At 49.1% G+C, this 132,332-nt stretch overlaps 2 protein-coding genes and 1 pseudogene across 4 annotated transcripts; 2 read left to right on the top strand and 1 right to left on the bottom strand.

Moving 5' to 3' along the window:
* Positions 1–22,659: 22,659 nt before the first annotated feature.
* On the top strand, positions 22,660–38,436 carry TACR2 (tachykinin receptor 2). The gene is made up of 5 exons (XM_037029345.1): positions 22,660–23,042; positions 30,858–31,052; positions 32,557–32,710; positions 34,310–34,506; positions 37,878–38,436. The coding sequence occupies exons 1-5, from the start codon at positions 22,660–22,662 to the stop codon at positions 38,092–38,094; spliced, it is 1,146 nt and encodes a 381-aa protein (XP_036885240.1). The 3' UTR covers positions 38,095–38,436.
* Positions 31,276–31,421, top strand: LOC118975465 (uncharacterized; annotated as a pseudogene).
* Positions 38,437–39,983: 1,547 nt separating the features above from the next.
* HK1 (hexokinase 1) lies at positions 39,984–102,146 on the bottom strand. 3 transcript variants are annotated; one of them, XM_037029341.1, is made up of 18 exons: positions 101,950–102,146; positions 80,598–80,760; positions 69,051–69,199; positions 64,432–64,551; positions 61,342–61,437; positions 60,349–60,448; positions 60,054–60,237; positions 58,257–58,412; positions 55,690–55,923; positions 53,509–53,813; positions 52,513–52,661; positions 52,067–52,186; positions 50,687–50,782; positions 48,904–49,003; positions 46,539–46,722; positions 44,547–44,702; positions 42,420–42,653; positions 39,984–40,872 (listed from the first exon to the last, which is right to left on the bottom strand). In XM_037029341.1, the coding sequence occupies exons 1-18, from the start codon at positions 102,007–102,009 to the stop codon at positions 40,728–40,730; spliced, it is 2,751 nt and encodes a 916-aa protein (XP_036885236.1). In that variant the 5' UTR covers positions 102,010–102,146; the 3' UTR covers positions 39,984–40,727. The 3 variants fall into 3 exon arrangements, with proteins under 3 accessions (XP_036885236.1, XP_036885238.1, XP_036885237.1); XM_037029343.1 differs by lacking the exon at positions 101,950–102,146 and adding an exon at positions 98,482–98,732; XM_037029342.1 differs by lacking the exon at positions 101,950–102,146 and adding an exon at positions 88,020–88,296 and having other exon boundaries at positions 80,598–80,762.
* Between the last annotated feature and the right edge of the window lie 30,186 nt (positions 102,147–132,332).

Below are 132,332 nucleotides of genomic sequence, written 5' to 3' on the forward strand. Positions count from 1 at the left end.
CAGGAAACCAATAGCGATGGAAAGGAAACTGAGACTCAAATCAATGGAATGGACCAGAAGGAAGAACAAAACATCCAACCAGAAAGGAATGAAGAAATGAGAATTCAAAAAAATGAGGAGAGGCTTAGGAACCTCCAGGACATCTTTAAACGTTCCAACATCCGGATTATAGGGGTACCAGAAGGGGGAGAGAAACAGCTATGAGTGGAAAACTTATTTGAACAAATAATAAAGGAGAACTTCCCCAGTCTGGCAAAGGAAACAGACTTCCAGGAAATCCAGGAAGCTCAGGGAGTCCCAAAGAAGTTGGACCCAAGAAGGAACACACCAAGGCACATCATAATTACACTAGCCAAGATTAAAATGAAGGAGAGAATCCTAGAAGCAGCAAGGGATAAGGGGACAGTCACCTACAAAGGAGTTCCCATCAGACTGTCAGCTGATTTCTCAAAAGAGACCTTCCAGGCAAGAAGGGGCTGAAAAGAAGTATTCCAAGTCATGAAATCCAAAGACCTACAGCCAAGATTGCTTTATCCAGCAAAACTTTCATTTAGAATGGAAGCACATAAAGTGCTTCTCAGATAAGGGCAAGTTCAAGGAGTTCATCATCACCAAGCCCTTATTATATGAAATGCTAAAGGGACTTATAAAAGAAAAAGAAGACGAATAATATGAACAGTGAAAGGACAGCAAACTCACAGTTATTAACAACCACACCTAAAACAAAAGCAAACCAGGAGGACAACTAGATCAGGAATGGAACCATAGAAATGAAGAACACATGGAGGGTTAGCAACAGGGGAGTGGGAGGAGGAGAAGGGGGGAGAAGGCACAGAAAATAGCATAGAGGGTAAGTAGAAAATAGATGGGGGGAAGGCAAAAATAGTGGGGGAAATATAGAATCTAAAGAACTTGAGACACGTGGTTATAAACTAAGGGGGGGAGAATGGTGAGGGAGGGAGTTTGCGGGTGGAGGGGAATTAAGGGATGGAATAGAACAACTGTAATGGTATAATCAATAAAATATATTTTTTAAAAAAACCCATGAACTCAGAGACTTATTCCCCTCTTTGCTCATCTTCCTCCAGTTCTTCCCATGAAGTACTGCCCTGTTAGTCTATGCTTTCATTCTTAAGAAGAGTTCTCAGTTGTCCTTCAGGTTTTCCTGGACTCTGTCCAGTACCACTCCTAGCTGATCTGAGGCCACCTCTCCTTCCCGCCTCATTTTAACTCCCAGTGATCTCCATTATTCCCTGCCAGTTATCCATTTAACGTCAGGCACTGAGCCGTGGGCTTTCACATAATTAATTCTTAATACCTCACAACCCATGGAATTTGATGGGTGAATCCCACTGAACACATGAGAAAACCGAAGTTCAGAGAAGTAACGGACTTCCCTCCATCAGGAAGTTGAAGTGCTTTGCGACCCAGCAAACAGTGTGCCTTCTACTCTCAAGCAGCTGTGGCTGCAGCTACACTAGAAAGAAACAACTTAACTATGGACTCTGGAAAGCAACCCCGGGCAATACACGCAGCTCAGGTACTGAGTTTAATACTGGTTAGAGTTGAAACTTTACATGGAGGAGATCGCTGCAAGATTGTACTTCCAGGAGATTTTAAGCATTTAAAAAAGAAGAAGAAGAAGAAGAAGGATCTATCAAGTCTGGCAATGCTGCGGGATTCTTCACGGCCTTTAACGTGAGAATGGATATTGTGTGTCTCTAGGAGGAAAGGATGCTCAGCCTTTCTCAGCTATATTTAACCATATGGCTCGATTTTCCCTGACACCAGCTACTGACATCTCAAAGAACTAGTATCCTTCGGAAGGTCCTTTGGGAAATGCTGCCTCCTGGGACCCGTTCCTAATTTCTTTGGAGTTGAAAGTGACCTCCTCAGAGTTATACGCTGTGTAGTTAAGAGGAAAATGAAAAGCAACAGAGATTATTTCTCTGTTTGACTTTGCAAAATTACAGAACTGTCTCTGCTCTGATTGTCAGATAACCAGATCTATCCGTGACCATACCTTGTAGGGCTCTGCACGGGGTGAGGAACCACACTGGTGACTCTGGGGCCCAAGAGGGTTCTGGACAAGAGCCCAGGGAAAGCCAAACGCTCATTTCCCAGAGTAGCCTGGGTCACTCCAGTGGTTTTTATCCCTAAAGAGCTGCCTCTAAAAGGCTTGCTCCTTCTGGCCCCTCTCCCCACTCCCCTTCACCACCCTGGGGAAGGCTAACTGCCCCAAGCCCCTCTCTTTGCACCCCATAGTTGTTCTCTTACCCCTGGCTGCTGGACACCCCTCCTTCTAGCCCCCAACTCCAGGACTGTTTCTGGGGCTTTCAAAACCTCGGGGGACTTTCTGCCTCGTTCCAGGCAAACAGGACTGAATCACCTGCGGGCCCACTCTGGTCCTAGGAGGCCCACTGTGCTCTGCCTTCCCCACCCTCTTCTTGAGACATGATCCCGGACCAGGTGTGTAAATGTGTCCTCCCACGGAGGTCAGCCCAGGCCCCCCTTCCCACTGTCCCATGCTGCAAGGCTGCGCCTGACCAGCTGTCTAGAGCAGATGCCCTCAGCAGCTGTGGGTGTGCGTGGCAGGGGCTGGGGAAGAGATATGTCAATAACCTAATAGACCAGTCACAAGAACTAGCGCCAAATAATGGCACCGCCAGGCCATAGAGCCCTGCGCAGTCACTGAAAGTGATGTGGAAAGGCACTGAGTAGCGTGGGAACTGATCCTCACACACAGAGGCTGTGTCTGTTGGGGGGTGGGCCTAAGTCAGGTTCCTCTAGTTCTGAGACTCCAGCAAGGCTTTCTGGGCCTCCATTCCCACTGATGGGGTGGAGGTCAGAGGAGTGGTGTCACGTGAGAGTAAAACCTATGGAGAAACTGTTCTTGTCTTTCAGAAGGAGACATCTGCCGAGTCCTGGGGAAAGTGCTGGGGACAGGTCAGAGCTAGTCCGAGCTGGGGTCCCAGGGCTGGGAGTGAGGTCAGGGACTAACAGAGCCCAGTTTACTGTGCCCCGTGAGCCCTTTTGGAAGGGGACAGGCCCTGAAAGCACACTGCCTTCGGGTGATAGATGAACGCATGCATTAGGGGCAGCCCGGGGGTCTTCAGTACTGGGGTGCTGGGAACCAAGCGAGGAGGAAACAGAAACTCTATTTCATGATGTGACTGGGCAGGGGAGGAGGAATGGAGAGGGATACCCAATGGTAAGTTCAATGTAATCACAGATTTTTTCCAAAATGCACTGCCTTCCCATGGGCAGGGTGTGAGGTCTCACCTACATGAAAGGAGGGCTCTGTTTTGAGAAGAAGGTGGGATGAAATGAGAAACCAGCAGGTGTCCAATCCCTTCCTGCACCACTTGGTTTCCCAGCCTGGGTGTCCCCACGGTCTTTGGGACCTTTTCATTAGTCATCAAGTGACCGGATCCTGCAGCTCCCGTCCCTGAAGGCTGCATGAGGTGCGGCCCGTCCAGCACAGCACCTGCGGCTCTCCCAGGACCCCTGACCGGCTGCAAATGTGAGTCTCAGCTCCAGACACGCGGACACCTGCCGTGTCCTGGCCTCACACTTGGCCCCCAGGTAACTGGAGCGAATGCTCCTCACCGTGGTCCTGCCCTGGGACCCTGGCAACAGAGGCGCACAGGGCCCCTTCCTTCCCGACCTCGCACCCTCAGCATCCCTCAGGAGGAGAAACAGATGCCCTGGCAAGATGCGTCCTCCCTCTTATCCCTTCTTTCTAGGGTGACCAGTCACCTGGTGTGCCCACAGCTGAGGGTGGGTTGTGACACATGGTATGTCCAAGTTCTTTTTAATCCTCACCTAAGGATATGTTTACTGATGTTTAGAGAGAGGAAGGGGAAGTGAGAGAGAAAAAAACATCAATTGGTTGCCTTGCTTCCTGTATGCACCTGGCCAGGGATTGAACCTGCAACCTAGGAATGTGTCCTCAACCCGCCCGGCACATAGGAATCAACCAACTGAACCACACCAGCCAGGGAGGTATGTCCCATTTTAAAACTGGAACAGTTCCTAGAAACCATAACAGTTTGCCTGGAACTGAGGGGTTTCCTGGGATGCAGAACATTTGGTGCCGAAACCAGAAAGTCCTGTACGAAACCAAGACAGGCTAGTCATCCTGCTTCTTTCCAGCCTTCCGACCCTCTCACGGATGTCCAGAGGGGAGCAGCCAGTGGTGAGAGAGCCTCAGGCCAGTGCGCTCGGAGGAAAAGCGAGAGGGGTAGGAGGGGAAACTCAGGGGGTAGGACCAGTGTCCTCAGCCCCCTGAAGGCTGCTATGGGGGAGAAGGGGAAACACTCCACAGGGATCCTTGGGACAGAAGTAGGACCAACGGGACACGCTGAAGGAGGGCTGAGCTCCCTGAAGCAGCACTAGGTTGTGAAAAACATTTCATTCAGTCAGGACGGGGGCGGGGGTCCCATGCCAGCTCTCCCACATGGAAGCCAACTCTGAATGAGGACACTGGGGACACTAGTTACCCTCTCAGGACACCCATGCCACCTGTGAAATGAGGCCCTTCAAGGAAGCAAATGAAGTTATGGAGCGCTGTACCGAGAACACAGCAGGCACTAAATAACCGTGAGGCAGATCTGCCAACGGCTGACACGCTCCTGTCCAGTCCAGCAGGGAATGAACCACAACCACCGGCCAGGGAGGGGGTGACACCTGGGAGACCCCAGAGCCACCCCTCCCTCATAGCCCAGGCTCTGCCCCTGTGCCTGCCATCCACCCCGCCAAGACACGTGTCCTCCGGCTAGCTTTCTCCGTGAAACTTTTTACAGCCCCCTACCTGTCCACGCTGGTTCAGGAGGTGTTTGCACACCCCACTAGGAATGAGAAAAGAGAGAGGTGGGAAGTTTTCCCCAGGCCACTGCGGGCACTAGCAGTAAACCAGGACCGGCAGAGGCGGTTCAAGGAGTGCCGGGCTGGGCGTATCGTTAGCGGTCATGAGTCTGAGCCCCACACGTGGATGCATTGCTCACAGTGTGTGTTTGCATTTCATGCCCGTTTCTACATGTGTAGTGTATAGCACCCGAACTTTTTATCAAAATAAAAGTCTTCTCTTATTTTAATTTGCATTTCCCTGATGATTAGTGAGGTCAAGTGTATTTTTACATATGGATTAGCCATTTGTAGTTCTACAGATTTTCTGTTCGCATCCTTTGCACATTTTCCAGTAAGTCAGAGATTAAGTGAGCGATGCCAAGGCTGATGGGCCGAGAAAATGGCATTCCCGCCTCTTCTCACCACAGGGGCAGGCCCTCCCGGCCGAGGAGATTGCAGGCTGGTCTCTCAGAGGGCTGACAGAGCCGCTCACAGGGGTTGGCTTTGCTGGGGCTCAGCCAGGCATTCTGGGAAAGCAGCCGGGAAGACTGGCTGATGGGGCGTTGGGCCAGGCCTGTGGGACTGATTGGCAGTGGCAGGGCAGCCAGGCATCACCTGCAGCTGTAGCTTCACCTGTCACTCAGGAGGAAAGGGCAGCTGCTTCCAGAAGGTGGGGTGCTGCTGGCCGAGGAGGGAAGCCTCAGGCTCCCAGCAATCCAAGGGTGCCAAGAACGGGGGCTGGGGAACATGGAAGTCGGGCCTGGGCTTGATCCTATCGCTACTGGAGAAAGGACTGGAAGCACTCAGAAACACTCAGAAACCTTCAACACTCAGAAACTCCCAGGACCTGAGAAACTCCCGACTGGCATGTGCCAGGAAAAGCTTGCCAGCCACAGAGCCCTGCCACATGCCAGTCGCTGTGGGGCCCCAGCAGCCCTTAAGGGTGGACTTCATGTTTTACCGTTTACAAAGCACTTTTGCCCACCTATTAAAGCACTCAGCACTCCTGGATTTACCTGGATGGACCCCCCTTCTCCACGAGATCTTCAGCACCATGAGGCAAAGACCACCTTACCACCATGGTGTCTGGCTGCCTGGTGGGGTGCTGGGCACCTGCAGCTGCTCCTTAAACATGGAAGCCCTTGGCCATGAGGGCTGACTCTGCCTGCAGCCCGTTTCAGGCCGCAGACTCTGGTTCTTGTCTAGGCTTCTACCAGAAGTCCAGCAACCCCGACATGTGAAGACAAACTTGTCGGGTCACCAGGGGGATCCGTTCTGTTCCCACTGACTTTCTGGCGCCTTTCTACTTCCTGTATCTTCCCTCAGGCATCTCAGCTTCCTCTTTCCTGTTGGCTGAACAGCCCAGCTCAGCTTCAGCACCTACTTTCTGGCTTGCAGACCCACACCCCTCTCTGCCCTGCTCAGAAAACACAAAAGGCCTTCCATCAGCAAAATACCGGTAAAATACTGGTTTCTGTTACTAACGTATTGGCTGACCTAGTTTTTCTCTCCCATGGGTCATGCAAACAGCTCTGTGTGGGAATCAAGACAGAAAGACTTGTCCCTCACACACGAGGTGACTTGGTCTCACAGAGCACATCCAGAGTCACAGAGCCCTTCAGGACCTGTGCAGGGACCAGAACCTGGCTCTGGCTTCCACCTCCTATTCTGCCTCCTCAAGCTTCCCTCTCACACTCTAGAGCAACGTTTTCTCATCGTCCCAGGAGGCAGCCCTTAGTATTTCATACTGGCTGCACAGTAACCAGCCTAGCCTGGACTTCCGGGAGCCAAGGAGCGGGTTGGCCAAAGGCCACTGTGAGTTGAGGCTACTTTTTGGTTTCTGGCAATTTAAAGTCAGCTGGAGGTGAAGGGAGTCATGGTGAGTATATTTTTAGTAAAAAGAAGAAAAAAGAAAAATAAAAAAATCTAATCCTCCTCTAATTTTACCATCTTCCAAAGCCAAATCAGCTGCCCCAGAACATCCTCTAATTCAGCATTGCTCATACATTTTATAATATTAGCCAGAAATGTATTTCACATTATAGCCCAACATACACACAAAGCACACAGCTGAGCACAGATTGCATGAAATACCACATGATGCATGCTTATATTTTCCACACTATCCCTTTGTTTTAACATGAGTCACAACCCACGGTTTGACATCACTCACATTGTTCAGGTTACTGACAGAACGCCTCCAGAGAAGCCTCACTACACCTGTTTTAGCGAACAAGAAAGTCACACCCAGATTTGCGACATTTGCTTGTACAATACCCAAGATACTAAACTAAAGCAGAACCTTCGCGAACTTGATTCAAGTGAATCTGTAACAGGGAATAAAAGCTTTGTACTACTCTGACTTACCCTGCAATGGAATTAGAATAAAAGGTACTGACACCCTCATAGAAGATTCACGTATTTGAAGTGTCCTTAGAAGTATTGTGTAGACATCAGCAGTTGCAGCTCCTGCTTAACCAAGGAATGGCCCTGACCATGACGAACTGGGCTCCAGCGACTCACGTCAGAACCAGCAGAAATGCTGTCTGCACGCCCTGTCCCAGGTGTTGGAGGTGAAACTGCAGACGGAGTCGGTGGAACCACATGGTGACGAGTACAGGAGATAACACTGAAACAGCCAACAGCAGAGCCGAGAAACTGCACATCGCCAGAAACTCCTTAGTCCCACTCCTCCCTCGGTTCCCCTATGTAAACTGGCTAGGACGCCTGAGATGCTGAGATGGGCTTTGAGGTGAGAGTCCCCCGTCTCCTGGGTTACCGGCACCTGAATAAAACCACTTTCCTTACATCAACACCTGCCTCTCTAGTACTGGCTTTTGAAGTGGTGGGCAGCCATCCTGCATGCAGTTGCAATTCCGAAAATTTCCTTGACTGAGCATTGCACGTCTCCTACCCCCTCCCCCTGTCTGCTCACTCCCTCGCTGTGTAACATAACCAGGAGGCCTAGAGAGAGCAACAGAGGCCACAGAAAGCCCCTGTGTCTGCAGAGCAAGGATGGGTTTGGGGTCTACTCCGGGGCTAGAGTGGAAGGACCAGTGATAGGAGAGAAGGCTCACCTTTCTTTTGGGACCAGGTGGAAGGAAATTGCTTGCCCCCAGAAGTGACCCTGCCAATGGAACCCTAACTCTTCTTAAGGATGGGTTGCCTGCAGACTCTGTGGTCCTTGAAAAGCCTGCCCCACCTAGCTGACCACCATGATCCGTCCAGCCAACGGATCCCAGCTGGCCAGTGAGCATCCGGGGACACCTAGGATAGAGAGAGGTTAAGGAGTGTTTGTTTACCAGACCCTTCCTTTGCCAAAGGGTCAGGAGAGAAGAAACTGCTATGCCTTCCACCACTTACTGGTTTGGTCTTGCAGAAACATCAACGGCCTGAGGACAAAGGGGAAAAAAACATGAGCAAGTAAAGAATAATCACACCTGTTTAAAAGCACTCCACATCGTAAGAGTGGAAGCCCCAGCTGAACACTCAAGGTAGAATCAGCAGGAAAGACAGAAGGAGGTTTTAAATAAAGAGAAAAATGTTATGGAAACTGTAAAGAAGATGTAATTGGAGAAGTGCAAAGATTCTTGCAAACTAAAGAAGTATGTCTTTTAAATGTATCAATTCAATACAAGTCAGTGCTGAGAATTGAATCTGCGGTCTAGAAGAAAAAGTGAGAGAAATATCTCTCAATGCAGAGCAAAAACACAAAGAGGTGGAAAGCAGAATAAAAAGATAAGAGATGTACAGGCCAGATCCAAGAGGAAGAAGCATGGCAAAAGCCATTGGCTGACTAACTCAACCCCACTCCCAACCTCCTCCTTCCTTCCCAGACTCCTCCGTGGAGGCTGGACATGCGAAATACACTTATTCCTGGTTTCCTTTGCTGTATGACACCGTGCTGGCCCATGACCTTGGCGTCCAGGAAGATTATTTTTTTCTAACATGGGGTGCATGGGCAATAGTCCAATGCTTTTCCTGCGCCCTCCCTACCTGGAACGCAAATGCGGTTCCTGGGGTGGCAGCAGCTGCCCTGTGACCACAGGCAGAGGCCCAAGAAAACTGGAGCTGTCGGCACAGACCCCGCGCTGCCGGGCAGCTGGCGCGGAGCCAGCAGCTCTGCCCACCCATGGCCTTTGTGTAAAATAGGAAAAATAAGCAGCTTCTTATTCAAGCCACTTTATCAGTGGTTTTTTTTAAAGATTTTATTTATTTATCTTTAGAGGGGAAGGGAAGGAGAGAAATATCAATGTATGGTTGCCTCCCGTGAGTCCCCTGCTGGGAACTGGCCTGCAACCCAGGGATGCGCCCGGACTGGGAATCGAACCATGATCCTTTGGTTCACAGGCCCTTACTCAATCCACTGAGCCACACCAGGGCCACTTTATCAATGTTTTTGCTACTTACACCTGAAAACATTCCTAAGTGATATAAGAAATAATTGATGAAATCATGAAAAAAAAGTTTCCCATGAAGGAAAAACTTGCTTCCAAACTGAAAGGACTCACCAACTACCATGCGTATACCATATACAGATGGTATAAATTAGTGAATTACTGAATTTCACTGAGAAAAGTGAAAAGACTACAATTGTCTGGTACAAAGAGCAGGTTCCCTAAAAGAGAATCAGACAAACGTTAGATTTTTCATTTTCAGCTCCTGAATGTGGAAGACAGGGAAACAATAGATTATTGAGAGGAAACAAACATAATGTAAGAATTTATATCCTGCTAAGACTATCGTTCACTTGAAAGACAAAAGAAAAATATTTTTGGACATGCAAATTCTTAGAGAAAATACATGCAACTAGCCATGTACCCATCCTTCACAAGTAGAATCCCCCAGGAAGTGCACTAACCAAGTGGAAATTTAAATCGGAACAGAAATCTCATGATGGAGGGAAGACAGAACACAGCGGTGAGCAACAGGCACAGCTAAATCTAAACGGATCACAACAGCATGGCTGGGTACATTTTTTTAAAACGAAACTTTAAGTGAGAACTTTTGGAATAGAAGGTCTATGCTTAAAAATAGCTCAAGACTAAAAAAAGCTAAATGATCTCAACAAAACCCAGGGATTTGGGTGGAGAGAATAGAATGGGAAGACAAAGCTTTCTAGTTTTATTTATCCTGTAAAAGAGAGGGTAGATGAAATGTCTTATTAGAGACATGTAGTTATTTAATCTCTATGTATTAATAGAGTACTAAAAATTTAATTATGGCTAATAGAAATGCCATAGCAGGTATTATAGAATTTGACCAATAAGCAAAAAGAAAAAAAATAGAGTGAAAGGAGCCACACAGCGCTAAATAAAGATAAGTGTAAAATACAACAGAAGAAATAAAGTAGTTCACTTACAACGTCAAATGTGACGGGTTCACACTCCTATCAAAAAACAGACCATCTGGTACATTACAAAAAGCTAGCTCTATGTTGTTAACACGAAACATACCAACAGAAGTAAAAAGAAAAAGTTTTAAACAAAGGAATGAGCTAGGAGATAGCAGGCACCAGCGAACACACAGAAATCTAGAGTCACGGCATCGGTACCCACACGATGTACAAGATGTACAAGACCGGAGCAGATGGCGGGTGAGGTCATGCAGGCTGGGACTTCAACACCTGTGGGAAAGCTGCGGACCGCGTGCACCAAACAGCACAACAACGAAAGCACGTACGGTAAAAATCCCTAGGTCTACAGACAAACTTCATAAAAAAGATACAGTTGGACATCTCAGTACACTGCTTTCAAAGCTGGGTAGGTCAAGCAAGCAAATAATCATATAGAAAAGGATTGAGTAATACAATCAAGTTTAATTTAATAGACATGTTTAGTATTTTAAATATTAGAAATAAAGAATATACATCCTTTTCACATGTCCCTGAAAAGTTTACCAAAATTAGTTGTGTACATGGCCACAGTGGAAACTTTAATAAAAAGCAGTGATTTCACATGCAACATGTGCCGATGCAGGCAAATAAAGCTAGAAATCAACAAGAAAAAAACCCGATCCCCCCATTTTTTGCACTTCTTAAAAATTATAAAACACTCTTCTAAGATAACTCTTAGATCAATGAGAAAATTGCAATTAAAATAAAAGTTTTTAGAAAATGATGAAATAAATATACATCTAAACTTAGGAGTCGTGATAAAGCTGTACTCAATGAAAACACGGCTTTAAATTCTTCTAATTTAAAACAGGAGAAGGAAAATGTTTGACTTCCTTCAGTTTAAGAAATTAGAAACAAAACCAGCCAAATATGTCACCTCATTCAAAAAAAACAAAAGGCAATAACAAATTTACAAGTCAAGAAGTAGCAATGTTATTGTGGTAGTAAGACATATGGACATAAATCTCAGAAAAACAGCTGAAAGAATTGAAATCAGTTGCATCCAGGGGACTAGAATTGGGTTCAGGACCTTTACAGGGGACCACTTTTTACAGTTTTATATCTCATGGTGTTAGCTAGCATCTTATACTATATAAGTGTATTACTTTAATAAAATTAAATTCAAAAAATTGTAAAGAGTGAAAGGAAAGTGAGTCTGGGCCCTCGGACCCATCCTGGCACAGCGAAAAGGACTGAATTTGAATTCTGCCTCTCCTGCTTATTCGTAAGACCTCTGGTGGTGAATTCGGCTCTTAGGTCTGAGATTCTTCCTTTGTGAAACCGGGCGCTGACTTGCACAACCATGGTAGGAGGAGCAAGGCCGGACTCTGGCTCCCTACACAGCCCAGGTGTTTCTTCCCACCGCCGTTCCAGGCAAAGGCAGGACCCCAGCACAGACACCCAAACCTGAACTCAGCCCATCTGTTCCTTGGTTTCCCTTCCCGCATAAAATGGTTTGGGCTTCGTTTTTCCATAAACCATGAGAATTTTGTGTATTTGTCCATAGTCTCAAAGCCCCTGGGCAGATATTAGCCACAGTTTGGGAATTTTAAGCAGAAAAAAGGTTTAAAAAATGGTTTTGAAAGTATTAAGAACAGACATCTCTACATGTACATCCACATTTAAAGAGGAAAGGTATTTCTTTATGCTTTGATCATAATAAACAGAAAAACTGTAAAAATAGAAACCTGAGACAAAATTCAAAATCACAAGAATGAGTCGCTCAGTTGGTTAGAGCATCATCCCCATACACCAAGGTTGCAGGTTCGATCCCCGGTCAGGGCACATACAAGAATCAACCAATGAATTGCACATCCATGCCAATGTATCTCTCTCTCTCTCCCCCCGCTTTCCTCTTTCTCTCTAAAACCAATAACAATATAATAATAAAAATAATTTTTTAAAAAGAACAATAAAATGTAGCTCTTGTGTTGTAAAAATTAGTTGTATTCTACAGTCCTTTCTCTCAGTGGGAAAGCGGGGGGCGGTGTAAGCAGGGAAGGTGGACATTTGAAAAAGCAAGTACAATACGGTGTGGTGAGTGTGGAGATGGGGAGGAGCACTTGCTTGGATCTGGGTATGTTATAGGTAGGCTTCCAGGAGTCAGAGAAGTTAAAGAGAGACCTGTCAGACAAACTGGAACTTGCAGGGGTGAGCGGGTGTGGAAGGGGGTCTCAGAACAAGGAAAGAGTAGCTCCCACGCTTGGCAGGAAGCTGGAACAGCCTGGGGTCTTTAGAAAGCACTAAGGCCTGCCTCCCACACCCATACATCCCGACTTAATCGGTCTGGGGTGTGCCGTGGCATCAGGCATTTTCAAAGCTCCCCAGGTGATTCTTAAAGGCAGCAAAGTTCGGGAACTGCTGGCCTACACCAGGGTTTCAGGCAAGAACAGGAGAGAGTGGAGAGAAATGGAAAGGTTAAGATTCAAGCTACAGAATGGACAGGAGTAGGTGATAGTTGGGAGGGAGTGAGCAAGAAAGAAGATGGTGGTGATTTGATGCCCAGGTTCCAGGCTTGGGTAATTGAGCAGAAGTGGTCCATTTCCTGGGATGCAGAACACAGCAGGAGATAGGGGTGGGCGTGGGAAGACCTGCTGATTAGAGATGATGCATGCTTATTACAGGATGTTTTGTTCAATAAATACCATAGTAGTCCTGGCTGTGTTCATGGTCATCGTGGTCACTGTGGTCATTGTGGTTGACGTCATCACCATCACCAGACTGAGTGGCTGTTTAAAGCCCTTGCGGTCAAAAGGATTAAAGTGGTGAGGTCGCCCTCTAGTGTTGCCAACTGTATAGTACAGGCGCTCAAGCCCTAGGAAGCACACGCTGTGCAGGCTGCACACATGCAGCAGGTGAACTGAGCCCAGGTAGGAGCAGGGGGCTGATGGTGGGAGATTAGAGATGAGTAAGAAGACATGGTCTCCCTCTTTTTTTTGAGGGGCAAGGAGATTTGAGAGGTGGAGGCGAAAGGTGGGTGAAGGGCGCCGTGAAAGGGGAAGGGAGAGGTTGAGGGGTGTGAGGGGTGTATGGTCAGTCTCCTTGTTAATGCTCAGGCCAGGATCTTCCAGGTGGGCCCCCCGATGAACCCAACTGTAAGTGTCTCCTCTGGACGAGCTGCTGTCTCTACCAAGTGCTCGCACAAGGGAGGAGACCTGAGCAAGAAAAGGGCGCTGCGTGGGGCGCTGCTGAAGGCCTGAGCACCAGGAACATCTCTGCTGGTACTGGCTGGGTGGCCTCTGGTGAGTGCCTTGTCTGGGTATCAGTGTCCTTACCAGAACTGGACATGTGTCACCCAGGGCTAAGACTGTGTCTGTGTTAATGACCACAAGGGGGGGCAAGGCTGGCACTCTCTGCCCTCCAGAGAAGAGACAAGGGGCAGCGCTTGTGTTTTCTAGAAAGGCCTGCCAAGTGCCAGTGAAGAACAGATAGCAGTGCCCTGGGAGGCTTCCAGGAGGAGGTGGCATTCCACCTGGGCCCTACAAGGACAAATAAATTGTGTGTGTGGCAAAACGACTCACCTGTGGGACATTCTGGAAAAGCTTGTCATCAGAGCAGCCACACTCCGTGGAGTCAGACCAGATTTAGACTGTTGGCTCCTCCAACTGTGTGACCTCAGACAAGTGACCTAACCTTTATGAGCTTATATTCCCATCTGAGAAATTGGGATGTAATAAATTAACAACAGCAGCCCTGGCTGGTGTGGCTTAGTGGATTGGGTGCGGGCCTGTCAACCAAAGGGTTGCTGGTTCAATTCCCAGTCAGAGCACAGGCCTGGGTTGTGGGCCAGGCCCCCATCTGGGAGTGTGCAAGAGGCAACTACATATTACATTTCTCTCCCTCTTTCTCCTTCCCTTCCCATCTCTCTAAGAATAAATACATAAAATATTCAAATATATATATACATATATTTTTTAATTAACAGCAAACATGTATTTAGCCCTACGTGCCAGGTACTATTCTTTTTTTTAAATTTATCTTTAGAGAGGAAGGAAAGGACAGAAGGAGAGGAACATCAATGTATGGTTGCCTCCCGTGAGTCCCCTGCTGGGAACTGGCCTGCAACCCAGGCATGTGCCCTGACTGGGAATCGAACTGCGATCCTTTGGTTCACAGGCCCGCGCTCAATCCACTGAACTACACCAGCCAGGACTATGTGCCAGGTACTATTCTAAGCAGTTTGCCTGTATGACTACTATAGTTCTCACAACAAGCCTATGAGGTAGTATAACCAGCCCCATATTACAGACAAGGAAAATGAGACACAAAGAGGTTGCGTAACTTGTTCAATCATCAGGCACATGGTTGGCACTCAGTAGCCACTACTGTGGCCACAGTACTGGCAGGCACCCAAATGCACGGAAACAGCCGAGCCCACTGGCAGTGCGCAGTCTCCTGGGTGGACCACAGTTAAGGAGAGATTTTCAAGGGATAGAAAGTGATGTTCTCCAGCATCGAGCACAATGTGTGATCATTTGTGACCACATCACAATACCCTGTGGTCCCTGGGACTTCCCATAAAAGGACTCTGTGGGCAAGGAGGGGCGAAGGCTCTCAGAACTGGCTTCTTGCCACCAGTACCACAAGGCCAGAACACAGCTGGGTTTTCAAGAAAAAAAGATGTTCCCTCTCCCACCTTCCCATGCAGCTAGGAACAGTCACATGACCTCGTCTGCCCAAGCAGATGTAAGGGACATATGCCGGGAGGGTCCCGGGAGAGACTGTCCTCCCGGACAAAAGAGACAGGCCTGGACGGAGTGGTTCCTTTCCCCCCGCCTGCCCCCTTCCTGGGATGGGATGCTGCCAGGGAAGAACATCATATTTGGAACTGTTACAGCCATGAGGTGAAAGGCCATGAGAAAACTCAAAATTCTCATAGAAATTTCGATATTGCTGGACTGTTCAGCATGGAATCACCTATCTCCAGACTTCCTGTTATGTGAGAAAAATAAGCACCTATTTGTTTAAGTCACTCTTTCTTACAGCAAGGAAGCATCCCTAATATGACATCCAAATTGCTTCAGTGTGTTCATTCACTTATCCAATCGCTCACTTATATCGTCAAAAAATACCACTGAGCATACACTGCGAGCCAGTGATGGTGGAGGGGACGGAGGCCGTGGCCATAATCGAGACAGGCATGGTTCCCTGCCTCGGGATTTCTGAGCTTGGGAGGGAAAGTGCACTGAACAGGTATGACAGATCAGTGTGTTAACAAGGAGGAAAGTGCAGGACTGCTACTGAGTAAAGAACAAAGGTAGTTAACTTGGGCAAGCGTCAAAAAAGTTCTTAAAGGCTAGTGTATTATTATTTAGCACTAAGTGCTGTAATAGAGAGACCTCAAAATACAGTGTCTCAAATAAGAGAGAAGGTTTGCTCTGTTTTGTTTTGTTTTTCCTTCTCATGTAACAGCCTGGGCTCTGCCGTCCTTAACGTATGGCTTCCCTCTCTGGATGAAAGACAGCAGCTGCCTACAGTGGGAAGGGGGCAGTGAACATGACGGGCAATCAGGCCCTCGTTAAGGATGAGAACTTGAAAATATACAAATTTCTGCCCACATCCCATTGGCCATATCTTAATTGTGTGACCACGTCTAACTTGGAAAGTGCGGGGAGGGCCTTGGAAATGCAGTCTTGAGCTAGGCAGCCAGGAGGTGGCCAGGAGGCAGCTAACACTCAGGGAGGCTCTGCTGCTAAAAGAAGGAAGGGGAAAGTGCTCCTGAGGGACAGGTAGCAGTCAGGCCTGGTAAAGGACTGGGCTGCTTCCCTCTCAACCCTGAGACCAATGGGGAGTCATTGAAGGGTTTTAAGCAGGAAGTGCATGGTCACATGTGTGTTTTTAAAAGACCCCTGTGTAAGCCCTGGACTGGTAGCTCAGTTGGTTAAAGCATTGTCCCAATACACCAAGGTTGCGGGTTCAATCTCCAGCCAGGGTACATACAAGAATCAACCAATGAATGAATAAATAAGTGGGACAACAAATTGATGTTCTCTCTCTATCTCTCTATCTCTCTATCTCTCTCTTCCCACTCCCTCCCTCTCTTCCTATCTCTCTCCCAAATCAATACATTTAAAAAAATCTCTGGGGCAGAGCTGGAGGACGGGCATGGGGCACAGAGACTGTTGCAGGAAATCTGGCGGTAACAGTGACCTGAACTCGGTGGAAATGGACAAAAGAGATTACAGATCCAGGCACAGTTTTTGGCTGAGTGAAAAAAAAATTTTATAACAAGGTATAATAAGGACTAGATGGGGCTCCAATGTGAGTTGAAAGCACATAACACCTTTATTCAACCCCATTTCCCATTGGTCAGGGGGTCTTCAGAATCCCCCAGCTTCTGTGTCATCTTAGTGGAACTAAACTTGAGTGACCCAAGATGACATTGTGAGGGCCAGCGAGCTCTAGAGCCAGGCCTGTGACGAGGTCAGGCCCTGCTTCCCTACTACGAAGTGGGTAGGCAGAGACATATTTTGCAAATGATTTTGGGTGCCCCCCACAGGGTCATGACCAATGGTCAAAAGGCCCAGTGGCCCAAAGAGCTGGTGTCTCTTCAAGGAGGTGGCACCGAAGGGTCCTTGAAGGACAACCTTTGTCAACCTTTGGTGACAAAGTCCCCCCCAAAACACTCAAGGCTCTCCCATTACCCCACACTCTCCCTTTTCAGCCTCATCTCTGGAGCAAAAGATGGATGTTCTGATCATTTTAATACGGAAACTTAGCTTCAGTTTTTTTTCTACCTTTCTTGGCCACCCTTGAAGGATAGAGTGCCAATATTTTCTTTTTACTTCCTAGGAAGGTCTGACAGTTAAAGATGTCTGAGACCGTGAGGAAAGCAGAGAGTTTTTTTATAGCTGATATTCTGGCCTTATCAAAGACACCATGGAAAAGCATGAAGGACAGTAGGGTTTGGAGGAACAGGCTGTGCTTTCTAGAAGCAGGACTTCCTTGAGGAGTTGGGGCTGGGGGAGGACTGACTGTGTGGCTGGAGAAGTGAGTATTCAGTCTCTCTCCCAGGCAGGGCCTGGGAGGAATGACCATGATGAGGGGCACTCTGTAAAGATGGACCTCTGGGACCCAATCCCCAGCTAAGCTCCCAGTTCCGAGGTCCCACACGCGTCTCAGAAACAACAGTCGCCTGATCTCAAGGACCCTGCAAAAGCAAGGAGAGGCACCAGCACAGTGACCTGTGTGGATTAATGACCAGTACAGGCCCCACCCCAGATGCCTTGCTGCTGGACAGCCCCAGTTGGATTTCCCTGCAGCTCAATAAGCTGGAGACCAGAAGTCAAGACTAAGTCAACTTTTGGAGAATAAGGAAATAAGACCTTTCTTGCAACCCTGGGTTTGTGAACTGAAATTTATACTTGCTACCCCTCCTGTCCCATTCCTGCAGAGACCCTGGGCACCCGCCAGCCTAGTCCAACCCTTCTGTCGTGATCATTCCCATGTCCCCCCCTCCATTACTTCCAGGACTCATTCAAGGGGCAGTGGCACTCACTCTTCAAAACCCCAAAGGCCTCTTCCTCCCTCGTCTGAAACTTGAAGCTTATGGTGAATTCTCTCTGCTGCACTGGGACTTGGCCCCCAACTTGGCCAGGAGCTTCAGGAAGGCAGAGATGTGACCTTTACTCCTAACTCTGTGCTGGCCATCGGGGCACCTACCCAGTCAGCAGACCTGCTGCAGGGCCCAGGGCTGGACTGACCCTTTGCCAGCCCCCTTTTCTCCCTCATCCACGCCACAGAGCTTGCTGCCATACCCGCCAATGCCCTGGGCAGACACCAAGTTCCCTCTGTCTGCACCCAGGCTGCCTCTGGGATGACCCCCAGTTATCCAATCAGCAAGGAGGTGTTGGGGTGCCTCCTCCTAGGGCAAGCCTCACCTACTTCCCCCTCTGCCTGCCATAAATGGGCAGATTTTGCTGGAGCCTGACATTGAGAAATGAACTTGTTTCATGTTAAGAGCTCTAAGCTCTGTGTACACCAGGACCACAGCAGATGTAAACACTGGCAGCCTCTCCTTTCCAGCCAGATAAACTTCAGGCTTTCAGGGTGAGACACCACCCCGGCACGCTCGCAGTGTTTAAAAACGGTGTCAGCTGCAGCCCTTGCTCTGGGCGGGGGCCAGTGCTCCCCCTCCACTGAAGCCCCAGATTCTGGGCCACAGGTGCTCAGGCCAGGGGGGAATCAGTCCTCTAGCTCACAGTCAAAGGGGGCCTGTCCATGGAGAATAAATCCTGGAATGCTACGGAGACCTGAATGTCTTCCCAAAGCCCCCCATCCTACGCAGACATGTGCCTTCCGTTTAAGCTTTAGGTCCTGTGAAAACAAGAATGCTACTCCCTTCACCCCTGGCAGGATGATATTTTAAACTTTACTCATTATTTGTTATTCATTTACACACCTGATATTTGTTGAGTATCTACTATGTGCCAATATGCCAGGTGTTATACTGCTCTGCCCACTCAGAGTTGCCTAAAATCCCACCATCAGGGGTAGTCCCTTCAGTTCAGGGTTTTCATATCTATATGTGTCAGATGTAAGTAGGTACATAGATACCTGATATATTTATAAGTTTTCCTATCCCTCATCCCTGAGTCATCATTTAAGTTTTATTCATTGTCAATCAGCCCACACGTATAGGGCACTTGTGATGCATTGGCCACTCTCCTAGACACAGGACCCAAACAGGACCCAGCCCAGGCCCCGAGGAGCAGCTGCCCACCCAGGCCGCAGGGAGGGGCCTTTGCTGGGTCTGGGACAGAGGAGGCGAGCAGCCCAGGAAAGGCGGTGGAGGGCAGAGGGAGTGAGCAGAAGCGTGGCCCCACCTCACTGACGATGGGACCTGGGCGAGCCCTCTGATCTTGGGGGCTCCCTCTCCCCTCCTCTAAATGAGAAACTAAATTGGGGGCCCTGGATCCTTTAATTTCGTGGACCAATAAAATATCAAAAACCTAACAGAGGGAACCATATGGGTCACCAACTTTTTATTCCATTGAGTTAGTAATTTTAGAGAGAAAAGAAAGCCAGTCTAACTACCTCCTGCCACCACCATTATTTCATGAAAGAAAGGGCATTTTAGCCCCCAAAGCAGAAAGGGCTCAGAAGGAAGACTGAGCCTTCCGAACGGATTCACTTAGCTGAATAAAAAGCTCTCTGCGTTGTCCTCGTCCTCACTTTGCCCAGTCCAAGCGAACTATGTGGCAACTAGACAACCCACAGAACTTTCCAGCACTAAGGCCCGTGAGACTACGTGGGGCTCACTGCGGCCGTGAGCAAGTGGCCCAAGCCCAGCAGCGTCCTCTCTCAGACACTGTTGGAGAAGCACCCGGTCCTCAACGCTTCCGGGAGTCCTCTGTTCTCTCCATTTACCCCTCTCATCCCTGCAGCTACCCCCACCTTCTCCTCCCTGAAAAAACAGTTCATCTCTCAACTCCAGTCTTCAGGCCTCCAGCCCAGGAGCCAGGACAGCACAAACCAATGAGGAGAACCGGTGAGCTCACACCCCGCACACCGGGAGGCTGCTGTTCAGCCGTGGCTGACACTGACATGGGCTCCCAGACTCTACGGCATGCTGGGCGTGCTCTAAGCGGACCGTGTTCGGCTCTTGCGTCCTTCTGCCATCGTCTCAGCTGCAAAGAGCTGCCTTGTACAAGACCATGCACCTCCTTGGGGCAGCTTACACCCAGTGGTCGTTGTGGAAGTGTAAAGACTGGCCACCTTTGCCTGACACAGGGCAACTCTAAAGGGCCATTCTAGTCCAAGCGACCCATGGGGTTGTCCAAGGCTGCCGTCTCCCGCATGGCGGCTCAACTTCCTCCTCCACCCACCGCACCTTCCCCAGGTGCCGACCCCTAATAAACGCCCTGCACTCTACGCTCTGAACCAAAGTCACTTCCTAGACTTCCCCAACCTGTGTGTCATCAGCTCAGCCAATCCCAGGGAGAACCAATGGCCAGCCTTTCCCCCTCCACTTGCTAGTGGAGGGGATGTCCCATACACAAACCTCAATGAGCAAACCAGAGTCTTCATGTGCCCATAGGAGCTAAAAGAATTCAAATATTTTTTCTCTTTTCCCAAAGACTAGCCTTCAAGGCCATTGTAAAGCAACATACTCAGCAGGTCAACCCTGAGCAGGGAGGCTGATCAGTAGCCCCTTAGTCTGCGGCGACCCCCACCCTCTCCTTCCTTAAAGCTACAGGCACATATTTGGAAAGTTGCAAGAGCATATGGCTTAAGCAGGGAATCAAAACTCAGGTTTAATAGCTCCAAAAGAGACCCCCCCGTGACATAGGCAATGGCCATGGCAGGACGAAGGGGGGCTGGGGGCTTGCCCTATTATGGACTTCTACGACGTGATACTCTCTCCACTGTCCCAGCCCTGCGCTGTGCTTGCACCTGAAGCTCAGCAAATTCTGGCTGCCTGGGAGCAAGAAGCAGAACAGCAAAGAGAGAAAGCTGTCTTGTGCTTATATCCTGTTCTACACATTCTGCCTCTGAACCCCGGCCAGCAGAGCAGGAGACTGAAACAAGCCCCAGAGTTGAGCGATTGCTGCTGCTGCCACCAAAGATCAAAGGCAGAGGCCCTTCAGCGAAGTACAGACATCCAAACAGAGGCTGGTGGCTCGCTCCATAGAGGCAGCAGGCCCCCACCCCGTGGCCTGGCCAGGCCCAGAGCCCGCTGTGTCCAGAGCAGACTCTGGGAAGGCAGGAGTCCCAAGAGCCCCACAGTACACACAGCCACTGGAGGAGTAAGGGCCGAGGAAGCAGACCCTCCCCAAGGTGCAGGGCTGGATTCCCAGACCAACCACATGCTGAGCACAGCAAGGCCACCAGTGCCAGGGAATGAGAGCCCCCCTCTGCTTTAATGAGGGACCCACTCTGCCGCCTTCAGGTTTCACACACACACAGGTGTGCACAGCCACACGTGTTCAGTCTCTCAGGAACAGTACTGCAGCTTCACTCAGTGGCCGACACATGCACACAGTCAAAGGCCAAGAGCAGGTTCCTGTGTGTTTGCCCCTGGGGAGCAGCTCCATCTAGCCTTCCCAGGGCTCACAGAAGAGGCAGTGAGCCCTGTCCTTGTCCTGTGAGAGTGGTTCTCAGAGTGAGGTCCCAGGACCAGCGCCATCAGCATCATTTAAGAGCTAGTTAGAGGGGCTTGGAGTTCCGTCTTCTCTGCAGAGCCCCCAACTCTATGGGGGGCTCCTTTGGGCCAGCCCCTGTGCTAATTAGTACCCTTTACATGCATCATCTTATTTAAAACTCACAAATATGACAAGTCTTCATTTATCATCATCAATAACTTCTGCAACTTTAAGCAAAACAACGTTAATAATAAAACCAACTTTACACTAAGCTAATCGATGTAAACAAAAGTTAAGCTCCTATGACATCCCATCAATGTTATAATGAAACAACATTGAGTGAAACATTATTCAAGAACCTGCTGCATACCAAGGGATGTACACATTTTTTTCCTTTTTTTTTTCAGCTAGGAAAGCAGAAGTTCAATGTCTGGTGTCAGGGAAACCCACTCACACTCAGTCTGGCTCCCAAGTACAGGCCCCTAATCACTTTCTAGATGCAACTCCTGGCCCAGGGCGAATATAAACACCCCACCAAGGACTGCGCCCTCCATGCCAGCCCCCACCCCTGCTGCCCCTTTTTCCCCTCGGTCTCCCTGCCTGGCAGCCAGTCCTAAATCTTTCCTCCAGAAACAAGGCTGGGCCATCCAAGCAGGGGTGGAATGAGGGGCGGGAGCCAGAGCCCCAACTCATGAGCAGGCACCACCTCTGCCAAGGCCCTCACTGGCCCGCACAGGAGAGCAGTGGGAAAGGCAGCCGCTCTGAGAGCTGGCAGCCCGGCCACAGCCCGTCGGCACCCCAAAGCCCGGAGAGAAAGCCGGCTGTGCAGCCGACCAGTGGGATCCGAAGGCTACTGCCTGTGTGCCCGTCTGGTCCAGAGCAGTTTCTGAGTGGTGCTAGGAGGGACCTGGGTTTAGTCCTGACTTGTCACCAATTTGCTGAGTGGCCTGGGCTGGTCACATCCCCCCTTGGAATACGTCTTTCCATTTCTGCAGTGAAGGGGTTGACTCCTAATTAATAAGGATATCTCCTGCTTTGAAACCGGGTCTTGGATTCTAGATTTCCATGTGACATTGGAGAAGTCAGGCCGGGACATGAGAATCTGAAATGCCAACGGCTCTGGAACCCGCTCTCTGCTCAGCCTGACTCATGTCTGTTTGAGACTTGGGAGTGACCACCGGTTTCCCTGACGTGTCTGGCTTTCTACCTCCTCCTCTCTGCCCTGTACACTCCCGTCGCGGAGGAGTCCTCTCCTGTAGCATATCCAGGCAGAGCACCTGGGTCCAGAAGGAACTGAGGAGCCAGACACTCGTCCCAGGCCCAGAGGCAGCCATGGGAACCTGTGCTGATACCAACAGCTCATCTGACCTTGAGAGCAACACCACAGGCATCACGACTTTCTCCATGCCCGGCTGGCAGCTGGCACTGTGGGCTGCAGCCTACCTGATCCTCGTGCTGGTGGCCGTGATGGGCAATGCAACAGTCATCTGGATCATCCTGGCCCATCAGAGGATGCGCACAGTCACCAACTACTTCATTGTCAACCTGGCCGTGGCCGACCTCTGCATGGCCGCCTTCAACGCCGTCTTCAACTTCGTCTACGCCAGCCACAACATCTGGTACTTTGGCCGCACCTTCTGCTATTTCCAGAACCTCTTCCCTGTCACAGCCATGTTCGTCAGCATCTACTCCATGACCGCCATTGCTGCAGACAGGTAGGAGGCAGTGGGGGCTGGGAGAAGCTGGTGGGAGCTGGCTCACTTTGCTGGGGCTCAGACAGGGCTGGTGACTTGCCCAAAGTTGCACTGCGAGTTAGGTGTGGAACCCGGGGAATTGCCTCCCAGTCTGATCACGGTGCAAAGCTATGCATCTGGAAGGCAGAGGCTGATGGGACTGAAGCAGGTAAGCTTAAGGTTAGACACAGAAAGAACTTCAAGTTCAAGGCGGTGGGGCAAGAGTGGCAGTATTTTAGGAACTTTTTGGAGTGGTTCTTTCCTGTGGTTGATCTTTACTATGAGGGCTTTCTTTTACTACAAGGAAATTGCTTACATGGTTTTTCTATTCCCAGACAGATTACATGAGGGGAAAATTTAATACTACATGCAGCCACCATGTAACTACATGGGGCCAGTCATTTTCCCAAAGCTGCTCTCAGGGCTGCAGATACGACTTGCAGAGAGTGGGTCGGGGAGGGGTGGAGCAGTGACTGGTAAGCAAGTGGGGAATTCTTTTTTAAAACTTTTTTTAATCCTCACGTGGGAACATTTTTTCACTGCTTTTAGGGAGAGGGAAAGGGAGAGAGGGGAGAAGGGAAACCTCGATGTGAGAGAGAGAAACATCGGTTGGTTGCCCCCTCCCATGCACCCCAACCAGGGTGTGTGCCCTGGCCAGGGACCAAATCGGAGACCTCTCGGTCTGTGTGGGACAGGATGGCGCTCCGACCAACTGAGCCACCACAGCCAGGGCATGACTCTTAAAAGCTGGTTGGGGCAGGCAGGTCCCAATGTGAATGTGGAAGGGGGGCTGTGTGGCCCCGAGGGAGCGTGGTTGAGACAGACAGCAAACAAAAAGAAACAGAGCTGAAGACACCAGGCATGTGTGGGAGGCGGGGCGGGAGCCGGGACCTGGAGAGACCCAGACTCCTCCTCCTGATGGTTTGATGAGGCTCGCGTCCACTGTCCCAACCCATCCACCCCAGCAACCCCTTGCCTCCAGCAACTCACTGCTCTGCTCTTGGCTATTTTATTAATAGAATTTCCCTGAAGATTTCACTTGAGAAATTTATTTCTACTAATTAAAAATGAAAAAAACCCATGCCGGGCAGCTCCGTTGGTTGAGCGTTGTCCCACGCACCAAAAGGTGTGGGCTTGACCACAGTCGGGGCAAGCACCTGGGCTGCGGATTTGACCCGGGTCGGGGCACGTAGGAGGAGCAACAGATTGATGCTTCTCTCTCACATCAGTGTTTCTCTCTCTCTTTCTCTCTCCCTCTGTTTCTCACACAAATGAATGAACATATCCACAGGTGAGGGCTAAAAATAATAATAGTAATTTTTAAGTAATAAAAAACAAAAAGAAAGTTTAAAAGCAATTCATCTGGGCCAACTTTCTAATTCTGCACCCAGGGAAACCGAGGTTGGGGAGATGGTCAGGATCCCCAGAAGTCAGCCAGTGCGAGACAAGGGTGGGGCCAGATGCCCAGAACCCAGACCCACCACCCGCTCCATCACCACAAAGAACACCTAACACCCACGATGGGTCTGAAAGATGGATTTTCTTTCCCTTCTCTTAACAAGTGCTTGAGTGTGCCCTCTGTGTCAAGCGCTGCGGAAGGCACACCAATGGGAAAAATTGTCCCAGAATCACAACCTCATGAAAACTCCCTTCTTAAAGGGGGTGGAGTGTGGGAAAGGACGGTAGTGGGTGGGAGGGAGCCAGGAGACCAGGCGGGAGGCTGCTGAGCAGTGATCCAGGTGAGAGGATGCTGGCCCCGGTCAGGTGGAATAGTGCAGACTTGTCCATTTATTTCTTCGTTCATTCATATGTTCAATGCCTGCTATGTACAGGTACTGTTCTGGGAATCAAGGTGGAAAAACAGTGGAAGATGCCTTCCCTGGTGAGAATTTAAATAATAACCACATGCACAAACATGTATTGTAGTTTGAGATCACAAGAGCTATGGGAAAGTACTGGGAAGGGTAGCGGGGGCCCGAGGCGCTCGAGGGTGTGTGTTGGGAGCAGGGGGCAGATTGTAATGTTAGACCAGGTGTCAGAATTGGCCTTATTTTGCACGTGGGATTTGTTGTTAAGTGGGTTGATAAAGAAGTGGATATAAACTTCCGGCCAAGATGGAGCCGTAGGTGGAAACACTGTGCCTCCTCGCACAACTAAGTTTAAAGACAACAAAGTTTTAGTAACAAAAATGCAACCAAAACACAGAAAATTGAACTATACGGAAGTCTGACAACAATGAACCCTTCAGCCAGACCGGTAAGAGGGGCGGAGCCAGCAGCTGAGGGAGTGGGGTCAAGCAGGAAAAAGCACCCTGACCAACCCAGGCCCACCGGGGTGGTTGGCAGATCCCAGGTGTGGGGTTGCAATGGTCAGACCCAGTGAGGGCACAAGGCGGCTGCCTGACTGCAGTCACACATTCGAGTGCAGATAAACCAGGTGAAGGAGCAAGCAGAGAGAGAGACCACACAGGCTCCAGCTGCGGGAAGCAGCAGAGGGGACCACCATTGCCCCTCCCTGACCCCGACCCCACATACAGCATCACAACCCAGAGACTTGGGTTGCCCCCGCCCTGGTAAACACCTAAGGCTCTGCCCCTCATACATAACAGGCGTGAACAGACCAAAATATTATGGCTCAAGAAGAACAGCTGAAAGCCCCAGAGCCAATAACTCTAAGAGACCAAGAAATAGCCAACCTATCAGATGCACAGTTCAAAACACTGGTGATCAGGATGCTCACAGAACTGATTGATTTTAGTCACAAACTAGATGAACAAATGAAGGCTAAACTAAGTGAAACGAAGGGAAATGCACAGAAAACCAATAGTGATGGAAAAGAAACTGTGTCTCAAATCAAGGGAGTGGACCAGAAGGAAGAAAGAAACAACCAACAGAAAAGGATGAAGAAACAAGAATTCAAAAAAATGAGGAGAGGCTTAGGAACCTCCAGGACATCTTCAAATATTCCAACATCTAAATTATAGGGGTACCAGAAAGGGAAGAGGAAGAGCAACAAGTGGAAAACTTAGTTGAACAAATAATAAAGGAGAACTTCCTCAATCTGGCAAAGGAAATAGACTTCCAGGAAGTCCAGGAAGCTCAGAGAGTCCCAAAAAAGTTGGACCCAAGGAGGAACACATCAAGGCACATCATAATTACATTAGCCAAGATTAAAATGAAGGAGAGAATCCTAGAAGCAGCAAGAGATAAGGGGACAGTCACCTACAAAGCAGTTCCCATCAGACTGTCAGCGGATTTCTCAAAAGAGACCTTCCAGGCAAGAAGAGACTGAAAAGAAGTATTCCAAGTCATGAAAGGCAAGGACCTACATCCAAGATTGCTCTATCTTGCAAAGCTTTCACTTAGAATGGAAGGGCAGATAAAGTGCTTCTCAGATAAGGTCAGGTTGAAGGAGTTCATCATCACCAAGCCCTTATTATATGAAATGTTAAAGGGACTTATCTAAGAAAAAGAAGATGGAAAATATGAACAGTGAAACAACAGTAAACTCAGTTATTAACAACCACACCTAAAACAAAAGCAAACTAAGAGGACAGCTAGATCAGGAGCAGAACCACAGAAATGGAGATCGCAAGGAGGGTTAGCAACAGGGGAGTGGGAGGAGGAGAAGGGGGAAGAAGGTACAGAGAATAAGCAGCATAGATGGTAGGTAGAAAATAGGGGGGAGGGCAAGATTAGTATGGGAAATATAGAATCTAAAGAACTTGAGACACATGGACATAAACTAAAGGGAGGGGAATAGTGGGGGAGGGGTGTGCAGGGTGGAGGGGAATGCAGGGGGTAATAGGACAACTGTAATGGCATAATCAATAAAATATACTTTAAAAAAAGAAGTGGATATATTACTATGTTCCAAGTTTGTTTTATATTTTCATGATGGTATTGCAGTATAATTGGTTGTCTTTGTAATCCTGTGTACTGTACCAGCAGCCGGGGGACAACAGGGCTGTTCCATGGCCAGAGTGCGCCAGGTGTGGGAAGCAGTGACACAAGAGGCTGGCGAGCGCACTGGCCATCTGCAGAGGTCATTGAATGCCACGTTTAAAAGTCAGGCCCTGCACTGTCTGTTAAGGTAGCCATAGCCATATGAAGTCTGTCTGGGAAAAGTCCAGCCATTCTTTTTTTTTTAAGAGTTCATTTTATTTTTTCAGAGGGGAAGGGAGGGAGAAAAAGAGGGAGAGAAACACGAATGTGTGGTTGCCTCTTGTGCACCCCCTACTGGGAACCTGGCCTGCAAACCAGGCATGTGCTCTGACTGGGAATCAAACCAGCGATACCTTGCTTTGCAGGCTGGCACTCAATCCACTAAGCCACACCAGCCAGGGCAAGTCCAGCCATTCTTAATATAAGTAGAACAGTTTGTGTGACATCAGTGTAGTCTGCCAGCCAAGGAGGGTGGACTGGAATGCACATGTGTGAACAAGGACAACTTCACTGTACTAGTCAGTGGGGCCGGTAGACACTGTTAAGTGAGCGTGTGTACTGTGTGGCCATAGCATTCAAAATGACTGAGCGAGTAAAGCAACAAATTTGCACCAAACATTGCATTAAACTTGGACAGTCCTCTGCAGAAACTATTCAGATGATTCAGAAGGCTGCAGCTGTGGGCAACTGGGGATTGGCAGCTTCATCACAACAACATGCCTGCTCATGTATCACGTCTTGTGCAGAGTTTTTTTGTGAAACATCCAATCACCCAGGTGACTCGGCCCCCTACAGCTCAGATTTGGTGCCCTGAGACTTCTGGCTTTTCCCAAAACTAAAATCACCTTTGAAAGGGAAGAGAATTCAGACCATCAATGAGATTCAGGCAAATACAACATGGCAGCTGAGGGAGACTGGGAGAACTGTGTGAGGTCCCAAGGTGCCTCTTTGAAGGGGACTGAGGCATCATTGTTCTAAGTACAATGTTTCTTGTATCTTGTCTCTTCTTCAATAAATGTCCCGATTTTTCATAGTGCGTGGATGGGTACTTTCTGAACAGACCTCGTATATGCCTAAGTTCTTTTTTTAAAAAAGATTTTATTTATTTATCTTCAGAGGGGAAGGGAAGGAAAGAAGGAGACAAATATCAATGTACGGTTGCCTCTTGTGAGTCCCCTACTGGGAACTGGCCTGCAACCCAGGCATGTGCCCTGACTGGGAATCGAACCGCAATATTGTGTTTCACAGGCCCGCGCTCAATCCACTGAGCTACACCAGCCAGGGCCCTAAGTTCTAATTTATTAAAATTATTTTTAAAAATATATTTCATTATTTATGTTATTACTGTTGTCCCATTTCCCCCCTTCATTTCCTCCATCCTGCACACCCCCTCCCTCCCACATTCCCCTCCTTTAGTTCATGTCCATGTGTCTTAAGTTCTTCAGCTTTTACATTTTCCATACTGTTCTTGTCCTCCCCCTGTGTATTTTCTGCCTGCCATCTATGCTACTTATTCTCTGTACCTTTCCCCCCTTCTCCTCCTCCCACTACCCTGTTGCTAACCCTCCTTGTGTTCTTCATTTCTATAGTTCCACTCCTGATCTAGCTGTCCTCCTGGTTTGCTTTTGTTTTAGGTGTGGTTGTTAATAATTGTGAGTTTGCTGTCACTTTAGTATACATGTTTTTTATCTTCTTTTTCTTAGATAAGTCCCTTTAACATTTCATATAATAAGAGCTTGGTGATGATGAACTCCTTCAACCTGACCTTATCTGAGAAGCACTTTATCTGCCCTTCCATTCTAAGTGAAAGCTTTTCTGGATAGAGCAATCTTGGATGTAGGTCCTTGTCTTTCTTCACTTGGAATACTTCCAGCCCCTTCTTGCCTGGAAGGTCTCTTTTGAGAAATCCGCTGACAGTCTGATGGGAACTGCTTTGTAGGTGACTGTCCCCTTATCTCTTGCTGCTTCTAGGATTCTCTCCTTCATTTTAATCTTGGCTAATGTAATTATGATGTGCCTTGATGTGTTCCTCCTTGGGTCCAACTTTTTTGGGACTCTCTGAGCTTCCTGGACTTCCTGGAAGTCTATTTCCTTTGCCAGATTGAGGAAGTTCTCCTTTATTATTTGTTCAACTAAGTTTTCCACTTGTTGCTCTTCCTCTTCCCCTTCTAGTACTCCTATAATTCGAACGTTGGAACATTTAAAGATGTCCTGGAGGTTCCTAAGCCTCTCCTCATTTTTTTGAATTCTTGTTTCTTCATCCTTTTCTGTTGGTTGTTTCTTTCTTTTTTCTGGTCCACTCCCTTGATTTGAGACTCAGTTTCCTTCCCATCACTATTGGTTTTCTGTGCATTTCCCTTCATTTCACTTAGTTTAGCCTTCATTTATTCATCTAGTTTGTGACTAAAATCAACCAGTTCTGTGAGCATCCTGATCACCAGTGTTTTGAACTGTGCATCTGATAGGTTGGCTATCTCTTGGTCACTTAGAAGTATTGGCTCTGGGGCTTTGAGCTGTTCTTCTTGAGCCATAATGTTTTAGTCTGTTCACACCTATCACCTATGAAGGACGGAGCCTTAGGTGTTCACCAGGGCGGGGCAACCCAAGTCTCTGGGTTATGACGCTGTATGTGGGGGCGGGGTCTGAGAGGGAAAAAAATAGCACTTTGCTCCACTCTCTGTTGCACTTCAGTCCCTTCCTCCTCTTCCCCCAAGCAAACTGGGCCTTTCTGGTGCTGATTCCCATGTGGGTGGGCTTGTGTGCGTTCTAGAACCCTGGGAGTTTCTCCAACAAACTCTCCTGTGAAGCTGGGAGTCTCTCCGGGCTCCTCAACCCCCACAAGTGTTTTCATTCAGTGTTTTGAGGCTTTATTTCCCAGCACTAGGGCCCTGGGTTGCACGATCTGTCTCGCTCCCCAGTTATCTGCGTGTGAATGTGGGACTGCTGCACGGTCAGCCAGTCACCTTGCACACGGTGCCCCACTTCTCAGTCACCGCCTTGCTGGGTCTGCTCGTTGCCCCCCCCACACCCAGGGTCTGCCAGCCGCCACCTGGGTGCCCAGGGTCTGCCTGGCGCCACTTTGCACTTCCTGGGTGCCTTGCGTGCCCGGTGTCACCGCTTCCTGTTCCGCAACCCCTCTCCGCTCTTCTGCCCGACTCCGCCCCACCTACTGGTCTGGATGAATGTGTCTATTTTAACTCATTGGTGGTCCAACTTCCATATAGTTCAATTTTTTCAGTTTTGGTTGTTACTTTTTTCTGAATTGTTGTTGTCCTTATTTTGATTGTTTGAGGAGGCAGAGTATGTCTACCTATGCCTCCATCTTGGCCAGAAGTTAATTAATTAAGATTAAAATTTTGGTTCTTCAGTCATATTGGTCACATGTGGTTAGTGGCTGTTGAACAAGACAGTACAAATATAGAATATTTTGACCACTGCAGAAAGCTGGTGGGCAGCACTGCTTTGGGCTTTGTCCAGGAAACTGCTGGGCTCTGCTGAAGTTTCTGAACCAAAGAGGGACTGGCCTAGGGCTGATAGGCTTGTCAGGGCAGAGCTCCAGACAAATGTCCAGAGGTGGACTTCCGGTGCTGCCACACCACTCTCTTGTGCCCATCTGAGAGCAAGTCCATACTCAGAGGACGATGGTGTAGTGGGGGCCTTGTGAGGTTCAGGCCACTTCACTAGGGTGCCATGTGGCTGTGGGACGTCACCAGCCCAGCTGGCTCTCTGCAGGTCACCAGCAGCAGTGTGGGGCATGGGGCTAGGGGGTGTGGCCCTGTAGTAGAGGAGAGAGTGGGGGAGAGGGAGGTCAGACAGGAAGGCCCCCACTGCTCATACTGCCCTCTCCTCACAGGTACATGGCCATCGTCCACCCCTTCCAGCCACGGCTGTCAGCCCCTGGCACCAGAGCGGTCATTGCTGGCATCTGGCTGGTGGCCCTGGCCCTCGCCTTCCCACAGTGCTTCTACTCCACCATCATCATGGACCAGGGAGCCACTAAGTGCGTAGTGGCCTGGCCCGAAGACAATGGTGGCAAGATACTCCTTCTGTAAGGCTGGGAAGGGGGTGGGGGAAGCATGGTGTGTGTGTGCATGTACACACATGTGCATGTGTGTGCAGGGCATGCACATGTGTCTGTGAGTGTACTTGGGATTATGTAAGTACACATGCATGCTAAAAGTGACATCACTAAGTATCAGGTTTGCTTTAAGCATATTACATGTATGAACTCATTTAATTCCCCTAACATTAAGAGGTATGTATTATTATTCTTCCCATTTTTCAGATAAGGAAACTGAGGCACTGAAAAACTAAGTGAGCCTTAGGAGGCTAACATAGAAGGGTGAAGTAAGTCTCCATAAAACTCAGAGACGAGATGGTTAAAACTCCTTTTTGGATCCCGTCTGGAGTTACAGCTAAAAAACAAAACAAAACTAAGTGAGGTGTCCAAGACCACACACAGATAGTAAAGGCTGAAACAAGGAGTTAAATATAGGCAGTGCCGCTTCACAGCCCAATTTGCTCCCCACTCCGAACTGAAATCAGGATGTGTCCGTTCTTAAATGAGTGCACGGATGCTTGCACATGAGCGTTCGATGCCACCTGTGTAGGCATTCCACACCCACTGCCCTTAGCATGAGGATGTGCATGTTCTGAGATGGGGGGGGGGGCGCCGCCAGATCATCATAGCAACACAGTCCCCACTTCCACCTCCTTTAACATCCCTCCCCCAACGCCACCACTGCCTGGTCTCCATCTGTCCTGAGCATCAGCCGGAAAAGCGGCTCTGTGCCTTCAGTATTGGGGAAGGCGCCATTCCTTTGAGAAGCCTGTTCCTGGCAACTGTTGAGTTTCGAGGGCAGGCCCTGCCCGGGTCTCGCCCTTACCCTGTACCCCACCTTCTCAGAAGGACTCACTGCTCCGGAGCCGTGTTGTGTAGGGAAGCGATCGGGTTTCTGGCTCGGGGCGGGAGGGAGAGCCGAATGTTTCATGACTGGCCACTGGGAGGCAGCGTTTCTCCACCTTAACAGGCCTCTTTTTCCTGAGAAGGGGACCAGTAAGAACTTAGGGTACAGAGCATCAGCTCTCGGGGGGGATGGGTGGGCAATACATATACACGCACATGATCTGAAAGAAAATATTCCAAATTGTTAATAGTGCTGGGGGTGGATAAGGAATTTTACTTCCTCCTTTGTGCTTCATGGCATTTTAAATTTTAAACCAATGTATTATTACTTGTTAACTTTTTTTCCTTTCTATTTCTTTGTTTTGGTGCTTTATCACTTAGACGGATGCAGGGATAACACTGGTGTCTCTTTCGAAGCAGGAAAAGCCCTATTTAAGCACGCGCGCTAGCTAATGTCGCTTTTGTTTATTTATTTTCTTTAAATCAAGCTAAGGTCTCGGGAGGCTGCCCACGGTGGGTCGCCGGGGGGGGGGGGGCGGCGCGGGGGGCGACTCCAGGGTGGCTCAGGGGCACTCACAAGGTCCAGGGGACTGAGGAAGTAGGCACCCCGGACAGCAGGTGCCAAGGCCCTTGGCTCTCCCTCCAGGTACCATCTCACAGTGATCGCCCTCATCTACTTCCTGCCTCTCGTGGTGATGTTCGTCGCCTACAGCGTCATAGGCCTCACACTCTGGAGACGCACGGTCCCTGGGTACCATGCGCACGGGGCCAACAGGAATTACCTCCAGGCCAAGAAGAAGGTGGGCTCCGGCGGGGGGCGGGGGGGCGGGCCCAGGAAGGGCGGGGCCGGAGGCCTGACCTCGCCTCCGGTGACGTTTTTCTGGGCTCAAGGCCTGCCCTCAAGGGGGCGCTGCAGGGCACAGAAGCCGCTAGTAACTTGCCCAGGTCCCAAGTCCCTGGCCAGAGCCTGAATCTGTTCCTCTCTGGCAGGTCTACTTGCCCCAGGTCTTTGGTCAAATACAAAGTTAATGAAACTTCCCAGAATGTTATGAAAATCGTGGAATCCTAAAGCCCCACAGAATTTCAAATACCTCCAAAAACCTCAGAATGACAATTTCAAAGTCTTAGACTTTTTGAGTAATGCAGCGTTTGAGTGAATTTAAGAAGTCCCACAGAACTACAGGAGGCTCCTTGAAAGAATCACAGGAGAACTCTCAAAGGCCAGAGCCGCAGAACTCGGAGATTATGGAGACTCTATGTCTGTCTTGAATTTCCAAAAGAAGTGCCAGTGTTTCCCCACCCCACCCCCTCCTCCCTTCCATCCAGGGTCCCCAAGGATCCTGATACAGTGTTTGAGGCTTGCCTTTGCCTTGCCCACTTCCTGTTAGGCGAGCAGGAGAGGTAATGGGTTAATCATATGTATCAGATCAAAGTCTCAACTTCTCATCTACTATTCGGAATTTTTCAGGGCAGTTCAAGGAGANAGGCTCCTTGAAAGAATCACAGGAGAATTCTCAAAGGCTAGAGCCGCAGAACTCGGAGATTATGGAGACTCTATGTCTGTCTTGAATTTCCAAAAGAAGTGCCAGTGTTTCCCCACCCCACCCCCTCCTCCCTGCCATCCAGGGTCCCCAAGGATCCTGATACAGTGTTTGAGGCTTGCCTTTGCCTTGCCTACTTCCTGTTAGGCGAGCAGGAGAGGTAATGGGTTAATCATATGTATCAGATTAAAGTCTCAACTTCTCATCTACTATTCGGAATTTTTCAGGGCACTTCAAGGAGATAGTTGGACATAGGACACCATTTCATTGTCCCTCATGGAGAGCTGGTCTCTGTTCGCCAGCCCTGGCTTGTCTCCTCTGCCTTGTGGGGTACTGTGCTGAGCTCAAGCGCACCTGCTAAAACCAGCCAGGATGAGGGAAATGTCAGCTGGGCTCTGGAGAGAGGCTGGGGTCCCAGGGTGGAGCCTCACTCCCCATGGATGGAAAGGCTGTGCAGATGCAGATCCCAAGGAGGGGGTGGGGATAGGGGGACTGGCCCCCCACAGCTGGCATAGGGACTCCCCAAAGGAGGGGTTAGGAGAGAATGCTCTTCCATGAGGGATCCAGGATTTGTTTTAGAGGAAGTGGCCACTGAGTTAGGCTTTGAGAACTGAGGACTTCAAAGGAAGGATGGCAGTGGGGGCAGAGGGACCAGGCTGAGCAAAACCCCCCACAGGGAGGGCTCAGAAGTGTCCAGGAGACTGAGGCCATAATGGTAGACAGGACCTGCTGGTTGAGGCCTTCCTAGACTGCCCCTGCCCCTGCCCCTGCCCCTGCCCCTGCCCCTGCCCCTGCCCCAGGAGGACTGGGGCTTGGAGCTTCCGGGCCAAAAAGTGACCTGAACCTCTTCCGGACCAGTTTGTGAAGACCATGGTGCTGGTGGTGGTGACGTTTGCCATCTGCTGGTTGCCCTACCACCTCTACTTCATACTGGGCAACTTCCAGGAGGACATCTACTGCCACAAGTTCATCCAGCAAGTCTACCTGGCACTCTTCTGGCTGGCCATGAGCTCCACCATGTATAATCCCATCATCTATTGCTGCCTCAACCGCAGGTGAGCCCTCCTCCTGGGCCCTCCTCAGCCCTCAGGGCGCCAATCTGGAACCTGGCCCCATCTGGACCTCCCTGTGCATCTTGAGTCCGTACCCTTGTGCCTCCCACCCTCACAGGGGCCACCCTAACTGTGAGCCCACAGCATGATCCTCCCACTGGTGTGAGGCCTCCCCCACCACCCCCCTCCCTCGGTGCTCTCACCCTTTGTCTGCTCCTGCTGTCTTCTGGGGGCTACATCTGGAACAAGGGGAAGAGAGAAGGTAGGGACAGAGAGATGGAAGAAGGGGGAAAGTCAGAGAGAGGCAGAAGGACTGACAGAAAGGGAGGGAGGAAAGAGCCAGGTAAAGGATGTGTCCTGGCATTTTTTTAAAGGTTTTATTCATTTATTTTTAGAGAAAGGGGGAGAGAGAGAGAAACATGGATGCATGAGAGAGACATTGATCAATTGCCTTTTGCACGCACCCCACTGGGGACCAAACCCACTACTCAGGCAGGTACCCTGATCAGAATGGAACTGGCGACCTTCCGCTTTGTGGGACAACGCTCAGCCAACTGTGCCACACTGGTCAGGGCAGTCGTGACATTTATAAGAGCTTCCTGCAATGAGGAAGAACCAAGGGCTTTCCTTGGGCGAGAACAGTCCCAACCCCAACAGTATGCAACTCTCAGTCAGACCCAGAGCCAGCCAATCTGTCCCCGGGAAGATCGCAGTACCTCTCCTGCCCTCAAGAGGCTTTCGGGGCGGCTGGGAAGCAAGTTTGAGACAGCCAGGGAGGATGCAGCCAGGATCAGATCTCACAGCTCCCTGGGATGCCACCTGGTGCTCCCTGCTTTTGTACTTCTGGGGAAGCAGGGGCCCAGGGAGGGGCTGGCCTTCGTCCTGGGACACTCAGAGAGGTGGGAGGTGCTGGGCCAGGCAGAAACCCCAGGGCCCAGGAGCCCTTCTTGCAGAGCAGGCCATGCAGCCTCAGCAAACAGTGAAGCGGGGGCCAGGTCAAAGGAGATGAGGGGGGCATACTGAGTCCTGGCCTTACGGAGAGAGTGATATGGGCGAGACTGGCCTCGGGACGCTTTGTGCTTGCCTTTTACCGCCTCCCTGACCACAAGTCCAGGCCACTCCTGCCATTGGGGTCTTTGTGTTCAAACTTCCTACCCACTTGAGCAAGGCCAGAAGGAAGTGAGAAAACTGTAATTTTTTTTTTAGCGTTTAATGGGTGCCAGAACCCTCCATTGTCTCCTGCAATGTAAGTAGATAATAGAGGGGGGAGGTGTTGCTCCCATTTTACAGATGAGGAAACTGAGCCTCAGAAAGGAAGACTTTCCTGAACTCATACAGCACGCAATGGAGCCGCAGTGGAGCCGGCGTTCCCTGTCTCTGCAAGGCCTGTAACCTTATCCTCACGTCGCACATCTCTCCTGCATGCAGCTCGTAGGTGTGAGAACTCGGAGGCACAGACTGTCACATGAGGGAGGGGCCCCCAGCCCTCAGTGTCTGTGTGTGGGCCCCTCTCCTGCTACCCACGGACATAGTTCCTGGGAGATGAACAGCACTCCAGGGCTCCATTTCTCCAAGGGACTCTCCACGTTCCTGAAATAAGTTCTGAATCATTCAGTATTTGATGACACTAGCTCTGAAGGGGGACAAGGGGCCATGCGTGCCCCGTACTGTCCCAGCACTTGGGAGACAGCAGTGAACAGAAACAACGCTCCTCTCCTCAGCGAGCTGGCTGCTAGTGAGGCAGACAGACAATAAGCAAACATAGCGAGTACATGAACCACATAGTGTCTTAGGTGGTAAGTCCTACAGAAAAACAGAAAGAAAACGAGAGCTGGGTGAGGGAGCACTGGAAGGGCCGGGTGGGGGTGGGGGGGCGGGGGTTGGCGGGCATGGGGCACAGCTTTACAGGATGGTCAGGGCAGGTCTCATTGAGGGGTCTTTTGAGCAAATACTTGAGGACTGAGTGGGCTCTGTCTGGGGAAGAGTGCCGGGCAGAGGGAACAGCCAAGGCAAAGGCCTTGGGGTCAAGGGAAGGACTTGGGCTGGTGCTCTGACCCGAGGAGGCACAGACTCCAACTTTCCTTTAAAAAGAATCATCCCTGGCTGGTGTGGCTCAGTGGATTGAGCACCAGCTGCAAACCAAAGGGTTACCAGTTGGATTCCCAGTCAGGGCACATGCCTGGGTTGTGGGCCAGGTCCCCAGTAGGGGGTGTGTGAGAGGCAACCACACATTGATGTTACTCTCCCTCTTTCTCCTTCCCTTCCCTTCTCTCTAAAAATAAGATCTTTTAAAAAAGAGAAGAATCAGTGCAGCGGCTGTTGGAACTGGACTACGGCGAGGCAATGGTTAGGTTACTGCAATAATCCAGGCGAGAAATGGTGGGTTTAGATGAGGGTGAGAAGGGGTCAGAATTTGCTTATTGCTGAAGTAAAGCCAACAGAATTTGATGGAGGGGAGGTGGCACGCGAGAGGAAATCAAGGGTGACCCCCAAGTTCTTGGCCTGAAAACTGGAAGGACAAGGCCATCAGCTGTCAGGAACTGGGGCAAGGAGGATGGTGAGGGAGGGGCACAGGGAAAATGGGGGTCCGCTCAGGTTGGGACATGCTGACCGCGGGTGTGAGGGCCAGAGGCCACTCAGCTCCCATAATAAAGGCATCTGTTGGGCCACACCGTGGAATCTCGTAGAGCTGTGAGGCAAGGAACCAAAGGCAGGCCTGTCTTCTGGAACGTGGAACCCTGCCGCCCGGAACAGACAAGACAGTTCTGTCCCTCGCTCAGCTTCACACAGGCTCTCATTTACTTCTCTTCCTTTCTGACAGGCCAGTATTCCTCACTTATTTCTGTTCTACTGATTTCTTCCGCTTCCTATCTGCTTCCTCTTGTCTTGGTGATGCCATGGGGAGAGTTGTTTATTTTTTAAGCAAATGTACCAAAACTTCACAGCCCCAAGTGTGTATCTTCCTTCCAAGCAGCCCCTTTAGGAGAGCATCCTTATTCCTCCCTCTGCCAACGCCCTATTTTTTTAAGACTTCTATGAATATTCCTGTAGAAGCCAATTAACAAGTCAAACAAGAAAATTCATTGTTTCTGTATAATTTGTACTTGGTTTCTTTTTGTCTGTTGTTAATAACAAACGGTGTAATTCAGCTCAATCACCCACTTCAACCACTAGGCTTAGCTCCAGATGACTTCTGGCTGTTTCCAAATATTAAATTCACTAAAGACTGTGTCTTGACAGGGACCCCAAACAGTAGTAGGTGCTTGGGAGTGAGACAGTGACTTTCCTGGAGGGGAGAGGGGCTTCTGCAGCCCCCCAACAGCCCCTGTAACTGTCTCCCCGACCCGCTGCTGAAGCTGACCTCCCACCCCCAGGTTTCGCTCTGGATTCCGGATTGCTTTCCGCTGCTGCCCCTGGGTCACGCCAACCGAGGAGGACAAGATGGAGCTGACTCACACTCCATCCCTGACCAGGAGGGTCAACAGGTGTCACACTAAAGAGACTTTATTCGTGAACGGGGATGTGGCCTCATCTGAGGCCACCAGTGGGCAGGCTGGGGATCCCCCACACAGGGTGCCCACTGAATCCTGAAGCCTTGTGCCTGGCTGCAGGGTGAGGCTTAGCACCCTGAGAAGTCCCAGAGCAGATCTGAAGAGACCAGATCCGAAAATGGCCCACGCCTCACCCTTCAACACATCGATGGAAGAACAAGAGGGGACCGGGCACTCTACGGGGGATGCTGACTTGGAGGATCCGGCCTGCCCTCTCAGACAGTGCCTCAGGGGACCCAATGAGACGAGGGAGACAGAGTGAGCTAACACCTGTCGAAGCCCGAGCTGCGAGCCCAGGTGCCTTCCTGGGGCACACAAAGCAACAATTAAGTTGGATCCAGTATAAAAGAAAAACTGGCACTATAATGGTAAAAGGCGACTGGCTTCCAATGTTGGGCTGATAGGGAACAGTGGGGACTGTGGCAAACCCGAGGACACAGGGATCCAAAGGGACAGCAGCGGATCAGCTTGAGACAAATGCTGCCGCGTGGTGAGGGGAATTCACTGTCGCCCCATCTTCTAAGTCTTTTCCAAAGAAGCTAGAAACCCCAATCTGTGAGACTTCCGGGCTTGTGACAGTTGGCTCGTTTTTATAAACGTTGGGGGAACAGAACAAAACACACCTGTGGGCAGCAGCCAACAAGACACTGATTCACTATCGGGTTCAAGACATGAGGCTTCTCTGCCTCGGCATCTGAACACTCAGACTCAGCCCAGTATTGATGATGAGAAGTCAAAGGGGGCCTCAGCTGTGCTGCCTCAGATGAGTCCCTCGGACCCTCAGCTCTTCCTCTCCCCATGGCAAGGTTTGCTGTGGGGATGACGAAGAGATGGCTACGTGCTCTCAGGCCAAACAGAGGTTAAGTGTTTAACAAACAGCAGCCGCTGCTGGTTTTGTTACGCCCGTGCCGGCTGCGTTACATGAGTGGCTCCTGCAAGGCAGCGACACATCTCATCCTCACTTTCACAGCAAGGTGACCGCCCCTGTCCCAACCCAGAGAAGTTCTGGGTCTGGCCCAAGGATGCACCTCTCCCTGCTTGCCACCTGCCCCTCCAAGCCCCAGAAGAACCGTGTAACACTAAGTGTACACCAAGAGGGTTCAATGTTATCAGGTGTGCTCCACGAAAATCACTGTACCACGGGCACCCGCGGTGCCAAATAAAGGGGTTCTGGTCTCACCAAACGAAGCAGCCAGTCCTGGGGAAGGCTGCCCAGAGCTGGGGCCATGTTCAGGAGACTCACGTGGCACCTCCGTCACAGACAGGGCACCATAATGTGGACTGCGGTGGGATCCGCTGGTGGGCAGTGGGGGGAATCCAAAATGGTGGGGCAGGGACGCAAGGGTCAGGTGAGGGCCACTTTCCTTCAGAGGGGGGAGGAGAGAGTGCAGCAATCCTCCACCCCAGGAGGCTACAAGACTTCATCTGTGTTAGGGCGGGTGGGGGGGTCTACGTCATCCGTTGTCCTGGAGTTGGTGGAGAAGGCGGCGAAGGGCAGGCTCTGCTTGTGGATGGCAGGGGAGGCCAGAGCTGCACTCACCTCTCGTCAAACTCGAACAGTCCCCGGAAGCCAGGCTGACGTTGTCTTTGTTCCAACTGCAAGTGCAGAGGCCAGGCTATTGGAGAACGGAGGATGTCTCTTCACCTTAAAGGTGCTGGGGTGGGGGCTGCAGGAGCCTCTCCCCAGGACGGGACCCTGGGGCTGGAGAAGGGCAGGTGCTGGGAGACAGGGGGAGGGGGCTGGTCTGTGACACTCGCGGGGACAGGACAGAAGTCCCCAGGAAGTCTGAAGGAAGGCTGGGGCGGGAGAACAATCTTCATCTCAGTTCTCCCCCTGACCCAGGAGGCCACAAAAACCCCCAGGGTTTGGTTTATACCATATCCCCAGATGCCCCCCTGCCTCCCCAGCCATTAAGCATCACTCCGGTCTTTGAATTGGTACAAAGTTTACTAGGTCATACGACATGGCTCACAGAAGCGATGGGACATTCCAATGAGGGCACTATTTTGTTGATTGGTTCCTTTTAGGCAAATAGAGACAAGACACTCTGCCACAGGAGTGGCCACCTCCCCCCACCCGAGATAGAATGCAAGACAGTCACAATGTGGCTATGCCCAGGTCCACCGACACGCGATCCAGTGGCATGGACATGCCCAGACGGGAAGCTCTGGACGCCAGACAGCAGTGGGTGCTGGGACAGGAGGGCGCGGCGAGCACCCCTGGGAGGAGCCCGGGCAGTGTCTGCTGGTGATAATAAGTTTTACACAGGGGATCCGTCGTCCCCCAGGATGGGCTACAGATGCCCGTGAGGCCTGTGAGACGGTGTGACTTTTCATCTCAGGCCAATAAATAACTGTTGGACAAATGCATAAATTAGAAATGGGCGCCACAAAACTTCACACTTGGGGGCCGCATGGCCGGGTTGGAATCAAATCATGCAGAGTGGCGGGACAGGTGAGGAGGGACCCCGAGGTGAGAGATTATCAGCAGCACACACTCTATCCTGTGGCCTATGCTATGAGCCATGAGCTGGCTTCCGTTTCCCTCCCCGCTGTGGCAGTGGCGGGCTCTGGTGCTGGCGTCTCCCAGCACCGCTGGCTGGGAGAACGGGGGTCGCCGCTTGGAGAGATAGGTAAGTGCTGGAAGGGCAGCAGGCTGGGGGGCCAGGCCTCTTAGCTGCTCGTGTCCTCCCGGAGCCGCACGCCCACTGCTGTGATGAGGGCGGCCCCCTTGCCACTACCGTCTTCGGACAGGAGGAAGGACACATTACACTTTGGTGACAGTTCCTTCACGGTCTGGTGCATGATTCTGGAGAAGCTGGAAAAGACAAGAGCAAAACAGGTAGGTAGGAGAAGAGGTGCTAGACCCACCGGAGGATGCTAAAGGGACCTGATAAGAAGGAGGCAAACAAGATGGGAGGGGCCGCCTAGGAGCAGCTGTGGCTTATTGAGGGCAGGGGAAGTGAACTTACAGTCAGACCTACTGTCAGTTTTCAGTTTGAGCATCCCCAAAACAAACTGCTCTGTGCAGTTTATAAGGGCTAGAGCGTGAATAATATACACGCAGACACACCTATCCTCAAAGACATACCTGGAAGCTCCTAGGGAACCAAACCCGAAAAGGGTGCAAAGGCCTGGGCGTGGGCCACTGAGGCGTGCCAGTTCAGCAGACTACATGGGCACAAACACCATCCCCACAGCGGCAGCCCGCTGAGGCCCCCGGCCCTTCACCATCTCTGCCTCCCTGCACCTGAAGCCAACAGCAGGCAGCCCCCGGTGAAAGGTAATCTCTGAATGAGAGGTGACTCGAGGTTCTTGCATTTTGTGCTGAAAAGGAGACAGGACCAGGCTGAGAATGGTCAGGACAATAGGGCACTTAGATGTAACATGGACGGCCCTTTGTTGAACACCTAGCAGGTACCCTACACTTCACAGGCATAATTTCTGGTCCTACCACTGGCTACTATCCCAGGAGGAAGAGACTTGGCAGAGGTCGAGCAATGGAACCCAGCTTCCAAAGGGGGGTGCCAGTGTTAAGTCCGAGTGCGTATGGCTCCGAAGCCTAGCTCTAACCCACGCCTGTGTGCTGCCCCAGGTGAGGAAGGTCACAGCTATCGCGTGGGGAGATAAAAGTGAGAATGGACCAAGATGCATGGTCCAGCCCACGGCCCTGAGGTAAGGTAATGCCTGTGATGAGTTGGGTGACGTTGCATTAAAGTAGGGTGACGTCATGGCCTGGTTTATCTGGGATGGTGCCAGCGTAATTATAAATAGCACAGTCTTCACTGGCAAAAGTATCCCAGAGTTTAGACAATAAGTAATATGGCCATTGTATTCATAAGAACCAAGATTTGGGACAATTCGGTGGATCAAAGAGCAGATGGGGCCACACACCCTTCCCCAGCATGGAGGAGGGTAGGGCACTGGAACGAAAGACGTTACCCCCACCCCCTCCCTGCTACAAGCCCAGGGCCAGGACTGCTCCTGCCTCCCAAGCACCAACAGCAGGTGCACAAGCCCCCGAGCCATCAACTGCCTCGCCTCACTCCCTCCCCCCACTCACTGGACACAAGCTCCTGGCCAGGCTGCACCGACCAGGCCCACACGGGTGAGCCCACACCCATCCCCACCTCCTTTCCTACTCCCCACTAGGGAGCAGGGCAAGGACATGTCTCGATGCTGGCCAAGTACAGCCCCTTCTCCGCCTCTCAGGGAGACTTCAGAGCAGCCCATTGCCTCATCCCAGATCAGCCCCGCCCCTTGAGGAATTGTCCTGGTGGGAATCGCATCCTCGTGTCCCATCACCATCAAAGGAACTCTCCAGCCCAGGCAGCTCTGCCCACGCCAACCGGAAGCCCCACTCACTGTGGATGAAGTTTGTAGAGTGTTCCATCCACCCCCACGGTCACGTTGAGACGGTCCAGCCCTCTGTTTTCCCGGATCTTATCCACCACGGCGGCCATGCCTGCGCCACACAGCTGCGCGGCCCTCTTGGACACCACGCCGCACACAGTCTTGACCAGGATACTGTCATCGCAGGTGCTATTCAGGCCCAGCTGCTGGAGGATGGCCCGGACCTGGAGCAGCGCTAACCGGTCACTGCGGCGGACAAAAGCCAGGAGGCAGAATGAAGTGTGACCCACGAGAGCAGCCTGGGAGCCAACTCACTGTACTTATCCATGAATGGGCTCATGGGGCTTTTTCCCTTCAAAGTAACATTGATTTGTTATTTTTTTAAATGGTCCCCAAAGCATTACATGTTAAATTGTAGGAAATCTGGCAAGTCTAAAAAAATAAATATTGGAAAGTTAAAACTATCCCACAATCCCAACACTGGGGGAAATGCCACTAACATTTTAATATACTTCCTTCCAATCTGTTTTTTTCTGAACATCACTAAACTGTCTTTGTTCTTACGATACGCAAAATGGTCTTGTCCCTGACGTGTGCTTTTCCTTATTGCTTTTTCCTACTTCCCACATCGGAGCAACTTCCCACCTGCTTACCTAACAGCAGGACTAAAAACAGAGACCTAGGCATTCCACTCTGGGGATGCACCGCAACTTACTCAGCCAGTGTAGAGAAATTTAAGTTGTTTGTAACTTTCTGCTGTTACAAAGTAACATTCTGATAAAGTTGCCTACTTATAAATCTTTGTGTGCAACTTGAGTTTTTCCCTTAGGACACACTTTTGGGTCAAAATATATGGACACAGGTTGCCAAGGACCTTTCAGAAAGTTGCATTATCTGTCCCTCTCCAGCAGAGTATCTGACTGTACCAGTCCCTGGCGGAAAGCATCGCTTTTTAAAACATTTGATGATTTGGTAAGAATGGCATCACACTCTAGTTTAATCTGCATTCTTCTCTTTAGTGAGTAGGACCTTTTTTTTTCTATTCATTTATTGGCCATATGAACAAACTATTAAATAAGGACTTTTAGCCTCCTGGGATATTTTGTCTCGTTCCTATTCAATTAAAAGAGTTGTAGGTGACTGATGACAATGACAAAATGGTGATAAGAGCAGCCAGCCTTGCTTGAGGACATACCATGTGACAGGCGCTTTACATACATTACCATATTTCCCCTTCATACCAACCAACCATGTATAATTATTCCCACTTTAAAGATGAAGAAACTGAGCCCGGGAGGGACTGAGGAACTCGCTCAAAGCCCAGAGCCAGCAAGGTGGAGCGGCCTTAGGACCAGATGCAACCATGCTCCTGCCAGCTGGGCCGCAGTCTGCATCTTGTTCCACGCAGTGCAAATGTTTTCCTCAGTTTGTCATTTGCCGTACAAGTTTGATTAATGATTCTCTTAACTTACAGATGCTATTAGCAAAACTGGTCAATTTTTTCTTTCTTTTTAAAAAGATTTTACTTATTTTTAGAGAGAGGGGAAAGGAGGGAGAGAAACATCAATGTGTGAGAGAAACAGCAATTGATTGCTTCTCACACGCACCCGGTCAGGGACCAGGCCCACAACCCAGGCATGCGACCTGGCGGGAATCGAACCGGCAACCTTTTGGTTTATAGGATGCCCAACCAACTGAGCTACGCCAGTCAGGACTCAATCTTTTTCTCTATGATTTCCTATATGCCTCATTTTAATTTTCTGTCTCTGACCCTCTCATGTACGTGGGGTCCCTGTTCGTACCATTCACATGTAATTAAATCTGATTACGTCTTATTTATCTGTCTCACGTAGATTTAATTATTAGACAAGCTGAAAGAACCTAGGAGGACAGAGGAAAGGTTCTCCACTATATTCATTATCCTGAAATGGAGTCAATGACCTATTTACATACACAATTTCAAAGAAATCAATATAATGACAAACATAAAGGACAAGTAAAAAGAAAGTAACTTATAATAAAATTATAGGAGAAAAAAATCTCTTCACAAATGGCCACATTGTCCCCTCGGGTGCCTGGTGACCCCCTGGCCCTGCCAACCTCTAATAGGCCCCTACAGAGAAGCCCCTCCCCACTCACCTCTCAATCTGAGAGAGATACTTGGTCTGGAAGATGCCCCGAGTCTTCAGTGGCTCGGAGATCTGCCCCCGGAAGAGGAATCCCTTCTTGGTGAAGTCGATCAAGATGTTGCGAACTATTTCACCCAGGTACATGCCACTGATCATCTTCTCAAACCTGAAACAGGAGCAGGGGCCTGGGCGTTTATGTGAAGCCTTCAGTCCCACGGTTACCGTGGGCGTCTTCCTGCCCCTCAGGGGCATCCCCAGTCCGCACCCCCAGCCCTGTGCTCCCAGAGGAGGCAGAGAGTGAGGCCAGAAGGGACTGAGGCATCCTCAACCCTAGCCATGTCTAAGTGCTGGACCATTTCCCTCCTCCCCTAACTTTGGGCCTTTGCCTGAAAAACCCCACTCCAGCTCTCAGCTCCAACATCACTTCTCCAGAGGCCCATCTGCCCCTCCAAGGCCAGCTTTGATCTACACATCTTAGGCCCTGCAATGCCCCTTCTCCCTCACAGCTTGCACAGGTCCCTGCCTCTCATCACCCCTGCAGCAAGAGCCTCAAGAAGACGGACGGTGATGGTCTGGTTCAGCATGGAGTCCCAGAGCCCAGCACCACAAGGCGCTGGGCTCTCCATCAAGTGCTCAATAAATATCTACAGAATAAGCAAACGACCGGCTGAGACTGGGAGCGACAAGAAGACAATAAGGGGAAATGTCCTACTAGATTTCTGGAAGGTTTTGCAAAACCCCAGAGTACTTGGTCAGGCACGTGGCAGGCTTGATAAAGCAATGCAGACTGGAGGATTCACGCAGCCACGGCACTCCCGAGGGCCTAGTCTTGGGGGGTTTTATTTCCTGCCTTCTCCAAACTCAAGGACCCCAAGAAATGACCAAGGATTTAAATGCTTCCATGACCCCTGCCCAGTCCCAGCGACCCCAAGCAGGGAAGAGTCCGCTCCAGATTGCAGCTGGTGCACAGAAAAAACAAGAAACGGCACTATGACCACTGCTCCCGCCCGGCTCTTCTCAGCCCATCCAGGCGGCCTCCTCAGTGTGGTGCTGATGCGACTTTCAGCCCTTTTCAACAAGGCCTTCGTTTAGAGCCGCTGGTAGGCAACAGTAGCTAGACTTGGATAACGTTTTTTGCTGTATTGATTTTATGACTGCCATCTATTTATGGTAATATTGGGTTTCCTGGGGTTTTTTTCTCCCTCATTAAATTTAAGAATATAAGGTAATTTATGGGAAAAACTTCAATAACAGCACCAGTGGTATTTGAAAAAGTCAAACATCTTCAGGGTGGCTGGGGAACAACTTATATTTGAGAGGTACAACCCAGCACTTCTTTCTGCTCCTGGGGACACCACTTAGACCTACTCATCCTGGTGCCCGCAGAGGATGGCCTGAATCCTGGGAGCTGGAGATGGGAGGGTCCCTGAGACCCAAGCTGTAAAGCTCCAAACAGCCACTAGGTGGCCCAGGTACTCCGCTATGGGAAGGATGAATGGAGCTGAGCCTCCTGCCTCAACCCTGACCACAGGTCCCCATGCCCCTCCCCAAACCCACTGGCCAGATAGAATTTTCCTTGCCCTTTGACATCTACAGGTCAAGTGTGTTTTACATCCACTAAACAAGACAAAAACTACTGACCAAGAGGTTTCTATTACTTTGATGGGAGAAGAAACAACAGGGGAAAGGCTAGAATGCTCCAGGTTGAACACGGTCCCTGATGGACGTGCTGTGGCCACCCCCACTCTGTCCCCAGAAGAGGCACCTGAAGAGGACATCAACGTGCAGCCTGGGCCCTCTTGTACCATGTCAGGGGCCCATCCCTCATTCCTGTTCCCCTGGGGCCAAACGCCAAGGTCAGAAGGAAACCCGAGGGAGGGACCAGTGTCAGAACCTCTGTGTAAACCCCACTCCTACTACTAGAAACTTCTTCGACTACCAGCAGGCAGAACACCCTCCCCATCCTGACCCACTATGTGTCTCCTCCGATCGGCAGAATTACCTCTGTTTCCCAGCATTTAGAGAATATTCATCCACCAGCTTGTCATACTGTGTTCTGATATCATCCAAACACCCGTTGTCCCCAAAAGCACCCCACTCCATGTTGATACACATCCGGCCCTCATTCCCTTGCAGCATCTCCACGTTCTTCATTTCTTCCATGTAGCAGGCGTTGCTGCCAGTCCCTGGAACACACGAGGGGGGACGACTGGACATGCAACTGGGCCCATGGCCCGCGATTCCAGACAGAGGACGTTTCTGAGATGAACAAAGTAATAGCTTCGCTTTCCTAACGTTTTCCAGAAAAATCTCAGAATATACAAAGAGAGTCAGAGTCAAACCATCCAGGGAGAATTTTTACCTTATAGTAAGACGTCAATACCAAGCGTCTCATCTGTTTACCTGCCCAGGCAGGGCTATCTTTATTTTAATAGATGTTCTTACAATAAAGAAATGTATCTTCAATAGTGAACAGTTAGACACATTCACACTGGAAGGATATTTCTCTCTTGCTCTTGCTCCATCTTCCTCTCTCTCTCTTTACACACACAGGACACACACACACATTACTCTGAGGGGCTGTCTACTATCAGACCATGGGTGTCCCTGGTCTTTTCTTACCAAAGATGGTCATGGACTCTGCCTGCTCAGCAAACTCTCCCGAGTGTCCCAGAACGAAGCCCACAGTTAAGACCCTGGAGGACATTGTCCTTCGCTTTCCAAGGGTGCCTTTCTAAAGTGATGATTCCACATGTTCTGGTATCACAGACCTCTTTGAAAATCTGACAATTCTCCAAGGCCCACCTCCCTGGATGCACCACACACTGTGACCACTGGGTCCCAGGACTCGGGAGCCTCTGATTCCCAACCCTGAACTCCCCCAGAGCAGGGCTGCTCCGCCTGTGGGCCCCCCAAGGACTGGGTGGGACCACAAACCGTCTGTTGTTCTCACCCATGGGGAGTTAAGTATAGAAATCGAGAAGGAGAGGCCTAAAGCTTTCGCAGCAGTTTTAATTGCCACAGTATCCAAGCTGGTGGTCACTGGCCTCATCTCGGTGAATGGACTGGAAATTTAAAAACCTACCAATTAATCAAGGAGTTCTATAAAAAAGAGTGTAAAACTGAGCAATGGAAGTCAAAACATGAAAACCACACTTTTTGCCCATGGAAGTACTGAGCAGCAGACCAACTGACAGGAAGGAAAACGAGGCTTTGAATACAGCGGGAGAGGCTTTGAATACAGCGGGAGCGGTGGAGAGCCCCGCCCTTCCGCTTCCTCTGTTTCCATTCCCCCGCCCCACACTCCTCTGGTGCCAGAAACAGCTAATTGGGCTTCCCTGACCCTCCAGGCCGGAAGGTGAGGCCTGGCCTGGAACCTGGAGGGGGGGGGTTGGGGAATGTGCTGTGTCACTCTGGCTTTGTATTTCACACCCAGGCCCATTCATAAGGGAAGACTGGGAGGGGCTGGGTGGAGAAACAAAGCTTTGCAAAAGAAAGAAGAGACAGCAAATGAGCTCCAAAGCCAGGCCCCTCAAAACCTTGCACCCAGAGCTGCTCCCTAGTTTTTTCTATTTCCCTAGGAGCCAAAAATGGCTTCACAAGTGAAAAGGTCTTCCTGGCACTGGCAGGCAGCCTGCTGGGGCTTTATCCCAGACACTCCGAGAAGGGACCAGGCGGCAGCAGAGGGCACCCTTCCCTGTCCAGGCCGGGTCTGCAGATGTCCGCTAAGAAACGGGGGCCTTTCCCCAGCATCCCTGACACCCGGAGCAGGTTCAATTAGACCAAGGGTTTCCTCAACAGCCCAAATCAATATGCTCCGGGGATTGCGTGCTCACAAGGCGCTTGGGCTATGAGGGAACAGCGGCAGAGCCAACGGATAACCCTTCCCAACCCACTTCGGCAACTGGGACTGCTCACAGACAGTGGCTGCTGAAGGCAAAAGAGCACCCCAAACCATTCTCCAGATTTCCCACAGTCAGGACAGAAGAGCTCCACCTCCTTCCCAACGGCAGGCCTGGCAACACCCACTGGGGCTTCTCCACACAAGCTCAAGGGTTGCCATGGAGGCCAGGCCAGCTCCAGGAGCTCCCACACCTTCCACCGCACCCGTGAGCCGTCTGAGTCCTCATTCCTGGAGATCTACCTTCCTGACAGTCTGAGGGTCACATTCAGCACTTGGGGGCTGGGGCGGGGAGAACCTCCCGGAGGGACAGAGCCTTAGTCCAGGATACAACTCTGAAGGTGGTAAGGGGACCGCACAGATATGCTGTCTCACACAGAGGGCTGAGCTGCAGGTTCGAGGCCCCACAAAACAGGAAAACCCAGCCTTCCTTGCCCCGAAGAGAGACACCTTCTAGGACACCCACCTACGATGAGTCCGACCTCACAGGTGGGCTCCTCATAAGCACAGGTCATCATGGTGCCCACCGTGTCGTTGACTATGGCCACCACATCCAGATCGAATTCCTTTGGAAAAAAAGAGACAAGCTTTAGCTTTTGTAGAGGGAAGAGCACAGCCTGGCTTGAATCCCACAGTTTCACGGGGCTGCACCACAGTCAGAGAGAGCTGCCGGGGCGCCATCTGAAAGAGTTTTCTTACCAGCCTCTAAAAGGCAATTAAATGCTCCTTCACTGAGGAAACACCTACTATTAATGATGTGTCTCAAGTCTGAGACCTAAAGAATGGAAGTATTCTGCCCATTTCACAGATGGTTTTGAGTTCTAAAGAGGCCACCTAGAGGGAACTGTTGAATGGACAAAAGACTTAGCCAGAAAGCTCTTTCGCTTGGGAGTTTAAAGCATTATAGCCTTTCAGAGGTCAAAATGAGAATACCAAGTCTATTTCTACGAATCTGTCTTTCAGAAACAGCCACACAGGAACACAAAGGTACCCGTACAAGGGTATGTACTATATGACTTGCAGGAGTCAGAAAGAGAAACAACCCAAAAATAGATGAAAAGGAGTTACAGAAACCACGGTTCAGACAAACACAGGGATCCTGTGTAGCCAAGAAAAAGAACAAGGTTGGTCTGCATGTTGTGACGTGAGACGATGCCCGTTTCATATTAAATGAGGAAAACACCAGCCTGGCTGGTGTGGACTGAGCCTCGGCCTGAGAACCAAACAGTTTCTGGTTCAATTGCCAGTCAGGGCACGTGCCTGAATTGTGGCCCAGGTCCCCAACTGGGGACATATGAGAGGCAACTGATCAATGTGTCTCTCATGGATTAACGATTCTCTCCTTCTCTTTCTCCCTCCCTTCCCCTCTCTCTAAAAGTAAATAAATAAAATCGTGTTTAAAAAAGGAGTTGTGAGGTGGGCAAATTAGATCATGGGGTTTCTTCTCAACGGCACATTACCGGCTGTCCAGCACCCCTTCCAGGTGCAGCCAACCCCTCTCTCAAACCCACTCCTTTCAGTCTGCCTGCCTATGTATCAGTCTGCTCTTGTAAACTGGAAACGTTTGAACTAATGTATTTAAACTTCTCACTGATTTCTCTAATGAATTAATGAGTTAAACAGAATCTTGGGAATCTTTCGTTTTCTATTTTGCCAGTGTTGTCCAGCCGAAGGCCACCAGAAATAGCTGCGGGGGAATAAGGCCAGACCACTGACAGACTGCAGCCCTGGGGCACACACCCCTGCTGGCGGCTCTGAGGGTGTCAGGGCGCTGACCATGGGGCCTGAGCCTGGGCCAGTCGTTCCAGGGAAGGCTCAGAGGAGCAGGGCCCTGGTCTGGGGCGGACGCCCTCAGCACACAGGGCCACCCTCCGAGTGCACGCTGAGCTCTGCCATGACGTGGGAGCACCCTCATCCTTGTCCAGCTCCAGCGCGGTCAGGGAGTGGCCGTGAGGACATCTGTGTCCCATAGGAGGACACGGTGGTCTGACTGGGTGCCAGGCTGTGCCCAGCTGTCAGGGACTGCTTTTCCCTTTTCCAATCCATAGGAGAGTTATGATTTTACCTTTTTAGGCAAATTATCCTTTAACAACTTGAAACCGTTCGCCTGTTTTATTGCTGACCGTTGGGGAAACTTTCTACCCAGGTCACATGCTCCTGCATTGTGCAAAGTCTTATGATCAGCAAGTATGATTGTTACAACCCAAAAGCACAGTAAAGATTGTTAACAACATCTCTGTAATAGTTACCTCTCTCCTCTTGACCGCCTCCCTTAGTAAGGTGACCACGTCGTGCCCCACACAGTCGGTTGCCTTAAACCCCTTCGTCCAGGTGATCAAGATTCCCTGCAACAGGAAAGGTATCAGCAGAGCCCTGGGCAATTAACCCTCAACACAAAATTCCATTCCCTGCTACCAATTTACAGTGAGATGATGCTGGAACAGCTGAGGCACAAACTAATAAAGTACTAATACTAACCCCCCCCCCACTAACAGGCCCAACCCCTCTGCACTAGCCTCACGGCAGTCTGGTTTATAACCCCCATTTACAGGTGGAGAAACTGAGGCATAGAAGGTTAAAGGTGCTGCCCCAGATGTATCCAACTAGGTCCCCTGAAGAACAGGCTGCCAACAACCTAAGTGGAGAAATGCAATGTTTAGTTAACACAGTTGCTCCCTAAAGTAAAACTGAGGGTTGCCTGGGCTGCAGTTGTACAGGACGGAGGTGCGTAGATGAACTGCAAGAAACAAGTTCATGTGGCTCTGACTGCTGACACCTACAAGGCCTTCAGAGGAAAACAGTCCCAAGTGCCTGCGTTAACTGGCTTCCAGAGGCAGGAGGCCCTACCAGTTTCCCTGGTTCTGGCCAATCATATAATCAAACCCTGACTAAGGCCAAGTGTGAGGCAACACCACCTCCATGGCCTCCTCCCTGGCCGCACATCCACTCGTGACACACAGAGGCACTGTGGCTCTTCCAGCAGGACAGGCTTGGTCTTGCCCCTGTGACTGCAAAACCGGTTCCCTCTGCACAGGATATGCCCCCACCCACTGACAGCCCTTAGCGCAGCGCAGGACTGCTGGTGTAGGGCTGGGACCCTCCAGACTGAGGGCCCTGAGGACAGACACCACAGCCTTCAGCTCTACCCAGCTCTTAGTACTCAGCAGGTGCTCAAGCCCTGATCTTGGACCCTGTTGCAGCCCATTTATTAAACAAACATTTATTTATTAAGTATTTCTTCTGACAGAATTCTGTGCTAGGGCATGTGGGGGTCAACGGTCCTCACTTAAGAAATACACAACAGAGCAGAAAAGACACAATCACTAACAACTGTAAAAAGTACTATGATGAGCAACATTAGAAGAACAGGGAACCCAGAGGAAGCTGAGATTATTTCTGTCTGGAGGACAAAGGCTTCCCAGAAAAGATAAAAGCTTTAAATGACCAAAGAAAGGTCTTAAGATGTATTGGGGGTGTGTGTGGCATAAGTGTGTGGCATAAAGCTTGGGTCTACCCATGGTGACCTCTAAGCCACACCCACTAAGGAGGGGAGACAATGAGGCTGGAGGAGGCCTCCAGGGCCAGCCCACACCGGCTGGGACAGTCAGGCTGCCCAGCGTCTTTCTCACCTCATCCAGGCTCGTCTGCTTGCAGGGAAACGAGAATGTGAAGCCCAGAGGCATCCGGGGGCCCTTGATCCCCATGTAGTCCAGGAAGTCGGAGATGCAGGTGACGATGTGGTCAAACAACTTTAGGAGAGAAGAAGAGATTCCTTGTGCACTCTCTGGTTTTGTGCTTTCGGTGCACCAGTCCAAAGGCACACGTGTGCACGCACACACATGCACACAGAGACACAAACCCTGACACAGGCAGAGTGAGTCCCCCTCTCCGGGACCTTTGCAGCCCTTGAGCATCATAAGCCCAGCTCGGCTGAAAGGACCTGATGCTTTCCGGCCACGAGGACACAACTGCACAGCTGTGGGCATCACGTGGCAGGCTTCAGGGACCATCGCTGCCACGGGCCGTGTGTGTGACACTTGCACACCACAGTGGTGTAAAAGCAAAACCATCTCACCTCTTCCCCAGTACCCTGCATGATCTCAGTGGGGATGGCATAGATCTTGTTGTGCATTTCCACCGTCCTCTTCTTCCCACTGCGGATTTTCACCAGCAGGACACGGAAATTCGTGCCTCCAAGATCCAGGGCCAAGAAGTCACCGTGTTCTGTCATAGTCAAGAACATAAAGAATGTCAAAAACAGCTGTGACCAGCGTAGTTGTTGGTTGGGCATCATCCTGCAAAGCAAAAGGTCACTGGTTCGATTCCTCACACACGCCCTGTGTCAGTGTACAGGCCCTGGGTTGCAGGTTTGGTCTCGGCTGGGGCGTGTGCAAGAGGCCACCAATCAATGCTTCTGTCTCACATTGATGTTTCTCTCCCTCTCTTCCTCCCTACCTCCCCTTCTCTCTAAAATAAATAAATAAATAACTTCCAAAAAAAAAAAAAAAAAAGAATGTCAAAAACAGCTAACTGCCTCACAGCAGCCAGTGACCCTAAGACTACAGACTTTCAAGGGGGAAACCTTCATATTAAATAAAGGAGAGAAGCTGTAGGTCAGGCTTAGAGAGGGGTGGCCACTAAGTCACTGACCACCACAATCTCTGAGCCGCACTGGGACAAAAGACCCCGTCTGCCTCATGCACACCCCATCAGGACTTAGAAGGGGCGCTCGGTGTTTATGCTTCTGCCGGTTTACCACGTTTGTAAGTGAACACCTCAGTGCTGCGGGGTTTCCAGCTTTTGTTCTTTTAAAAACATTTGGTAACTGCTAGTGGGCTGTGGTTTCAGAGATGGCGCTGCCCAGGAGGCCTGACCAGAGGAAGTCAACTGCCCTAAGGCACACACGGGCAACAAGGGAAAAGCGAGTTGGAGTGAGTGTCCAGCTCTTCCCCAAATCACACAGCCCCAGAGTAACCACATCACTGGAGCAGCCAGCCTCCCTGTGGCCCCGCTGACTTGGTCATTGGTATGAGAGGCAGGAAGGCATGCCGCCCCCAGGAGGGGCCCTCACCGGTCCCGTCTGGAGTGCTCCGGACGAAGGAGGGCAGCATCTTGACTACGGCCTTATCGTTCGTCTGCTTCTTCAGCCCCATGTCCATCTCAGTCCGCATCCTCTTCTTCACCTCCAGGAGCATTTCCTTGGTGAGGTGGAAGTGGGCCAGGGTCTCCTCTATCTGCCGGTGCTGCTCAGCCAGGCGGTAGGCCACCGCGGTCACCATGGCTGCCCCCTTGCCACTGCCACTCTCTGACAGGAGGAAACGCACGTCGCAGTCGGGCACCAAGCGCCTCACAGTCTTGTGGAAACGCCGGGAATACCTGTGGGTAGCAGCCACAACAGCTGGACTGAGCCAACCGCCAGGAACCTCCGGCGCTCCTTTCTTTCCTTTCCACACTTTCATTCCATTTTCTACACTCGTTTTCCTCATTGCATAAGCCATACACATCTACTCTAAGAAAGTCAACAACTGCAGACAAGTAAAAGCATCCAGTCACACGTAAAAAAGAGGATTCTCATTATTACATGGGTATTGAATACAGAAATTCAGGGTCCAAAAAGAATTCTGCCCCCAGCATGACAAGGAGGTAATAACACAGCACAGTGCTCAGGAGCCCAGTGCCCAAAAGTTGGACCTGGAGACACAGGGAGTGAGCCCCACCAGCTCCACACCAGGTGACCCTGGGCCCACGACCCAGCTTGGAGTCAACGAGGTGATGGTGTCTGCCCAACAGTAACCTGCTGGGAACTACATGGGTTCATTAAATGCTTAGATTGGTAACTGACACTGAAGAGAAAGGGCTTAATAAAGAACCACTCTTGTGTTTTATTTTCACCCAGCCCTTTCCTCCTGCCCCCAAGTCTGGGCATTGTTTAGTGGCCAGAAAAGGACATGAGGACGGTACCCACCGAGACTGTTCCACAGGCTGTGGGCTGCTGTCAGTGTGGACAGCTGCCTGCCTAAGGAAACGGGGAGCCCAAACCCCAAAACGGTAACACTCCAGGGGGTGGGACTAAACATGACTTCTATTGTCCGTGTAATTTTTTGAATTATCTCAAGTCTCTATACCAAACATGTGTTGCTTCTGAAATAAACATTTAACTGAAGTTATTTCCTTTACATGTGATGTTGAGACAGCGTTCTGAAGATGGCTGGTGTTAGCTGTTGCTCAGCAGCACGCATGCACTTAATACTGCTGAACTACACACTCAAGAATGGTTAGGACAGTACCTTTCACATTATGCATTTTTATCACAATTTAGAAAACATTTTAAATGCAAGCTCACACATGTCTTCTTTCTAAAACTTTGCCAAGAAATACCCCCTCCAATATAGCTAGCTTCATTGTCAAGAATTTACAAATACTTAAAAAAATGCAAATAAATAAAATTACTTCCCTGACATGCAATAATATCTAACTTGCTCAAAGCCTACCCCCTCAGTGACACAGAGCTATTTCAGTGTAAGCCAGCCTTCACTGAACTGTCCCCAGACCTGGGTGTGAAGGTACAGTCTCTACCTGCAAGGCCACTTCACACGCACATTATAGATCTAGCGGGAAAAATAGCCGAGATCCTGTACAAAATCATGTCATAGGCAGTTATCGTTAAAACTTAGTGTACAAAGACTTAGGATTCAGCTTCAGCCTTTTAAAAGGGTAAAGCCACGTCCTTAAGTGGCCAAACTAGGCTTGTGAAGCTGAGGCGCCCAAGAAGGCAACAGGGTGAGGAGGCCCCTATCCTCAGTGGGGACTGCTTACAGCTTACAGCTCTCTGGCTCTCAGATGCAAAGTCACCAAGTTGCCCATGGGAGAAGGTAATGCCCACGATTCACAGGAGCTCCTAAACATGGGTGTTGCATCTGTGGCCCAAGCTACAATAAGGACAAAAGTCCCTGATGAAACGAGGACAAGAAAGAGAATTGAAGATACAGACCTGGGGCCCTTGGCAGCTACAGACACATCTCTAACGAGACTAGGGGAATGAGGAGGGATGACAGTGCAGCGCAGACACCAGTGAGAGATGGCTGAGGGCAGGATACTTCCCAAGTGGGCAACTCTGACCCTGCTGCCCTGAACTGGGTATTGTCTTGTCTGCCAACAAAAACCTTCACTAGGTACAAAAGCCTGACCCCCCAGAGAAGGTCCTTAGCCCAGATGGGTACTGAGTGTCAATTATAGCGAAGGGCAGACTCACTGTGGGTGCGTCTTGTAAAGAGACCCGTCGACACCAACCGTGGTCCGCAGCCTGGGGACGCCCTTGTTATCCCGAAGGCGATTCAAGATGGCACCCAGCGTTGCAGCCACCAGGTTGGCAGAGCGGAATGAGACAATGGTGCACACGTGCTGGACTGAAACACAGTCGTCGTGAGATGGTTCCACTCCCAGGCGGGTCAGAATTTCTTTGGCATTGTGGAGGCCTTCCTTATTCCTGTGAAGTCAGAGGCCAATACCTGTGAGTTAGTGACCTCATCAGGCAGTGAAAAGCACTGAGGTCCGAAGGTCCTGGAAAGGTGAACGCCATTCACCACGTGTGGATGGCGTGGTCTGAAGGCAGTAGAACACCTGAAAAGAGTGTGAGAAGGGTTTTCCCCCGTAAAGAAGAAACAGGTAGGGGAAGGAAAAACTGTGCAACGTTGGGTTACGCCGTGCACATAGAAAGAAGTGGCGAGGCAAGACCGTGTGGCCTCTGAACAGGTGGACAAACAGCTGCTTGTGCCCTAGGGCTTGGGGGGCGCCTGGGGGGTCGCCTGCTCTTCCAGCCTGAGTTCCCCTGGACGCCTACACATCCTCCCTTGGTGTGTTACAGTCAAGTTTTCATTTTCTGCACACGTGCTTTTCTATCGATTGTTGAATTCATTCCAAGGTACTTTATAGTTTTGTTACTATTACAGATGGTGTCTTTTAAAAATACATATAGTCTCTCTTTTTTTCTTTAACGTACCAAAGTAAAATAAGATGTTCACAATGGGGAAAACTGTGTGAGGGGTTGTGGGACCACTCTGTACTATCTGCACAACTTTTCTGTAAATGTAAACATATTTTAAAATAAAGGTTGATTTTAAACATATTTCCATTACTGCCAATATACAGGAATTGAACTGACTTTTGTATCTTCTCTCCAGACACCTCCCTAACCTGCCCTGTTATCCTACTCACTTGCCGAGACTGTTCTGGTGTTTCATACAGACCATTACCATCTCCAAGTGGTGGCAGTTTCACCTCCTCTTTTTTCAATTCTCATGCCTGTAATTTCTTTTCCTTCACTTCTTTATTATTTTTTAAACACTAGTTAAGACTCCAGGGCCATGTCAAACAAAAACAGTGACACTCTCATCACTGATTTTAAAGAGAAAGCTTCTAACCTCTGCCCTGGCAGAACGTTTTCGGTAGGCATTTCGAAGACAGTCTTTGTCGCCGTACACATGCTTTCTTGAGCTAGAGCTCAAACGGGTTTTTGTTTCTTGGTCACCAAAGAGCCAACGCCCGACACAGGCCAAGAGGAAGGCAGGCATTTCCTGGCTTTGTCAATGACTTTGAAGACAAGCCATGCGCCTCCCCTCCCAGCAGCTGACCAGGAGACTTGAGAAGACGGTTGGAAACTCAGTTGCCTGCTCCCTGCTCCCTGTCTCTGCCCCAATCCCTCCCGAAGGAGAGCGATCCTAGGACGAACACCAGCACATCACGTGACAGAAAGCAGGTCCAGATAAACTTTCCACTTCCATCTGCCTCCTCACCACAAAGGGAGCTGATGAGCATCTTCTCCCAGGAGCTTAGGCTCTGAAGCCACTGGCTCCTCTGAACTTCCAGGACCACGTCAGGGGCCATGGGAATAACCCCTTAGTGCAGAAATGAAAAGGCATTTCTAGCATGAAGGTGGGCCTACCTTTGAAGCAGGTGGCCCCCATGGCTACCTGGAGTCTCCCGAACCAGGAATCAAATCCGGGAGCACTCGAATGCCAGCCATAAGACAGGCAGTCCTTTAGACTCGGAGGCGCCCAACTACGTCAAGGTGCCACAAGATCAAGTTCACCTTCCTCCCTCTCAGGGTGAAGGCCAGTCTCAGCAGAGAAGTCTGGGTTTCTTATGTTGAAGGCAAGAGGTAGCAGTCAGGTTGCTGGCTGGACACTGTTGTTTTGTGTTTATCTGTCCTGTCTCCTCTGTCAACAAATATTTCTCAAACCTATGCCAGGGAACGGCTTCTTCTGGCCATTCACCAAAGTGAACGGGGTTTTCTTTCATATCCTAATGACACTGTAAATCTCTAAGGGAGGACAAATATGCAGTACTTCCCAATGCTATGGGCCACAGAACCCTTTCTTCAGGGAACACCTAATTATCTTGAGTCACTAGGGTTCCCTGGAGCCTAGTCCAATGAAGGTCCCGATGTCCCAAGGAGGAATTCCAAATCCAGACGCCAGGCTCCATCAGCTCCTGTTCCCTACTAGAATGCTCTTTAATCTCACCCTGTTGTGGGGGCAAGAGGAAAAGAGGACGGGCAGAGTGAAGGACACGAGGCTGCTTCTGTAACTAAGGCATCCGTGAAGTATACGCTGCTAACTAGAACATTCTTTAATGAGTTCACTGAGGCGCTTGCAGGGAGACCAGCCCAGGAGGGCACAGCGAAGAGAGGAGAGATGGACCCAGAAAGCCCTGGTGCTCTTAAGGGAGAACCCCACCACACCAGGACTCAAGCGGTAACAAGGGTCCCATCGCTCTTCTGCCCCCGGGACCCACCCAAGAGCCTCAAGAGGGGGCACCTACTTTTCAATGGCTGTCACATCGCTGGTGTTGAACTTCCCTCTGGTGAGCAGCTCTGGGGTGATCCGCCCTTCAAACAAAAGGCCTTCCTTGGCCATCTTGACGAGAATCAGTCGAACCAGCTCCCCCAGGTACATGCCACTGACCATCTTCTCAAACCTGCAAGAGAAAAGCACCGGGCTTGTCAGGTCCTTCCTATGTACCCACTGCTGGGCCAGCTCGTGGGCAGTGGGTCACACACAGAAGGAGACGAGGCCTCACCCCTCGCCAGCTCACAGCCCCGCTAGCAGGCAAAACCAGGCACTTGTGTGACTAACAAGGGGGTGGCGGGGGTCACCCAAAGTGCATACCTGTCCCCAGGAGAGCACCCCAGGGCAGGCAGGGAAGGCAGCCTGCAGTTGGGGGCAATGTTAGGATTTGGAAATGAGCAGAATACAATAATCTCTTACAAAACTTCACATTGCACTTTCTAAATGGCTTTCATCCCCATCACTCTCTCAGGAAGACAGCCAAGGGCTGCGGGAAGGAGGTGGCCAGGAAGCATTCCCTCAGTTTCCCAGGTCAGAGGGTAAATGTCTTCTCAGAGGGAGTGCCAAGTAGATGATGGGGCTGAAATGCAGCCATTCCCATGGGACCCTGTCACAGGTCACCTCCCTGGCATTCATGGTCTCCCTCTCAAGCCAAAAGGACTAAGAAGATTTGCTTTGAGGAACCCAATTCTTCCCCACTGACCTCACCCTCAACTCCGGGGGAGGGGCTCTGAACAGCTTAAAGCCAATCAGCACATCTCAATTCCCTGGCCACATTCAGCCACACGCCAGTCACAGAGTGAATCCGCCCTCTCGCCTCCCTGGGAGGTGTGGTGTGAGGAGGGGTGCACTCTGTAACAGCAGCAGTCACATTGAGCCCAGTGCTGCAGGGGACAGGCTGCCACAAACTGGGGCTCAATGCCATCCAGAGCCAGACTCAGGCTTGATTCCTGGCTGTCCAGAGGCCAAGAGAAAGCCCCGAGCAGGACAGATCAAAGAGGCAGGTCCACATCCGGGCGGCTGGCCTGGCCTCCGAGGGAGCCCAGTTGGCACACCCAGAGCTGGCTGTGACACAGCAAAACAATCTGTTCCATTCAGAGCCAGACCCAGGAGCCAGGGATGCTACTGGGACCTGAGCACCCGGCCCTCCCTCATCCATCAACACGAGCACAGAGAAACACAGCTCTCATTGTTCCTGCTCCTGACAAGACCAGACAGGTCCATCCCAGCCATGGCTGTGCTAAGGATCCCTGGCAGGAGAGAGCCCTTCGGAGTCTGACCTGCCCAGACACCACCCCAAGTACCTGTTGGAACGGCCTGTGTGCAACCCTCCACCGGAATCTCAGAGCTTGCAGGGGCCAGACTGCAGGCTCCCCAACTGTGTCTCTCTCCAAAGGATTGACAGCTAATGTGAAGCTGATGGGTTTTTTCCCCCTTGTGATCACCTGGTTTCCTGCCCCTCTGAACTCCCACCCCAAATCTTTTTTTTTTTAATTTTTTTTTAATTTTATTTATTTATTTATCTTTAGAGGGGAAGGAGAGGGAGAGAAACATCAATGCATGGTTGCCTTGCATCCCCTGCTGGGAGTTGGCCTGCAGGGAACCAGCCTGCAACCCAGGCATGTGCCCTGACTGGGAATCGAACCGTGATCCTCTGGTTCGCAGGCCCGTGCTCAATCCACTGAGCTACACCAGCCAGGGCCCCAAATCTTATGTTAAGTGTCCCCTAAGCCATACGTATGACTAGTAAGGAAAGGTGGGTGGGACTCACAGCTGTTTTCCAGGATTCAGAGACCCCCGGTCTATCTCTCGGTCAAACTCAGTGCGGATGTCTTCCAGGGACCCATCGTCCCCGAAGGCCCCCCACTCGGTGTTGATGCACATCCTCCCCTCGTCGCCCTCCACCAGGTCAATGTGCCTCAGCTCCTCCATGTAGCAAGCATTGGTGCCAGTGCCTTGGAGAGAGAGACGAGATCAAGTTGTAACCACATGAAGTCACAGACAGGAGGCGGTGCCTTTTGGAGACACCACCTGCAGGAAGGGAAAGAGAACAGGGTGGAAATTACCAATGATGATGCCCACTTCGCACTGCTGATCGTCATAGCCACAGGTCATCATGGTCCCTACCGTGTCATTCACCACAGCCACAATGTTAGCATCGTAATCCTGGGGACAGATAAGAGGACGTCACCTCCACTCACACATGGGAGCAGAGATCACAACTTTTACAGACAGTAGTTCTCACGGCCACCGTGGCTCCTGCAGCTGGTGCTACTTTCATCATGGCTGGCCCTCAAATTAACTGGATCAAGTGGATTGAATGATGGAAACTGCAGAGTCCCCTTCATTATCTGGCATAAGATTCTTCTCAGAGCGGCCCTAGCCAGTGTGGCTCAGTTGGTTGGAGCATCGTCCCATAGACCAAAAGGTCACAGGTTCGATTCCTGGTCAGGGCACACACCCAGGCTGTGGGTTTGGTCCATGGTCAGGGCGCACACAAGAGGGCAATCAATCAATGTTTCTCTCACATCAAAGTTCCTCTCTCTCCCTCCCTTCCTCTCTCTCTAAAAATGCAATAAAAAATGTCTCCAGGTGATGATTGAAAAAAATAATAAAAAAGATTGTATTAGAGTGGGTTTTACACACAGAGCCACAGCTCTCTGCAAATCAATGTGCGGATCACCCTGGTTCCCGGGTCCCAGTTTCAGCTGTGGCAGGTGGCACCTGACCACCTGGTTCCCTTCGAGTACGTCCAGCCTTTCTCTGTCCAGCCCTCCTCTGTCAGAAGGGGGCCACCCTTGCACAAGGGCTTGGCTCACTTGGGCAGCACCTCAAAGAGCTGTTTCAACCACCCCAGCCTCCTGGACTGACGACTCTTACTGCTCGCTCAACTGCCTGGGCCTTCAAGACCTCCCCCCACGTGACGCCCTCCCACGTGACCCCCTCCCGCGTGACACCTCAGGTCATGCACTACTGCCCACTCCCACCTCCAAAAGGGCCTCGGTGTGTTTTAGAGCACAGCTCTCCCCCGACACAGCCAAAACCTAGAGAGAAGTTACCCCACGCTTTTTGATGGCCTTTTCAAGCAGCTTCACCACATCCGCTCCCTCTACTCCACTTGCTTTAAATCGCTTTGTCCAGGTGATCAGAATGCCCTATAAAGGAGAGCAGATGGGTGGGGTTAGAAGAGAAGGACGGGAGGCCCCTAGAAGCCCCAGGCCCTTGCGGACGACAGTCACAAAGCAGAGGCCCAGAGGGACCGAGTGGCTGGCTCCAGATCGCACTGCGTGACAGGACCAGGCTATCCCGTTTCCTGTTCATCCACCTACACAATGGATTTCTCTGGTGGCTGCCATGGGAAGAGCCCTGACGTGTACACCAGAGCACGGCAAGTGCCTGGCCTCTACAGGGGAGTTGCCCGGTGTGCAAATCCAAGTGGACGTCACCTACTCAGCCAGATTTCATGGAAAAAGTGACCAGGGGAAATCCAGTCATTACCTGACCACAGCTCCCCACTTTGAAAACAAATCTCTTTTCCACAGCCCCAAGAAAAGCAAGAGCCAAACTACGAGAACATGCTAAGATAACTCTTGGCTAAGGAGCTTCAAAGAGGCAGGTCCTCGAGATTTAAGGAAAATAACAGCCCATGTGCCGGTGATTTATGTCTCTTCCCAAACTGTGGAACTTAACCCCTGTCTGAAAGCAGCGACTCCACTACTTCTACAATATGACCCATTTCTGTTGGTACATCAATGGAGAAACCTCAGAGATCGCCAATGGTTATTCACTTGGGAATGTAAAAGGATAGAAATTTTACTTTTTGCATTATCTTTATATTATTTCAATAGTGTTACAGATTGCTTTTGTATTTTAAAAATATTAAAGATACTAGAGAAGAAAAGTAGCTGTTATACTTGAATGTGTTTCTCTGAATGGAGAAAGTCGCTGTGAGTAACGCGGCAGATTGGGAAGAGCTGCTGTCAGGCCATCGGCTGGGGGTTGTGTGTGACCCGGGCACAGGGCACTCACTGTGGAAGCCACGCAGCCTACACGGTGTGTGGGAAGGGCAAGTACTTGGGAGAACTCGTGGTTCTTTGCTCAGCAGGAGCCTGCAGCTAAACTGGGCATTCCAAAAGCCCCTGACACTGTTCTCTTCCCCTCAACTCCCACTCCCCCCCAAAATCTGATTCTGAGAACATGGTGCTGTAGAAAGAACATGGGGTTGGAAATCAGGAGGCTGGGTCCTATTCCCACAGTCCTGCTCATTTCCCTGTGGGCAGTTCCCCTAACTCCTCTGAGGGTCTCTATGCTCATCTGTGGGGTAGGGAAGCTAGTCTAGACTTGGACAATCGTGAAGGTCCCAGGAAGCCTGGAGGAGTGGGCACAGGCCCCCTGGGTGGGTAATTAGAGTCTGTGACCCAATGATTTCCTGGCAAGTAGTGCAGCCCAGTCTAGGAAACCCCCCAAGTGGGGGGTCAAGGCCTGCCAGTGGGGCCCCCACCTCAGGCTCCTTCTCTGCCCACAGTAGCCCTCTGCCAGGCACATCTGCTGCACCCTGTGAGGATACTGTGACCCCATGGACGTTCCCTCCCCACTCCCACAATGCCTTGTTCCCTACAAGACTGTCTGCTCAGGGTCTCTCCTAGGGCCTAGCCCAGCCCACATAGGGATGGCGCTCGGTCAGTAGCTGCGAATGAATGAGCAACTGAGTACAGCAGCTCCATTTCCACCTCTCCCAGTGGAAGTGGGTGTCTCACACTATCTCTGCCCAGGGAGTGTGACTGTCACATCTCAGTTCTCAAAGGCCAAGTGACATGTAGTACCCACAACAGACTTTGTGAAAGGTTTGGGGAGACACCTTGAAGGCCAACGTGATCTGAATACCTTGGAGGTATCATAATACCAGATAGAAAGAGAGAGAAAAGAGGAGACGGCAACATCTCAGAGGCCTTTAGACATGGGCGGGGAGGCGGGGTCTACTGGGTGGGAGGCGGGGCCTGGGATTCTGGTCCTAGATGTGCCTTTAATAAGCCCCGAGACCTTGTGGATGAGGGGCTGGGCTGGCTGCACTCCCAGGCCCCTTTTGCTGACACTGCGATTGCACAAATTATGTAGACGGAAGGGCCCCAGAGGCATGAGGCAGAGCCCAGGAGATGGCACTTACCCCACTGAACAAAGAGGTACAGGGCTACTGCTCAGAAGCATGGAGGGGGCACCTGTACCCAAATGTGACAGTTCTGCAGAACCATGAACTGGTTACACGCACAGGCTCTGCTGCTTCTGGCTTGGATGGCCTCGGGCAGGTTCCTAACTTCCCTGAGCCTCAACTTCCTCATCTGTAAAGTGGGGATCATACCTTTGCTCAGGGGGTACTTGAAGGTTATGTGTGTAGACTGTGAAGGGCACACTAGAACACCGGGTGGACCCTCAACAGTGCCCACTCTCAGAGCTCCTATTATGAAGAGTCTGTCCCCAGGCTGCTCTATGCGTGTGTGGCAGGAGCAGTTGCTCTGTCTCTCTACGTAGAAAACGAATGAGGTGGCAAATACTGGTTTTGCATTCCCACAGTGCTCTGTAATACTGGCACATGGGACGCCTGAGTCCTGCCTTGCTGAGCCAGCGAAGGAGAAGGTGAAGGAAACAGCGGCAACCGAGGTGGGTGGGTGCACCAGCCACCTGCAGGCCCAGAACCGAGGCCCACTCTGGGGCCGGAACTCTGACCAGCAGAGGTTCTGGAGACTACGGAGACGTGGCCCTGGCCCCTGAGGCTGTGCCCTAACCGGCACTCTAGTGAGGAAGGCTTCCCAGCACACAAACGCCACAACTCACAGCCCTGACACCAAGGGCCTCCCGACCTCTCCCCACCACTATGCCCACTTTTTTCCATCACAGGCTTACGTTTAATACACGCTCTCTCCGCCTGATGGCCACAAAGAACACAATTCATTTCCAAAAATACAAAATTACTAAAGTAATTGAAAAAATAAATAATATCGTCACCTCACATTAATGTCAACAAAGTTTCTTAAACAAAACAAGACACACAAGCCAACCCATAAATAAAAGGGAAAAGCAGTCCAGAAAAGGGATTCATTAGCTTTTCCACTCTGGGTCGTCTATGGAGCCCGGAAATCCCAGAGTGTCCTTACCTCGTCAATTCTGGATTGTCGACAAGGGAAAGAAAATGTGAGTCCCACAGGTAATTTCTTGTCCTTGATTTTCCTTTTCTCCATGAAGTCTCCCAGGCACTCAGCGACATGATCAAAAAGCTGGAGGAAGCATGAGAGAACAGTCAGGAGGGGACAAGCACCTCAGGAAAAATGTAAATGACACGGCACCCCTGGCCCTGCTGGCAAAGCTGTACCAAGTGTGAGCGGCAGAGAAAAGCCCCTGATCGCAGCCCGCCCGGTGGGCGGCCACAGCGCAGGGACCCTTCCAACAGAGCCGGCCTCTCAGCGGTCACTAGTACGTATTATCAGGGTATTGAGGACATTTAAAAATATGAAAAGTAGTTAATAATTTAAAAAATTTTAAATAACAGAAATCAACTCATCACTCCACATCACGCCGTCCCCATCAGCTGCCCAGGTGGAGTGCCCTCTGGCCCCTTCTCAGAAGGCACCGCCCCATCTCCCTTGTCCCCCAGGTGTCCCTCTCTGTCTACCTCTATGTGCAGATTCCAGAGGCTCCGCGAGCCGAGCCATGGGCACTAGCCCCCTTGAGTGAGCTAGTGATCTTCAGGCTATTTGTATTTTTACTTTTTCCTGAAGTGTAAGCGGGATACCAAAAAAAAGTGCCCACACCCTAAGTACAGAGTCTACTGGATCCTTCTCACAAGCCGCCCCCACCTAGGTCACCGGCCCCCAGATCAGGAAACACAACACTGTCGGCCCAGACACCCCGCTCGAGTCCACTCCAGTCAAAACCACTGCACCCGACCCCACACGGGCAGTCGCCAGCCTGCCTGAACGCATTCAACCGGTTCTGCCCGTCTACTGTATGTCCGTGGAATAACCTCGTGGGCTCTTTGATGAATGTCCTCTCTCCCTCTACATCATGTGCATGGAGTCATCCACCCTGTTTTGTGTCTTTGCAGACTGTTCGTTCTCACCACTGCATAGTGTTCTGTGGGGTGGAAACACCATAATTTATTTGGTGGACCGCGATTTCAGCTTGCCTACCCCACAACACACTGCCCGGGATACACACGCACCTCTTAGGTCCTACAAGGAGCCCCAAACTGTTCCCCCAGCCTCTGAATGAACACTGTTTGTGATGGGAGGCTCACCTCCTATAAGGCAATCTTTTTGGATCCGACACCTCTCCTCACCTCTAAAACATACCCAGAACTGAATATACTATTTCCCATGTGTTCTGACCAGAGGAGAGCTAAGCTGGACTAGGAACTTCCCTTCTCCTTAGCTCTATGCCTCTACAGTCTAGGTACTACGCCCCGGCTTATCATTTTCACACGGCTGTCAGAGCACTGGACCTCCCGTATGTGTGGAATTAACACAACTATGGAGCTTCTTGAAGCCTAAAGAAGGTGGTATTGGCAAGCAAGGTCAAGCCACACAGTCACAGGAAGCAGACCCAGCCCTGCCCCCAGACAAGGCCATCTGCCTCAAGTCTTTCCCTGCAGGGGTGTCCTTGACAGGGGACCAGACGTGTGTGGCCCAGCTCCATCCCTGACCCAGCTCTGAAGTCTGACTTTACTGCCAGGGTAAAGGAAAACCTGTCCATTTTGATGTAGGAGCCTCTGCTGCTGAGTCACTATTAGTCAGGCTCCGCCTGCAGCAGGCAGTACTGACCAAGGAGAGACACGTGACCACCTTCCCTGGAGGAGCCAGCTAAGCTCCCTGCGACCTATATTTCTGAGAGCTATAAACCCACTACTAAGTCCATCAGCACACGCCACGTCATACACACTCAGAAGCTCCAGGCCCCCCCTTGGCCCTCAAGAGAGAGGCCAGGAGCGAGGCAGGCTGCTGGCAGGAAGCAAGAGGGAGCACACAGCCGGGGAGCACGGACCAGCCCTGAGCCCAGCTAAACACAGTCTGAAGTGCTCTGTGAAGAAGGAAGCGCAGTGCTGTGGAATGTCCACAATCCGGTGGCTCAAGGAGACAGGAAGCTCCCCTCAGGCCACCTATGTCTGTGACCATAGGGAAAGGACGTGACCCAGGCTCTCCGGACTCAAAATTTTAGAGTCCAAAAAACATTAATTTTTCTTTTCTAACAACATGCCAGTTATTTTAAAGGTTCCCACACTCAGACTCAGTTCTTCTGACGAGGATGGCAAACAATGACTACAATAAAAATCGAATCAATTCTTATTCCAAATTCCCAAAATTAAAAGAGAAGTGATGTTTTAAGGTGGCATTTATGCTTCCAAAATTATTAAAGCTGAGAACGGCACTGAGATGTGAGACGCTGTAAAGGTGTATGTGGGGGCGGGGCGGGGGGCAGAGAGGGAAGCAAACGGGCAGTCTGGACTGAGGGCGATGTGGGAGTTCTCTGTGCTTATCTTAAAACTTTGCTGCTAGTTCAATATTCTTCCAAACACATTGTTTAAAAATCAATTAAGAATTCCCACACATTTCAGAAGATGAGATCACAACCCCAAGATTATTCAGCCCTGTTCACAGTCTACGCTACTTCCTGGACGACACAGGGCCCTTGGTTTTCCAGAAGCCGTGTAGACGGATGAGAGGTCCCACAAGAACGGACCGGCCGGTCCTCATCTCCAACCTCACGTCAGACTTCTGGAACAGAGGTTCCTGCTTCATCCCTGTTTTTCAACCGTCAACCCTCCTTCAGACCCTGGACCTTCCTCCTTGCCCACAGCCCTCACATTTCCTCACCACCAAAAAAAAAATTTTAATAAATAAAAACAATCAAGACAAACACAAAACCCAGACTACGAGAGTTCCATGTTGGTAAAACTATAACATCCGGACCCAGACTGCCTGCGTTCAAATCCCAGCTGTCACTTACAAACTATGAGACCCAACGGGCTGATCACTTGACATCTGGGCCTAAATTTGCTCATCTGTGAAATGGGAATAATAATATCTACTGAAAAGCATTGTTGGGATGATTAAATGAGTTCATCGATATAAAGTACTTCCATCAGTACCTCACATATGACAAACGCAATGTATGTGCTATAATAAATACATCATTATCGTCATCGTCATCCTCATTTTTTCTTTGCAACCTGGTTGGCAGGGGCAGAGAAACAACCGAGCAGGAGACAAAGTGCTCCTGGGGCTGAGAAAATGGGGACAGAGGCTGGGACAGCCGAGGCCCCGGAGGCGGCTGGAAGACAAAAGGTGCTGTGGAAGTGAACGTAGGACGTATGTACCTGCGGGAGACATTCCCCTGACTTACGAACCCTGCCAAAGCACAGGGGAATGTCTGCAGCACGAAGGTGAAGGCCGCAGGTGGAGGTGGCTCAACCCAAAGACCATGGGAAGAACGTGCGACAGGTCAGTGCTTGTTGCCAAATGGAGGGAGCAGGATGCCAGCCCACAGCTGCCGGCCACCCGCAAGGAGGAGCGATGCAGCCACCCCTGGGCAGAATTAGGAGCCCTAGCCACTGGCAGCCTTTGCACACACAGTAGATGACTGGGCCGGTTCCTACGGCCCTGGAATGGAGGGACAGGCGGGAAAACAAACCTCCAGGCAGAGACATTGCTCAGTGATACACGCATTTCACTGGCTGACTGAACAGTGATTCATCGTCCTAATGACAGTGTCACAGTTTGAAAAGTTCTTAACCACCCCACCCCCACCCCACAAGAAGCAGGTTAAAGGCCAGAACCAGCCCTTTCCTTGAAAAGGCAGAGTATTTGCTCCAGGTTCCAGTCCACGTAGTGGAGGTAACAGGGGTAACTGCTGGGCCCCATCTCAAAGTCTAACCGGGAGCAAATGGGTTTTCTGGAGAACTTAGTCATGGACCTTGCCGTGAACACACCCTCCTAACGCAAATATTTGGCGATCTCTGGCTACCCATCCTGGATGGCAGCCACAACCAAGGAGGCGAGGCACAAACTGGAGGAGCTAGAACATCTAAAGGAGTACAGGCTTCCAAGACGCAGATGGATGGCTTAGGACAGAAAACCTGAGCCAGGGCTATCACAGGGCCCTCAGCGAGCTGGGGACACAGCACTCACTGCAACCAGATAGGCAGGAGGGGGTGGACAGCTCCCACCCCTCACCCCTCTGCCAGCAAAGGCAGCGGGTGGGGCTCAGGTACCAAGCGAGAGGAGGGGGTGGTGCTTTCCCAATCAAGTGCTGCCCTATTTGCTTTCAATGCTGACAACCAACTACTCACAGGAGGCTATTAAATGGGATGGCCAGGATTCCTCGATTAGCCCTGGGGCTGCAAAACTAAAATTCCCACTGCCCCACAGGTGACAGCCACTCCCTAGGAGGCCTGGGCTTTGGGTGAGGTGGGTGAGGAGGCCAATGACTCAGGAGTTTGGAGCCAAGAGCTCTCCTGAACCTGTGCTGAGGAGCAAACCCCAGGGTCCTTATGGGACGAAGGCCTTTATCCAACAGCTGCTGGGCCGCCCCCTTGCCCCCCCTTCCCTAGTGAGCGTCCCTGCAGCCCTCCCACCCACCAGTTTACCAAGCAGTAGGGTCTCTTCAGGAGTCCACACCCTTCCACCCAGGAGTCCCTCTCCACATACACCTGTGACGACACCTTCCTGGGCTCAGGACACCAGTGCTTCGGGACTCGGTTTCTGGAGGGGGCAGGACCCACCTGGCTTCCACTGCCATGCATGATGTTCTCCGGGGTGCCGTACACCTCAGACTCCATGTGAACATTCTGTTTTTTCTCGTGATTCACTTGCACCCGCAGAATCCGAAAGGAAGACCCACCAAGATCCAGGGCAATGAAATCTCCCTTTTCTGTTCAAGGAGACAACGGGTGTTGCATCAGATTCAAGTTTTACAAGAAGGCCCCACACTCTGCAGCTTCTCCCAGCGTCTGGCCACCCGCCTCCCCCTTCGTACAGCACTGCCAGCAGGAAGCAGGATTCACGCAGACCTCACTGGTGCCCCCAGCCCACGACACCTTCCAGCAGTCACTCTCAGTCCTGGCAACAGGGGACTGAAAGTACTGACTCAAGTACCAAGTCCCACCTCATCTTTCTCGAATTCCTTACCCTTGTCAAAAACAGCACTGCTCTCTATACATTAAAAATAAACACAGCACTGCACCCCACAGAAACCCTACCTCTGAGGGTGTCCTGCAACTTGGGTTCCCTCCATGGCAGCTCAGATACCGATTACAGTGAGGCCAGAACTCCATCTATTCCCCAGGGGACTTTTCTTTTCATTGTGGTAAAACATACATAAAACTTACCACTATAACCATTTTTAAGCGTCCAGTTCAGTGGCATTACATACACTCCCAGTGCTCTGCAATCATCAACACTACCTATCTCCAAAACTTTTTACCACCCCAAACAGAAACTCTATAACCATTCGGGATGACTCCCATCCCCCTCCCTCTAGGCCCTGCCTGGTCACCTCTATTCTACTTTCTGACTCCATGAATTTGCCTATTCTCGATATTCCATACAAGTGAAACCATACAATATTTGTCCTCTGGTGTCTAGCTTATTTAATTTTGTATAGAATCTCAAAAGTTCAGGTGGAAAAGGTGAAGGGATTAAGCAAAAATAAAAATAAAATCTCCAAGGTTCACGCACGCCAGCATGGAGCACACGTTGGTCTTGCACTCCCTTTGGGGCTGAGCGATACTGGACTGTGTGCACATCACACTTTGTGCATCTATTCCCCTGTCGGTGGGCACTCGGGTTGTTTCCACCAGGGGATGTTTTAAACAGAAGTCCCTCTGGATCACACGAGAGCAAACTGGCCCGATACCGTCTCATGCGTCGGGCCCAAGTGTGCCGTGGTAGCTGGGCCACGCCCCCGCAGGGCAGAGGAAGACGACGGGACTACATGCGAAGACCACCACACAGCACTCGGGCGGATGGCCATAGGCAGGGCTCCAAACCATTAAGCTGCCATCAAACATCACCCTATTTCTCATTAGTTATCCCATACATGCTCCCCCAAACATCACTTAAAATCCGTTCATTTCACTTCTGATGCTATCGTGACACTCCCACTGTCCCAACAAGCCAGAGGTGACAGGCATTCCCACTGTCCCAACAAGCCAGAGGTGACAGGCATTCCTCCCAGGCTGAGCCCCAGTGGTCCTCTAAGCCCTCAATCCTAAAGCAGTAAACACAGGCCTGCTTGAGACATCTTGTTTTCCCAGGAAAACGTCTTTTTGTAACATTATTGAGGTATAATTCACACACCATACAATTCAGCCACTTAAAGTGTACAATTCAATGGTGTTTAGTATATTCACTTATGCCACCACTACCACACACCAGTTTTAGAACATTTTCATCACCTCAAAAAGCAATTCTGCACCCTCTATCACTTGTCCCTTATCCCCCATGGTCCTAGGTAACCACGAAACTGTCGCCACTGATTTGCCTATTCTGGACATTTCGTATAAATGGGATCACACAATACGTGGCCTTTTGTGACAAAGTTCTCACACTTGGCAAAATATAAAATACATCTTTTTTAGGAAATATTTTTATGGTTCGTCATATAGCATGTATCAGTACTTCATTCTTTTTATGGCCAAATAATATTCCACTGTATGAATACACTTCATTTCATTTACCCATTCATCTGCGGATGGACATCTAGGCTGTTTACACCTCCTGACTATTATGATTGATGCCGCTACGAATATTTGTGCAAAGTTCTCGTGTGGACGTTTATTTTTATTTCCCTCAGGCACATAACTCGGAGCAGAACTGCTGTGTGGACTGTTTTCTGTTTCACCATTTTACACCCACCAGTAACACGCGGAGGTTGCACTTTCTTCACACCCTCCACACTTGATATTATCCATATTATTTTTATTTCATATTTCCCTGACGACTAATGACAGTGAGCACCTTTTTGTGTGCTTACCGCCCACTCATGTACGTTCTTTAAAGAAATGTTTATTCAGATCCCTGGTTTATTTTAGAAATTGGGTTGTCTTTTCGGTGTTACATTGTAGGAGTTCTGCATGTTCCAGATACACGCCCCTATCAGACACACGACTCGCAAATATTTTCTCTCATTCTCAGTTGTCTTTTCACTTTCTTGATGGTGACTTTTAAGGCACGAAAGTTTTTCATTTTGGTGAAGTACAATTTATATTTTCTTTTGTTATTTGTACTTTTGCTGTCATTATCTAGGAATCTATTGCCAAATCCAAGGTCACAAAGATTCATACCTATGCTTCCTTCTAGAATTTTATAGCTTTAGGTCTTACATTTAGGTATATAATTTGTTTATATATAAGTTAATTTTTGTACACAATATGAGGCAGAGGCCCAACCTCATTCTTTGCCCATCGACAGCTATCCCCACATCATTTGCTGAAAAGACTATCCTTCCCCTCACTGTAGTCTGTCACCCTTGTCCAAAATCAAGTGACCATATGTGGTTCAGTTGGTTGGGCGTCATCCTGCAAACTGAAAAGTCACTGGTTCAATTCCTGGTCAGGGCACGTGCCTAGGTTGCGAGTTCAGTCCTCCGTTGGGGTGCTTGTAAGAGGGAACTGATCAATGTTTCTCTCTCTCAGTGATGTTTCTCCCCCTTTCTTTCTCCCTCCCTTACCCTTACCCTCTCTCTAAAAATAAATAAATAAACTCTTTTAAAAAAACCAAGTGACCATAAATGTGTGGATTTACTTCTGAACTCTCCACTCCCCCACCCCAACTTTCACTGAGCTAAACCGACAGCCTGCGCGACCAGCTCTGACCCACTGATCTCGGCCTCTCCTCGTGCCAGCACCACTGTCAGGACTACCGTGGCTCTACAGGAAATTCTGAAACCAGGAAGTAAGGGTCCTCCAACTGTTTTCTTCTTTTTGAAGATTATTTTGGCTCTTCTGGATCCCTTAAGCTCTTTCATTATTATTATGTTTAAGTAACAACAGATTTTTTAAAAAAAACAAAGCATTCTCTCTTAGAAGGCCAGCACATCTACGTATTCGAGCCCACCAAGCTGTAAGCTCTGACACACTGCTCCGTGTCTGAACTTTAAGTGGTGTTTGGCACACAGTAAGAGCTCCACAAATACTTGAACTAACAAGAGTGTAAAGGAATAAATAAACAAGACAAAGAACTCTTACACTGATTATCACTGTTCTGGTCCTCTCTCTCAAGTTCCTTGAGGGAAAAAGCAACTTAGGATTCTTTACACCTGCCTCTGACACCCAGGACAGCTCAATAAATGCTTGGAGGCTGCTTAATGACAGAGGGTGGGGGTTCATTCATTCATTCATTCATTCAATTCTGGTATCCCTGCTTGTTGTTCATTAAGCAGAAAGCAGTTATGCCCCAGATAGGTTGGGTTTTTTTAAATAAGCACTTTATTGATAAATAATTCACATATCACAAAATTCACCCCTTTGAAAGTGTACAGTTTAATGGGTTTTGGTACGTATTTAGAACTGTGCAGCTATCACCACTAATTTCAGAAAACTTTCACCCACCCAACCAAGAAACCCCACACCCGTTCGCAGTCACTCTCATTTCCTCCCAACCCCGTTATCCAGCAATAGCCACCAATCTGCTGTCTGTCTCTGCAGACTTCCCTGCTCTGGGCGCTCGGATCAACAGACTCACACCACATGTGGTCCACCGTGGCTGGCTCCTTCTGCCTACGGTATTTTCAAGGTTCGTCTATGTCACAGCACGGATCAGTGCCTCATTCTTTGTTATGGCTGAGCTGCATTCCATTGTATGATGCTGCTGGTTTCAGCTGCTTCTATCGTCCAGATGAAAGGGGCCGAGGGAGCAGGTGCCCCAGATTTGTGGGAAATACTACTACCAGGTACAACAACTGAATTCGGTATGAGGAGGCCCCTCTCATGAGGATGTACTATTACAATATCATCTTTACATTACCATCTGCTGGCATTCAGTGAGCAGATGGTAATATTTCTATATTCCAGTCATGAAATGCCTCAGACGCACCAAATGATGTGTCTGGCTCTCTCAACCCTATGAAGTAGGTACTATTATGATCCCCATTCTACAGATGTGCAAATACAGGCTGGGAGGAGTTGGGTGACTCAGCACACAACCAGCAAGCAGCTGAGTCGGAATTCAAATCCAAAGCCCAAATCCACAACCAATGGATAGACCTGCCTCCCGGACAGACCATGGGGACAAGGATCCCAAGGATGGCACATCAGGAATGGCCACATTCCTTTTTGGGGGTCTTCAACACCCACGACTCCTTGCAATTTTTGGTTTTGTTTTGCTTTGTCCTTTAAGTGAAGATAATTAAAACTCAGTCTGATAAACAGCTATAAACCACTTGTGCACAGGGAAATACCGACCGGAACACCTTCTCCAAGGTGTCAGTGTTGACACAGCAGGTAGGAGTTTCCGGCCCCTTGTGCAGGAAGGGGTCAGGTTTCAGGAAGCATCTTTACAGGGCCCAGGCCAAAAGTTTTTCAAGCAGGGTAAGTGAAAATGACCGTGGCTGCCCGTGATCAGCAGGAACCTGGCCTTAGGGTGCCTGGGGCCAGCCCACACTTCTGCAGCTCTGCAAAGACCCCTGCCTCGTCCCCGCCTCCTGCCATGGACTGTCTGCCCCAGCTCTCTGCTGCTCCTTTTTTAAACAAGCACAGGTCAATGGGGCCCTAAGGAGTTAAGAGTCAGAAAAGGAAACCAGAACAGGTGGCCTTGAGATGTCAGGAGAATGCTAAACGCTGGGCACTCCACACACCAGGACGTGGGAGTGCAGATGCGGGGCCTCGCCCTGAAGGCAGTTTACAGAGGGTCCGTGCCCAGCCCAGCACAGCTCCTGACCCTTCCCTGACAGGTGACCCTCATTCCAAGGTGTTTGTGCTAAAAGAAATAGCAGTTAGCACCTCTTCTATATGTGATTACATTTGAGTTCAGGAAATGGGACAAACATTAACTTGCTTTCTCAGTTTATGGATTAGGAGGCTCCAACCAAATCAGCTGAATGACCTGCTCATGGTCACACCTGCAGCAAGGCCAGAGCCCCTCCCTTTTCTTAGTCACTCGTGTCCTCACAAACCCCATAATGCTTGTTATTTTCTATGGGTTATGTCCTGTTTTCCTCCACTGGATGATATGCAACTTGAAAGAAGGGGCAACCTGACACGCTTACCTCCCTCCCGCAGCACCAACTCCTGCACAGAGTGGCCACCAGTCCAGGGTTTGCTGCCAGTGTGGTGAGAACAGCCTGGGTTGGGCGGAGCGGGGTCTGCTCGGCCCTCCTCTCCACCACCCAAACAAGGAATGACGTCGTGTAAGGGCAACAAGCTACCTGGAAAATTTTGTTGACTGCCTAGCATCTCCAGAAAACTACCCTCCTGTTTTATATTTGAGGTTGGGGGTGGGGCTGACCCCCTGCTCTAGCTACAGGGGACCAATGAATGACCCAGGAACACCCAGAGACACCCATCTTGGAACTAGGATGGACGGGTTCAGAATGGGCACACCACCCATGTCCGACGATCATCACTGCCTCCAAGACAATGGGATCACCAGCTCTGAGGGGAGGCGCCAGCGATGGCTGCTGGGCCATCACCACCAGGAGGGAGAGGTGGCCCCCAAAAGAAGCCAACAAAGAGGCTGAAAGACAAGACACAGGTGACTCCTGGTTCTAACTAGCTTTTCCAGTTACATGAACCTGGAATTTGACCTCTTTTGCTTATACAAATTGGAGTTAGATTTCTTTCAGCTATAACGAGAAAATTCCCAAGTTCAATATTCTTCATTAGAGAATGAGCCCCCCAAATACTCACCCTCATAACAAAGGGGGTCTATCATCCCATTTTACCTCTTGTTGGTTCCCCAACTCAGAGCTGTGGTGTGCCGCCCGCCCACTGCAGAGGCATCAGAGCTGCCGACCATGGGATCACCCACTTTGTGGGGTTATCAGGGTAGGGATGAGACAGCCTGTCTTTGCTTCCCCCTTTACCTGCCGCACCCTGCCCACAATATAACAGGCATGACGGTGAATTCTCAAAACTTCTGAATCTTTCCTCCGGGGTTAGATATACATACTTAGGCCTGATGAGCGGGGGTCCTCTCACTGGCCCCATTGGTTGGGAAGGGCCAACCCAAAGAATCTTTACACAGTCGGTTACTAAATGACAAAGACAAACATGGAGAGGAGGGCCACGGTAACTCCACGGTGGTGTGCAGTTTCCAAAGCACTGTCACCTGATCCCCTGGACAGCCTGAGGCAGACAGGAAAAGGGTCATCATGCCCATTTTACAGAGGAGGAAATGGAGGCTTAGAAAAGTGAGGCAACTTCTACAAGGTCACACAGACAGTGAGCAGCAGAGCCAGAGACTGACCCAGTGTTCTGAGCTTTTATTTGTTTAGTTTTTCTTTTCATTTCAGCCTCTTCTTGCAGCCGCGGGCATTCCCTCAACTTCCTCTTCAAATCTCTGGCCTCAACCTTCCTTTCTGCTCCTGGTGCCTCCTACTTACAACTTCTTTCCACATGTCCCGTTTCACTGCAGCCAGGAGAACTGCTCTTCCAGAGAAGGCTCATTAAACAAAGCATCTGAAGGGCCCCTGGCAACTCTCCACTTTCTAATGACAGCCATTATCACCCGCAAATGATAGAAAACAAACATGGGGACAGATGTCTCTCTTGAGTCCAGGCCTGTGCTGGAATACGGGGCAAACAAAAACCCCAATTGCGTGAAATGCCTACCTTTGCCTTGCTCAATAGTTAATTCTGCACATGAGATATGAAGGCTCTCCCTCCTATCTGCAATCCAGATACTGGATGAGTAAAAAAACAAAACAAAACTAGAACACTAGCCATTCAGGAGATTTCATAGATGGAAAGAACCTCGAGGTGATCCCACCATCTCTCCAGACAAGGAAACAGACAGAGAAAGATAAGGGACCAGCCCAAATGTTGCGGGAAAATAAAGGAAATACTTTCCTCGCTTTTGCTGGAAAGTAGCCCTATATACTTTGGAGGCTCAAAAAATTAACAGTGACCACACCATAAATGAAATATTTTTAAACTTACCATTTTGGATAGAGCGTGCTAGGAACCATGAAGCAGAAACAAAGAAATAATTCAACTCGATTTGCCCTCAAAAGCTTACAATATAATTGGTATTTACAATATTCATCTTTTTAAAAGATTTTATTTATTTATTTATTTAGAGAGAAGGAAAGGAAAGGAAAAAGAGAGGGAGAGAGACATCCATGTGTGGTTGCTTCTTACATGTCCCCAACTAGGGACCTGTCCGGCAACCCAGGCATGTGCCCTAACCGGGAATAGAACTGGCGACCTTTTGGTTCACAGGCCAGCACTCAATCCACTGAGCCACACCAGCCAGGGAACAATATCCTTAAGGATAAACAAGAAGAGAGGGGGAAAAAGGAGAGGTTTTACAAATCAAACAGAGACACAAGGGACACTGGGCAGCTTGGAAAAGAGACGTCTGTTCAGCCCAGTCACCAGAGTGAAAGGCTTTGATATCTTCCTCTTTTATTTATTACCCATTCCCTTCCTATTCCAAAAAGGGTATGCAGCAGCTAAAAGCCACTTTAGGGTTTAAAATATTTAATATATGGATTACTGAAGAGCAATTTTTAAAAAACCACTACCCATAAAAAAATGTCCAAAGGCAAAAAAATTAGTAAAAATGGGCTGACACATTTACAGAAAACCAGCAATGTTCAGTCCACCAGGTGAAAGTCAGCAGGAAAAGACAGGTTCGTTTCTCCCTTTGACTTGGGCGTCACGTCACCACTTAGGGGCAGGAACATCCCCCCCACCCCCCCACTCCCCCCCAGGCAAGCCCAACTTTTCCCTCAGTGGTTTGGGATTACCACCACCAATTCTACTGTGACTAATTACAGAGTTGAAGCAGTAATTAACGTCTCAAAAAGGGAACAGCGCTGGGTTTACTATGAAGGAGACCGGCACTCTAACTATCCAAGGGACCTCCTGGTTCCTGGCTGATAGTACCGCAGGGGAGGTGAAGGTTGGAGGCACTTTGGTCACACAGGGACAGGGGCTGGATTTGGGTCGGTTATCAGAGGCCTTGGCTTCAATGTCAGTGCCAGTGGAGGGCTGCAGGGGCCGTTCCAAGAAGTGTGCGGGCTCCGGGCACCTGAACGGAATACACCCATGAATGAACCCACCCGTGGAAATCAGGAACAGCCACAGGGAAAAGGCTATTGGGTGTGTTATAGTTGCTTTGTGTCCCCCAAAAGGATATGTGGCAGTCCTAACCCTCGGCACCTATAAATGTGACCTTACTTGGAAAGAGGGTCTTTGCAGATGCAATCAAGTTAAGATGAGGTCATTAGTGCACACCTTAATCCAACTGGTACCCTTCTAAGAGGAAAATGTCATGTGGAGACAGAGGCACGCGGGGAGAACACCACGTCCTGACAGAGGCAACCTGTGGAGATGCAGGGAACGTCAAGAAACACCGAGACCACCACCAGAAGCTAGAAGAAGCAAGGAAGAGTCTCTCAGAAGGAGCATGGCCCTGCTGATACCCTGGACTTCGATCTTCCAAAACTGTGAAACAGTGCATTCATATTAAAGCCACCAGTTTGTGGTGCTTTCTATGGCAGCCTTGGAAACTAATACAGGGTGGAAAAAACACTCAGTGGGGTGAAAGGAGGGCTGGGGGGGGGTGGTGATAGGGGAAGAGCACTGAGTGCAGGCGGGCAGACCCAGGCCCTCGCACTGGAGGGAGGGGCCGCATACTTCAGAACTCCGGTTTCACTTCCTCTTTCTCCCTCTGCTCTCAACACTGCTCTGCTCCTAAGACACCAGAGACATCCAGCCCCATCCACACCAGAGAAGACGGAGACTCAAAAGACCCGAGGCCCAGGCTCCTGCCTCCCACCCCGTAACTGTAGGACAGTGATCCCAGCCCGGCGCAGTGCCACATCTGTCATCACACCTCAGATACAACTGATCATGAGACACGTCATTGTGTTACATAAGACAAAATGCTGCCAATAATAATTATATCATGTGATTACCGTACAATCCACTGCTGATTCCAGAGATACTCAAATAATAAATTATCTCGAAACAAATAAAATATGGGGGAAAAGCTCAAACAAGTTCAGGGCATGGCAGGTAAGCCAGGTTAAGCATGCTCCTTCCCTGTGGGACCGTCCCAGTCTATACTCATTGGTGTCTGTCAGGAATCCCTTCGGCAGGGCTGCAGAAATGCTGATTTTCCCAGTGAGTCTGAGTTCTGAGCCTTGTTTGGAAGAGTAGTTGATGGGAGCAAACAGCTAGTTGCCTAGTGTACTTGGATCACACTCTTGAGCCCCTCGACCTGGAAACAGTTTGGGAAAGAGTAAGGAAGAGCACCCGGTGCGGATATCCGGTCCTAGGATGGGGAGCTGGCTGAAGCAAGGTCAGGAGGAAACGGATGCGTTAGCCCTAGGCAGTCACACAGAATCAGGTGCCCTCAAAATATCAGGTACCCTTCTGAGCTCTTCCAAGAAGAAGGGGGGCACGCCCACCTACCTCCCCTTCCCCTTCCTCCTCTCTCAGCTGGTAGCAGGCACAACCATGCCTGACCTACAGAACTGCAAGACTACACTAGCTAATGCTGGTTGTGTGTGCCATCCAGAGCTGGGAAAAAGCCAGAGTGAGTGGCAAAGCCAGCAATATCAGAACAAAACCCAGGGTACACTATAGTCTGGTCACTCTGATGGCCAGAATCTCTTCAGTAGTTATTAAAATGAACCTGCTGGTAACCAAGACCTTAAGGAAAACCAAAGGACGGAGGTGAGGTAGATAGTTAAGAACCATCAGAGATACAAATGCCAATGTGCAGGCATGAAGTACATACAGCCCACCAGTGGCCACAGAACAAGCACAGCACATGCCCGTCCTTAGCATCTGAATCTTCCAAGACTCATCAAGGCTGGCTGCGGGCACAGCAGGACTTTCTCACAAGCCCTGCCCTCGCCCATCTTCCATGCACATCAGCTGCAACAGCTGCAGACTTCCTGACATCCATTTCCCAGGCTGCACATCAGATGCCCCAAATCTCAGTTTTACTCAAGCCTCCAGAGCATGGAGCGAGGGCTGACCTCTCAGGGTGCATACTCACAACCCCAGGAGAAACTTTCTTCTTTCTCTCACATGCAGCAGAACTGCAGCCCAGAGCACAGAACACAGCTCAGAGCGGGTCCCTGCCCAAACTGGGGCAGGCACAGCACCCACCCCTGCAAACTACTAACTGTGGGGTGGCTGGACAAACAGCCTCCTCTGAGCAGGCTACTCAGCCTCCAGTCTGCCCAGTGCAGGGACTGAGCCCCCAACTCCCCACTATGGGGCGGGGCATTTGCCACACAGACACACACCAACAGGGTCATTTTTTCCTTCAGCTCTATCTCCCCTTGCCATTTCTCTGCTTTGGGGGGCTACCCAGATTTAGCATCTATGAAATTTGTTCAGATGTGGACTTGAATCTCCCCTCTGAGGCTGAGACCCACCTGGTCACTAGGATTGCTACTTTTTTTGTAGGGAGGCCTTGATGCGCTAATGGAGAGATTCTCCTAAAACAAACTCTTCCTTGTTCACTGTTCACATTCTGGAGTTGCACATAAGCATCTCTAAGATCTTGCACAGCACCTGCAAGATCCATAAATACTACCCTTTCCTTTAAAAAAAAATATTTTATTCATTCATTTTTAGAGAGAGGAGAAGGGAGGGAAAAGAGGAGAAAAATATTGATGTGCGAGAGAAACATCAACTGATTGCCTCTCACACGTCCCCAGCCAGAGACCTGGCCCACAACCCAGGCATGTGCCCTGACCGGGAATCAAAGCAGCAATCTTTCCGTTTGTGGGACCCTGCCCAATCCACTGAGCCACAGCAGTCAGGGCAATATTACCCCTACTTATCACAAGCCATTAGACAGGACAATAAGGGCAGGTCAGCCTTGTCTAACCACGGTATCCCTAGTGCCTGGCACATGGTAGATGCTCAGTAGACTTACAATGGATGAATGAATCGATGATGGATCAATGATGGATTGAGGATGGATGGATGGATGGATGAAAGAATGAACAGGGGAACAGATAGATGAAATGGTAAGTGAATGAATGAATGAGTGGATGAATGAGTGAAGGAATGAATGAAAGTTGGAAGGATGTCTCCACAGCGCATTCAGCCCTTGGAGCCATCTCTGGATGAGAGACTCACCTGAACCATCAGGAATGGACCTCACAAACGTTGGCAACATCTTGACTGTGGCTGTCGGGTTAAAATCCCGGGAAAGACCGTTCTTCATCTCCTTCCGGAAACGAGTCATTATATCTATCAGAGTTTCATCGGAGAGCCGCATGGCATAGAGATACTTGTCAATCTGGGGGAAGGATGAGAAGGAGTATGAGGAAGGTCATTTCAGATCAAGTTCAGCTGGGGAAGAACAGAGCACAGGAGGTTCCCACTCGCCTAAGACCATCCGGCTCCAGCGAGCACCTGACCACCTACGCTGGCACGTCACAAGATGTGAAGTCACGCAAATGCCATCTTGTGACGGCAGGGCTCTGAGCCCTAATTCCTCCCCTGTAAAATGAACCAAATATTTCCAAGACCTCTTTCAAGCCTCGAATATTACCCTTTGATCTCCAAGGACATGCCAGAGACATGTCCACACAACTTAAGCTCCCACACAACTCCTTCCCTCTATGACAAGTGGCTGGCTCACCCTCACATGAATGGCAGCGCTACAGAGGTGAAGGAGAGCTCCAGGGTCAGCAACCTGGGGTTCAAATCCCAGCCCCATCACTTAACAGGCATTTAAACTTCAGCTTCCTCAACTGAAAAACCAAGATGATTAATAGGACCTAACTCACAGAATGCTGCAAGATTAAATGCGGTGGAGAAGTGCTAAGGACACAGAAAGTGCTTGATAGACATCAGCCTACTAACAAGAGACAGTGGGCTGATGGTTTCCTTGGGTGTGATTTCTAGGTATGTAGAAATAGTAGCCGAACGGCTAGAGCCCTTTAGAACATGGGCCAACAGGACTAGAGCAGAGACCTTAACTTCACCATCCCCAGAAGGTTTGGAGAGAGCCTCTCAAGCTCCCATGCCCTTGAACCAGGGCAGATGTGACCACGTGTCCAAGTCACACAATGTACTGACCTAACCTGCTCCTCCTCCTGGGACCCCCTTTCTCCTCAAAGTTCCCAGGCTCCTAACCTCAGGCCCCCTGGGTTGTCATGGGCTGTTCTTCTTTCATAGTGTCTTCCCATTCATTGTCTCAAAAAGTATTTATTGGGCACATACTATGAGACTGGCTTTGGCCTATATGCCTGTCCTCACGGTGCCTGTCCACTCGGAGTTCCTTCTTTGTGCCCATCCTCAACTTAGGAAGCCCTGATAACCACATGCATACATTGTTGATTCCTGATTACTCATTCATGCACTGTAATAGTTTTCCATCCTCAGTCCCTCAACCTTCCAACCAATCCTCTTCCACCGCTTCCACACTTGCCTTCCTAAACTGCAACCCCTGTTAAGAAGCCCTGTAGTGCCTTCCCGTGTTTGAGACACCTGTGCTCCGTAGGTGTGGCTCCGTGCCAAACCTCCTCTACCTCTCCTGGTGGGGGCTGGGCTTTCCTACTAAAATGTTCTTCCTTCTCTTCCCAGATACCCAAACCTCACCTACCCTTCCATGTGCAGATCAAATACCACTCCCCCTGCAGATGTCTGAGTCCAGCTAGAGACAACCCCTCCCTCAGCACTGATGTCTCGCCAAGGTCTAGCCTGGATCACAGCTTTCGGCATCTGTCACCTTGACAGTGTCTGCTCCGTTCACCTCAACCTCCCAGTGCCTCACATGCAGCCTCGCACACAGAAGGCTCCTGGTGGAGAGAGAGATGGATTTAGGACCCAGAGAGCCTAAAAAGACCTTGACATCGGTTTGCTTCTGGGAATGGAATCTCACGCTCACTTTTCAGGGTGGCTGGCAATGTCCTGGCTCAAGGACACAGAGTCCCCAGTCCTAGGTCATTTCTGCATATTTTGCTCCTTGGCAGCCCTCTTGCTTTGCTCTCCAAGCCTCGTGCTCCCCAAGGCCCTGCCCCCTCCTGCCTCACTGACAATCAAGGCATTGGCTGGAGTCCCCCAGTGTCCTCTGTGGCCAGAGACAATCCTGCCCCCACCGCCGATCACTTCTCCTACAACCACCTTTTCCTTTCCCCTTAGTGGCAAAGCAAAGAAGAGCAATCAGAAACCGCTAAGAGCTCAGGTAGAAAATGCCAGAATTATGACCCTACAAGGAGACCTGCTCTGTTCTACCCCCAAGGTTGGCAGCACTGGATCAGCAGTCCCAGCCCCCACTGCACCCACAGTCTCAGGAGGGCGAGGTGGCCAAGATACAAGTGTGCGTGAGTGGCCACAGGAGCAGCCGGGGGGTCTGCTGCACGCAAGCCAGAGAAGAGTGCATCCAGGCACAAGCAAGAGCATGTGTGAAGGCCAAAGGCAAGGGAAGGTGGTCTGCGCAATGAACAGAAATAAATTCCATACGGATCAGGCACACAGCGTGAGACAACGGGAAAGACTTTCAAGAGCCAGCCCGTGCAGCCACGGTAAACAAATCTAGATTGACTCCAAAACACAGCAAGCCTTGGGATGCCTCTAACGAGCATTCCCAAACAAGATCTGCGTTTCAAAAAGATCAAGCTGTAAACTGGGTAGGGAGTGGGCAAGCAAGAGCAAGCCCATGCGGGAACAGCGACATTGCTACCCCAGCACTGCGGACATGTTTCGACTGCCACACTCCTCACCCTACATTACGGTTATCTGTTCACATTTCCATCTCCTCTGATAACATGTGAGTCCCCAGGGAAAGGAAACATGCCGGATAGATCTTTGGAACTCACCCAGTTGCCTGGTACAAAATAGAAAGTCCACTGATGCTGGAATAAATACTTTATCATTATATCATGGTTTTACAAATGATTTTACATCCAGTATGTCATTTAACTTTCGAAGCGACCCTATCAAGGAGACATTCCTAATCCCCACTTTACAGATGCAGAAGCTAAGTGGTTAGTTCGAAGCACACAGCGGGGAATTGGGTCTCGTACCTGCAAGTCTAGCACTACCCTTACAGTCATCCCCATCCCGGGGGGAGCCCATGCCACTGCTCAGTGGAGGACAGGCCAAAGCAAAGCTGCTGAGGTCTTCCAGGTGGACAGGGAGAAGCTTCTAGAAAAGGCAGGGCTCTCCATTACTCCACACCCATCCTGCCTCCGAACTCAAGGCACCGCTCGCCACAGGGCCACTGATCTGAAACTCCCAGTGTTTTTGGACAGCCAAGCCAAACCCAAATAGAGCCTAGCAGGCTGGAGACAGAGAAAAACCTCCCCCGAGTGTCTGGGGGAGCGCGTACCTCCTCTGCCTTAGGTTCATGAATTATCTTCATGTGGTACAACCCCTCTCCAAAGAGATGTGAAAGGAGATGGGACCAAAAAGAGGATGCAAGCTAGTTGAACTTGAGGCATCCTGGATCTCCCATGAATATGGATAAGCTGAAGGGAGGGAGCCCTTTCTGCTGCTCCTCGGGAGGTCAGGAGGAGCCTCAGAATCAGCAGAGAGCCTGGGCTGGGGCTGCCCAGGTGCCCACCAACACTCTGTGCGCCTTGCTGAACAAGGGGCCTCTTTCCCCTCATTCAAACCAGCATGGGGCTGGCTGCCTCTGTCTGCCTGGGAAGGGGGCTGAGAATGTTGGTGGTGGAAGGAGGTAGGGAAACCACTCCTGCCTGCTTGTCCCGACCTCGGTGTGGCTGTGCCCCATAAGAAACCTAGTGGCAGAGCTGCTATTTCTCCTCACAGAAGGTGTGGCCAGAGCCCAGGATGGGTGAGATGACAGAGGGTGCAGACCCAGACACGGACAACTTCTGGTCACTGAGGTTTGGCAAAGTCTGCAGTCCTTTCAGCCTTTCCATTTCCGTTCGCTCTTCACTGCATGTCCAGATCTCCTTCTCTCCCCCCGCCCTCCCACTCCCACTTCCCCACTCCACCCTCTTCTGTCAGGATGCGCCTTCCAACTGCTCTGGCCAAACACGGGGCCCAAACAATCCCTCCCCTGCCTCCAACTCCCAGCCTACATTTTGGTGACCAGAGGGCACAACACAGAACCTCTTCTGGCAGCTTCAAGCTGCAAGCCCTGGCCTTTGGAACATCTGTCACAGGACAGCTGTCATTGCACACAAGCATGCCAGACTCTGGTTGGCGTGGGAAACATGTGGGAGGTGCCAGGACCCCAGACACCACAAGCTAAGAAGCAGAGTCTTGAAGACTCTTGGCTGAGACCGATGAGGATCCCGGTCTGGCCTCCAGGGTGTCTTTCACCTGAAGGGAAGAGCCCTTCTCAAGAGGGCGAGAGCCAGGGCAGCTGCACTTGGTGGGCAGTTTTGCCCAAATATTGGGTTGGAGAAAAAGGTCATTCATTTTTTTCCATAAGAGGTCTCTAGTAGCACTAAGGTGAACTTCATTTGAAACAATTTTGTTAGATTGTGCTGTGACAGCTATCATATCAGTATGCATTTTTAAAAACTTATCAAAATTGGTGAATGTTTGTATAGCCATTTTAATACTGAAGATAAAAGAAAATATGCAACATTTTTAGCATATTATGCTTTATTATTTCAAGAAAGGTAAAAATGTAACTGAAAACTGAAAAAAAAAAAAAAAAAGACCTGTACAGTGTGTGGAGAAGGTGCTGTGACTGACGGAACAGGTCAAAAGTGGTTTGTGAAGGTTAATGCCGGAGATTTCTCACTGGACGGTGCTCCAAGGTCGGGTAGACCAGTTGAAGTTGATAGCGATCAAACAGAGACATTAACTGAGAACAATCAATGCTATACCACATGGGAGATAGCCAACACACTCAGAATATCCAAATCAATAAAGTTATTGGTGAAAATGAAAAAATGTGTCTTTTATTTTATGAAAAAACCTAATGGACTTTTTCGCCAAACCCATACTATGAAGTCCTTGTCCTGGACTGTCCTTCTTGTGGACCAAAAGAGCCTGGGAGCCAGACGCGGGATCACAGCAGAGGCCGCTCAGAAGATGTGAGAAGGGAGAACACGGCCTCGCCAAGGCCCCTGGTCCGGAGCCGTCAGCTAATGAACAAACCCAGTGGCCCTGCACTGTGCTAAACTCAAACATCTCTGTGTCAACCTCGAGCCCCTCCTGCTCCCGAGAGAACGCGCACAGTAAATCAATTCAAGACCAGACATGCCCAAGTGAACAGACCCGTCACCGCGGGAGGTGTAACCGCTGGTGACCCGGGCACACTGACCCGCTGTGGAAGCGGGTACAGCCATGGAAAATTTTCACTCCTTCTCTCATCCTCTCTGTGAGGATCAAGAATGAAGCAGAGCCACAGGTGTGGCTGAAGGTGCCTGGTGCAGGCCTTCCAAGTGAAGTTCCTGAAAAGGAAATTGGGGAGCTGGCAGTGAAGGGGGAAGAAGGCCTCTTGCTCAAGGGCAGGGCAGAGGTTTCAACACAGGATTCACTTCTCTTTCTTAGACTGACTCAGGTCAGAACAGGTTCTGGGTGACTGGTATTAGTCTAATAACGGTCACACCTGCAGAGGGCTTTTTCATTTATACACAGGACTTTCACCCATATTTGCCCATTTGGATGTCAGAAAGAGATGCAATGAGCTCACAGGTGCCAGGTGCTGGGCGTGAAACAGATGCTTCATACGTTAGCTCCCTCTCTCCCAGCACAACGCCCAGGTGAAGTAGGCAGGAAAGACACTATCAACATTTTACAGCAAAGGAAATGGAGACCCAGGACTCAGAAAAAGTCACATGGTTTGGATGCGGCAGCCCTCTAACTTGGGGCTCCCCCTTACACACTTCTATTCTTTCTCATGCGGAAGAAAGAACACGCAGCCCTGGGCAAAGAGAGCTGGGTTCAGATCCAAGATCTGCCATTTATTAAATAGCTGTGTGACTTAACGTCACATAACGTCTTTGAGTTTTGCTTTCTTCACTCTTAAGATGAGCTGTCACCTCCGACAGCTTGTGGGAGAATTTTAATGATGTTCCAAGAACAAAGTCGGCATCAGGTAACCCTTCCCACCTGCCATCCAAACGATCTCACGGGAGGCCGGCGCCCTCCCTCACCTGTCGAACTCCTCCTACCTAAACACGGACAAAAATGCACTGGTTTCCAAGTGTTATTGACCCATTTTGTAGAAGAGAAAGTAAAGGTAGGCAGCACTATGCCTAAAACCATCGCAAATGAAAGATTCTGGCAAAAGTTGCAGTGTTTTACTAATTTTTAAAAACAACAAATATTAAGTTATCGTAAGAACAGTAATACACATTTATTTTTAAAGGATATCCAAACACATAAATGCATAAAAGTAAAAAGTATGAGTTCTCTCCCCAGTCTTCCCGAGGAAAGACGGCCCCGCTAATTGCTTCATGTCCTGCCTCAGTTTTCCTGCATAAACAAACACTTACACATACAGAACTTGGTTTATTTCATTTTCCAAAAACAGAATTATATCATAAACACTCTCTCTTTTGAAACCTTACCTCTACCTTCCTACTTCCTCTGGGAACTGCTCCTAACAGCCATACTTAGACATCCCCGGTGCCCTGCCTGCCTCCACAAGCGAGACGATGCACACACCCACGTCTGACTCCGGCTTTGTCACCCTGTAGGAGCCGCAGTGGTTCCATCCACAATGTGGGTGTGTTCGTGACTCTAACCAATAAAGGGCTCTCTGCTTCGCGCAGCACTTTCACATGGTGGCCCTTCGACCATCCTGTCCAGAGAAGTAGGGCAGGTGTCATCACTGGGAACACCCCAAGGAAAAGCCAGGGACCAGAGAGGTTCTCCAGCTGGCCAGGATGACTCATTGGTCAGCAAGGAAGTGGAGTGGACACGGGTTCTCCAATACTGGTCCTGCGCTCCTTCTTCTGTGCCTTTCTTGCTCAGCCCAGGGAGAACCCAGGCCAGGGGTCCCAGGAGCAGAGATATGGGGATGCTGGTGGCATTAACACCACAGCTCTGTCCATTCCAGAAGCAGCATGGCAAAAGAACGCCACTGCAATGTGAGATTTAGGAAGCCTTGTTCACCTCACACCGGCTATAAGCTGCCCAATCTGTTTGTTTCCCCTCTCACGTTTCCCTTCTCACAACCTGGGGAAGGAAGTACAGAAGCCGAGGCAAGTCCACACATCCTGGCCCAAAGAGACCCTCTGCTGCGGTGTCTGCCACTTAACCCCCCCGGCCTGGCCTGCCCCTCGGCAGGCGTCCAGCCCCTTTTTCTGCTGCCTACGGCTACTTGGGCTGCGGGTGGTGATCGAAGGAACCTAAATTTCTATCTAGCTCTTAGCCAGCTGGTCACAGGGAGGGAGCTGGCCACAAAGGGAGGCACTGGGCCCTGCGGTTCCGCAAAGAAGCCAGCTACTCCCAGCTCACCGCTGCCCTCCCTCAGGCAGCCAGGGCCTGACAGTGGTTCTTCACCAGCAAATGTCCTTCCTCACAGACCCAGTGTCCACTCTGCTTGCTTGGCCTGTCCACAGCTTCTCCATGCCCCGCTCCTTCTTTCTCCAAAGCCCGAGTCCACACTCACCTTCTCCAAAGGGCATGCCATGATGCACCCTGCCCAACAGCGGCTGCTCCCCTCCTCGGCATCCCCTCGGCCTCTGGTGTCACTACGTGGGAATTAATTTGCCCTGATGGACGCGTTGCCGAGTAAGAGTCTTTCCCGGGCACTGAAGCAACGCATGCATGGTCTGTGCCTGCTGCTAGACCCCAAATGCCAGGTGGGCAGGGGCCATGCCTTCCAGGCCCTCTGTGTCCCTCTAGAGCCCTCAGCGTGGCTTCTCGGTTGAACTGGGTGGCTGTTCTGCTGGGCGGGAAGGCCCCTGGTGACGCCTAGCCCGGGAATTCAGAAGGGTTTGCTGGCTCAGATAAGGCCGGAGGCTCCTCTTCCCTGAATGGCCCAGCCCTTCACCAGCACCAGCCCCTCACTTTGGCCTCATGGTGACCTACGTGGGGCCAACAGCCTCTCTCTGAGGAACAGGGTGTTCCAGGCGGTGTCTAACCCCCCCTCCCTCCCACAACATCTGTATCTCGAGGCAGAGGCCCTGAGAAACACAGAGCCCTCTGAGGACTCTCAGTCCGCCAAAGCCTCCCAGAGACTGCTGAGGGTCCGAATGTCACCCGAGGATCCAAATGGCACCCGAGAATCCAAATGGCACCCGAGGAAATGCACAGCAACAAATTCCACTTTAGAGGCTCTGTGGTGAAAGATGTGTGTGCAAACAGCACCAAAGCAAAAGGGTCCCTCTGGCAAGTTCAATGTGAGGGGCCCCCAGTTTCTTTTTCAAGGTCCAGACACAGCTCTCAGAGGCTTCTCCCTTATTTAATTTATGTTTCTGAACTGTAAGTTCTGTTTCACTATTAAGCACTAGGAATTGCTTGTACAACACTTTTTTACTCCGGAAAAAAACACACACAAAAACAGGCAGAATAAAGGGATTCCCATTCTTGATGCAGAAACTGAGGTTCCAAGAAACAAGATATAACGGTTAGTTTACCAGGCCGGGCTGGGCACACCAACCGCCCTGATCCAATCTGCACACTCACAGGCTGGGCATTATTGGCCCCGTATCACAGGAGGAACCTGTGGCCACAAAGTCAAGTGAAAGTACCCAAGCACCCAGCAACCAGGGCAGCTCTAGCTGAAGACTCCAAACTCATTGGTCCTTCCCTTATCCAGACTGCTCTGGCCAGAAAGACCAAGGGGAGGCCTTGAGGTCATGCCTAAGGTCCTCGTAGTGACCTTGGCATCCACTAATAGGTGTTTCCTGGTTGGTGAGAGAGACCAAGCTGCTGCCCAACACCGAAGCTGTCATATTGAACTAGCTAAAAATAAAGGAGGCACCCAGTCCCTCAAGGGGAATAAACAGCCCTGGAATGTGGCAGGGCAGGAACAGCAGGCTTCACTCTGGGCCTTGATGGCTGGGGCCAGAGGGCCAGCCTCCAGACTCACAGTCCCCAACTCCCAGGTTCCAGGAGGGAAGGGAGGATCCAAAGAGTGGACAGTTTTGCTTTCATCTGAGACAACCAGACCCTAATGCCACGAGCTGCAAACTGCACTGCAGAGGTGGGAGCAGGCCTGGCTAGAAATCAGAAGACCTCAGGCCTCCTCCTGCTGTAGTTTCCCTCTCCGGCCCTGAGCAAGCCACCTCCATCTCTGTTTTCTCATTAGTAAACAGCAGGAATAAAAACTACCCCCTCGCCCTCACCTATGGCTCAGGAGCTCCATGGCACTGATTCCTCCGAACACAGGCTTTCCAGAAGCTCATGGGGGTCAAGGCAGAACTGGACCCAGGATCACTATCCCCACTCGGGGCCCTGGCCACCTAAGCTGTTGTTGAGAAAGCTGTACTTCCCTCCATGCCTCTTGCGGTGCCTACGGGTGTGTTCTGGGGGAACCACCGTGGTGCTGCCTAACATTTATGCAGTTCTGTCCGCTCTCCAAGTGTTTCTCCATCCATTCTCCAATTCGATAAATGGGCAGATAGTACGGCAGGACTCATTCACTCCATCTGACAAGTAAATAAACTGAGGCACAGAGAGCTTGAAGCAAACAACACTGCTCAACGAGCTTAGAGGGATCCTTTGGAGGTAATGGATTCTAGCATCCTGGTCGTACGGAAGAGGAAACAGGCCCAAGGAGCCCAGGAGCCCGCTGCTGTAAATGCAGAGGGCTGCGGTCCAAACTTCTGGGCCATGAAACCCACAGTCTGGTAGAACACTGTCTAACAGGATAAACGCAAGCCACATGTGCAATTTCAAATTTTCTAGCAGCCACATTTTTCAAAAATTGGGTGAAATTAATTTTAACAACACTTAACCCAGCCTATCCAAAATATTATCCCTATGTATAATCAGCATTTTAAAATGTATTAATGAGCTATTTTATACCTTTTTGTCATACAAAGTCTTTGAAATCCTGTGTGTATTTTATATTTAACAGCATGTCTCAAACCAGACTGGCAATATTTTAAGTGTTCCACAGCCACCCGTGGCTGCTGGCTACAGTTCTGGACAGTACAGCTCGCTGTCACTCCAGTCACCTTATCATCACGGGAGCCTTGGGGATGGTCTCTACTGGGAGATCACTATGAGGCACTGCTTTGCGAGTCTGAAGCCCTGCCCAGCCAGCAGTCCTGGATCTGCAGGCTGGTGAGAGCTACCCCACCAGTGTCACAGGGACCTGTGTCCCCATCCCCGCCCTACTGCTCTCTGGCCCTCAAGATCATGACAGTCCCACTTCCTGAAGCTCCCTGCCCCACATGTCAGATGCAGGAGGAAATACCTACATCCAAGCTTGCTGTAAGGACTCGACTAAATAAAGTATGTGAAAATATTTTGTGCATGGAAGGGAACTCTGCAAAAGTGAGACGGTGTCATCATCACAGTGATGGCCTGGTTCTCCTACTCCACTCAGCCCACCCACCAGACGGGGTCCCGGGAGGGACCAGGAAACACCAGAGAAATGAATCAGACTGAATACAGGCTGAAAGCAAACCCCAAGGGCCAATCAAACAAGGAAATCAGCTGCTTACAACGTTTCCAGGCAGAGGCTGGAAAAGAATGCTAGGAGTGGGCATTCTGGAGAGTAGGAGGCAGTCCTCCAGCCGGTTAAGCAGCCCCCTCCCTGGGGATCCTCTTTTAAATGCAAATGAGGGTGGGGGAGGCAAACAAATGGAAAGGGTGAGGGGAGAAATCCTACCATTTAACTGTAAATGACTCTACTGGGCCGACTTCCCTCCCAAGCAGAGGAAGCTGGTCAACACCGGGCAGCTGAGTGGGGGAGGGGTGAGAGGGAGGGGATTGAGAGCCACGAGCTAGTGTGCTGGGGTTGCAGATGTTGGGGAGGAAGGAGAGATGGGGGTCAGGGCCCTAGAGGGTCCTGCACCAGCTCTGCCCCTCCCCCCCCCCACTCTGTCCCTTCTTAGATCTGTTTTCCTAAACAAAATGAGAGAGTAGGTTTCTGAGTCAGGGGACCTACTAGCCTTCCTGTCACTACCACTTATGAGCTGTGTGGTCACACTGACAAGTCACCTCACCAAGTGGGGGCCTCAGTCTCCTCATTTCTAAATGGAGACGATGCCTTCCACAAGGTAGATAAAAAGCAGGGCTCTCCCAGCAACTCCACTTCTAAGCATATGCCCAAGAAAACAAAAGCGTATGGCCACACAGACAACTGGTGTCCGCGATGGTTCACAGCAGCCTTACTCACAACAGCCCCACAAATGCCCACCAGCTGACAAATGCATAAGCTCAATGTGGTATACTGATACAACTGAGTATTATTCAGCAGTAAAAAAGAACGATGCAGTCATACATCCTACAGCACAGAACACTGAAAACACACATAGTGAAAGGAACCGGATACAAAGGTCACATGTTGTGGGATTCCATTTATATGAAATGTGCAGAAGAGGCAGATCCATTTTTAAAAGGTGGGGGAGGTGAGCAGACTAGGAGATGCCAGGGGCAGCCGGATGGAGGGAGGAATGGGGAGTGACTGCTTGACGGGTTTCTTTGGGGGTGATGAAAAAGTTCTGGAATTAGATGGTGGGGATGGCTGCACCATCTTGTAAATGCACTAAAAACCACTGAATTGTACACTTTACAACGGCAGCTTTTATGGTGTATGAATTATATCTTGATGAAAAAATAAAAGCAAGGATTCTGCCATCAGACCTGGGTCTGAACGCTGGCTGGTTTTTCTGTGTTCCCCAGTCCTGGTCCAGAAGCAGAGATCACAATAGCGCCCGCCTCACAGGGGCGCTGTGGGGGTGTGATGCCTTCAGCATAAACCTCCCAGGAAATGTGGCAAGTACTACCTGTGGGCTTCGATTAGTGTTATACTACTAATTATTAAATAAGGCCCATGACAGGGAAAAAACCAGGCCTGTAGCGGGCATTCGGCGCACCCTTTCAGCTGAGGTGCCCTCCAGGTCCCAGGGTCTGCAAGCCTGTAATCAAGCTTGGAACCAGACAAACACGATCCGACATTTTCTGCCTCGTGCAGAAACAGACCTCTCCCTGGGCTTCTGTTTGCAAAGGGCTGAGCTGCAGACTTCACATTTCGGTTTCCTCCGAGACGGGGACACGGCTGCCCTCTCCTTTTATGGAGGACAGTCTGGGAGGCTGCTGGCTTGAGTTTTCTCTAACAGAGCTGAGCACACAGAAGGGACTGATAAACCGGCCAGCCCTGCCTGGGTCGGATCCACCCAGGAAGGAAGAGGGCGTCCGGGCAAACGCGCACTCGTGTATGTTTTAATTCCCAGAAAAACTTAAACAGATTCATGCCACATCACAAGGGCCACAGAGAGTCCTCACAAGCCTCTCCCTGCATCTACTGCACCTCCTGGGTACCAGGCAGACATTGCAGCAACAGCAGCAGCTGTCAGTGGGGCTGCCCCAGTAAGACCTGTCAACTTCATTCAGCAATACTTTGCAACAAGGGCTCTGCTTGATAAGGTAAGCTAAGAAATGGCTAATTTTAAATTAAGCTTGAATGCTGTAATGTGAATGGAAATAACTGAGAAGAGAGTCTTTAAAAATTATCAAACATTGTTAAAGGTGTGCCTGTCCCAAGGGTTGGTGTGGAGTAATAGGAACCTGTACAGAGTTCTGACGGGAATGTGACCACAGAGGACGGCCCCCTGGCAAAACCTGCCAAGTGGGAAGGCGCACACACTCCTCTCTACCTAGCAGTTTCAACCCTAGACAAACAGCCTAGCGCCTAGAGAAACGAGTGGGTGTACTAAAGATGTGCAAGAAACCATAGCTTGAAAAATTAAAATCCCGCCCTGGCCAGGTAGCTCAGTTGGTTGGAGCTTCATCCCAATTTGGGAAGGTTGCCAGTGTGATCCCAGTCAGGGCACACACGAGAGTCAACCAGGGAGTGCATAAATAGGTGGAACAACAAATCCATGTCTCTCCCCCACCCTTTCCCCTTCCTCTCTCTCTAAAAATCAATCAATTAATTACTTTAAAAAAGTAAATTAAAAACCCCAAAGGCCATCAGAAGAACAGATACACTCATCGTGGTGTATTCACACAATGTAAAAGCACACAGCCCTGAAATCGATGAACTAGAGCTATCTGGATCAACATGGAAAATCCCAAATACATACAGTTGAGCCAACAAAAGCATGTGCTGCCGAAGGTGACACCAGTATAGCACTGTTGACAAAAGGTCAAAGGCATGTCGAGTAACACTGCATACTGCTTGTAGGCTCACGAAATGTAATAAAGTATAAAACCATGCATGGAAATGACAGGCACCAAATTCAGGACAGAGGTCACCTCTGGACAGAGAAAGAAATGGGATTGAAGACGGGAGGGGCGCAGAGGGGCTCCAGCTGTGCCTGTGATGCAATCATGGTGCCCTGAGTTCTCAAATAAGGAGCAGGGAGGTACACAGGTGTTTGTTATGCTAACCCCAATATTTTTTATGCGCCTCAACTATTCCATAATAAAAAATTAACTCATGTGTTATACACATTAATACATATTCCAAAGTAAATCATTAAAAGCAACAAAGGTGAGCCTTTCTAGAGGAAAGAAACAGAGGGAGCGAGAATAGCCCTCTGGATGCCATTTCAGATTTTCTTCAGACCTTGAAAGAGTCACTTATCTGCTCTGGAACTCCAGTGCCTGTTTCTAAACAGTGGCCCTGGGACGCACAGCTAATGCTTCAGGTCCTGACACACAAACATTCTCACACACACACACCTATGTACACAGTCTGATAAGACACCCATGAAGTGTTTCTGGATGCTCAAACCATTAAAAAGAGAGAAAGAAAAACTGCATTTTGATAACTATCCACTTGATTCTCCCTTACAAAGTCTTTAAGTATTTTCTTTTATACATCTAGAGCCTGGCTTTAAGCAATTTCTAAGCTAGTGGTTTCCCACCCAGGATTTGACCACTGGCCCCTATCTGCCCTCCTGGCATTCTATGCTTTGCACTTATCATAAGACACCAAATAATTGATATTCCATGAGAATAGTGGCCATTTCTACCAGGTTCATAGCTGTCTCCTGCCTCCCACCAAGCACAGTACTCTGCACATAATAAAGGACTTAAACATTCTCTGAAGAAACCATTGAATTCCCACGATCAAATTTGATTGTAAAGGTGCTCAAATCAACAAGCAGTTGCCAGCAGGGCATTGCCAACGGCTTCCTGGAGATGGAGGTGTGTGGCTGCCCTTCACCCAGTACCTCCCCTGGGACCTCCAGGGGCATCCTCAGAGCTGACTCCAGCAGCTAATTCTATCAGGCAGGAGTCCCTGACTGCAGACGCACACACTTGCAGATGGCACTACTTGTGCCAAATCAGTCTTCTCAGGAGAAAGCTGCCCCTGCCTTCTCAGCAAACAGCAGGAGCGTGGGCAGACAGCACAGATGGCCAGATGTGACAGTCCCTCAGACCTTCCCACTTTCTCGGTTTATTCCCTCACGACAGTCCCAAATTATCAAACCAAATGAAGTGTTAGGGCTTTTCTTGGGGGAGAACTCCCAGGAACATCTAAGTTACAGAGGACAGGGATTATTATAAAATGAATGTTCACAAAGACGTGAGGGGTTCTTCCTGAGTATTTGTATAACACCATACCAAAAGGTGCACAAAGCCCTGGCTAGTGTGGCTCAGTGGACTGAGCACTGGCCTGTAGACCAAAAGGTCATGGGTTAGATTTCCCATCAGGGCACATGCATCTGGTGGGTCAGCCCCATTGGGGGCATGTGAGAGGCAACCTATCAAAAGGTGCATAAGACCTTTTTCATAACTTTCTAACACTCATCTCTCTCACCCCTGAGCAATAAGGGGCATTTTTTTATTGTTTGCTTTTGCAGCTGGGACACAGGCCTTTGAGAAAATAGACATTGGGTGGCCCTTTAACTGCTCAGCATCCTTGGCCAAGCACTCTGGAGAGTCCTGGGTTTTGGCCTTTGGGACTAATCACACTTGCAAAGGGGACTGCTTATGGCCAGGGGAATCCCGCCCAGAGAAAATCCACTGGCATTTGCTCACAATTCTGACAACCCCGGAGAAAAGAAAGTCTAGTCTTTCTTTAGAGGCCAAGTTGCTAAGCTTGATGGATTCACCTTCGTTCCCTAAATAAGCAGAGGACTATGCAATACTTCACCCTCCTACAGGCTCCTAATGGCTAAACCAAGTGGAAGAAGCTGGTGAGATGAGAGGCACGTTAAAAGTTACTTGCAGGTCAAAGGACCCCCAGTCTATGGCTGCAGAATTAGCAGATGTCTGGGGTTCTGATGAATGGAATCTTTTACAAGCACACTTGTGCCTCCTTTTCTTCCTAAAAGCACTGGAAGAGTGAAAGGAAAATGTTTTGTGCTTAGTTCGGTCTACTGCCAGGATACCCCTTCCACAGGACTCCATTAGTCAGTATTACGCAGCCAGCCTATGAAACAGGGCTCCATGCCAGGAAGCCAAACATTTGGCCTGTTTCAAACCAGGACAGATTTACAAAGTTGAATTATTGACATGTCTCATAGGCAATGAGTAGAGAAATAATACCCTTTTCGTGATCACTTTTGTGTCCTGAGCCATCTCCTGGCACCATGCCCATCCTCCCTCCTCCTACCCCTAGGCCAGAGGGTGAGAAGATGGGTGAGGGTTCGTCAGGGATGCCAGAGCCATCTCTGGAGCCCTGGAGGCTACCTAGGGCTGAAGGGCTGAATCATTATGGCTGCCCACGTTTGCAGATTGGGGAGGGGACTGTCTCACTAGGTCCCTGTCAGGTGGCAGGTAGGACCCAGCTCCCACAGGAAGAGCAGGGCTTGGAGTCATGCATCCCCACCATCTGTGGTGAGTAGGAGGGGCTGGTCTCTAATCATAAAGTCCTGAGCCCCCAGAAAGCAGACGGAGTTCCCCCCAGCATCTGCACAGGTGGGAGAGGGGAAGGCTGACTAGGCCCTCAGAACAAGTGCCTGCCATGAGCTCAGGAGGCTCAGGCAGTGTCTCGGGGTCACACCCAGGTATGGCGGTGCCACACGGCCCATGATGCAAGCCAAGGTGATCAGTCCCCTGGCGAGAATCCATACTCCAGCCAGAGAAAGCAGCCTAAGAAGTTGAGGATGCAAGAAAGCCAGGTTGTTTTTAAGAATCTCCTTGACCAGATATTATCTGGTAGAACTTTGGCCTCAGGCCCTCCAGAAAGGTTCTGAGGCCAGAAGAGGGCCAGGAGGGAATGTCAGAATTCCAGTCTCAGAGGGGGAGGGGTTTGAAGATCAGTTGATTCAGAAGTCACATGCTCAGGAGCCTGGGGGATAGAATGTTGAGTTGGGCCATCATGGGGAGTGGAGGGTTCTAGGGCCACACTAGACAATGTGTCCTTGATAAAACAGGTCTGGCTGAGTAGAGTCCAAACCTCAATCCAGCTCAGCCCTGGAGGCCACACAGGCGGTGGTGGGTGTGGATGCCACTGGTTTATAAGATCATCTGAGCTCCCACCCCAAGGATCTACTATGCTGAGCTAGAGGCAGTACATGCAGGCAGAGAACAGTGAGATCCTTCAGGCCTTAATTCTCACTGTGAAATAGGAAGAATGTCACTAACATACAACTCTTGAAATGCACGTGTTGGCATGCACAGCTCCCTGCGCTCAGCGTCACTTACAGCCAGGAGAGACCATGGCAGGCTCCCAGGCCTGTCTCCTTACTACCCCACTCTGATCCCCACTCAGCACTAGATCCAGGATCCAAGCAGCACCCCCAGAGCCTTAGTCTCAGCACTTCCCCCCCAGCAGCTCATTTCCAGGAGAGGCTGGTCAAGTTCCCGGTGAAGAGGCGGAGACCTGGGTCACACCCTGGCTCTGCCTCTCACTGTATGACCTTGATGAGGTCACCCCCAACAGGCCTGTTTTTTATTGTGACAGAGGAAGAGGTTATCTTAGGTGGATAGGAAGAGACTGAACATTCTGCGGCTTGAGGAGCAGGAAATCCAGGCCTGTGGCTCCTGCCTCTCACCTGTAGGTAGCACTCCCTGGTTTGAACTCTAAAGTGAGGCCAGCTTTGCTTGTCTATCCCGGCTTTCCCCAGCAACAATGCCACTCGTTCATGGTGTGAGTGGGTCAGTACGCACGCTAGGCCTGACACTGATAAAATGGACCTTTCCCTACAGCCCAAACTGTTTCTTTAAAATGCCTGTTTCTTGCTGGCAAAGCTGGCATAGAGGAGGGATATACATCTTTAAGACCCGCCAGCAGGCAGTATTTTCTGTTAGGTGTCTAAGGTAACAACACCTGGAAGATGCAACCACGTGCAAGTGCACACATGTCACAGCATACATGTCAAAGCCTTCATCCAACTCAAAAGACCAGTCTCTTATTTGAGCTCCCTGAACTGGAAATTACAGCTTTAAGAGGGCGGTCACGTAGAGGAGTAAAAAATTCCATTCAGACATGCCGCTCCAGTCCTGAGGCCTATGAGCAAAGTTTCCGGTGGCTTCTGAGCTCCTCAGCGTTCCGGAAAGCCAGGCTAGCCACTCCGTCCTCAGATTAAGGAGCAGCAGCAACAGCCGGGAGAGCAGGCGTGACAGCTTCTCCTGAGTACCCGATGCCATCCGCCAAAACCCAAAATACAGGATGTCTGGCCTCGAGCCAGCACCAGGCCTGCTGCGCGCTCACCTCCCCAGCATCTCTTTGATTGCTCCTCCGCCCACTGGGCTCAGACCCTTCCAAACAGGCTACCTCCCCTCATAGCCCGTGGCCCCATCTGACATCCACAATCCGTTTCAAGGACACTGCAGCAAGCAGCCCAGTTTCAGGGGTCTCCCCCCACCCCCGAACACACACACGCAAACGGAGACAATCCCTGGAGAATCAAAGGGCGAAGCCTTTCCCCACTGACTGCAGTCCAACCAATGCGGGCCTGGGGAAGGCCCGGCGCGGGAGGATGGAGGCTGCGGCGGAAAACGGATGCCGGAATGCAACGCTGCGGACAGAGCTCAGGGCCGCCGCGTGGGCGGGGCTCACCTTTTTGACTTGGTCATCCTTCAGCTCCGTAAAGTAATAGGCCAGAAGCTGAGCGGCAATCATGCTGGCGATCGGGGGCTTGGGGAGGCAGGCTTGGGGCCAGCGTCTGTCCTCCGCAGCCTAGGCAAGCAGTGGTCCTCCGGCTCCTTTTCGGGGACTCCTCCCCCAACTCCCGCGGCTCCTCCCCCAAGGCCCAGGGCGCGGTGGCCGCTCGCGCGCTCCGACTCCGCGTTCCCGTCTCCCGGGAGGTTGACAGCCGCCAGCAGTCCCACCTCCTCGGTGCCTATTGGCTGCCACCCGCCTCAGCAGCGCCAGGCGGTGGCGTCCGGGCCAAGGAGGAGGTGGGCTGGGGGGGGGGGGGAGGCGCGGCTCAGCTGCCACTCCCTCCGGCGCCGGAAAGGGGACGGGCGACGCTGTGAAATCCCCCCTCCCTGGCACTGCATCACCTCGCACGTCTCCCACGTAGAGAGCCAGTGCGGGGCGGAAGATACTCTGGGGCTCGTACAGTCACGCGTGGCGGCAGTGTGGCCGGGTGGGATGCCGAGGAGAAGCGCTGGGTGTGGGGGAGGCACTGCCCGGCTCTGCACGGGAGAGCGGCCAGAGGGTGCTTGAAGCCCAGTGGGGCGGTCCCGTTTCTCGAAAATAGGGCTCGCCCCAGGAGCTCTGTGTTTGGGGAAACGCCGCGAAAGGGCTGGTAGAAGTAGGCGTGGAAAGCGAGCAGGGCCTGTGCAGGCGGAAGCGGGAGCCCGAAGCTTTGCGGTCCTGGCCCTCGATCTCGCGCCAGCCAGCCCTCGTGGGCCCAAAGGGCAAAGCGCGTAACCCCACCAGGGTTCCCACGCGCAGAGCATAATGCCGTCCCATCCCGCCAGCTGGTCCTAAGATGCCTCTGGCCAGCGCCACCTAAGCTCCTGCTGGTGGCTTTGTACTGCTAAAAGGAGAACTACTTGCCACACACACCCTCCAGAGTCACCGGTTGCACCCCCAGGGTGCAGGCCTGTTGGGCGGGACTTGGGCCACACGTCTCTGCCAGTTCCCATCCTCCAGGCCTCCACTTCCTCCTGGGCACCAGGGCTCAGTGACCCTTCCTAGGTACAATCTCTTTGACTTCCTCAGAGGAAGTTAGCTAGTCTCAAATGGGGGATGGGAAATGATGAGCTGAGTCAGGTGTTTATGCTGTTACTAGGACTGATCGCAATCTTCGGATTCTTGGAGTGTTTGTGTTCAGGACACCACCAGGATCACTGCTGCCTTAGAAGAGGACATGTAATAAACTCAAAATATAACGTGGTTACCACCCTGATTCAACAGATTAGAAATTCGAGGCTTGGGAGACCATGCATCTTGTGGGACTTCACACAAGCAGGAAGTTGTAGATCCGGGATTAGACCTTGGGTCTGTTTTCACAGTAGTGCTCACCCTTGGGTTTGCAGTCCTCCCAGTTGTATGTGGCTCTCTGCCTGTATCAGCCAACAATCCCGGGACCAAGGATGCACCGTGTGGTGCCCTGAGATGGCTAGAGGTCACTAGATGGCACCCCCTCCCTCTACCCCAGCCGTGGATCCTGAGGGCCCCTGACCAAGCCTGGGAAAGATAAAGTGGCAACTGGGATAGACGGCCCAGGTCCAGGACTGCCCTCAGGAACCTCAGGGGCTTGACCTCTGCCATTATGGACTAAAGAGACCCTTGAGGCCAGATCCCTCAATCCAGAGCACAGCCCCACCCCCCCACCCCCCCACCCCGCCACCCCCCGGCTTTATGACTGACACCCTGAGTCATCTCTCTGAGCCTGCATCCTCATCCGTAAGATGGGGGGACACTAATGCTCGCTGCCCCACGGGTTGTTGTGGAATACCACGAATTAAACACCCACTTATATATTTAATAAATGGTATTACATGATAGACTAGGGAGCTGATGAGGTTTAAATTTCAGGGCTTCTCACTTGCATCTCCCCCATTCTAGGCCTCCTGAGAAGGCCTAGCAATTTTATACTTGCAGTTTCAAGCTATTGTTCAAAGCGGCTCCCTGAAATTGTTCAAGCTTTAAGCTCCACAAAACCTGGACTTGCCCCTTGATAGTACCATTGTACACCAGGAACAGAGAGGTTTTCTGGCATCCATCAGATACTTGCACTGCCTACGTGGCCAGAAAGCAAAGTTGGGTGAATAAGAACAACTTGGTTGTTCCTGAGGGCCATTTGAGTCCTGCAAATGTGACTCCGACAGAGTCACAAGGCTGGAATCTCCTTGAGGGTCAAGAACTGTACTTTGCTAATTCTCCTGTGGTTGGAAAAAATGGGGCAGGGGGTCTACAGAAAGTAACCTCACTGGGTGATTTGATCATCAATTTCTAATAGGGCTGCTCAGGGTACACAGTCATGTCCAGGCCTATAGCTTCTTTAGTGAAAGTTTTAAGCCAGCCCTGTCCTTCGTTCTTGTGCATCTGGGTAACACACCTTTGAAATAACAGAAGTAATAACCCTGCAAGGGTTCTCTGACCCACCCCTCCCCTCACCTTGCTTTCTCCAATCCCTCTCTTAATTTAAATGCATAAAAGAATCTCAAAGCTACTTTCTCTGAGAGCATTTTAGATCTTGCTCCCAGCATATGTCGTCAGTTGGCTCAAATAAACTCAGAAAAATTTCGTACAGGTTTGGATGTTCTTATGTAGACACTCTGCTCCCAAACCTAACCATAGGGCCTGGCACTTAATATGGAATGAGCCCAGCCCAAGCCCAGTCAGTAATCCAGAGCATACATACCCCTTAACCCAGACCCCTGCTAGCATCACCACAGTTACAACTGAGGTCCCTGAGCTGAGCCAGAGTGAAGGGCACCCTCCCAATGGCCAAGCTGCCTGACATGTTCTGTTTGCAGGCAGGGAGACTGCCAAAGCCCGTTCTTCCCCGGCCTTTGAGAGAAAAACTACTCAAGGTGACTCACCCCTTAAATGCAGCATGGCCCCAAGGACTTTCAGTATTTCCTGAGAAATATCTCCAGGCCTGACCCACTGCCTCCTTCCAACCCCTAGTCCTCACCACTCTATGCCAGAAATATTACAAGAGTCTTCTGGCCGCCATTCCTGGTTCCTGGCTTCCCACCACCCCAGTCACTCTGGGGGCCAGGCCATGTTATTCCTGCTAAAAGGCAGCCTAATCACATCACAACCCGGCCCCAGGTCCCTTGATGGCCCCCTCCTTCCTGACGGAGCCAATTTAAACATCTCTGCCTGGCATCTGAGGCCTTCTGTAATCTGACTCCACTCTTCCCTACTTATCTCTTCCTTCACCTCTGGTCATAGCAAGGCCACTTCTCAGCTTCCCCCGTGTCTATTCCATTTGAGGCCCTGCTCACATTTTCTTGCTTGCCCTCCCTGCTCCATTCACCTCTGCCTGACCAAGTGTCTGTCTTGCATCAGCCCAGCTCACCCACGCTCCCCATAAAGCCTTCCCTGACCATGACTACTCACCCCAGACTCCCCGGCCTCAGCACCTCTGCAGGGCAAACTCAGACAGTAATCACAGTCCATATAGATCCAGACCAAGACTTCTCTTTACAGATGAGGAGCTTCAGACACAGCCGGTGGGCCATCTTGCCCAGTGTCGGGTTGTGGTGGAATTTGGAGCTGGGACTCAAACCCAGTTCTGATGCCCAGCTGGTGCTCTGTCCATCCTTCCCACCACCTCACTGCAGCCTGGGGGGCCTCAGATAAGTAACGCTGAGTAGTGACAAACTGCCTGATATCATTGACTGTCTCCTTGGGAGCCAGCCTTATCTGCCAAAGCCCATGCTGCACTGCTGTGCACCACACTGTGCTCAGAGCTGGGCCTGTGTGCCCTCTGTCACCTCATGCCTTTTCTTATCCGGCCTCTTATTGCTGTCACACAGCTCTTAGACCCCAGCTAAGACCCCTCGCTGATTACTGTCTGGGCTCTTAGGAAGAGCAGCAAATACCTCAATCGTGTCTTTTTCTGTATGTCTGTATGTCTCCTTCCCTCGCCTTCCAGATGGTCTTCCCCTCTCCCTGAAGTCTCCTAAGTTTCTCTGTTCATTTACTGTGCTTCCTCTTACAAGTTAGGGTAGTGGGGTGGGGTCAGACAATGCCAGGCTGCCACCCTGCAAAATGTGCCTGCTAGTAAGAGGATATAGGCTGCAGCTAAGTCAGTGTGCCCACTCCCCTCTCACCCATGGCACTAGGGATGTTACTCAGAAATTCTCCCCAGTGGATCAAAGCTGTACCCCAGCACCTGGGAGCACACTGGTAACAACAATGTTTATGTAATGTTGACAGTTTACAAAGCGGTTTCTTATTTATTCCCTAATTTCTTTTGATAACAGGCTGGTAAGGTTAGAAGGACAAATAACACTATCCCCCCTAATCAGAGGGTTATGGAGGCTACAAAGTTTGTTCAAAGTCTCAAAGAGAAAGTGAAAAAAGAAAAATTAGTCCTGGCTGGTATAGCTCAGTGGATTGAGCACAGGCCTGCAAACCAAAGGGTCCCAGGTTTGATTCCCTCTCAGGCCACGTGCCTGGGTTTCAGGCCAGGTCCCCAGTTGGGGGGGCATGTGAAAGACAACCACACATTGATGTTTCTCTTCCTCTCTTTCTCCCTTCCCCTCTCTACACATAAATAAATAAAATATTTTTAAAAAATTAAGGCCAGTGCCCAACCATGGTAGCATCATGGCAGCATCTTGGAATCTGACACAGTTTGGGGGGCCAGGGGGAGCATCATACATAGCACATGCTGAAAAGATGCACCTGGAAGGGAGAGCTGTGGTTTACAAGCTGGCTGCACAAAAAATTAGTCTGGAGAGCTTTTACAGATGCTGATAACCAGGCCCCAGCCCCAGAGATGATGGCTGAATCGATCTGGGATGCAATCCACACATCACCTTTTAAAAGTTCCCCAGGAGAGTCTCACGTGCTGCCAGAAATGAGAACGACTGATCCTAACTTTCTGATCCTAACCCGGGAGGAGATTTCTGAAGTGAGTTGACCCCTGCTGTTTTTTTAAATATTTTATTTGTTTTATTTTTAGAGAGAGAGGAAGAGAAGGAGAAAGAATGGGAGAGAAACATCAATATGTGGTTGCCTCCCATGTGTCCCCTACTGGGGACCCAGCCTGCAACCCAGGCATGTGCCCCAACCAGGAATCAAACCTGTGACCCCCTGCTGCACAAGCCCATGCTCAATCCACTGAGCCACACCAGTCAGGGCGACCCATGCTATTTTTAGCCGTCTGTCTCAGACAAGGCTCATGGTGCCTTCTTCGGGGTCTGAGCCACTCTGCTGCTCCGGATCACCTGGGATGAATTGTGACTTCCTCACTAGCTTTGCGGACAGCTCTGTCTCCTAATTGAGAAGGCTGGTGAGAAGGCACAGGAGCCCAGCCCCTGGACATGCTGGGTTTGTAAAATGACATTCTTAGCTCGTCTCCTTCCCGTTTCATTCGCTCAAAGTTCTGTCCTCTGACAACATTGTCCCAGAGGGTGTAAACCCACCATCAGGCTAAAACATGCTCTTACAGCGTACTTTATTTGGCCCACCTAATGTTTTATAAATGTGAGCCAACACTTGAAAGTTAGATTTCACTTCAGAAAAAAGGTTTCTGGTATCTGAGGTCTAGCCACACAGAGCCCAGTTATTAAGGCAACAATCAGCCAGAACTGGGGCCCACTGCCCCCTTCGGACAGGGCGGGGCTGCTGCAGCTTACCCCAGACCCCACTCAGCCCACCCACTTCACTGATAACGGCACTGCTGACTGGCCCCTGTAGGCATTTACATTTTCAGCTGATAACTGGAATTTATAGGAAGAAGGCCTCGGGCATTGGGGCCAGGATTAAGATGAATCAAGAGAGGTGCCTAGGTGTGAAAAATTTAAACCTTGCACCCAAATCCCGCACCCTAGGCATCTTTCTTGCTTCACCCAAGTCTCAACTTTCTCAGGCCCCTGCCTGCCTGCCTGCCTCTTCTCAATACTGACCTGTTTACCTACCCAAGAAAGAGCCTGACCCCAAAGACACCCTTCACAGCTTCTGTCCCAAGAAGACTTCTACTCCTCTTTGAGGATGACAGCCCCTCAGGGGAGTCAAAGAAAGCCAATCTGGCTGTCACTTCGTGGACATCTCATCCTCTTTCCATTGCTTCTGAACCTGACAAGCCTCCTACATATGAAGAATAATGGCCTGGGCCCTGGCTGGTGTGGCTCAGTGGATTGAGTGCAGGCCTGCGTCACTGGTTCAATTCCCAGTCAGCGCACATGCCTGGGTCACAGGCTAGATCCCGAGTACGAGGTGTGTGAGAGGCAACCACACACTGATGTTTCTCTCCCTTTCTCCTTCCCTTCCCCTCTCTCTAAAAATAAATAAGTAAAAATCTTTAAAAAAAAAAAATGGCCTGGCCAGATAGCTCAGTTGGTTAGGGCATCATCCAAATTGCCAAGGTTGTGGGTTCGATCCCCAGTCAGAGCACCTAACAGGAGCAACCAATGAATGTATAAATAAGTGGAACAGCAAACTGATGTTTCTCTCTCTCCCTTTCTCTCTCTCTCTCAAATAAATTTTTAAAAAAGAAGAAAGGGCTAACCAGACTGCTGAGACCTGCCTGGCTTCAGCCCTGCTTCTTATCTTAGGCCCACTTCTCCCCCAAAGGAAGCCCACATCTTGTGGAAGAGAGCAACCTCAAATCACTCCCAAACCACCCTGCTGGCTACCCCGAGTTTTCGGGCATAGTTCTCCCCAGTGCCCACACACGACCGCCATCATGGGGCCAACAAAAGGTCTTTAGTCCTGCCCCTTAGAATTACCACCCAAATACAGAGGGAATTGCTTATGACAGCACCTCCTCAGGTCCCCGGCCATGGGGTTTCATAGCCAAGCAAATTAAAGATACAAACAAGCAAAAGCGAGGTACTGACCTTCTATTTTGCTATGGAAGGATATTTTTTAAAGTTATATTTCCATCTCCTACCATCATAAGTTTCTAAAGGAAAAGAAGTTTTAACCCAGAAAAGTAAAAATAAGGGCTGTTTTTTAAACTAAATACATTTAGCCCTGGCTGGTGTGGCTCAGTGGATTGAGTGCTGGCCTGCAAATCAAAGAGTCACTGGTTCAATTCCCAGACAGTGCACATGCCTGGGTTGCAAGCTGGGTCCCCAGTAGGGAGTGTGCAAGAGGCAACCACACTCTGATCTTTCTCTCTCTCTCCTTCCCTACCCCTCCTTCTAAAAAGAAATAAATAAAATCTAAAAAAATTAAAAGAGAATCTTTAAAAAATAAATACATTTGGCTTTTTAAATAATAATAGCTAATGCTTAGGTAGAACATACTACCTACCAGGTATTATTCTAAATTCTCACTTATATCAATAACTTATTTGACTCTCAGAACAACCTACTGAGGTAGACACTAGTTATATCTGCATTTATAGATGAGAATACTGAGTCACAAGGAGGTTAAGTGACTTTTCCAAGGTTACATGGCTCCTGCGTAGAAGAGCCAGGCTCCAGGTCACCCTGCCGCTCTAACAAGGTGAAATATTCACTTGACCATATTGTCCTTATTTCTCTTATGCCAGCCAGGCCCAATGCTGCCTCAGTCATAGATGGGTTCAAGGACCCACGTTACAGAGCCTTTTCCCTAGGGTACCGAATTGTACTTGGTTAGGTTTGTAACCATGGCACGTGGAGCCTGGCCCTGCACAGCCCTGTTACAACGGGCATTCTCAAACCAAGCGAAGAGTGAGACAGGTCCACATGACCAGAGGGGGCTATAGGAAGGTGGGGAAGCAATTGCCCCTCCCAGGGAGGTGCAGTGGGGGCATCTGGTTGGCTGAGTGTGCTTTCCTCTCTCACTGTCCTCTGTGGGTCCCTCCCAATGTGCCCTACCAAAAGAACCACTCTTGTCAAGAGCTCCAGGCCACTCTCTCTCCCCCAAGCTCCATACCCACATTTCCAGCTGCCTGTGATTGACAACTCGTAGATATCCCATAGGCCCCCGAGACTCAATATGGCTCCTATCACAGTCATTTGCTTTATCTTAAACTTACTTTTTCCTCCCAATTCCCTGCCATATCACTTAGTCACTCAACAAATATTTGTGAAGTAGCTAATCTGTTCTGCACTTCCTAGTCACTTGAAACCACTGGTGAGCAAGACAGAGTCCCTGCTCACATTCCGGAGGGCAGAGAGAGACAGGAAACAAATCACAAATTAAATATAGAGTAGGTCAGGTGCTAGAAGGAAAAATAAAACATGGTGTAGCCCATTCAGCTATATCCTACAATTTCCATTTCTCCTTTGTCCTAAGTACTGAATACTCCAAGTTTTAGCTGAATTCAGATACCCCCACCCCCACCCCCACCCCCAGATAAAGACTTCATTTTTAGCTTCCCCTGCAACTGGGTGTGGCCATGTGACCAAGTTTGGCTAAAAAGAGGAGAGTGTCTTATGGTAAATTCCAGGAATCTTCCCTGTCGCCTTCCTTCCTCCTTCCTACTGGCTTAAATACACCCAGACTGGCTGAAGATCCAGAAGCCACCTGGGATTATGAGCTAATCTTGGGAGTGGCAGCCATTGAAAACAAAGCAACAAAATAAAGCAGATAGAGCTTGTATCCCTGTCACCAAGGTGCCTTCACTGACACCTCCAGATTTCTAGAACTTGACAGAAAAATAAAATTCCAATGAGTTATGCATATGTATGGATATACCATAGTTTGTTTATCCACACACCTATTTGTGGACATTTGGATTGATTCTAGTTTTGAACATCTGCATACAAACCTCTGTGTGGACATATGATTTCATTTCTCCTGTGTAGATACCCAGACATGGACTTGCTAGGTCACAAGGTAGGCGTACGTTGCACTTTGTTAGAAACAGCCCAACGGTTCCAAAGTAGGGCTGTCATTTCACACTCCCGTCTTTCGCCGCACTTGGGTGCTATTTGGGGGTTTTCTATTACCAGCAGCCAAATCTAATTCCCAGGCTGAACGTGTAGAGGGTAGAAGCATGGTTTTAGGATAGTTTAGGGAAGGCCTCTGAGGATGTGACATTTGAACAGAAACCAGATAAAATGAGGGTGCATGCCCTGTCGGCACCTGGGAAAAGGGTGTTCCGGGCAGAACCATCTCCCCGTCACCCAAGCGGGTGACGCTTGGACATCATCCTTGAGCTTTTTTCCCTCTCAAGTGTCCGCATCTAACCTGCCACCAAACCCTATCAAGTCTACCTATAAATGCATCTCAGGAACAAACCCAGCAAATCTAAGAACTCTTTTGAATCTATCCACTGCTCCCCATTCCCTCTGCTAAAACGGGCCTGTAGTGGTTAGAGTGGTGCCCCTGCCCACCCGCTGCCATCGATATATGTTCTGGCCCCCACCACCTTACTTTCGAGAGGTCTTCGTGTACATAATTAAGTCAAGGACCTCAAGATACAATGATCCTGAATTACCGGTGAGCCCTAAATCCACTGACCGTCCTGATAAAAGGCAAAAGAGAAGACATAGGGAGAAAAAGAAGAATCCTGTGTGAAAAGGGAGGCGGAGATTGGAGAGAGCTCTGTAGTCACAAGCCAAGGGTCCTCTGGAGCCACCAGAAGTGGACGAGGCAAGGAAGGATTCTCCTCTAGAGGTTGTGGAGGGAGCAGGCACTGAGGACACCTTGACTTTAGACGTGCGGGTGAGACAGTAAATTTTGGATATTTTAAACCACTAGGTGTGTGGGAAGTTGTTATCGCAGCCCTGGAAAACTAATACAAAGCCCTTAACAGCAGAAACTCTCTCCGAGCCCCAGGCTATGGAATTTGTTCAAAACCACTCTAATAAAAATCATGTATCTCAACAATATGTACAGTAGTACCTCGGTACTCTTCAGTTTCAGAACCCATCAAACCTTGTACTCATTGCATTTTGATGAGAAAAAAAAAAATGTTTCAGCACTCCGTGCTTGCTCGGGACTCTTCACACTTGCCAGAACTTGTGAGTCCTGATGCTGCCCCACAAGAGAAGATGCCTCATCACTCACTCAGTTGAAACGGAGGTCGACGCATCTGTCTCACTGTAGCTCACGAACAGGACAGAACCCCCACATATTCATCGCTGCTGTCTTGTATGTTGTGCGTTTTAAGTGTTAATCCTGGGTCGCAAAAAGTAGAGTGGCACCACCGCCCTGACTGGTGTGGCTCAATGAATTGAGCACTGGCCTGAAAACAGAAGAGTGATGCCACTATACCTAAAAGGCAGCTAACAAGAACGACAGTCAAAAAGAAAAAAGGGCCCTGGCTGGTGTGGCTCAGTGGATTGAGCGCGGGCCTGCGAACCACATGATCGTGGTTCGATTCCCAGTCGGGGCACATGCCTGGGTTGCGGGCCAGTTCCCGGCGGGGGACTCACGAGAGGCAGCCATGCATTGGTGTTTCTCTCCTTCTCTCCTTCCCTTCCCCTCTAAAGATAAATAAATAAAATATTTTTTAAAAAAAAAGAAAAAAGGGATCATAGCTAAGTGTGAGAGTAGTGTAGGTACGACTGAAAATGCTCTTACGTTCAAGATGGCAAGAACGACGATCTTGAGAACAGTGAGAAATAAGGAAGCAATTAAGGCGAGTGTTGCTCAAGGTGTAAAGTCTGTGAGTAAGCAATGTTCACAGATGGTGGAAGAAGCTGAAAAATTGCTCTACATCTGGATTAATGACAAACAGTTAGCAGGTGGCAGCACTTCTGAGGCAATGGTCTGCAAGAAAGCCAGGCAATGAATGCCGGTCTCTTAAAAGCCGAGCTTGGAACAAGTGGGGAGAGCACCGAAGTGTCTAAAGCCAGCCATGGACAGTAACTTTAAGTAGAGACCTGGCCTCCACAGTGTGGTGAGGCACGGAGAGGCAGCCAGCGCCAACAAAGAAGGTGCTGAAAGCTGTGGCAGTGAGGTCGGGGATTGTGTAGAGAATGAGGGTTTCGTCCCCCAACAAGTGTCAGCAAGTGTTTGACTGAGATGAGACTGGTTTGTTGTGAAAGAAAATGCCTAACAGAAGCTACGTCACTCAAGGGGGGGAGGTATTGCCAGGGCCCAAGCCGAAGAAGGACAAGCTAACTCTGTCGTTGTGTGGGAATGCTAGCGGGGATTTAAAGCTGAAGCCTCTGCTAGTGCATCACAATGAAAACCCACGAGTTTTCAGGACAGAGCATGTGATAAAAAGCAAGTTAAGTGTGACGTGGGGGCCCAGAACTAAAGGCTGGGTGACAAGGCAGTTCTTCCCAGAGTGAACGAATGAAGTTTTTGGTCCCAGTGTGAAAAAAACATCTGCAGGAAAACGAACTGCCTCTGAGGGCTTCGTTAACTCCAGACAGCGCTCCTGCTCACCCTCCAGGCTGGGAGGACAATTTACGGGGGAGGTCAGCCTCAGAACGGCGAAGTCCTGGCCCCCTAACACGGCTCCTCTGCTCCAGCCCCCAGACCTGCCGTTTCCAACTTCAGAAAAACTCTATACAAAGGTCCTTTTCCAGAGGTTGTTTTGAAGTAACCTTGGATACACGTTTGACACCCAGCAAATTCTGGAAGGACTATTTTCATGTCCTCCACTGTGTTACTCTCATAGATGGGGCCTGGTGTGAAGTCTCTTGCAAGATCATGAACTCTGCCCGGAGGAAATTGTGACCAGAGCTGTAATTCCAAGGGACTTTGAAAGCTTTGAGGATGATCCTGGTAGCCCAATAGTGGAGCATATTGTGCCTCCGTGGGTCGGAAGGTCAGTGACGAAGACGTGGAAGAGTTAGTGGTGGGGTGCAGAGCTGAGCACGGAGCAGTGGCAGGAACTTCAACAGGAGCAGCAACTGAGAGGGGCTCGGGGAGTTTGCTCAGGGGAGCAGGAGGGAAGGGAGGAACCACCCACCGCACTGATGAAAGAAAGATAAGGTAAATGGTTCAAAACTGTGAGAAAGTACCACAGACGGAGCTCTAGCCAGCGGAAATGCGGCCCTAGTCAATGAACAGGGCTACCCTTGAGAAATGTTTTGAAACATAGACAGAAACAAGTTTCCCTTGTTAGATTTTTAGTGAAACTCCCTCAATCTGAGTGTCCAACAGTGTCAGCAAGTGTTGACAAGAGAAGTGAAGCCAAGAGACAAAAAGCAGAAGAAACCCCTGAGAAACCGCCTGCGATTGTCCGGGAAGAGGATTCCTCCTCCAGCATCTCCCTGCCTCGCCACGGTCCGGTCCGCTATGCCAGGAACTCCTCTCCGTGCAGACACAGCGAAGTTAAATTTTATTTTATTTTATGCAGTTAACTGCTTTTTTATCCTTGTCTGCTTAGTTTTAAGGTTCTGTATTACAAAACAACCTCGTTCCTTAATATTAGCCCAGTAAAATGTGAACGTTCTGGAGAATTTTCATGAATTATTTCTAATTATGTTACTTCTCATGGGAAAAACTTGTTCAGTCCTCGTCAGTTTCAGCACTCGCCGGAGTTCCAGCACGAATTAACGATGAGTACGGAGGTACCACTGTATATTGATTTACAACAGTAAAAGCACACTACAGTACTAATACACTATCTGTGGTAGAGAACAACCTAACACAAGCCATGAGCATGGATGAGCCAGATGGGAGTGTGAAATGACACCCCTACTTTGGAACCGCTGGGCTGTTTCCAACAAAGTTCAATGTACACCTACCTCGGGACCTAGCAAGTCCATGTCTGGGTATCTACACAGGAGAAATGAAATCATATGTCCACACGGAGGTTTGTATGCAAATGTTCAAAACTAGAATCAATCCAAGTGTCCACAAACAGGTGCGTGGATAAACAAACTATGGTATAGCCATACATACTTCATACTTCTAAGCTATGAAAAAAGGAATGCTTTCTTGGAGTGGGGGGTAACAGTTTCACTGACATATAATTCACATACTATATAATTTACCCATTTAAATAAAATACACAACTCAATAATTTTTAATATAATCCGAGTTGTGAGACCATCACCACAATCAATTTTAGACCATTTTCTTCACCCCCAAAAAGAAACCCTGTGCCCATTGGCTGTTACTTCCCAAGCCCTCATGCTCACAAGCCCCAGGCAATTGCTCTTCTACTTTTTGTCTCTGCAGAACTGTCTATCCTGGACATTTCATAGGAATGGAATCATAAAGTATGAGATCTTTAGTGACTGGCTTTTTCATTCAGCATAATGTTTTTAAGGTTCCTCCATGTTGTAGCAGATATCTAAACATCATTATTTTTTATTTCTGAGTAATATTTCATTCTTTGTGTATCCATTCATTAGTTGGTGGACATTTGGTTGTTTCCACTTTAGGGGTTACAAGGGCTGCCATATAAAATACCACAGACTGAGCGGCTTAAACAACAGAACTTGTTTTCTCACAGTCCCGGAGGTGGAAAGTCCAAGATCCAGGTGTCAGCAGGTTTGGTTTCTTCTGAGGCCCCCTCCTTGGTTTGCAGATGGCTGCCCTCTTCACATGGTCTCCTCTCTGAGTTCACATACCCCTGAAGTCTCTCTTTGTCCAAATTTCCTCTTCTTAGAAAGACTCCCACCAGACTGGATTAGGGCCCACCCTAAGATCTCATTTTAACTGAATTACACTGTTAAAGACCTAATCTCCAAATATGATTACATTCCAATGTACTGGGAGTTAAGATTTCAACATATGAATTTGGGGGGACAGAATTCAGCCCATAACAGATGTCATATTAAGAAATCATTGTTAAATCCAAGGTCACAAAGACTTGCACCTATGTTTTCCTCTAAGAGTTTTATAACTTTAGCTATTGCATTCAAATTTTTAATCCATTTTGAATTAATTTTTGTACATGGTATGAGGTAGGTATGGTATGTGATATTTCATTCTTTTGCATGTGGATAGCCAATTGTCCTGGTACTGTCTGCTGAAGAGCCTCATCTTGGAATTGATTGTTTTTTGGACTCTCAATTCTATTCCATTGATACATACGTCTGTCCTTAAGCCAGTATCACATTGTCTTGATTACTATCGCTTTATAAGTTATGAAAACAGGAAATTTGAATTCACTTTCTTCTTCTTAATCAGTATGTTTGGCTATTCTGAATCTTTTCCATTTCTGTATGAATTTTAGGAATAGCTTGTCAATTTCTGCAAGAAAGCCAGTTAGGATATTAATAGGGATTGTGTTGAATCTGTAGATCAATTTGGGAAGTATTGCCATCTTAACAATATTAAATCTTTCAATCTATAACATGGGATATCTTTCCATTTATATAAATCTTTAATTTCTCTCAATGTCTTATAGTTTTCAGAATATAAATCTTGCACCTTTAAGTTTAGTCCTATTTTGTTCTTTCTGATGTTATATAAATACATTTTTTAACTTTATTTTTGGATAGTTCATTGCAAATGTAGAGACATACAATTGGTTTTTATCATTGATTTTGTATCCTGCAACCTTGCTGAATGGGTTTATTAATTCTAATAATTTGAGAGGGGTGTATATGAATACCTTAGGATTTTCTATATACAAGATCATGTGAGAATGAATGCATGATTCATACAGCAATTAAAAACATTAAAGCCAAGTACAAAAGAGTACATGCATATGATTATATTATATGAGGTTCAAGAACAGGAAAACTAAACTATGGTGACAGAAGTCACAACAGCCCTGGCTGGTGTGGCTCCATGAATTGAGCACTGAACTGAGGAACTAAAAGGGTCACTGGTTCGATTCCCTGTCAGGGCACGTGCCTGGGTTGGGGGCCAGGTTCCCCGGTGTGGGGCACTCTAGAGGCAACCACACATTGATGTTTTTCTCCCTCTCATTCTCTCTCCCTTCCTCTCTCTAAAAATAAATAAATAAAATCTTTAAAAAAAAGTCACAATAGTTATAGCCTCAGGACAGCAGATAGGAAAGTAGTAACTTGAAAGAAGCATGAGGAGGTTTTCGGAGAGTGATGAGAATGTTCTGTGCTTTGGACTGGGTGATGATTACATGGGAACACAGTCAACAGTAGACCACATATAAACAATAATCCCATAAGATTATAATGGGGCTAAAAATTCCTGTCACCTATGACTCCTCAGCCTAGAAGATCCTAGGGGTCCCGACAGATTCCTTTCCCGTATAACCAACAATGCCAGCCCCTCCTGCCTTCCCCACCAGCACCACACCAGTCAGCCTCTCCAGGCTCCCCGCCCCCTTCGCAGGCCCCACTGTTGCACGCGCTGCTCTCTCTGGCTGGAATGTCCTTCCCAGCCTTGCAAATTCCTTCTTCTGCTTCAAGACCCTCTGCAAATCTCACTACTTCTATCCCACCTGCCTTATCTCCACAAGACAGGGCTGATCCCTCATCTCATCTGGCTCTTGTCACCCTAAGCCACATGTCACCCTATGTTGTAACTTTTTTTTTCATATTGAGTTTCACTTCTCAGCCATAAGTCCTTGGAGGCTAGAGACTGTGCCTTATTCATTTTTGAAAGGACAAGAACATAACTGCTCAATCAGTGTAGTGAGGAGTAGTGAGGAGTAGGGTAGAAGTGACTATAAACCTAGACCCAGCCTTGGGCCTCACCTGGGACAAGGTAATGGACTCAGATGCAAGAGGATAGAGAGTTTCTTTACTTTTTCCAGAAAGTAGGATCTTAAACACTATCTCACCATATTTGCATGAAGCAACCCACATCAGATCCACTCTATTGTAATTTTAAATGTGCCAGTTTGAGGAATAGGAGAGGGCTTGAAGGACCATCACCAGTAGCACAGAAACCTTCCTTACTGGGGACCCTATGGAATATTTCAATAGGAAATATCTAAAACTTGTCCATGTTCAAGTGCAGATGGATGGACGGTAAGTTTCTTGCATGCCCAATTCTGCACATTGGAAATGAGAGGGGAGAGACCCTTCTATTTTTTCCCCCAGAGTCTCTCCCAGCCAGGGGGCCATGCAGCTCCAAGGCAGGAGGGCCCTGTGTTCAGCCCTGATATCTAGCATTTTGTTAGGCAGGGAAGGACCAAGAAGGAAGCCTAGTGACCAAGACCCCCTCAAAAAGCACTTGCCCTGTAGAGTAGGCTGGGCCAGGTAGAGAACAGGTTACAGGTGAGTGCTCTTCCTCACCGTGGGAGCGCAGGGCAGCTTGGCTCACAAAAACCACGATCAGAATTCCCACACAGAACCGCTACACCATCGTACCTCTTTTACAGAAAATGTGATGGGGAAAATAGAAAGACATTTAGGCTTCTTACCTTGCTTTCACTAATGTGGGGCCGGATTGATTTTTGACATCCCATCTCCTTTAAGAAAGACAGGACAAGATAAAGTATTACAAAGGCATCTTAGAAACTTGATCACAGCATACTGATGCTTATAACTAATGAACCATATTCAGGAGGCAAAAGTAATTACAAGTAACCTTGAAATAGCTCAGCAAATTCTTAACACAGTTCATGGTTCTCTGGATGAACCGCAGCAGAGCTCAGGAATGTCCAGTTCATGAACTTATTCACATAAACATTGATTCGGGGCTTACATGTGTGCCGGGCACTGTCCTAGGAGAGGGAGGTTCAAAGGTAAAGAACAGCAGTGACCCTGCTCTCAGGGCCCACAGTCACCAGAGAAGACAGACGTATCAACAGCCAAAGCACTGTGCTGGCTGAGGTGCCAGGGAGGAGGGCAGGGAAGCTTTGGGAACTAGGCCCTGTCCCTGCTGAATGGTTGGTGCCTACGTGTCCCCAGGATGGCAGCACACAATGCTCCCCGGACGAGCATGGAGGGAACAGGCCTATCAAGCACAGACCAGCCCTTGGTCTGGGAAGGGGTGAGTCAGCCTTCTGTCCTTTCATCGCTGTCTCACAGGTTCAGAAGCCGCCATCCATCAGGAGAGAGGCCCACGTGGACCTCTTTGTGGTGGCAGCTGGAGGGGTAAGCAGGGTGTAGTACAATGTTTGTAACAAACAGCCACCGCAATTCTCCCTCCTAAACCTACGCTCTCACCCAGTCTTGCACCACAGTGATCCTGGGACCGGCCGTGGGGGCCGCTTTGGCGGAGGTGCAGACACCTCTGTGCTTGCCCTCGCTTGCTGCTTTGGGATCCTTGCAACCACCCCCCCTGGTGAGAGAGGATGAAACCGGAACCACAGAGCACAGGAGGCAATCCTCCTTTGCAAGGAAAGAGATGAGATTTTCTAAAAGGCTGCCTAGCAATCCACAGATGCGCCAAGTGTGCCTGTGGAAATCAGAGGTAACCCGTGTACCCTCCCTGAAAGGCAGGGGCCATCTTTTCAGCCCTTCTGGTTGCCCTGCCTCACACGGGGCAGGTGCTCGATAAATGTCTTTTGTTCGTGAACTGAAAAGCCATGCCCTCTTCTGAGTAGGCCCTAAGTCAAAGAAGCTTTGTAGAGACCGTGGTCCCAGGGAAGCTAGGGAAGGCATCCCAGACAGCTGAGTGACCAGGACAATCTAGGCTCTTTTTCCATGTGCCCAGGGCCCACACGGTCCAGTCCTTACACCGATATTCCCATGAGAACGAACTTCCTGTGAAAGGGTTCTAATGACGTTTTGCAGACACTGATAGGCCTACATCAGAATTAAACGAAAGGCAGCAGTGAAAATCACTACCTGGGGCTTGGAGTAGCCAGGGAACCAGGGAGAGAGAAACTGAGTGGACCATAGGATTTGGGGCCCTTCCTTGGATTGAGAGCAAGGATCAATATCCAGAGTACAACATTTCTAAGCTTGGAACAACTCCAAATATAACTGTCTTTAGGAGGTTATAACTGCAGCAGCACGCCTCACCTTCAGCCTCGGCTTTGCTGTGGAGGGAGGAAGAGTTCGGGTTTAGAATCAGGGAGACCTGAGTTTATGCCCTGGAGCTGCCACTGATCAGCCATGCAAACATGGGCGAGTAATGTAACTTCTCTAAGCCTCAGCTTCCCTACCTGTAAGATGGGAATGACACTCACTTTGTCGGGCTGTTGTGGAAGTTAAAGGAGCCTGTGTGGAGTGGAGTGGCTGGCACAGAGTAGCTGCTTATTAAATGGCAGTAGCAACGGTAAATATCATGGATTTACAGGGGCTACTTAAGGGGTCAAAGCAATTTCCAACTCCTGGGTTTCCATCTCGTGTCCAAGACCCAAGAGCCTACATTCTTCTCTCTGGAACCCCAAGGACCAGCACTAGACCCATGGGCTGACACTAACCACTGAATGCCAGTGCCCACGCCTACTGACTGCCACGTGGCACCCGTGACACTGGCTGCTTTGTGCCACCTCTCCAAGGCTGGCCTGACCTGCTTTAAACTCTCAGTGGCATTCTGCCCGGGGCTGGCAAAGCTAGGCAGGGGCCAGCAGGGGCCGAGGAAGGGGGCAGGGGAGACCATGAGAAGTGGCAATGACATCTCAAACAAACCTCCTGGTTTGGAGGTGCTCTTCATTTCCAGGGCAGGCAAAACTTTTCACCCTGGTGAGTAAAGGAGAAGAGAAGGAAGAGGCAGAGGAGGCCCAGGGGCCATGGAGAGTCTTCCCATTCATGTAGTTAGTGGCCTCTCCACTGTAACCCAAACGGGAGCTTCGGGCTCTGCAAACGAAACCAGACTGAGCTGCCATGTGGGCATTAGAAATGGGATGGAACGCAAGTCTGTCCAAGTCACGTGCAGGAGGAAGGACGCTGAGCTGGCTTTGCAAAGCCTTTCTAAGGGAGGATGAAGGGGGCGTTTTTCAACCATCCTGCAGGCCTGAGGGAAAGTCGCCAGCTGCTCTGGGCCAGCCCAGAGTCCTTGCCTGCAGGTGACAGCAGCTGCTTGAGTTTACACTCCTCCTGCCACTTTCAGATGCTAACTGGGAAAAAACAGTCACCCAGAGGCTGAGAGGGGCGAAAGTCCTCACAAGGCTAACAGGCCATGGCCATGACTGAGACGTTGCCCTGAGTTCTGTCCCCAGAGCACCCTATAAATCCTGGCCCTGTGTTTTGTCGTTGGTTTAAACTATACCGTATCTCAATTTCCCAAAGTGTAAAAAGGGAGCACCTGTAGCTCTTACTCCAGATGGATGGTTCATCAGCCACATAGGTTAATTTAAAATGGGCCAGCTACTCAGAACATAACTTGTCCTATAAATACTTTCCAGGGTTTGTTCAACACCCAGGGCAGAAGCAAAGCTCTGCTTTTCCCTGGCAACAGAAAATTTGGGAAGGGAAGGCTTCTCTTAGAAAGGCCACACTCCTGGGTTCAGCACACATTCGTGACTTCACGGCATAACCAGCTAAGAAGTGAGTAACTGGAGGGGTGATGTGAGTGACTCCTCAGTCAGGGCCTACCTGGCCTATTTGAGCACCTGCACAGGGAGCTAGAGGCCTGATTTGAGGGGTTCCACCTTGCCCTGTAACCTGTCCCTGCTGCATTCTCAGCCTGAGTTTCCCTAAAACCCCAACAGAACACCTGGCCAGAAAGGGTACACTGGGAGGGCCATGGTGCTGTGACCATAGGAAGTCAGAGAAAAGCTGGGGGAGATCTTACGCATGCTCGCTGGCAGGTCTGCCCCATGGTTGGAGGATACCTGCTGTCCCTGGGTCCTTTCTTCTCTTCTGCTCTCAGCAGCAGGGGCTGGGACACCTGGAGGAAAAAAAGCAAAGCTCAAAGGCAGTGTCAGGGGTTCATCCGTCTCATCCAAACCTTCACCAGGTGGGAGCCTGAACACTGGATACAGAAGACTGTGGACAGAGTGGAGGCCTGTGTCCAGAAAAATCTGTAACCCTAAGTAACACCCAGAAATAAGGTTTCTGGCAGGATATTATTCCGGAAGAAATTCCTTGGAGCCTGTCTGCGGGTGGTGTCTCCTGTGCTTAAGGTGAGGTCTAATAAGGGGCTGTGCTTTGAGGAGAAAATCAAATAGAAATGAAAATTAGGGGGTCTGATTATAAATTCCTAACTGGGCAGGTCATGGTGGGTAGTTAGGTCCCAGGCCTACAACTTCTTTAGTGAAATGTTTTAAGCTGCTCTGTCTATTGTTTTTATGCATCTAGGTTAACACACCTTTGAAATACCAGAAGTAATACCCCTGGGGGGAAGGGCATTACCGTATTTTTTAGATCATAAGATGCACCTAGGTTTTAGAGGAGGAAAATAGAAAAAAAAGTTTGAAGCTAAAAATGGGGTAAAATATTTAATAACATAAATAACATAAACAGAACTCAACAGCAGCATTAACAACTATTATTTCTCCCAAATTTGGGGAAGGGGAAGTGCATTTTATAATCTGAAAAATACGGTAACCCTCCAGAGAGCACCTAATCTTGTTAACTGTCCTGTAATCCAGTCCTCCCAACATCTTTTCCTTCCTGAATTTCAACTGCATAAAAGAAGCTCCAAAACTATTATTCTCTGCAGTATTTAAGATCTTGCTCCCTGGCATATGTCATCAGTTTGGTTCAGATAAACCTTCATTAAAAAAAAATTTTTTTAAAGGAAGTTAGCCAAAACAGCTTCAAAAGGCCAAAATTTCAGAAGTGTGATCTTCATCCCAGTGCTGTTGTCTTACCCCGTCTAACTGAAAAAGGGTAAGAAGGATCTCTGGGTAAACATTACTTTTGTAATTATAACAGCAATGCAAACTCATCACCATAATAGCTGGAAAATACAGGCAAGTAGTTTAAAAATGAAAATCACCTCTACTCCTATAGAAATAAATTCTATTCACATTTTGGTATATAGCCTTCCTGATATTTTTCTCTGAAAAACTACATAGCGATAACTATACAAAAATAGAAATGTGTCCCTTTTAAAATATACTTTAAAAAAATCTTTTTAATCTACGTTTCCCCCCATAGAATAATGTATTATCAAAATCTTTCCACATCATTAAACATAGATCCCATTAATTTCACTGGCTAAACTAGGTGCAGATTTTATAGCTCATATGTAGAAAGGCTGACTCAAGAGTCCCTACTCATAAATGTCAGATATCATAAGTCAAAATTCCTTGCACTTTTTTTAAGTCTCTGCCATATTCTGAGCAGCTTATCAGCTGTTAATGTGATTTGCCTAACAATTAGCCTGTTGCCACAAATCCAAAGGCCTCCCTGCTATTTAAGGCCTTTTCAGCTCTAAGAGAGTAAGCCAAGAGTTCAGCGTTCTTATACTGGCGAAACCCTGGGCACCCTGCCACGGAAACCCAGCAGCTCAGGGTTGGTGAATCCAGCCAGAATTGGTCCTGGCAGGATACCTGTCACCCCTAACGTCCCAAACTCTCCTTAGCCCAATTCAAAGGCACAAAACACAACTTGATTTAAAGCTGATACTTAATCCCTTCATCCCAAAGCGTTCTGGAAGAGCGAAGACACAGAGGTTGGCGATACATATTCTTCAAAGAACTACAAGTACTGGTAGTACTCTTTTATTTCCTTGATAATCACACACCCTCCTCAATGAGAGGAAAAGCTCCCAGGGTACAGGAACATAGTACATAATGAACGCAGCCTAGAAGTCAATACAGGCATCGAACACAGCCTTTGGCTTCATTGAAAGGTAATGCAGCCACATAATACCTTCAACTCTGAAAAAGTTACATAACATACCTGAAATTCCATTTTCTCAACTGTAAAATGGGAATAATGACAGTAATATTAGAGCCACATAGGATTGTAATGTGTGTTTCTGTAAACAGGTACCTAGTGGGTGGGCACCTAGTGATGTTACTCAATATATGTTACTTCACGAGAACTGTTGTTTAGCAATTTTACTGAAATTCAAACAGCTATGAAAGTACAAAGGGATCTAAGTGCCATAATGGCTTATAACTGGAGATGTAGCCTATTCAGAGGTACTTTAAAACAGTGGGTTCAGAGAAAAGTTCCAGTCAAAATGACGGTGTAGGTAAATGCGATACCTGCATTCTCCCACAACCACATCAAAGTTACAACTAAACAACAGAAGAACCATCATTCACAACCCCCTGAACTCTAGCTGAACAGAACTTCTATAACTAAGGATATAAAGAAGAAGCCACACTGAGAATGGTAGGAGGGGTGGAAGCAAAGAACAGGTTGGCCCCACACCCATGTGTGGTGATTAAAACTCAAGAGGGATATCTCAGCTGTGGAGGTGCCCACTGAGGAGCAAGAGGTCCCAGCTTCACACCAGTCTTCCTAGTCAAGGGTTCCACTGCCAGAAAGAGATTTCCCCATAATTTCTGGCTGTAAAAACCAGCCAAGTCGAAATTGTGGCTAGTGACACAGAGGGTTCTGAAGTTCCAGGCTATCCTCTTAAAGGGCCCACGCATAGACTTACCTGGGCTCATGCCCTCTGAGTCCAGTGCTGGAACAGCAGCTTGAAGGGCACCAGGGACGTACATAGTGGGTCTGAATTGTCTGGTATCAGGGTGAGAAATGCGGGGCAGCTTTCTTCCAGACAGAAGTGCTGTCAGAGGCAATTGTTCCTTTTCTAAGACCTCCCCCCGACAGAGGCAGCAGGCAGGTACCACATCTGAGTCTCCATCAATCTAACACTGTTTACCCCATCCTTGTGATTCCCTGAGACATTGCCCTACCCAACTTTTGGGTCCACCTAATCTGTTTCCTGTGGCTTTTCCATAAAAATGGCCTGTCTTGGCTCATGCTGCAGACTTTCCTAAAATCTCTCAAACAAGTAGCACCTGGCTTCAGTGTACCCCGTACCTCTTGTTAAGTGGCCCAGGCCTGGAACTAATGGTAGCCAGCCTTGGTCCTCAGCTGGACCTCTCCTGGGCACTCCTAATCCCAGCATAAGTAGCAGCCACCTGGAGATTCCTTTGTAGCTCATGCCAGTGACCCTAGGCTGGGCACAGGCAGCAGCTGACCTTGACTTGCAATTTCCAGGAGGTTCCAGAGCCAGAGCACCCAATAGACAGCTTCAGAGCAAGCCAGAGCACTACCCAACCACCTCCATGAATGATACACTCAAGGGATGAACTCAGCAGGCACCAGAAGCCTGATAAAGTGAGTCCTGCTCAGTGGGGTAGGCACAGAGGATCCTCCGTTGTGGCTGGGGGAAGTCTTCACAGGTGACTGGCCTGAGGGTAAATCCTTTCCACTGACATGCCAACAGCAATCAAGGCTCAAATAAAACATGAGAGTGCACACAGTGGGGGGGGGGGGGGCGGTGGGGGGGAGCATGCACCTGGAGTGCCCAGATAGGATGACAAGGAGGGTATGCCACTGGGCCTACAGAACACCTACTACACAAGGCCACTCCACCAGACCTGAAAGACATAGCAGCTCTACCTAATACACAGAAACAAACACAGGGAGGCTACCAAAATAAGGAGACAAAGAAACATGTCCCAAATGAAAGAATAGAATAAAACTCCAGAAAAAGAACTAAACAAAATTGAGACAAGCAATCTACTAGACACAGAGTTCAAAACACTAGTTATAAGGATGCTCAACGAACTTAGAGAAAGAATAGACAAACTTAGTGAAACTTCAATAAAGATAAATAGGAAACATAAAAATGGGGATAGAAAACATTAAAAACAAACAGTCAGAAATGAAAAATGCAATAACTGAAATGAAGAATACATTAAGGGAATCAACAGTAGAGTAGATGAAGCAGAGGATCAATTAGCAATTTGAAATATGAGGAAGAAGAAAACACCCAATCAAAACAGAAAAAAAAGGACCCCCCCAAAACTGAGGATAGTATAAGGAGCCACTGGGACAACTTCAAGCATTCCAACATTCACATCATGGAGGTGTTGAAAGGAGAAGAGAGAGAGCAAAGCAACGACCTAGTGAAGAAAATAGACATATAAGTCCAGGAAGTTCAGAGAGCCCCAAACAGATGAACCCCAAAAGGCCCAAGACACATTGGGTAATTAATGCTAAGGGTAAAAAACAAAGAGAAGTTCAAAAGCAGCAAGAGAAAAGTAGTTAGTTACCTACAACGGAGCTCCCATAAGAGTGTCAGCTGATTTCTCAACAGAAACTTCGCAGGCAAGAAGACTGGAATAAAATAATGATATATTCAAAGTGATAAAAAGCAAGAACCTAGGATTAAGATTACTTTACCCACTGACTTCCAGCAAAGATGGAGGCATAGGCAGACACACTGTACCTCCTCACACAACCCAAACGAGGACAACAACCAATTTGAAAACAAAAAAACAACCAGGACAGAAAATCGAACTGTATGGAAGTCCGACAACCAAGGAGTTAAGACGGGTAGGAGGGGTGGAAACAGGAAGCTGGGTAGAGAGGACTAATGGAAAGGCAGTGGCTGGAGGGTGGGGCAAGGCGGCAGCTGGCGAACCAGGTCCCACATTTGCATGCGGATAAACGAAGAAACAACTGGGGAGCAAGATAGACCTCGCAACCCTGGGTCCCAGCACAGGGAAATAAAGCCTCTGAACACCGATTGAAAACACCTGTGGGGGCTGAGGTGGCAGCGGGAGAAACTCCCAACCTCACAGGAGAGTTCGTTGGAGAAACCCACAGGATCCTTGAATGTACACAAACCCACCCACATGGGAATCAGCACCAGAAGGGCCCAATTTGCTTGTGGGTAGCAGGGGAAGGGACTGAAAGCTGGGAGAGAGCAGACCTAATGCCATTGTTTCCTCTCAGACCCCTTCCCCACATACAGCGTCACAATGCATTGACATGGGTTGCCCCGCCCTGGTGAACAACTAAGGCTCTGCCCCTCACTACATAACAGACACAGGGAGATGAAAAAAAATGTCCCCAATGAAAGAACAGATCAAAGCTCTAGAAAAAAATACATTAAGCGAGGAAGAGATAGCCAACCTATCAGATACAGTTTAAAACACTGGTTATCAAAATGCTCCAGGAGCTCACTGGATACTTCAACAGCATAACAAAGACCCAGGCAGCAATAACAGTTGCTTTACGTGAAATGAAGAAAAATCTACAGGGAACTAATAGTGACAGGAAGGAAACCAGGACTCAAATCAATAGTTTGAAGCAGAAGGAAGAAAAGAAACATTGAACCAGAACAGAATAAAGAAATGCAAATTCAAAAAAATGAGAAAAGGCTTAGGAACCTCCAGAACATCTCTGAACATTCCAACATCTGAATCATAGGGGTGCCAGAAGGAGAAGAGGAAGACCAAAATATTGAAAACTTATTTGAACAAGTAATGAAGAAGAACTTCCCCAATCTGGCAAAGGAAATAGACCTTTAGGGAAGCTCAGAAAGTACCAAAGAAGTTGGACCCAAGGAGGAATACACAATTATACCCAAGGCACATCACAATTACATTACCCAAGATTAAAGATAAGGAGAGAATCTTAAAAGCAGTGAGAGAAAAGCAGAGAGTTACCTACAAAGGAGTGCCCATAAGACTGTCAGCTGACTTCTCAAAAGAGACCTTACATTCAAGAAGGGACTGGAAACAAGTATTCTAAGTTGTGAAAGGCAAGGACCTATATCCAAGCAAAGGTAGCATTTAGAAGGGCAGATAAAGTGCTTCCCAGATAAGGTCAAATTAAAGAAGTTCACCATCACCCAGCCCTTATTATATGAAATGTTAAAGGGACTTGTCTAAGAAAAAGAAGATAAAAAATATGAACACTAAAATGACAACAAACTCACAGCTATTAGCAAGCGAACCTAAAAAAAACAAAAACAAACTAAGCAAACAACTAGAACAGGAACAAAATCACAGAAATGGAGATCACAAGAGGGGTTCTCAGTGGGGGAGTAGGAGGGAGAGAGAGGGGGAGAAGGTACAGGAATAAGCAGCATAAATGGTAGGTAGAAAATAGACAGAGGAGGTTAAGAATAGTATAGGAAATGTAGAAGCCAAAGAACTTATATGTACATCCTAAGAACATGAATTAAACGAGGGGAATGTGGGTGGGAGGGGGTGTGCTGGACAGAGGGGAATAAAGGGGGGAAAATGGGACAACTGTAATAGCACAATCAATAAAATATATATATATATATATTTAAAGATTTTATTTATTTATTTATCTTTAGAGGGGAAGGAGAGAGGGAGAGAAATATCAGTGTATGGTTGCCTTTCATGCGTCCCCTGCTGGGAGTTGGCCTGCAGAGAACCGGCCTGCAACCCAGGCATGTGCCCTGACTGGGAATCGAACCGCGATCCTCTGGTTCGCAGGCCTGCACTCAATCCACTGAGCTACACCAGCCAGGGCAATAAAATAGATTTTAAAAAAACATTTTAAAAAATTACCCGGCAAAGCTATCATTTATTTTTTTGAAAGTATTTTTTAAAGATTTTACTTACTTATTTTTAGAGGGGAAGGGAGGCAGAGAAACATCTATGTGTGGTTGCCTCTCAAGTACCCCCTACTGGGGACCTGGCCTGAAACCCAGGTACATGCCTTGCCTGGGAATCATACCAGCAACTCCTTGCTTTGGGCAGACCGGCACTCCATCCACTGAGCCACACCAGCCAGGGCTATTTTTTTAAGTTATTTGGGGTTTTTATTTTCATCATGCAATATGTAAAGTCTTTTTATAACCTTGGGTTTTGGGAGAACTTTCTAAGCTTGACAAACATATCAGAACCAAAAAACTATGTATAGATGTTACTATATAATAACTTTAAAAGTCAGAAACAAAAGGCGAAAAAGAAAGGTTTGCCACACATATAACAAAGAGTTATTATCAGTAGTCTGTAAAAATCTTTTCTAATTAACAAGAAAAAGATATACATGTCAACAGGAATTTTTTAAAGAAGAAATAGAAGTAATTTGATAAACATAAAATGGTATTCAAACCACTAATAATCAAATCAAAACCTTTTATAGCTTTCCAAAATAGGAAAGCCTGGGTTGGTGGGTGTGTTGGGGTTAGCAAAGTTATCATTTAGAATTGAAGGATGTATAAAGAGCTTCCCAGACAAGAAAAAGCTAAAGAAGTTCATCACCACCAACCAGAATTACAAGAAATGTTAAAGAGTCTTCTTTAAGAAGAAGAAGAAAAAAAGATATATAATAAAATGGCGTTAAATACATATGTATCAAGTTACTTTAAATGCAAATAGATTAAAAACTCCAATCAAAGGACATATGGTGACTGAACTGTTAGCAAAACAAGTCCCTTACATATCCTGTGACAAGAAACTCACTTAAAGTCTAAAGACACAGGTAAACTAAAACTAGGGGATAAAAAAAGATATTTCATGAAAATAGAAACAAACAACAAAAAGCTGGGATAGCAATGCTTATATCAGGCAAAATAGACTTCAAAGCAAAGGCAATAATAAGAGATAAAGAAGTCCCCAGCAAATCCACTTCTGGGTATTTATCAAAAGAAACCCCCCAAAATAAATCTTAAAGTCATATACATCCTTATGTTCATTGCAGCATTATTTAGTCACAACATGGAAGCAACTTAGGCATCCATCAATAGATCAATGATTCAAGAAGATGTGGTATATGTATACAACAGGATACTAGTCAGCCGTAAAAAAGCAACATCTTGCCCTCTGCAACAACATGGGTGGACCTGAAGGGGACTGTGCTGGGTGAAGTCAGTCAGACAGAGAAAGACAAATGCCATATGATTTCACTTACATGTGGAATCTAAAAAAAAATAAATGAACAAGCAGGACAGAAACAGATCCATAGATAGAGAACATTTGATAGTTGTCAGAGGGGAGAAGGTTGGGGGGGACGGTGAAAAAGATAAAGGGATATAGAAGTACAAATCAGTAGTAACAGAATCGTCACAGGGATGTGAAGTTCAGCATAGGGAATGCAGTCAATTATATTGTAATGACTATGTATGGGGTCAGTTGGCTACTAGATTTAGCAAGGTAGTCACTTTAAGTTATATAAATGTCTAATCACTGGGTTGTACACCTGAAACTAATATATCAACTATAACTGAGAAATTAAAAATTATTTTTAAATAAACAAATAATAAAGCAAGGGGTCTATAGAAAGTATGCAAAACATTTTGCTGGAGTGAAGGAAGACAACATCAGAAGTTTTATTGATGACTTTTTAAATTCTCACCCTGTAAGTTTTTAGGCTATTCTTTATAATGTACAGATTATTTTAGTACATTACTAAATGTATATATATTTTTGAGATATAATTCCCATCCTCAAAAGTGTCACCTTTTAAAGTGTGTATGTAATTCAGTGGTTTTTAATACATTTATAAGGCTGTGCAACCATCCCCACCGTCTAATTCCAAACGTTTTCACTGCCTGCCGAAGACGCCTTGTACCCATCGCCAGCCACGCCCTACTCACCCCTCCTGCTACCCCCTAATCTACTTTCTCTCTGGATTTGCCCAGTCTGGACATTTCATGCATCTGGAATCATAAATCTTTATACATAATCTCAAAATAATAATGGGGAGTATACCTGCAAATAATATCTTACTGACAGAGTGAGTGACTGAAAAGGTTTGCAGGGCCTTGGCTGAGAGTGTAAAGCTTCTCAGTTTGGTCTCCATCTCTGCTACGAGCTTGCCCCGCAGGCCTGACGAACGGGCAAGCTCTGTCAGCCCATGCGTATGAAAGAAACTCCAAGAACTGGCACAGTCCAAAGCGAAATGTGATCTAAACATAATTTATGTTTTGCTTTGTATTTATGGTTTAACTTGGTTTTTATAAAAAGATGTTTTTCTAAGGATGCTGGATAGGCTAACAGTTAAAATAGCAATGCAGCCTGGGACCTGGGTTCTAATCCTTCCTCTGCCGTTTAATGAACTTTTCTGAGCCTATGTTTTTGTTTTGTTTTGTTTGCAAAACCGGGGTCACAGTAGCTAAGAATTAGTCATCTTTTCTCCTTTTGCATTAGAATTTGTCCTTAGGTTGACTCTCTCGTTCTGTTTCCCTGGTCAAATATATTACTGAGCAATAATTCTTATGATAAAAATGATCCCTGGTTGGTAGACAGCTTCTGTGTTGGAAGAACTACAAATACTAGATGGGATGCCATAGCTCTGGGTTTCCCTGAGTGAAGTGGCTCATCTTGTCTCCTGCAGGGTCCCTGGAAGGTGTCCCTGTGGAGTTGTTACAAGAGAATTTGGCTCCCATGGGGTAGGAGGCTTTAAAGCCAAGAGGAATCCTGCACTTGCCCAGTGAGATCTTGTCTCTCCCATCTGAGCTGCTGGGTGTGTGGGCTCTTGCACAGACTTCCTCAGAAAAGAACCAGATGTGGCCCAGTGCCGAACTGTGGTTCCTGTCTCAGAGCCTTGCAGACTGGGGCCCAGTGTGGCCTGTGGCAGTCTTTGAATCTGGAGGGTTAGTAGAGTCTGGGAATACTTCTGACGGGTGCTGCAGATCAGGAATACAGATTAAGAGCCTGGCATACAGTAAGTACTTAAAAAGCGACAACCGTAAGTACTAAATAAATAGCTATTATTTTATTATTATAGCGATTTTGTTTTGCTTTATCTACATTAATCATTTGATGGTGGACATGAGATTATTCTAACCCCGAGAAGCTCAGGTGAAGATATCAGGCTGCCAAATATAACCCCCTTATTAAAAAAAAACAACATTAAGAAAACCCAATTCTCGAAAGATAAATTAAATAAATGTCCATTTATTTGCCATCAACTGCATGCCAGTCTCAGTACTAGATGTTAGGAGCATAATAGGGGATAAGATGGATGTGAACTCTGTCTTTGCAGAGCTTGTAACAATTAAAGAGCAATGTTTTTTTAATTTTTATGTATTGATGTTTAGGGAGAAAGAGGAAGGCAGAAAGAGACAGAGAAACATTGATTTGTTGTTCCACTTATTTACACATTCACTGGTTGCTCCTTGTATGTGCCCTGACCAAGGATCAAACCCACAGCCTTGGTGTATTGGGAGGACGCGCCAACCAACTAAGCTACGTGGCCAGGGCAAGAGCCATTATAGGGCATTGGGATGCCAGAAGAGTGGGGAACTATATTTTGAATTATATATATTTGGGAATCCAAGAAAGCTTTTCAAAGTAAGAACACCAGCATTGGCTCATGGTCCAGAAGCTCAGATTGAACAAAGATTGGAACCCTGGCACTCACCTTCTCCCCTGCTCACTGTAGGCCTGGTGGATGGTTGCAACCAGGGACTTGCCTCTGGACCCATGCCCTTAGGTAGTTCCCACACACAATGACCTGGGCTTCACCAATGACTTGCTTTGGCCAACTGGACAATAGTAAATGTGTCACAAGAAAAAAAACTTTAAAAAGTGCTTAGGCCCGGGGGTGCTTACTCTCTCTTGTTGCTCTTAGGACCCCTGCTACTGCTGCCGTGGGAAGAAGCTCCAGCTAGCCCGCAGGAGGTACAATGGGGCAGAAACAAGCCATCCCACCTGAGCATCCTAGGCCAGCCAGCCCCCAACTAACCAGGGAGCTGACTGAGCTGCAGGAGTGAGCCTGACCAAGACCAGCCAAACCTGGCTCAGATCTGCAGAACCACTGCTGTGACTTATAAAAAGAAATACATATTTGTTCTTTGTCCCCGTTCCTGGTACACAGCTCCTAAAACCCTTGTGATTTCCTAAGTGATAAGGACAATGGGAGAATCTTTTCTTATAATACATATTATATTACCAATGTCATATATTTATATGTATTATATTACTTTGTCCTCAAATATCTTCAGTTCCTAAAATAAAGGTGAAAGGAGTGTCTTACTATTCATAGCAAGACTCTTTTCTTTCCTTTTCTTTTTTCTCTTTTTTCCTTCCTCCTTCCCCTACTTCCTTCCTTTTAGATAAAATTGATATAAAACATTATAGAGGTTTCAGTTACACAACATTGTAATTTGACATTGTATACGCTACAAAGTGATCACCACCGAAAGTCTAGTTACTGTCCATCACCACACAACTGACCCCTGCACTCGTGTGTCCCCCACTGCCCTTTCCTTCTGCCGACCACCAACACGTTCTCTACATCTATGTGTTTGTTTGTTTCATCTCCCTTGTTTAGATTCCACACTGAGTGAGATCATACGGTGTTTGTCTTTCCCCATCTGACTCACTTCACTCAGCATAACACCCTCAAGTTTCATCTGTGTTGTCACAAATGGAAAAATTTGCTTATTTTTTATGGCTGAGCCATATATATATAATTTATGTATGTGTGTGTGCACATGTGTGTATACAAGGTCTGTCCACAAGGTACCCAGCCAGGTAATATGAAAAACAAAGACATTTATTGAAGAAGATACAAGAAATACTATACACAGGACAATGGCGCCCCATTCCCCTTCAAAGTAGGCACCTTAGGACCTCATGCAGTTCTTCCAGTCGCCGTCAGCTCACCAGTAATATTTCCTTGAATCTCATCAACAGTCAGAAATCTCTTCCCTTTTCAAAGGTGATTTTAGTTTTGGGAAAAGCCAGAAGTTGCATGGCACCAAATCTGGGCTGTACAGAGGGGCTGAGTCACCTGGGTGATTTGATGGTTCACCAAAAAACTCTGCAGGAGACGTGATGCATGAGCAGGTGCACTGTTGTGATGAAGCTGCCAGTCACCAGTTGCCCACAGCTGCGGCCTTCTGAATCATCCAAAGAGTTTCCATGGAGGAATGTTCAAGCTTAACACAAAATTTGGTGCAGATTCTTGGCACTACTTGCTCAGTCATTTTGAATGTGATGGCTGCACAGTACACATGCTCATTCAACAGCATCTACTGTCCTCACTGACTAGCACAGTGAAGTTGTCATTGTTCACACAGGCACACTCCAGTCCACTCTCCTTGGCTGCCAGGTTACATTAACGTCACATCACGCAAACTGTTCTCGTTATATTAACAATGGCTGGACTTTTTCCAGACAGACCTTGTGTGTGTGTATTTTTCTTTATCCATTGGTAGGAACTTAAGTTGTTTCTGAACTTGGCTGTTGTAAATAATGCTGTAATGAACATAGGGGTGCATAGGTGCATACATGTTGTTGAATTAATGTCTTTGTATTATTTGGGTAAATACCTAGAAGTGGAATAGCTGGATTCTATGGTAGTTCTTAATTTTTTTGAGACATCTCCAAACTTTTCCATAGTGTTTGCACCAATTTACATTCCCACCAACAGTGTATGAGGGTTCCTCTTATCCACATCTTCTCCAACACTTGTTATTTCTTATTTTTTTTATACCAGCCATTCTAACAGGCATGAGGTGTTATCTCCCTATGGTTTTGATTTGCATTTCCCTAATAATCAATGACACTAAACACATCTTTTTATGGCCCTATAGGCCATCTGCATGTCTTGCTTGAAAGAATGTCTATTTTTCCTATCAGTATAATTTTTGACCATTTTTTAATCAGATTGTTCAGGGGGGGGGTTGTTGTTGAGTTGTATAAGCTCTTTGCATATTTTGGCCCCCTGGTGGAATGTACGATTATGCACACACCTTCTCCTGTTTGGTAGTTTGCCTTTTCCTTTCAATGACGGTTTCCTTCCCTGCACAGAAGCTTTGTCTTCTATGTGATCTTACTTGTTTACTTGTGTTTCCCTCGTCTTCAGAGTCAGATCCACAGCAATGTCACTAAAATGCATGTTAAAGGGCTTACCCCCTATGTTTTCTTTAGGAATTTTTATGGTTTCTGGTCTTACATTGAAATCTTTCATCCATTTTAAGTTTTTTAAAATTTTGTATATGAGCTAAGACTGGTTTAGTTTCATTCTTTGTGTGTGGCTATCCAGTTTCTCCAACACCGTTTATTAGTGAGACTATCCTTTCCCACTGTACGTTCTTGGCTGCTTTGCCATACATTAATTGTCTATCTACTTGTGGGTTTGATTCTGGGCTCTTGACTGTGTTCCATCATCTGTGTGTCTGCTTTTATGCCAACATGATACTGTCTTGGTTACTATAGCTGTAGCATAGTCGGAAATCAGGAAGTATGACGCCTCCAGCTCCGTCTTTCTTTCCCAAGATTACTTTGGCTATTCAGGATCTTTTGTGCTTCTATACAAATTTTAGAATTACTTGTTCTAGTTCCATGAAAAGTGCCACTGGAACTTTGATAGGCATTGCACTGAATCTGTAGATTGCTTCGGGTAGTATGGGCACTTCAACAATATTAATTCTTCTAATCTATGAGCATGAAATTAATGTCTTTCCACTTATTTGTGTCTTCTGCACTTTCTTTCATCAGTGTCGTATAATTTTCAGTGTGGTCTTTCACTTTCCTGGGTAAATTTATTCCTGGGTATGTTATCCTTTTTGATGCAATTGGTAAAGAGAATATCTCCTTAATTTCTTTTTCTGATAGTTTCTTATTAGAAACATTATAGAAATGTTATATATTTCTATATATTGATTTTGTATCTTGCTACCTCACTGAATCCATTTAGTACTATTAACCATTTTTTGTGTGTGGAATATTTAGGGGTTTTTATATATAGGTACCATCATGTCATCTGCAAATAGTGAGAATTTTACTCCTTCTGTTCCATCCTTTGATCCTGGTAAACCATGACAAGGGGAATAATATGATTCTATTTTCTAGATGAGGCTGCTGATGTTCAGAGGGGCACTGGGACTTGCCCAAGGTCACACGGCAGGACATGGGAGACAAGCACGGGCTCAGATATTATGGACTCCAGAGTCCACTTCCTGTCCACTGCCCATGCTGCCTCTCCTCTGGAGTCTGTGTCACATCATGCTCTACTCCTCCAGCCTCAGCCTCCAGAATGCTGCAGCAAGGTGAACTCAGCCCCCTCTGCAAGGAGAGCCTGCAGAAGCCGAGCTGCCCACTGGCATTCAAAGCAGTTCCTCAACAAAGTCTACATGCATTCTTGCCTTCCTCCCTGGTACCCAAGCCGTTTGCCGGTCTAGTCTCTGGATCACCAAGGCAACCTTACAGAGAAAAGAAGGTTACATCTTTCCCACTGACCTTTATTTCTTTAAGTCCCCACTGATCTGTTGTATGAGAGAAAGGACCGTTCTCA

The sequence above is a fragment of the Sturnira hondurensis genome, unplaced genomic scaffold (genome assembly GCF_014824575.4).
Source record: "Sturnira hondurensis isolate 20B ecotype Veracruz unplaced genomic scaffold, ASM1482457v3 Scaffold0020237, whole genome shotgun sequence".
In the NCBI taxonomy this organism is placed as follows: domain Eukaryota; kingdom Metazoa; phylum Chordata; class Mammalia; order Chiroptera; family Phyllostomidae; genus Sturnira; species Sturnira hondurensis.

Coding starts and splice junctions, on each gene's coding strand:
- TACR2 (XM_037029345.1), top strand. CDS start 22,660: ATGGGAACCTGTGCTGATACCAACAGCTCATCTGACCTTGAGAGCAAC. Junction 31,053..32,556: donor GGTGGCAAGATACTCCTTCT/GTAAGGCTGGGA, acceptor CTCTCCCTCCAG/GTACCATCTCACAGTGATCG. Junction 34,507..37,877: donor TATTGCTGCCTCAACCGCAG/GTGAGCCCTCCT, acceptor TCCCACCCCCAG/GTTTCGCTCTGGATTCCGGA.
- HK1 (XM_037029343.1), bottom strand. CDS start 98,544: ATGATTGCCGCTCAGCTTCTGGCCTATTACTTTACGGAGCTGAAGGAT. Junction 49,004..50,686: donor AGGCGGTCAAGAGGAGAGAG/GTAACTATTACA, acceptor TTTTTTCCAAAG/GAATTCGATCTGGATGTGGT. Junction 42,654..44,546: donor TATCTCTCTCAGATTGAGAG/GTGAGTGGGGAG, acceptor TGTCCGCCGCAG/TGACCGGTTAGCGCTGCTCC.